At 33.0% G+C, this 127,284-nt stretch overlaps 3 protein-coding genes and 1 long non-coding RNA gene across 5 annotated transcripts; 2 read left to right on the top strand and 2 right to left on the bottom strand.

The window, feature by feature from the left end:
• Positions 1-6,945: 6,945 nt before the first annotated feature.
• LOC114757787 (uncharacterized) lies at positions 6,946-10,934 on the bottom strand. Its single transcript, XR_003741612.1, has 2 exons — positions 10,677-10,934; positions 6,946-7,264 (listed from the first exon to the last, which is right to left on the bottom strand). It is a non-coding gene; the product is annotated as an uncharacterized LOC114757787 (long non-coding RNA).
• A 5,379-nt stretch (positions 10,935-16,313) lies between these two features.
• LOC114757779 (hyoscyamine 6-dioxygenase-like) lies at positions 16,314-72,291 on the top strand. Its single transcript, XM_028946862.1, has 7 exons — positions 16,314-16,520; positions 17,864-18,114; positions 20,449-20,767; positions 21,569-21,789; positions 71,565-71,658; positions 71,986-72,095; positions 72,186-72,291. Exons 1-7 carry the CDS (start codon positions 16,314-16,316, stop codon positions 72,289-72,291), a joined length of 1,308 nt encoding a protein of 435 aa, XP_028802695.1.
• Positions 72,292-92,966: 20,675 nt separating this feature from the next.
• Positions 92,967-99,336, bottom strand: LOC114757784 (5-oxoprolinase). 2 transcript variants are annotated; one of them, XM_028946865.1, is made up of 2 exons: positions 99,136-99,336; positions 92,967-96,973 (listed from the first exon to the last, which is right to left on the bottom strand). In XM_028946865.1, exon 2 carries the CDS (start codon positions 96,949-96,951, stop codon positions 93,157-93,159), a length of 3,795 nt encoding a protein of 1,264 aa, XP_028802698.1. In that variant the 5' UTR covers positions 96,952-96,973; positions 99,136-99,336; the 3' UTR covers positions 92,967-93,156. The 2 variants fall into 2 exon arrangements, with proteins under 2 accessions (XP_028802698.1, XP_028802699.1); XM_028946866.1 differs by having other exon boundaries at positions 99,210-99,325.
• A 9,604-nt stretch (positions 99,337-108,940) lies between these two features.
• On the top strand, positions 108,941-112,836 carry LOC114757785 (ribosomal RNA small subunit methyltransferase nep-1-like). The gene is made up of 8 exons (XM_028946867.1): positions 108,941-109,082; positions 109,490-109,654; positions 110,330-110,422; positions 110,773-110,917; positions 111,018-111,128; positions 111,308-111,390; positions 111,480-111,537; positions 112,519-112,836. Exons 2-8 carry the CDS (start codon positions 109,493-109,495, stop codon positions 112,596-112,598), a joined length of 732 nt encoding a protein of 243 aa, XP_028802700.1. The 5' UTR covers positions 108,941-109,082; positions 109,490-109,492; the 3' UTR covers positions 112,599-112,836.
• The last annotated feature ends 14,448 nt before the right edge of the window (positions 112,837-127,284 follow it).

Genomic DNA, 127,284 nt, shown 5'->3' with positions numbered 1-127,284 from the left:
TGTCATCACTTTCTTTTTAGTTATGCCTTTATTCATTGAAATAGTTTTGCAACAATAGCTAACTTCGTATTTCTTTTATGAGTAACGGACTACAACAACAACTCAGACTTTAGTTCAGGATGTTGTTCCTATGGCATGAGGATAAAAAAAAAACCATCAATACATTCGCACAGGTGTAACAATAAAAACCCAACATAATGAATGAACTCATAAATATTTAATTCCACTATCGCTAGCCATATATAATACATTGCTGCATATCATTCAAGTATTAATTTCAATCAATTTTTAATAATTAAACGCAGTATATGTTTACAATAGGAATTTTCAAATTTATAATAGAAATATGAGTTTTCACAATACCAAGTCACCATTTCCATAGATAAGTGGAATTTACAAATTCATAGTACAATCCATTATAGTAACTGAAAGATGTACCCTTAACACTCAACGATGTAACTCTGAGCTAAACCCATTGAATAATTCTATCTCAAATCTTACTAGTAAAAAATTTCTCACTAGTTTAGAACACTATAATAGTTCAAACCAGACCCATAAAATCTATAATAGAAGAAATTAAGAAGGATTTTATGGACATTTTAAACACAACAAAGAGAAATAGATCCATATGGCTTCTCATGCTGTTGATTCCGTCTCTTCAGTAATGAACAAATCCATATCATATATATGCATAGACCACAATTCAGTTGTGATTACTTTGTCTTGGTGGATATCATATTGAACAAGTAGAATAACAGCATCATAAGGACAAACGCAGTATGGACCAAGAGTGAAAATATCTTGTGCTTACAATTCTAGTCTTTTGGCTTTATGGCTAATTGAATGGATTTGCATAAGTTGGCTCCTCAAACTGCACTCTTCTACTTGAAAAGCAGGCCATATTTATTGTAAATTTAGAAGAAAATTGATAAAGAGCACATTCAGTCAGTATCTTTCTATACAAAATAAACTCTCAAAGTTAATTACAAATAGATGATTGTAAAACTCACAAATTCCCAAAGGTAATATAAAATAGAAGAAATAGAGAAGGATTTTATGGATAAGAACCATCAAAGACAAGATAATGCAAAACGAGAATGCTGAGAGAACATAACCCAATTTTTATGCGGCACAAGAAATTTGGTTTCTATTGTGAGAGTAAAACCCTATCAGACCCTTTTTTTTTTTCTTCTTCAAACATTAAGGGTAATCTGGACATTTTGCTTCTTAATTTAATTTCATTTTGCCCCTAGAAAATTGCAGTGAAGTTTCAGAATTGCTTGGTCCTGAATGAAAATTATGTTGCTACAGAGGTTCTTTAATGAAAAGTTTCCCTGAGTTTATGCAATATATTCGAAGGATAAGGAAGATCTCTTTAAGTATTTATGATTTGTGTCATATAACCAAGATTAAAGGGTGATATTATACTTATTCACCAAGCTTAAATTTATATCATCATATCTCGAACCATTGTCTTAATCTCACACATTAATTAATTCCATTAATGGTTTCATCATGTAAAAGAAATGCATATTATTATTTTTGAATAATTGAAACTTCTATAACCAAATCTAGGGTGTATGGAGTTTTTTTGGTATAATTCAGAGTATCTTTAAGTCACTTTGGGCTTAGGACTAATTTTTGTCAGGCCGGGAGCATATAGGTTAAAGCCCTCTCAACAATTGCACTTATCAGGATTTGAATTTATGTTTTCCTCGTTATGAAGATAAAACTACTTACCATCTCAACTAATAACTTGTTGGTGATATGTGGATTTACTTCATCACAGATTTTACGTAGTTTATTTTTCATGTGCTAGCTCATGAATAAATAATACTGGCATATTCATGTACTTCTCCATAGCAAAACAAAAGCACTCCTTTGGATCATAAATGAATAACTATTAGATATTCTCTCTCTATTTTTTTTATGCAAGAAACAGTTTTTGAGTACAACTTGTTTTTATTTATAAGAGACACTTAGTCTTTCTTAAGGATGGAACGGTCGTCCCAAACATATGTTTGGAAAGAAAAATGCACGTCGAACAAATTTTTTTTATTAGATTAATCTTTTGCTTTGCTCTACAATGTTGGTTGAGCCTAAAGTTTTGTTTTGTGTGTTTTTATTTTTTATTTTTTTCCTTTTGTGGTTAGTTACATTGGGTTGCTATCTGTTTGCCTCTATCATCATACTTTTTGAACCCATTATTACCATTTTCTGAATTTACCCACTTTTCTTTTTTCTACTAGCATGCCTTTACTGTGTGGGTGTGGTATAAGTTTTTCCTAATGTGTGTTATAAATGATCTTTTATTAAATGAGACTTCTTTAAGTAAATGTTTGGCTACGTTTGATCTCTTAATTATTTTTTGTTATTTTTTATTTTTATATATGTATTTACTAAATATATATAAGCAAATGTGTTTAAGTATTTGTAATTTTTAATCAGATGTTGTCTCTAATTTTTTTGGGTTAATTTCTTATTTTGCTCCACTTAATTACTCATATTTATATTATTGCATTTATTATTTAAGGTAAATTGTTTAGATAGTGAATTCTCTCCCTTATACTAACTCCCCCATAAATAAGGATATTTTTCCGAAAAAAATTACTTTTTAACCAAATTTTTTGACATCGTGATTCAACTAATAATCTCTTACAAAAAAGGAATAGATGGAATAACTAATTTATAGAGATTAATAAAATTATTTTAGTTAATTATTTATAAAAAAAAATATGTTTGTTGTAAACTACTCTATTAATTGCAAATTAATATGTGGTTACTTGTGATTATTATAGATTGGTTATAATTTATTGGTTTGAGCATAGGGCTTAGTTTGATTGTGTTATAATATAGCTTTGGTAAAAAGTAACTAGCCACTTTCCACTTATTATGCATGCTTGTATAATATTTGTGAGTGGTTTTGAATTATATGACATTTTTGAAATGCCATTGGCCTATGATTGAGTAATGACATGTATATATTCTTGTTGAAATTGCCTTGAGATACTTTATGTTGTTAAAACTATGATTTTATAAACTTGTCTTATGAGACATGATTTTATTAGGTTTTGAGGATTGATATTGATGAATGAAGTTAGCAAGCTTGATTTTGGCAAACGTGAAAAGTTATAAATCTCATAAGTATATATACGAGAAGAGATGGCGAACATTGATTGATGGAAGACATATTACAAAGGAAAGAAGGGGGTGAATTTTATACATATTATAGAGGTAATAGGGTGGTAGGATGCTAGATGTACACTGGTTGCTTCTTTAGCCCTTTCCTTATATTATAGGGTGATGACACCCTGCCAGTGGACTAGAGGAGGAACCTATGGTTTGGTCTTATGCTTTGTGAATTTTGGCTAGTCCATATCACTTAATCGGTGAGCTTATTGTGTTAAGCTATTTGTCACATGGGTGAGTATTAGCCTATGGGTTCTGTTAGAGGAAATGAAGTGGGAGGAAGTAAAAGGGATTCAAGATTAAATTAGTCCATATTAATGTGCGCGTAACCATGTGATAAGTATGAATATTATGTTTTTTGTAATTTTCTCACTCGACATCTCACCAGCACTTACTTTTATGCCTAATGACTAGGATTGTTGGTTACCGAGACATTGGTCTCACCGTGTGGTTTCTAACATACTCAAGTGATAGCTCTAGGACTGGTTCATCAGGAAAGGCATAGGAGGCTTATCTATCAAGTTAATTTTGTATAGCCTCTTTTTTATTATGTGATGGGTATTTATATACTACTACATATAAGGTTCATTTTGCATACTCTAATTTATTTAAGATTGATTGTTTTAGATACACACTTTTGACAAATTCTTATTGGATTGCATGCTGGTAGAAGGCTAGAGACCTTAGGTGTTTGCTTGTGTTTGTGAGTTATGGATCCGTAATGCCTTTTAGGTAGAACTAGAGTATTCTAAAGTCACATTAGACTTGAGGCTAATCCCTTTCGTGTCGAGAGCGGTTAAGGAATAGTCCTCCCAACAAGTGCACTTCTCAGGATTCAAATTTGAGTTCTCCTCCTTACGGGGGTGAAGCCACTATCAACTTAACCAATAGCTTGTTGGTTATTTTTGAAAAGTTATGAAAGATGATTATTCAAGAAACATCTTGTTGTGGACTTCTTGTTGAATATGACATTCTGGGCTTTGTAATGCCCAAGGCCTGGTTATTGTGAAACTTTGTTAATATTGGATTGGATGCGACTGTTGCAATAAAACTCTAATATCCATGGATATGATAGTTATTAAATGTTTTTAGTTTGATTTTTTTACATGTATAAGTATTAAAAGATAAGATTACACTACAAAAAACAGCTCGTTACTGACAGAATTAGCGACAAAAAATTATTCTGTCACTAAAATTAGTCACATATTAGCAACGAAATAAAATTGTTGCTAATTCGTTGAAAAATCCATCAGTAAATATTTAGCGACGGAATTTTTTCCGTCAAAAATTTCTGTCACTAATTCCTTCACAAATTGTAATTGCAAAATTCTAGCAATGAAAAATTATTCCATTGCTAAATTGTTTGTCAACAAAATTTCTATCGCTAATTTTAAATTTCATTATTTTAGATTATAATCTTACAACAATTTATATAATAACATAATTAAGAATATAATAATTTAAATATACTTTTAGTTGTAAAATAAATTGTTTTATTTGTGGAGTTAGTGCTAAAAAAGATATCATTGTCATTTATCTCTTTATTAGATATATACTGAGAATAGGAAGATAATTTCTTAGAAAACTTATTTATATTTTATTAAAATCAATTCCTCTTTATTATTAATAATAATTTAACAAATATGATAAGAATATTAATAACTTTTGCATGCAAATTGATGTAAGAAAGAAATGATTCTATTATATGTACAATATTTTGAAAAATATAATACATGATAGAAATTTAAAATCGAAAAATGAATTTATATGAACATCTCAATTTATTATTATAAGTCAAACTAATCTTGAAGTGAGTTTTGAATTTCAATTATTAAACAATAAAATTTGATTATGATATAATTAATACAAATAGATTAATTTTTGTCTTCAATGTACAAACAAATGGTATATAGAAAGAATTTTAAGAAAATAAATTTTATAGAATACATATATAAATAGGAGAATATTGTTTATCAGAATCTATTCAAATCATTTATTTTTTATATAAAATAATCTATTAGATTTTATTGTGGTAGCTATTTTTGAATAACAAGATTTTTTTTTCACAAATTATAAATGGTTTTAATCAAATATATAAGACATATATAGATAATATAATATAATGTAATATATATATATAATTAAACTATATATCTTATCAATGTTAATTAAAAAAATTAAATTTTAAAAATATTTTTATGAAAAATTATTTACAATTTAAAATTCAAAATTAGCATCGTTAGAAATTAATATTATATTAAAAAAATTTAAAAAAATAAAACATTATAAAAATAAATAGTAAAACAAATATTTAAAAATTATTTTGTCACAAAAATAGTTATGATTAAAATTAATATATAGTTTATTTTTATTTTTATTTTTTAATAATGTATATGTGTATATATAATTGTTTGTGTAAAAGAATATTATATACATATATATATATAATTTTGCATAATAAGTTAGTAAGGTCATTACAGCTTAACTGGTGAAGCTACAGCGTGCACAGTGAAGGGCCTTGGTTTAAGCCGTGGAGAAGAAGTCACTTTAAGAAAGAGGAATTATGTGGTGGCGATACGTAGTAGGCGGCAGCGGCATGTGGAGGTGGTTGGCGGCCATTGCCAATGATGAGGTGGTAGCTGGTAGAGATGCCATGTAGCATTTTATTTTATTTTTTAAAAAAATCATATTACAGACAGAATTTTTCTGTCCCTAGAAGAAAATCTTCCGTCACTAATGCAATTCCATTGCTAAATTCCCCTCGCTAATTGCATCTTTTTTGGTAGTTTTATCTCTTTTAATCATGATAGATGTTTTCAAGAATTGTTTATTTAAATGCTTTTCTATCATGGTTGACGTTTTTTATTATTAAAGTTTCTTTTATTGCCATGGTAGTAATTTTAAATGTTTTACTAAGTTTCTTTTTTACCATGGCTAATATTAATCAATTGTGATTTTTAAAGGTTGGTAACTGGTTTAGAAGAACCGATGTTACAAGAAGGCTGGTTCATCATGTTATAACTGAGGTACAAATAACCTTATGATTTTCTTTCATTCCTTAATTAACACAATATAAATTTCTAATTTTTTTATTACTTATTACTTAGGAACACTTAAAGGAATCTTTTGGTCATCACGCAATTGAACCTTGTGTCCAATCAAATGAAGACAGCCTGAGATGGTTGGCTTTGATTGCTGTATGTTAATATGGACGACAACTTTGTTACATTGAGTGAGTCTGAAGATTGTGGGGCGGGTTGTTGAACTAAAAGTCTCCAAGTAGGATCTTATTGATCTCATTTTTCTATTGGCTGAACATATCAACTTTTTGTTATGTAAGTATGCTTTTTTGTTTTCAATTTATTATTTATGATTTTTTTTGTTTGTTTATTTTCCATTATCATAAATATCTCCACAATATCTACAATTAATTACGTAGGAACAATGATTATGGACTCTTGTGCCCAAATTTTATTCAATCCTCAGGAAATATTATAATTGAGAGCATGTCACATATTGAAAGGAACAAAACAATAAGTGTCAGTTTGCAAATGGAGAGACATTTAATTCTAATTAATCTTTCTTTTTTAAATGAGAACACAATTCTAATTCATCTTTTAGCTAAGTGAAAACTTTCATAATGATATGATATTAATATAAACTCCTATTGTGGTGATTATTGGAGGCTACTTGTTATTTGCCCATACCAAAGTATATATTGGTTCTGTTCTTTACAATGGGCAGTAGGTGAAGATATGAAGAGAGTTTTGTTTTTTGGACCAAGAGAAGCATTCAAATAAAAGAGCCACAACAGCGTAGGAGTTCGACCAAACAAGAGTCCAAGCAAAGGACAAAAGATAAACAGCAAGAGTCAAAAGAAACACCAAAAAGCTAAAAGGAAACAAGGGAATGAAACAAAGACAGCGCATAGGCAATTCCTCCCCGGTCATGGAAATCAGATTAGTTGGCAGCAGGAGGGGTACTGTTAGATCGTCCAGACGTGGCTGCATCACGAGATAGAACGGAAGATAAAGAAAGTGTTGATGAGGGCATCCACCCTGGAGGGCACACCTTCCTGCAAACAGAGGATGCAACTAAATCAATCGCTTGGTTCCCTTCTTAGAGTGAGAAAGAGAACTTAAAATCAGACTGTGATTTGACTAAGTCTAGAGTTTCCAGGAAAATAAACCAGTTGCTCCAATCGCATCTAGTAGGGGAAAAGGTTTGAAGGCTTGAGAAAAGATCTTCATTATCAGTCTAAAAAATAACCGAGGTTAGGTTAAGCTCCCCACAAAAAAGAATTACCTTATGGACTGCCAGAAGTTTTGTAGCAAAAGCAGAAGTAGCAGTCACACCTTCCCCAAAAGCCCACAACAAATTTCTCGTGTTATCACGGCACACAATTCCTATCGCGGCAAAGTTATCATTTGGCATAAAAGAGCCATCGCAATTAATTTTGATCTAACCTGGAATCGGAGGTTGCCAAGAGGTGATTCTTGTAGAATTCTGACAAGAAGTTTCAGTGAGTAGGGAGTCTAAGGCATCCCAGGATTCTTTGACACTACTGCAAGCTCGGTTCAAAACAGTAATAGGATCTAGGGTTTTGAAGTTAAAAATAGCTTCATTCCTAGCTCTCCAGACCAACCAGACGATCCAAGCTATTAAGGAAAGATCCCTCTCTTCCATGTTTGATTGGTTGCTAAGTATCTTAGCTATCTATCCTTCAAAGGAGGTAATAACATTTTGATCAACTCGCAATGAAAGTTGGCTTCCAAACTAGATACACCTCACCCATGGGCAAAAGAATAAAAGGTGCTCTAGTGTTTTAGGCTCAGAGTGACAGACAGGACAGAGAGGTTGGATAGAGCAGTGTCTTCTAAAAAAAAGCCTCTCGAGTAGGCACAACTTTAGAGCAGCATCTCTAGATAAAATGTATAATCTCGAGAATTGTCTTAATCTTCCATAAGTTTGACCAGAATTCCCTAGAGAAATAGAAGGAGGTACTAGGTTTGGAGTTGGAGATATTATGACCCAAAATGGTCATTTTATAACCTTGTTTGACTGAGTACACGCCATTCCTAGCCTTTGTCCACATCAAGTTATCCCTATGATTGAGAAAGTTAAGTATGATATTACTTATTAGGGATAATATTTCTGTAGGGATTACATTAGATACGCTAGAGAAATTCCAATCACCATTCTCCATTATCAAGTCCACAGTAGTGTTTAGGACATCATTCAAATTCAAGCAAGCTTTAAGAGACTTACCCGGCAGCTCTGGTATCCAATAGTCTTTCTAGAGAGAAACAGATTTTCCATCACCCAGTAGCCACTAACTGTCTTTTTCCATTAAATCTCTTCCTGCTAGAATGCTAGTCCACATCCATGAAGCCCGATAGCCTTTCTCAGCTAACATAAAAGAAGAATTAGGAAAGTACACACCCTTAAGCACCTTGACCCAAAGGGTATGCTCTTCTTGAGTTAGTCTCCATGTAGTTTTCGTCAAAAGGGAATCATTGAGAATTTCAAAGTCCCTAAATCCTATACCACATGCAGTTTTGGGTCTTTTTAAATGCTCCCAGGCTTTGTAATGGAGGTGTCTGCCATTATCGCAGCCTTCCCACCAAAAGTTGGAAATAAGTCTGTCAAATTCTTTACATGATTTTTGAGGGAATTTAAAAGATGTCATGGGGTATATGGGTATGGCATTTACAACTGCTATATCATTGTTTCCCTACCTGCATAAGATAGAAGGTTCTGTTTCCAACCTTGTGTTTTTTTTTTTTTACCAATTGTTTCCTTTACAAAAGCTAGAGCTTGTTGTTTGGATTTTCCCCAAGTACTTGGGACACCCAAATATCAACCAGGATCTTTGGCTACTGGAATTCCCAAGATGGTACTTACATTTTCTCTGATCTTTGCTGGAGTACTTTTTGAAAAAATGAGCCTAGATTTGCTTAAGTTCGCTTGCTGGCCAGATAAGGAGCAATAGAGCTGTAGCAGGTTGGCTAGTTTTCTGCAATTACTTTCTTCGACGTTTATGTATAGAAGAACATCATCAGCAAAGAAGGAATGGGATAGCATAGGGCATTGATTTGTTAATTTGATGCCTTTTAACATTTTCCTGTCAACATGCTTGTTAAGCATAGTAGAAAGAACTTTCGCCACTAAAATAAAAAGGTAGGGGAAATGGGATCCCCCTATTTGAGGCCCCTTCCCAGATTTAAAGAGCTAACCTCCTACCTGAGAGACATATATTCAGTTGGACAGAAGACACACATGCCATGATCAGGTCAACCTACATCGAACAGAATCCCACTTTCAACATGACAGCCTTTAAAAAATCCCATTCAACCCTGTCGTAAGCCTTACTCATATCCATTTTGAGCGCAAATTCGTATTTTCCACCACTCATTTTTCTTTTCAGGTAGTGGAAAACCTCGTGTGCAGTGATAATATTGTCTTGGATTAGGCGCCCAGGGACAAATGCACCCTAATTCAGGGAAATGCACTTATGCAGAAATGGTAACCGATTAGCCAAAAGTTTAGAAACAATCTTAAAGGAAAAGTTGCATAGTCCACTCAGCCTGAATTGGGTTATTGACTCTGCCTTCTCTACCTTTGGGATTAACATCAAGTTTGTTTCATTAGGTTTACTCAAGTCACTTTTTCTGAGAAAAAAGTCCTTTGCAAAATCACATACATTCTTGCCTACTTCCTCCAAAGAGCAATGATAGAATTTGCCATTAAAACTGTCTGGGCCAGGTGCTTTGGACCCACCCAACTGAAACGCTGTATCTTTTATTTTAGTATCCAAAATTGGGGCTATTAACACTGCATTGTCTTCATCATCAATCACCATATCAACATAGCTTAACACATCTGAGAAGTCTCTACTTTCAGAAGCCCTGAATAAATGAAGGAAGTAATCTGCTATGCTATCAGCAATATCATTCTCATTATCTGCCCATGTAGCATCCTCTTTTTTCAGCCTTGTAATAGAGTTCCTTCGGTGTCTCTGGATAGTTGATACATGAAAGAATTTAGAGTTACGTTCACCCTACTTCAGCCACTGAATTCATGACCTTTGCCACCAATAAGATTTTTCCCTTTCCCAAGCTTTTTCCAGTTCTACATTTAAGTCTTCTGCCCTTTTTAACTTGTCTTCAGTGAAATTCCCTTCATAACACTTTGCCAGATTCACTTTTAACTTCTCAATTAATTTCAAGCAGTTAGGGAAAACTCTATTACTCCAACAGATAAGTGCCTTTCTATAATTATTTAACCTGCTAAGAAATTCTTCAACCTTACTAATATCTATGTTCACCATGCTATTCCAGCTATCTCTCAGAGTAATTTTAAAATCAGGGTGATCCAGCCAATAATTCAAATTTGAAGGAAAAGGGGGCTTGGCTTTAATATAGAAAAAAACATAGATCAATTAATAGTAAAAAGTGATATGAGCCTAGAGGTTCAAGATAAAATACCTGAGCTTTGGGAAATGCTTCTCGTAAAGCTACATTTGCTAGAGCTTTGTCCAACTACTCCTTGACATGAGCTTTATTAGTGCATTTATTACACCAAGTGTACTCAGATCCATTGAAACCCAGGTCTATTAAGCAACAGTCTGAGATTTGTTTCTAAAAATTCAAGATTTTCCTGATTGCTTTTAGCCTTCCTCCCCACTTTTCCTGCTCGCTAGTAAGATCATTAAAGTCACCTACACAAATCCAAGCCCCACTTATACCACGTGATATGTGTAGGATCTTCCCCCAAACGCTTCTTCTTTATCTCTCTTTTTGTGGACCGTAAACGCAGGTGATGAATCTAGGAACTAAAACTGTATTTGATGTCAGCGCACAATAAATAATGTTCTGTGACGAAAACAAGATATCCATTATAATCTCTGGAGTCCACCAAATAGCAAGACCACCACTTAAACCTTTTGGGCTTACAATCCAATTTTCATCAAAACCACACTGTCAGCATGTCCTCTCAACCACCTTATCCTTCTGTTTGGTTTCCATTAGGAAAACCAAATGGGGTTTATTTTTCCTGCAAACCTCCTTAAGGTTCTTTGCTGTCAGGGACACCCTTAATCCCTGGCAGTTCCACGAAATGGCCCTTATGGTGACTTGAGGGCTATTTGAGGCTAGCCACTCGTGCCTTTATTTGGGTGAGAACCAGAAACATTAGATTCAGAAGATTGAGGATGAGAAAAGGCCAGTTTTCTGTGTAGATGTTGCTTAGTTCTTCTGACATTTTTACGAGCAATAAAATTCCTCTTCGGCTTGTCATCCTTACTGCCACTTCCTTCAAGGAATGAACACTCAGATAGTTCGGGGGGTTGCTTCTTCCGTTCGGCTAGTTGAGGAGATTCGATAGGTAATGGGGACCCTTTTAGTTTCAAACCATCCAGACATTCAACTACCTTTGAGACTGGAGAATTTGCTTCATAGGGGATGAACGCCAGGTGTTTACTCGATACTTCTTGGGTGAGATTCACCACAATTCCACTTCTGCCTCCAGTGGTTTTAGTCTCCAGTTTTCCTAGGTTAATATTAACGTAATTGTTTCTATTCCCCTTTCTACTTGGGCTGACTTTATAAAACAGTCTCATTGGAGATCCAATTGCCAACATCTTTTCGGCCCAAGTCTATGGGCCTGAACTGCAATCTATTCTTGGCTTGCCCCTTCCCTCTCAACTTCTTTTCCTTTTCCCATCTGGTCCGCAGGTTGTCCTTGCTTTTTGCCACGTATCTCTGTCTGTCTCTAGGGAGTCAAATCTTTTCTGACCAAGCCGTAATCCCCACCTTGCTGCTTGAGGGTGCCACCACTTTGTACCTCCTTGTCAGTAATGCATGCCCTATTTACGTTATTGTTACATGCTAGCGTCATCTTCCTCGGCCGACATTTGCACCAGCTCTCATCCACGTACTCCAGTAGATCCTTCATGACTCTTGGTGGCATGGCTTTAAGGCAAGGTCCATAACCTGAATCATCTTCCTTAGATAAATGTGGAGATAGATAGTTCTTTTGCTTGTGTCCCAATATGCCACAGCGATAACATATAATAGGCAGACATTCATATTTTACCTCAGTCCATACATCTTTCTTACCTTCCCTAGCAACCTAAAAACCAGTATTTTAACCTGCAATAAGATTTGTGCTCGTAAAAAGTTTCTAACCAATCAACCTTCCTTCACGGGGTTTTCAACCATAGCAACTTCCCCAATGATAGACCCCAAGTGGATCACATTTTCACGATTCATGAACATAAAGGGTAGCCCATGAAACTGAATCTAGAAAGGGCTTCTATCAAACTATACTTCCCTAACCAACGTTTCATCATCCCATACCTAAAGATTTAACAGATAGGATTGAATAGCCCAAGGGTGACCACTAAAAAATCTTCATATAATCTTTTGGGAAAACCATATTGGAGGTACCTATACTTTCTCTCAATTTTTAATTTGGTACCTATGTGTTTTTTTCCCTTTAATTAAACATTTAATTTTATCTTTTTAGCAACATTAGCTCTTATAACTTTGTTCTATTGATATTTTTAGTCTCTACATAAGGATTAATGATGTTAATAGAGCAAAATTAAAGATTTAGTTAAGAACAAAAAACACATAGGTACCAAATTGAAAATTGAGAGAAAGTATAGGTACCTCCAATATGGTTTTCCCTAATCTTTTCGGTTAGCAAATTGGAAAACAAAGGTGTTCTTCTCAATATCCAGGATCTCTATTTCTCTCGTTAGATTCCACCCCTTCTGGACCATGGAGATCACCGTACCCCTGTTTAGTTCTTCTGAAACCTCCAATCAGCCAATAAGGGCACCTCTTGTCAAAGACTAATGGTTCCGCTCTAAGGTTATCGCCTTTTGAGACCCATAATGGCCCCCTTGTTCACTCTCCATCAAAGCTTCCCACCTCCCACCTCCTTACCACCTAGAATGAGCAGAAGGAAACACCTCACAAAACACTCAACCTCACACTTAGCTCTCTGAATACTCACTAACTAGAAGGATTAACAAAGCACACTCACTTTAGACTATCACAGTGGGTAATAGTCGTAAAAAGGAAAGGTTGTGATGGTGACAACAGAAAAAGAAAGGAAGAACGATTGAAAAGGACCACCCAGATGGTGGCAGAGATGACTCCCTCTTATGGAGAGAAAAGTAATACTCACCCTGATGGTGAGAGAGTGTTTTTTAATCTCATGATATGAAGAGAGTTTTGAAATCATAAGTGTTGTGCATAATTTTATTTTCCAATATTATTAGCATGTATCATTTTCTTACAAGTATTTAATATAAATCTTTGAGGATGCATTCTAAGTTAATGGGAAAGAATATTAAAATTGCAGGTCTGTTTATATAAGGAGCTGGTATGGGTATCCTAAGTGGAGTCTTGTAGAAGGAGCTCATCTCCCTTTCCTAATCCACTTTATAAGCACATGTCTTCCACTAATGAGGCACCTAACATAAAATGAAAAAACACATTGTAACGAAGATTGAATGCTGCCACTTATCTTTCTTCATAGAATTGGTTGATGAAGCCTGGTGCCATCCAAACGTCTTCTTCTCCATAGAAGCTGTTGAGGGTCACTATGGACCTCTCTCTTCTCTAACTACTGAGTGGACAAAAGTTGAATGATAAGTAACAAATAATAAGTGAAAATGCTGTGAAAAAAGCAGATACAAAATTTGAGCCTCATCAAGATGTTCAGAAAATGGAAATTGTTTAATGAAAAAGGAAAAGAGAGGAATTTTCATTATGAGATAGCACATATAATTCATAGCAATTACAAATTTGAAGCAATTTAAGGGCAGAGCGATTCCGTGGTGAGGGGATGGCAAGAGTAACGGGCATTCATCGTGAGCCCACGGTTTTGAGCGGGAGCTTTGGATTTTGAATTTTTTTTACCTGAGAAAACGACATTAACTCTGTTAATTTGAAGGTGCCAATTGCTCCGTCTTTAATATATGAGGGATAAAATTATATCACTAAATATTTTAGAATGTTGAATGCATCTCAAAAAATAATTTAATATATTGGGTTCATCTTAAACGTTTATATTATTAGTTTTTTTGGAATTTAATCATTTTTGTTTTGTGTATATTAATAGTGTTATAACCAACAAAGAAATGCGGAGTACGGTTATTATGCAATGAGATATATGTATAAAATCAACGGTGGGGGCATCACCAACTCATTTCATAAGATAATGATATTTAATTAAACTTAGAAGACGATATTATAACCACCCATGAATGATGTAAATGACTGTCCTTTATTTTAAATTAAAAGATGGGAAAATGACATTTAAAGGCCATTGTAACAAATTAATTTATTTTAGGGACCACCAATTGATGAAATGACACACAACATGCATTATGCAAAGGATAGAGAGTGATGTTCATTGGACGACTACAGAGGACTACAATGGATGGTGAGAAAGACATTGATGATGCAGATGAAAGGAAGAAGGTGTGCGAAAGAAAGAAGGAAAAATAAGTTCGCTACCTAATATGTAATTAATGTATCTCTATAGATGGGAGGTTGTAGGTTTATCTTACTTATAATCTCAAATAATTTGTGTTGTCGTCTGATTCAAAACAAAAACTGAGTTTATTGTGTCCTTTTGTTACTAAGCAGGGGCCTTTTTGTCCTCACAGTCTTTTATTTTTCTCAGGGAGTTCATTTGAGTAATTTCAATAGTATGTGTTTCTAAAATGAATTAAGAATAGATCCTAAATGTCATTTTGGCTTAAAAGATGACATTCAAATTCGAGAGGCAACCATATAAAGCATAAAATCACACACACATATAAATTGGAAGATATATGATTGTTATCCTTAAATTTGCATTCAAATTAAAATTTTTTTTGATGATATTTATTAATAATAATAAATTACTACTATTACGAAGTGATACTATATATGAGTTTATCTATTGCTGTCAAAAAGCCTTAATGGCTTGATGGCATCATTTGCATTTCTTCGTATAGAGGTCGCAAGAATAATTCGTTTGGGAATTTGTTTTTAATTAGTGTTTTAAAAGATAGTAATACCTCTAAATTTATTTTTAGATGTTTTATTTTTTTTTCGTTTCTTATTTTTTGTTTTGAAAAATCTAGGAAACTCTCTTTTCTCCACTCAGCCACTGCCCACTATGTGTTCTTGTTGGCCACCGTTATCTCACCATCGGGTGTCAATTTAGCGAATGAAAATTAGTCATAGAAAATTTTATTGTAAAAAAATTTGCTACAGATTAGTGATGGAATGTTTTTCATCACTAAAGATTTTGTAACAGAAATGAATTCAGTTACTAATTCCGTCAAGTTATGGATATCCAAAATTTTCTCTTACTAATATCACTCTGAAAATGTTAAAAAAAATAACAATGTCGTCATTAGATATTAAAAATGTTAATGGTCAATATTGGTATTTTCACTGCCAATGTTTTTTTTTTTTACGGTTATGATGAATTTATTTCCTTTTTTAAACTTTCAGGATGATATTAATCCCAAAAAGTCTTCCATAACTCCTACCCAAAAACTTCCTAGGTATATTGGACTGTAACCTTGTTTTGTCTTAGATGATTGTACAAATACACACACGATCTTTAATTGTTTTTTTAAAAAAAAAAAAAAGACATGGTCCCTCCGTATGTGGTCCTCACTAAAGTTCCTGCCCATAAAATTTGAAAACTCTATCTGAAGTGTCATACCAAACGCGGTCAGGTGAAAAATAACTTTCAATAATGAGAAAAAAAAAATGATTATCGATGCAAAAGAACAAATAATATGTGGTCTCGTTTAATTTTCTTAAGAAAATGTACGGATTAATATATTTTAACTGAAAAATTTAGTGACAGATAATAATTAAAATCATCCCCACTATGGGATTAATGATATGGACTTGATAAAATATAGTTTAAAATAAGTAATAAAAAAAAGTGGTCCGATTATTTGTGCAAAATTTAAAGCAAACCTGTATGATTTCTCTTGTAAATTTTATTACATTATATAAGCATCTACTACTGATCAATGATGAACTCAAGCTTAAGTGGTTTTATTAGTTTTCTAGTTTGTTTTGCACTCAAAAGTAGTGATGGAGAAACTTGTTTCAAATTGGTACAAGAATGTTGGATCTGTGCCTGAGAATTACATATTTCCAGCAGAAACAAGACCAGGGAAGTTCCATGTTCCTATGGGTGAAGGCATCCCAGTGATTGATCTCAGTGAAGCTGAGGAAGGTCATCGAACACTTACAATTCAAAAAATTCTCAAGGCTTCTCAAGAGTTTGGATTCTTTCAGGTTCATGTTGTAACTATATATAGCATTTTTTTCCTTATTATTTTAGGAAAACAATAAGTTCTTAATATTGGTCCTTAGAATTGTGAACAACTTGGGTCAAGATCCTATAGGTGTTTCATTAATGAATCGATCTTTGGAATTATGATCAATTTTGGTTCAAGTATCTATGAAAATGATAAGTTATGGATGTAACAATATGCATGTCACTTGCATGGTAATTGAACCCAGAACCTCTCTTCTTTCTTTTCCATTCTCTTTCCTCTTTTTCCTTTTCCTAACTATTAGATTAATATTTCATCAGTTGAGATTTAAGCCTTTCTAAAACTATTATTAAAATATTAAATTATAAAAAATAAATGAATAATAATAAATTACAAACTATATTAAACTCTAGTTCTAATGCTTTGCAAATGCACTAAATATTTTTAAAAAATTTTTATAAATATTTTATAGAAAATTAAAATTTGAACCGTTAAAATATATTAATCCAATCATTAGAAAAAGAAGAGGAAGGAAGAAGATGGAAAGGAAAGAGGAGAGATTTCGAACCGAATAATATTTGGTTATAATAGGGATTTTGACCAAAGTTGACTATAATTTCAAAGATTATTTATTTCTTAATAAAAAAACTATAGGGATCTTGATGAGCCAAGTTGACCATATAGCTCTAGAGATCAAAAGCTATATTTGCCATGTTATTTTTAGGAAAAAATTATGTTTTGATTCCTATAGTTTCAACTTGATTGTAAAATTTAATTCTTGTGATTTTAACTAAATTGTAACTCGGTTCCTACGATATAACTATTTAAAATATTAGTCCCCATATTTGAGAAAATAAAATTATATACTCCTCTAGTCCTATTTATAAGGCACTTCCAACATGTTTCACACATACCAAGAAAAACCTGAAACTGCATTAATTTTTTTATTAAAATATAGCAACTTTCCACTCCTATTTAATATATATACCTTTCAAAATAATAACTATCTATACTATAATAAATGAAGGACCATATGGTACATTCATGGTAAAAATTTAATGAAGTGACTTATAAATAGGACAAAAAAAACCTTCTCTCTCTACCCTATAAATAGAACCAGAGAAGTATTTCATGAAACTTAGAGACTAAAGTTTTAAATGGTTAAAATTTAGGGACCAAGTTTCAAAAGTAAGTTAAATTCATAGGAACTAAGTTTCCCCAAATAAAAGTTTAAAGATTATATTTCAACCGATTCAAAATTATAAAGACTAAAAGATTAATTTTCTTTTATTTTCAGTATCTCTCTAGATTCATGCTTAAGATTTCCAATGGTATATTGTTAGAGAGCTTATATATATGTAGGTGATCAACCATGGGGTTTCAGAGAAACTAATGGAAGAAACAATAAATGTGCTGAAAGAGTTCTTCCAAATGCCAGACGAGGACAAGAAGCACCTGTATAGTGAGGATTTTAAGAATGATTGCATTCTATCTACGAGCTGTATGAATTATGGAAATGAGAAGGTTCATCAATGGCGAGACTTTCTGAAACATTCATGTCATCCTCTATACAAGTGGCAGAAATTTTGGCCTGAAAATCCACCTACATACCGGTAAGTTATGTGACCCTCTTCAATAAATAAAACTGTTCATCACCAACGGGGATTGGTCTAAATGGTAAGCAGCTTGGTATCTTTTAAGCGAGGTCTAAAGTTCAAGCCTCAGCGTATGCAGAAATCCCCATTGGAAGACTCACCCACCAGCCAGGAGCGCGACGCGGGTCGGATCCAAATGTAGTCAGAGCAAAGCTCCGTTGAAGTGGGTGGGCAACTGAAAAAAAAAATTGATATGAACATTAATTATTGCACTGCCTCCGATCCGCTACATAATTAATTTAAGGTTATTAAGGAAATTAGTTATTATAATAAATGTGTATTTACGTTTCTAAGTTACCATATTTAATTACATGCATTAGAACTACATCTTAGTTGAAACCCTTTACAATCAAAGGGATAGTTGGTGGGGGAATTATAAAATTCGAAAATAAAGTAAATTGAAATATGGGAAAATCCCAAAAAAGGTCTTTGGAATATAGGAAATTCCAGATTGGGTCCTGGAATTTCGAAAATGACAGAAAGGGTCAGTGACCCAATGTGTCATTTGTAAAATCAAGAGGAATTGACAATTTGGCCCTCATTTGTATTCATTCACTACAATGATTTAAGGAATCATTATAAGAGTTTAGGCGTTACCTAGATTTGTGTAGCGAATGACTATTCACTTTTTCATAGTCAGGTGTCTTGTTATTAACTACAACTAATTTTGTAATCACTAAAACAATGTAAGCATTACTTAGATTCGTGTAGCGAATAACTACTCATTTTTTCATAGTCAGGTGTCTTGTTATTAACTACAACTAATTTTCTAATCACTAGACAATATAAGCATTATCTAGATTTGTGTAAAGAATAACTACTCATTTTTTCATAGTTAGGTATCTTATTATTGTTAGGTACCTTATTATTAACTACTACTAATCTTATAATCACTAGAACAGTGTAAGCGTTACCTAGATTTGTTTAGAGAATAACTAGTCACTTTTGCTTAGTCAGGGGCAAAATTGTCAATTCACCTTAATTTCACAAATGACAGATTGGGTCAATGACTCATTGTGTCATTTTCGAAATTTAAGGACCTAATCTAGAATTTGGTATATTCCAAGGGCTTTTTCTGGGATTTTCCCTTGAAATATAATATTTAGGCTAAATCTAATTTCTCAACTCATTCTTATATTAAAAACCAAAGTTAGTATATAAAAGTTGTAAGAAACCACATTAACACTGTTATAAACCCCTTCCATGTTTTCTTAAGCTTTGATTAACAGCTTTGTGTACATTAAAAAAATTAGCTAAAATTAGTTCTTTTATGTAAAATATCAAAATTATTACTCTTAATAAATATTATTAGAGGAGTTAGGATGCTTTGCATAGTTAATTAGTAAGGGGTCCTCTAGATATTAAAAGAAATTAATACTTAACAAAGCATAGTATATTATACCACTATGATCCTAAATGTAAATCATTTGTAGTATATTTATTGATTATTTTCTAATTTTACTCTTATTAATTCTCATTGGAAAGAGAGAAAAAGTGAGAGATATAAAAATGATTTATAGATGTAGAGAGAGAGAATTTTAATGAGGGTAAAGTTAGAAAATGTTATCAATTTGTTGCATTAATTGATATACAAGAATGTGTTTTAAGTAACTTATATTGAAATCAGAGTGCTAAATGAAACATGCAATATTCTTATAATAAAAAAGTGGAGGGAGTGCCCCAATTATAATTAACCTAGCCCAATCCGAAAGGATTATTATTTCAGAGCAAAAGGGACGTATAGGATTGTCTTTCCATTAAAATAAAATGACTATAAAATAGCTTAAGCCGATTTGATGAAGCTCACCTTAATCATATATACTTGCAATTCATTCTCCAATTAATCAATGTGTGGGTAATTTTTTAAGTATAGCTTTTCTCAAGCTCCACGTACGCAACATGCAACGCACACTAGTCATACTTCTATTTAAGAGCTAATGTATAAATTTATCCTGAAAGTTTTCATTAAGCAATACTGAATATTCAAAAGTTTTTTTAGGTGCATTGAAAGTTTAAAATTGTAGTCAATATTATCCCCTATCGTTATAAATATTAATGGTGAGCATTACTATGTTAGCAATTAACATTAGTTTTTTAACGGTATCAAACAATATTACTATAATTTTAAATTTTTAGGACAAATTTGTAACAAAAAAAACTTTCAGGTATTCAACATTCATGATTGAAAATTTCTAGAGTAAATTTGCACCTTAATCTTCTATTTGATTGATCGGTTTCAGTTTCACAATGACTAAGTCTTACTTGATCTCTTCTTGTTGCTATCATCATCAGAGAGATTGTGGGGGCATGTTCAGTTGAGGTTAAGAAGTTGAGTTCAAGGATCCTGGGGCTCATCGCGGAAGGCCTTGGCCTGGAAAGTGGATATTTTGAGGATGAACTAAGCGAGCACGTGGCACTGAGCGCTCATCAATATCCACCATGTCCTGACCCAACTTTGACTCTGGGCACGCGCGTCCATGTGGACGCTAATATCATTACCATTCTTCTTCAGGACCATGTGTACGGCCTTCAAATCTTTAAAGATGACACATGGCTTGGCGTTCCCCCTAATCCACATGCATTTGTCGTTAACATTGGCACCTTCTTGCAGGTAACACATTTCTATTTCCATTGGGTGCGTTTGGTCTTTGTCTGGTTTTGTTGGAGGAGAAGGAAGGAGAGGAATTTTAACTGATCCCTTGTCTGGTTTAAGAAATGAGAGGAGTGGTCAAATTTGATCTGAATAGTTAACAATAACTAAAATGAAGAAAACCTTTATAACAAATTTTAATAGCTAGTATGTAGTTGTGAACGATTTAAATTTTAATTATATGTTCCTATCAAATTTTAATACTTTAAATTTATTTATATATTTTCAACAATAATAATTGCATTAAATATTAGATATAATTAAAGGTGATCGATGTGATGGGAAAAGGGACGGTAAAGAAAAGGAGAGAAGCCAAAATCTCATGTGAGAATGCAGCTGGTCCTTATTAACCCAAAATTTAAAGAGGTTGTTTGCACAAAATAGTAAAGAATTAAGAAAATATATACGGTCAAGATCGTATACTTTTTGTGAATTAGTGAAGGCTAATTAACAGTAAAGTTAGACGGGGAATTTGCTTTGGTGTTAAATATAAAAGCTTAATCAATTTTATCTGTCAGATTTATTTTTATAATTTTTTTAAAGTATGCCCATAAATTAGACATAATAAGGAAGTTTTTATTAATGAATAGTTACAATACACATGATTAGAAATGATATTATAAGAAAACCAGTACACATTTATTTCAAATAATTAACTAACTTTTTTAATATCTACAAATCAATTATCTAACTCGTTCTTATATTAAGTACCAGAGACAATATGATAAGATATCATTGATTAGATACTGTGTGTGCGTGCAGGTAATCAGTAATGATAAACTAAAAAGTGTGAAACACAGAGTTGTGACAAATACGAGCAAGTTTCGAGCATCAGCTGGGTTTTTTGTGAGTGCTTTAGAAGACACTGTAATAAAACCAGCAAGAGCTGTTACTGATGAACTCAATACCGCCATCTACAAGCCCTTCACTGCCAAGGATTTTATTATGCACTACTTCCAAAGTGACGGTGACATCGAAGCAACGTATAATCATTTCAGAGCATAGCATACATCAAGCTCGCTGAACATGGATCAGAAGAAGAATTTCAAATATTTGATTCAGATCTTCATCTGACTGGAGTACTTTAGAAGTATTACTACCTCTAATCTTTAATATAAAAGTTAGTTAGTAGGTTGGATTTGGTTCTAAATATTAGACATCAGTTTACTTTGTCTCCCAAATTTGGAATTCATTCTCTAAAGTATTGATTACACATGTTAAGGGAATTTCCATCCAAGGATAGTTTCAGGATTAAAAAGGATAATATAATTTAGGAAGATTGACTCATCATATTTGTTATAAATAACTAATTTGATTTATTTCTTTAATCTACTCAAATTAGTTAAGTAACTCTTATATTTAATATCGGAGGTATAAGTTATTATACTTTTTGTGTGTGTTAAAAGAAGCCCCAACCTCCTTATAAATTAAAGGGAGCCTTTAGTGTATATAAACTAAGACATGAACAATATTAGGAAATGGGTTATGGAGAGGACGACAATGTTTAATGGGATTTAGTTTTAATGACTAATGACTAATTAGTTATAGTTCTAGGTAATATAAACACATCCATTCAATTTTAATTTGTTAAATAGTTAAGACTTTATGTAAGTCTATAAAAGACTTCATGTAAGTGGAAATTTTTTGAAAAGAAAAACATAAAAAGTTTGGGAGAGGGTGGCTATGGATTTTATAGAGGGACTTCTTAAATCTTTTGGAAGAAAATACTCTTTGGGCCATTATTAATCAATTGAGCAAATATGCTCATTTTATTCCTTTTTTCACATCCATTTTTTGCTACTACTTTAGCTTAGGATTTTCATTGATCAAATATACAGGTTACATAGAGCACCTACTGAAATTATAAATGATTGTGACCCCTTATTTGTAAATAATTACTGGAAAGAGTCCTGAGAGTATTGGGAGTTTACTAAAAACTTTCCTTTGCCTACCACCCTCAAACAAATAGTCAATTAGAGTTGCTTAACCTCTATTTGGAAACATATCTATGATGTGTGTATTGGGAAAGACCATATTAGTGTAATTGGGTTGCACAAATTGAATGGTGGTATAATACATCATTTCATTCAACTGCAAAGTCTTCCCTATAAATTGTTATATAGGCAGAAACCTCCTATCCATTCACCCTATTTACCCTATAATTCAGTCTTAGATGTAGTGGATAGAAGCTCTAAAGCAAGAGAGGAAATAACGGGACTTCTCAAGTATCATTTGCATAGAGTTGCAAACATTATGAAGCAAATGGCTGACAATCATAGAATTGATAGGGGTTTGCTATTAGGTAGTGAGTTTTTCTTAAATTGCAGCCATATGGAAGAGCTCAGCTACCTTTAGTAGTTCACAAAAATTAGCTCCTAGGTACTTTGCTCCTTACAATATAATTGGCAAAGTAGGGGTTGTTGCTTATAGGTTGGAATTACCTCTAGATTCAAAGGATGCATCCTTCTTTTCATGTATCTTTATTAAGTTATGTCCAAACTCTTCTGTTAAGCCTAGACACCCACCTCCTAGTTATCCTAAAGTTCCTCAACACTAGTTCTAGAGAAGGTTATAAGCAAGAAGAAAAAGAAGAAAAAGGATGATAGACGTACTTGTGCATGGCAAGGTTAACTAGATGAGCAAGCATCGTGGATGCCACTCTATAATTTCTAGCAACAATTTCCAGTCTTTGTGATTCTAGATCCTTGAGGGCAAGGATCCTTTTGGGGAGAGGGGTATTGATATATAATTGTAATTAAATTTAAATATTACAAGTCTGTAATGGTTACTAGCCATTAGATAGAGTTATGTTATAGTTTGTTAAGTTTGCTAGGAAGTATTTTAGATAGGCATATTGTATTATCAATAGAAAAACAAGGATATCCAAATGTATGATTGACTGCTCAGGTTAATGAAGTGAATTATTTAGATACGTTTTCTATCTTCTCCCGTTTCCCCCTTGTTGTTCAACTGTCCCTATTTTTTCTTATCTTCTTTGTTCTTCCTGACTTCTTTCCTTATTCAAACTCTTTGTTTTTCCTAATACTTTCTATTATATTCTATTTTCTTTATCAATAATCTATCAGTGGTATCTAGAGCCAATCTCCTTGGCATTAACTTTATATGCACATGCTGTTAATGGTGCTTACCTATGGTTAAGAACCAACAATCATGGAAGAGTGCCAAAACCAAATAGAAAAACATTTAGGCACCATTGATGAGCTCTAAGAAATAGTCTTGGGATTCAATACATAGTTGCAAAACTTGTTTGAGACTTTAGAGGAGGTATCATTGTGACCTAGGATCATAATCACAATCAACACCAATAAATCAATCGCAGAGGATCTAGATACAACTATCATCATTTGAGCCACTATACAAAAATAGAATTCTTGAACATTAATGGGTCTGGCATGCCCACATGGATCGCAAGGTATGAAGATTCTTTGATTTTGACGAAACCCTAGAAGCTTCAAAGGCAAAAGTCACATCAATGGATTTGGATGATAAGAATTTTCAATGGCATCTTGTGATAGAGAAACAATGGAGAAGACATCCATCCATCGTGTTGGGAAGAGTATGTTGAGCTACTCAAAGACACCTTTGGAGCCTTGTTTGACACTCCCATGGTTGATTTCACTCACCTGCATCAAATGAGTTCACTAGCTGAATTTAATACTGAGTTCGATGCAATTACAATGAAGCTCGATCTCCCTGATGAATATTTAGTGGAAGCATACGTTTCAACTCTCAAGCAAGAAATCAAGGCCTTTGTTCAAATATTCAATTCAAGAACAATGCATGAAGCAAGAAGACTTGCGAGGATGCAAGAAGTTGCCCTCTCAAAGCTAAAAAATAAAAACGTGTCCTCTAAACCTACAGCGCACCTGTCTGTGACAAGCTAGATGACATCTTTTGCCCTAAACACATCAACTCACTCCAAGAACACTTTCTTGAGTAGTGGTCCCAGTAGAAAGATAAGTTAAAATTTCTTTGATAAAAATTATTCTTCCTTGATCAAAAGACTAGTTAAATGAGTGAAACTTTTATTTACAGAAGAGGAAGCTAAACACAGGGCCAAGAACTTGTGCTTTTTTTGTCATGAGTAAGTTTCAAATGAATGAATGCCCTCAATGCTAGAAAGTACAACTTCACTTTGTTGTTTTAGAAGAAGAAGAAGAAAAGATGGAAGGAGAGAACCTTGAGTCAGAGGAGATTGATAATTCAACGATCAATTAAAAAGCATGCCATTCAAATTTTCATTGATAGTAGTGGTATATATGATTTCATAGATCTTGGGCTTGCCAAGAAACTGAGTTAGTAGGCTAATTCAAATGAGATGTCTTTTGTATCAATAGCTCATGGGAAGAAGCTGAGAGTGTATGGAATTTGGAAGGGTCTCTATTGGAAGATACAGGGCTTCTAGTTTGTCTTTCATTTCAAAATTTCAAATCTCAAAACTTATGATTTAGTTCTTGGTTTAAAATGGCTTAGAAGTTTCAAAAACACTTAAGAAGTAGGTTGAGGAACTATTGGAAAAATGGTTTATCTGACCTCGTATTTCTCCTTGGAGTGTTTCGGTATTGTTTGTTAAGAAGAAAGACGGTAGTCTAAGGTTATGCATCGACTGTTAGGAGTTGAATAAGGTGACGGTTAAGAATAAGTATCCGCTTTCTTGAATTGGTGATCTACTAGACCAGTTAGCAGGCATAATTGTGTTCTTTAAGATTAATTTGAGGTCAGGATACCATCAACTTTGAATTAAGGTGGAAGATCTTTCGAAGACTGCCTTTAGGACCCGATATAGGTATTATAAGTTTTTAGTAATGCCATTTGGTTTGACAAATACACCTTCTATTTTTATGGGTTACATAAACCAAATTTTTGGACTGTATTTAGATTAGTTTGTTGTAGCCTTTATAGATGACATTTTAGTGTACTCTAGAACTTTAAGGAGCATGAATGACATCTGACGATTGTTCTGAGTACTCTAAAAAAAAAAGCAACTGTTTGCCAAACTTAGTAAATGTGAGTTTTGGCTGAACGAAGTGAAATTTTTAGGTATTTCATAGGAAGGGGTAGCTATCAATCCCAGTAAAATAGAAGCCATGCTGTAATGGGAACAACCTAAGCTATTACTAGAGGTTTATTTAAGAATTTTCTTGTATTGCCCAGCCACTGACCAGACTTACCAGAAAGAACCAACCATTTAGATGGGATATAAACTGTGAATCCAGTTTTCAGGAGCTGAAAAAGAGGCTGACTTTGACTCTTGTGCTGATTATACTAGACCCTATATAGACTTATATCGTGTACACTGATGCTAGTAAGCAAGGACTAGGATGTGTGTTAATGCAGTAAGGAAGAATAGTTGCCTATGCTTCACAGCAGCTCAAGTCACATAAAGAGAATTATCCTACATATGATCTAAAACTAGCAATGATAGTATATGCCTTAAAGTTATAGAGGCATTACTTATATTGGGTATCTATTAAACTATACTGTGATCGCAAAAGTCTCAAATATCCCCAAGACTAGAAAGAGTTGAGTATGAGGCAACGAAGATTGATGGAATCACTGAAAGACTATGATTACTATATCAAGTACCATCTGGGCAAAGGTGGCCACCACGTTAAATAGAATGGTAGTGCAGGTGGGATAACTAATGATTAAAGAATATGAATTGCTTAAGGATGTGAGAGACTGGGGCCCTATTTATTAGATGTAGTTGATGACAGAAGAAGCTAGAACATTGCCAGTAGACTCTTTGATAACAGAACATATCATGGAGGCACTAAGATAGGATCTATTAGCAAAGTAATTGTTAGAAAAGATGTTGAAGAGAGAAATGATGGATCTTGAAGTATCCATAGAAGGAGTATTAAAGTTTAAAGGAAGAATGTATATCCCTTCTATTAAAGATCTCAGAGAGAACATTCTGGATGAGGCACATAAATTCAAATACACGATTTATCTAGAAATGACTAAAATGTATCATGATCTTAAGACATTATTGGTGGCTCGGGATGAAGAGAGATATTATGCAATACGCGTCAAGATGCTTCATGTGCCAGAAGATGAAGGTTAAGCACCAGAAACCTTCAGGATCTCTGTAACCCCTAGACATCCCCTGAATAGAAATGGGACAACATTTCCATGAACTTTACTAAGGGATTACCTCTCATGTCATTAGGATACGATGCCATATAGGTGATAGTAGATTGATTAATAAAGTTGACTCATTTTAACTTGGTTCATGTTAAGATATGAATGATTTAAAGTTTGTATATGGATTGGAAGGTGGAAAATGGTTGGATTATGGTGTCTAAACCTTGTTTGTGAAATAATATCAACTTGTGAAACTTGGGGGGGTTTAATTAGGCCAAGACTGGTTCTTTACGCTAGGGTCTAATTTTTAATTTTAATTTGATACTTTCAATGAGTTTAGGAGGTGAAATTGTGTAGGGATATATGAAGAATATGTCTTTGGAAGCATTAGAATTGAAAATGAAAATTTTCAACCCCAATATATACCTTTTGGCCAAGTCTAGATATGGGAGGAGGAGTTAGATTTTGATAAATTTAAATTTATATATAGATTCTACATGAAAAATCATGTAGGACAAGTATGTGGAAGTTAAGTTAAAAAAGATGCTACTAAAACCCTAAAATGCAGGTTAAAGGATTAGGGTTTTAAGTTGAAGTGTTAATGGAATTGTTAGTTGATTAGAATTGTCATTGTTGTTTGTTTGATAGGCATTAGATTGGACAAGGAAGAACTCAAGAACAAGAAGGAGAAATTAAGAAATAAAGTCTATCAAGAGGCAACAAGAGCTTATAATATTAGTATTGAATTGTTTTGGTTGTTTGTATTATGTGTATCGGCTATGATGTGGTTGAGTTTTGAATGTTCAAAGATGTTTGACTCATTGCATTGATGTCTTAACAAATATGTATAGTTGAGTTTGTAAATCGTATGCTATGTACTCCCTTCCTATGGCATATTAATAGCATCTTAATGGCATGATATTGCATATATCAAATGCTTGTATGTGACATGAATTAACCATGCATTTTGGTGTTCTTTACTACTGAAATTTTTTTGAAATCTCACTCCTATTATATTTATAACACCTTAGTTTCAAACCCCTTATTATGTCAAATAGAAACAAATGGAACCATTTATTATGCCTTTAAGTTGGTAAATTTGAAATTTCAAAACATTTCTTCTTGGGTTACTATTCCCTTAACCCTAAAACTTCAGCTAATTTTGAAAAATCATAACTAATTTTAACAGAATCAAAATAAAGTGGTTCTAAGTTCTATTTGAAGATTTCAGAGAGATCTTTAAGGGAGAAATACTTCCAGCTTATGAATCCATCTCATTCATACCTAGTTTCCACACAAATATGCACTATTCATTTAGTCATTTTCTAATTTTTTAGAATTTATGCCTAACTTTGGATAGGCATAATATTTTATAAAAAAACTCCAATTTTAATGAATTATTATCATTTTAAAGCTAAAAATAAGATATATTAGAACGTTAAGTTTTAGGCTCCAACTCGTCAATTATTCAAAATTTTACAGGTCAAAGTTAAGGTGCAATTAGGTCAAACTTCAACCATTCAAAACCAAATCTTACACGATATCATTTTATCATCTCAAAACCATTAAATATCATCCTAATCAACTTAAAACCATACTTTAACCATAATGTACAGCATATAATAATCAAAGAGTTAAACATTCATAGTTACACATAACAAAGTTTTGAAACATCAAGGCATATCCAAGGTCTTCAAACTACAATCATCTCCTTACTCTTTCCTTTAGAGCTTCCATCCCCCAAATGATTATGGTTCAAATATAATAGAGTAAGATTCTAAAGAATCCTAGTGGTAAAGAACATCAATTAAAGCATTAAAGTTCAAGGTAAATTCATGTTATATACAAGCATTAAATCTAAGCATTAACATGCAATAAACATACTATCAATTTGCCATGAAAAGGAAGTACATAACATACCATTTAGGAACTCAACTCAACATATTTTCCATGGCATCAATGCAAGGAGTTAATCATATTTCCACATCCATAACGACCCACATCATGGCACAAATACAGAACACAAACAACCAAGACAAATTAATATTAAAATTTAAAGTTCTTGCTACCTCTTAATAGCCTTGATTTCTTGACTTTCTTCTCTTGTTCTTGAACTCCTCTTTGCTCAATGCTAATGAATAACAATCAGACAACACAATGGCATTCCAATTAATTTCAATAACTCCATTAACACTTTAACCTAAAACCTTAATCCTTTAACCTTTATTTTAGGGTTTTAGCATCATCCTTTTTAATTTAACTTCCAGATGCTTTCCCTATATGATTTTTCATGTAAAATCCAAATATGAACTTATATTTAACAAAATCCAATCCCTCCTATTATTTCTCCTCTTGGCCGGATGGGTATACGTTAGGGTTCAAAATTCTATTTTTAATTTTAATGCTTCCAAACACATGTTCTTCACATATTCCTACACAATTTTACCTCTGAAGCTCATTGGGAGCATCAAATCAACAAAAAACAAACCTTTGCTTTATGAACCCTAGTTGGCCAAATGAAATCCTTAAATTTCACAAGTTAGAATTCTTTCTAAAACAAGGTTTGAACACCATAATCTAAGTATTTTCTACTTTCTAATCCATAAATAAACTTTAAATCATCCATAGCTCAATATCAACCAAAATGAACAGCATCAAATCCTAATCATTTCATGCTTCAAGCTCTATTAAAACTATATTTTAAACCATCAAACCACTAGGCAAGTTAAGCTAGAAGGAAAATCCAAGCTTTTAACTTGATTTGGCACTTGATTTGACCTAAGATCAACTTCATCTTCTTCTCCTCTTCTTTCTCCCTTGGCTAGCCAAAACTCTATCGCTCTTTGCTCTCTTGCTTGGCCAAAAATAACATATAGGATGAGGGGTGGTCATATTTATAAAATAGCTGAAATTCAGCTCTTAGTAACTCTTCCATTTACCATAAGATTTAACCCTTAACACATGGCATAATCTTGGTCCATCTTCCTTCATGATCATGCCACATATACCCTCTTATGTGTCCCTTAATTGAATGTACGATGCCAACTCCATGGACACCTAATCTACTATATGCAAGAATTGTCATTTTTATTCAATAATTCATTCTTCAAAGTTTACCCTTCAACAATTTGTATTATTCTAATTAGATCCTTACCCTCTCAAATTGGTGCCATATCCATTAGAAAAATAGAGAGAAATTTTGTTTCACCAAGCCTATACTCATTAGACTGTATAATCTCCTATTATCGCTTAAATTTTTCTTGGATCCTGTTAAATCTACTACTTTCAAAACTTTATTTCTTTTCACCAATAGCTTCCTTTTTATAAGAAGAGATTCCTCAAATTTTCTCAGAATTTATTTCAACTTCTAACTCTTTACATTAAAATTTTCCTGAAATCAGCCTTCTACCAAGAGAAATTATAATTTAAATATTTTTAAAGCAATCCTCTAAACTTTCAAAGGCTAGGAAAAATTTTAAAATTCAAAATAATTTTCCAAATAGTTTTTTTTAAAGTTTTTCATGAATTATTGAGGCCCTTAAGTATTTTAAATAATTCAGTTTGACCAATTTTTTTAAATAACCAAAATTCCAAAAAAATACTAAAAAATCCAAAATAAATTATTTTTATTAGGCCTAAAATACTGTTATATATCCTTTATTCTATTTTTCATGATTTTTTTGACATGTTTTTGGAAATTTTGGGTGTACCTTCCCACTTTATGAATATTGACAGGATATTTTAAAAATGACAGTCCGGTCCCTAATCTGATCTCAATTCAAAAGTTGTTTCGCCTATGTCTTGACCATACTACCTGGCCTTTGATTAATTCTAATTTTCTCATTTTCCTAGTTAAAATTAACAGGGTATGACAATGTTTAATCCTAACCATTTAGGGGATGTAAGCACCAAAGAAAAAGGCAACGAGGTAGCTATAGCTTGAAGACCATTTTTTATGTTATGGGTTTTGATATATGTTGTGTAACACCTTACGTTTACGACCTTATATTGTGCCAAGTCAAGATATTCAGAAGCGCAATTTAAGGTTACCGGGTTGAAAACCTGAATTTGAAAATTTCTTTTCCCGCATTACTATTCACTGTAACCTTAAACTTAGCATAACTTTGGAAAATCATAACTAATTCTAAAAAAATCGAAACAAGGTTGTTCCAAGTCTCACTCGAAGCTTTTAACATCATCTATCAAGGAAAAATGACCTCAGGTTCCACTTTAATCAGAAACGCATCCGTTTTTCAATTTCAAAAAGTACTGTTCATTTGGTCATTTTTCTATTTTCCAGGATTTTTGCCTAACTTTGGAAAGGCATAACTTCTTACACAGAGCTCCGATTGTGACGATTTACCACTCATTTTAAAGGGAAAAATAAGATCTATTTACATGCCAAATTTCAGGGAAAAATTCAACCATTTGACTAGGGTCTTCGTTGGTCAAAGTTTGGTCAAATCTAGACCATTTTTATCCCCTTTTTCACTAATACTAACAGCATTTCGTTTTTCACTATAATCATACCATAATCACATATAAAGCTACTCTACCATTAATATACATTCAAAAAGGTTATCATATCATGTGTTCATGATTAGAGTATGCTTACATGGCGTGAAAGATAAAGGTTCAAAACCGTATAATACAATACATAATTCATAACTTCCTCAAGCCATGATTATTTCCTTTCCCTTCTCCTTGGCAATAGTGGCACCTAGGATATCATGTTATAGGAGGAATGAGATTTCATAGAAATCCCAGTAGCATTGAACATACAACCATCAAGTCAACATGCATAAGATGTCATGCTACATGCAGTAAAATAACATTTCTAGTCTTTATGCCATGCCATAACCATTCTATATCCATGTCATCATATCATGGAGCATATAATCATTCTGGTCAAAACTCAATCATGCAAGAGCCAAGGCATACATTGCAAGGAGTTCCCATCATCTGGGCATAAACATTCTCATGGCACATAAACACACATAGCAGAAACACCAAATGCAGGTCAACAAAATAATTGCAAGTTCACGCTACCTCAATTTCATGCTTAATGTTTCCTCCTTGTTTCCTTGCTTGAGATCCTCCTAGGTTTCCAGAAAATTGCCTATCAACCATACAGTAAGGGTATGGTAAATTCTATATCCAATATACCATTCTTTCTCAATATAATGCTACCCTTGTGCCTTTCAATTAATAATTTCTGTATACCTTTCCTAAACCTTTGACCTTGGTTTGACCAAGCCTTAATCCTCAATTAAGGTCTTGGAATTTTTCCTTAATCCATGATTAATCATGCTTTCTTGGTTAATCACTAACCCTTAATCCTTAATCCAATATTTAATTAAGGTCCTCAAGTCACATAGTCATTAGTACAACATAATCTTCTAAGATTAAGTCACTAATCCCTTATGGATTAACCATTAATCATTCTCTAATCAACATGATTAACCATTAATCATTCTCTAATCAACATGATTAACCATTAATCATTCTCTAATCAACATGATTAACCATTAATCATTCCTTAATCAACATGATTAATCATAATTAATCATCCTTCAATTAGCATAACTAATCACTAATTGCTAATTAATCAGGGTAGCTAACCTTAATTACTTACTAATCTTTAATCAAATAACATGATTAATCTTAGCTATCACTAAACCATAATTAATCAAGGTAATTAATCCTAATCTTCCTCAAATAAATAATTAACTAAAAATAATTAACACTTAGGGAGGTAAACATACCTTAATTAGCTCTTAATCGGCGATTAGAGGTGTCTAACTTTGCTTTCTCCCTTTCTCTCTCTTCTTTCTTCCTTTCTCTCTCCTAGAACTCAAGAACACAATATTCCCTCTCATGCAACCCACTTTGGCCGAATTGTTCATGGAAGGGAGGGGGTATTTATAGGCTTTGATATTTCAAAATTCCAAAAATGCCCTTCGGGAAAAAGATGCGATCTCGGCCGTCCATTTTTTTTCTACTTTACACATGGACAAATCTTAGGGCACACACCATAAGAAGTTGACACATGGATGGACACCTAATCACCATGTGATTTTCATGTGAAAATAAAATATTATTTTATTGTTTTGTCTCTTATTTCCCTTTATGCCCTTGAACAATTTGAAAAATTTCAACTTTGTCATCCCCCTTTATTTTTGGACGAAATATTACTCTTAATATTGGAAAAAAAATGACTCATCCAATAATCAGTGCAATCCACTGATTATTTGTGTATTTCCGATCCGATTTTCCAACAATCCTGTCCAATTTACTGTCACAAAATTTTGATTTCAACACCTCATTAAATTCCCCTCACTCCAAGGGTATTCCATGATTTTTCTCAAGTTTTACCTCCCTCTATAATTTTCTAAATTTTATTCTGTCAAAAATCACTATTCTACCGATAATAATTCGGTAATAAATATTCTTTAAGCTAACCTCTGTACATCCAAAGGTGGGAAGTAATTTTATAAATTATGATAATATGTCACATAATTTATCCCTATTTTTCCTTGAATTTTTGAGGCCTCTATATATTTTAAATAATGGAAATTGGCTAATTTTTCTTAATTAACCAAAAATTCCAATAATTACAAATAATTCCCTGATAAATTATTTTTAATCTTATATTCATCTTCTAAGCCTCAAACATTATTCTGTACCCTCCTTTCTATTTTTCATGATTTTCTGAGAATTTTCAGGAATTTCGGACATTATTTCCAATACTGCCCTTTCTTGACTGATCTTTTCAAAAATGACCGTTATGTCCCTATCCTGATTTTTCCTCATAGCCTGGATCCTCTACCAGTCTACTATACTATTTGGCCTTAGTCAGCCTCAAGTCATTCATCAATTAGGATAAAATTATCAGGGTGTGACATTATGTAATTATGTATGATCATGGACGATTGCCTCTTCGACCTTACATGCTGTATAATATGGTTATAATATAGGTTCAAGTTGATTGGCATGGTAAATGGCAATCATAGAATGGTATAACTTAATGGTGCAAGAATAGGGATTAATAGGGATAAAATTGACCTAAATTGTACCTAATTTGGGACCCACGTGATTCTGAGCAAATGAAGGAATTTAGACATGAAACTTGGCAATTTAATAGATATCATTTTTAGTTTTAAAATGAGTGGTACTTCATTTAAATTAGAGTTTTGTACAAAAAAGTTATGTCTATCCAAAAGTAGGCATAAATTTTGAAAATTGAAAAATTAATCATATGAACAGTTCATATTGACGTAAACATTGGGCACACATGAGTTAGATTCATAACCTAAAAGTATTTTTTTTCTTTAAATATCTCTCTGAAAGCTTCATATAAAACTTAGAACCACTGCTTTTTGATTTTTTTAAAATTAGTTATATTTTTTCAAAGTTGGGCTAATTTTAGGGCTATGTGAATAGTAACCTAAGAAGATTATTTTTAAAATTTGAATTTTGCCAACTTAAAGACTTAATAGATGGTTCCAATTACTTCTATTTGATATAAAAAGAGGTTATAAGTTAATGGTGTCATAGGGTATTTGTTTTACTCAGTTTACTTGTTTAGCACCCCTACCATAAGCTTGTAATAATTCTAATTTACTGCCATTAGTTACATGTGCATTTAGAAATCAAGAGGTCTTTATGTCTTGTAATGTTGGAAATAGGTCACATGGAATGGAAGACAATAAACAGTATGTAATATGCATGTAGTATGTATATTACATAAAAGATAAAATATGCTGCTAATTATAAGGAATAAAGGGGTATTTCCTTCTCCTTTTTGGATAATTTTCGTTTTTTCGTTTTTTATGGAGCATTATATTTTTTTGTTCTTTTTTTTGGCACCTCATAATACATATAAGAGCAATAACAACAATATAACAACAACAATAATAATAATAATAATATTGCATTTTAATGAATTACAGAAAAAAATGTCATGAGAATGAGTTATACATGCATATAGACTTACAGTAAAATGGAATTTAAGAAAAGTGTAGAGCTTAAAGGGGGTAGCTATGAATAAAATATAATTCTAGTTTGTGCTTAGGATAAAAGGGCTTAGAATATAAATGCCCTAATCATTTTAGAGAATTGTACATGAATTAGGTAGTTGTAAAAAAAAATTAGGACAAGTTCTGAAGAATAAATTAAAGGAAGTGAAAATCACAAAAAAAGGGAAATTAGGCTCAAAATACCTTCCAGGGGTATATTTCTCATTGATTTATTCACATTAATAAACTAAGTAGCAGATTAATCGCAAGACATTAATTCACCTATCTCAATTACTAACCTTAAGAATAATAATTAATCAAATTATGACAATCAACAATCAATATGTAGGATTTCAAAATTGCATAAAGTGTAATCTAAATGATTTATTTTCTTTTATTCATAAAAACACATTAGCTCAATTATAAGGTAATTTGAGAAAAGCAATTAGGGTTTTGGAAAAAAAAAAGAAAAGAAAAGAAAAGAAAAGCAATTAGGGCATATTTTTGGCAAATTAAGATCGAGTTAATTTATCCCTCTCACACACTTAAATCTTGCATTGTCCTCAATGCAAAGCTAAAACATGGCAAGAGAAAATTAGTAGTATAAGAATATATATTTATTAGGGAGTCTATTAAACAGAAAAACTAATCAAAACTAGTTAAAACTGCTGAAACTAATTCCTAATTAATTATGAAAAACTAAATTACTGACTAATAAAAAACCAAATACTTCTATTTGTTTTCTACTGAAATTGTCTTTCCCCCATACTTATCCTCAGCAATAAAGCTCAAAATATATCAAAAATAGATAAGGAAAGGAAAGAGACAACCTGAAAATTACAGGGGTTGTGAATTCTCATTCTTCAAGAGGTGCCTATTAACTTTTCTAGGATTACCAGTGACATATCTATAAGCTCCACCATGCCAAATTTATGAACTTTCTCGATTGTAAGAAGGCCATCCCATCCCATCTAGTATTGAATTTTCCAAATTTAAATTTGAATTTGGCTATAATCAATAGCGCCTTATCCCTTTCTTTAAATTGCTTTCTCAAGATACCTCTGTCATGTAATAACCTTGTCCTCTCCTTGTGAAGATGAGAATTCTTGTATGCTTCCAATCTCATCTTATCAAGATCTTGCAGTTGTAGCTTTCTTTCTAAGGTAGAGGCTTCCATATCCATATTAGACATCTTGACAGCCCAGTATGTTTTGTATTCAAGTTCTACAGGGATGTGGCAAGACTTGTCATAGATGATTCTATAAGGAGACATCCCTATAAGGGTTTTATATGCTGTTTGTAAGCCCATAAAGCCTTCTCCAAACAGGAACTCCAATCCTGCTTGGAGGCCTTTACGATCTGTACTAAGATGTGTTTTATTTCTCTATTTGATACCTTAGTGAAACATCCTTCCTTTAACCCCTTAGAGTATGCATTTGGAGCCCTTATGGTTCCAGCGGTTTACAAAACAAGCCCGTAGATTGAAAATTTGAAATTGGTTCTTGGGTTACTATTCATTGATTAAATTCCAGATTTTTGGTCCAACTTTGAAAAATCATAACTAATTCTATAAAAATCATATCAAGGTGCTCTAAAATTATACTCAAAACTCTTTCAATTCTCTACAAGTGAAAATATCAAACTAGACTTATCTCAAGCCAATTCGTACAATTTAATCCATGAAAATTACTATTCATTTGGTAAATTCTAGAACTTCCAGTTTTCTTAGCTCAAATTTGAAAATTCGTATCTCTTAGTATACACATCCAATTGAGGTGATCTGCCTATCATTTTAAAGCTTGGGATATGTATAATATGTTTGCCAAGTGTCATGGCTTAAATCATATATTTGATAGGTCAAACTGGAGCTGGAAGCTAACTCCTCCAGGACCTATGTTTTATCCATTAGACAATTCTTACTTTAATTCTTTTTATTGTTTTGGCATGCATAACTTGGCCTTATTTTTTTCCTATTCATTCTTATATATTTTTATTCATGCCATAAAAATTCTAAACAAATACATTAAATCATTGGCATTCATACACATAATTTACATAATAGGAGAATTATACGTAAATCCTTAACCAATCATTAACATCAATAATTCTCCACTTTCTTCTCCTTCCTTCTCATGCTCTCCTTCATGCAATTATTGTGCATCATTGATTGACCTAAATAGTTGGTTAGGGAGGGGTGAGATTCGAGAGAATCTTAGTAGCAATCAATAACTACCCAAACATACATGGCAAGCTTGACATTTATAACATACTTGAACTTAATATCTTTATAACATAATGGCATGTTTGAAAATCATCATGCAATATCATAAAACATATAGGCCTATGACATATTTCAAACACATTCACAATCACAACATATGAGTTTATAAAATCATATAACATAAAAAAAAATGTCATACATGCAAGCAAATACCAAGCATATAAGAGTAAGGTCAAGTTTGCTACCTTGTGTCTTTAAACTTTCTCTTTACTTCCCCTTGCTCCTTTTTGCTACCAACCATTAAGGTTGCTTGCTCAACTTTTGCCATTCATTTTTCTCAATGTATCATGACCCTAAATGCAACAACACTATTTTCATTCATTTATTAGAGCCATGGTACTCAATAACATCAATACTTTGTTTTCTCTGAACTATATTAACTTCTAACTTTTGAGCTTGATTTCTAACTTTTGTAAAATTAATTCCACATGCTATTCCCACACAAATTTTCATGTAAAATCTATTTCCAAGCTCAAAATAATCAAAATCAAACTTCTTCTTTATGAACCAGCCTTGACCGAAAAGTATGCACTTGGGGTCTAAAATTTCCATTTTCAATTCCAATGCTTCCAAACTTGTTTTCTCACCTTTACCCCACACATTTTTTCATTTTAAATAGATTTAAAGCATCAAAATCATCAAAATCCAATTCTAGTCCCAAGAACTAGCTCTGGCCTAAATGTTACTCAAGTTACATAATCAAGAAATTCACCAATTTCAACATAAAGCCACTTGATTCTTGTTTCTTTCAAGCTTTTAAACATTATTCTAACATCAATTTCATCTTTCCCTATTCTTAAAAATTTTATGAAGCATGCCCCCTAGGTTTTCAAGCTCTCAAAAATCATTAAAATCTATAACCAAGCTCAATAACAACAAAGGTAGTGAAAACTACATCAAAAACCATGAACATACCTTGTTTTAGAGCTTAATCTTGCATAGGGTCACTTGGCCTTTCTCTCTCCTTCTTCTTTCTCTCTCTAGAATTCATTTTGTAAGAATTTCCACATGGTTTTCATGAGCTTGGACAAAATGAGGGGTGGGGAGGGGGTATTTATAGAAAAGAAGATTGAATCTTGGCCGTTAATCTTAAAAATATGTGACTTAATCTTGACCATCCACTTTTCCTTTTCATCTTGTGATGACAAGTGTCCTATGACATCATACTTATATCATCTTGATGATATCATGCTTACATCATCAAGCCACATGTCTTCAATCTAACCGTACACATGTCCTTTTATTAGAAATTTCCAACATTATCCATGAATTTTGAATTTTATTTAATTAATTTTTTTGAGTGGGCAGCAAGTCATGAAATTGGGCTCTCTTCCATGCCCAATGTGGTTCCCACACATGGCCTAGGATGGTCCACAAAGTTGGCCCACAAACCAAATCACAATCACAAACTATTCCAACTCCTTTTCGATTACTATTCACTTGTAACATTCTGTAATTTTTCTAGGCCTCCAAAAATTCATTTCTCTTCATGATAAATATCTTTTTCATATAAGAATATCATCTGAAAATTTTCAGAAATTTTCTCCACCTCTAGGTATTTGTTTTGAATTTCCCCCGATTAGGCCTTTATCGGTGAAACTACAGGAAATAAATTCTCTAAAATTAATTCTTGTACTTCCAAGGCCTGAAATCAATTTTATAAATTCAATCCCACATTTAGATAATTTATCCATATATTTTATAAATTTATTAAGGCCTCTAGCTATTTTAAATAATTATTTTCCTCTAATTTTTCTACTATTTTCCCGAAAACCTCGGTTTTCAGAAAATTTCGTAATAAGCTATTTTATACTATTTTTACCTTTTGGGCCTCAATTGATGTTCCAAAACCTCTAACTCATACCTTACCATTTTTTTGGGAACTTTTTAAAATTTTCGAGCATAATTCTCATTTTTACCCTTAACAATACGAAACTTTACAAAATTACAATTTTGCTCCTAGTTTGGTTTAATCTGAACTTCATCTCATTGGGGCCTCCAACATAACTTTTGGGCTATATTTATCTCTATTTCTCATTTCTGGACCTCGAGACTTCATCCAAGTCTTTAACTTCCTCTTTTCTCAGTCGCAGAAAACTTTCCCTTTGCAATTTAGTCCCTAGGAATCCCTCTGTCCTTTCAGGGAATCTTTAGGACCTCTGCCAAAAAGGATCTAGTAGTCTATCCATTTTAGGCTAATTCTAATACTTCTAGGCTGAAAATTGAGGATGTGACAATTCTTTCCTCTCAAAAGAAATTTCGTCCTCAAAATTTCCGAGTCAAACTTATATTCTTACACTTAATGAGAGGTTAACTGAGGAGAATATCGTCACTTATACTCAACTTTGGCCTCTTCAACTTTTCATTATACCTCATTGCCAGGTTTCAATCTTGGAATTTACACTTACATAGCTTTCCCCTTCTTAATTTTCTGTCATTTATACGAGCATGGTCTTTGCTTTTACGTATTTTATCATTGCTGCTTGCACTTTTCCTATACTTTAGGCCCATTCTTTCATAATAATGCCATAGTAGTGTACCCGTCCTCATGGTATTTTACTATACCATGGCATTTCAAGTTCTTTTAACATTGTTTTTATCAGGTCTTTTCGGCATACCCTGCCTTTCTTATCTTTACCTTAAGGGCCTGTCTTCTCTCCTTTACGTTCTCATTTCACATATAGCTTACTGAATGCGTAATCTTCAGGACTTATGGCTCGTGGTTCTCTTAATTCTTACTTTTCTCACTTTCTTTTGTTGACTAGAACATAATTGAGCTTGGCCTATTCAAAAATAATAATGTCTGTGAAAAAGTCATGGCTACTCTCTCTGTACTAAGCAACCAACCTAAGGAGGTTTTCTCTCCCTGGTCGTCTCATTTTCATGCTCCAAAGAGATACTACCCTTATGGCTCAATAACCTTCCTTTAAGCTTGGTCTACTGTGACTTTGAGAGCTACTATGCTCTCCCGTAAGCCTCTTCAAGATCTACCATGACCTTGGATTCTTTCGCATTATACCGAGCCATGTTCCATTCTCTGGAGCCTTTAGACTAGTGGACTGAGTCAAGGAATAAGTCGCCTACCCTCAACTGGTAACTTGACTGATTATTCCCCAAGACTGATAAAAAATGCCAGTATTGCCTGCTTAGGCCTTACTCAATCCTTTCTATCAACTCCAGAATCATTCATCTTTCTTGCCTTCCCTTTACTCTTAACTTTTAACTTTCTTAGGCCATTTTCCTTTTATTATGCCCCTTTAATTTTCTAGGCCATTGGTTTATATCCATGGCCTTCTAGGCTTGTCATCATATCCATACTAGTCTGTCATGTCTTACGATTTTCTTTCTCATCTTACAAAGAGAGGTCTTATAAAATTATCACTATCATCTTCTCAGGTATTCCATCCCTTCATTACCCTTGGCCAACTTCGCTCTCATTGGGGTAAGGTTAACTCTGTTAGCCTTTCTTTCGGTTGTTGTTACTCTTTCCTGTGGGGATGGGAGAGAACGTATTGCTCGTACTAGAGCAACATCACTCAACCACTTTCCTTGCCTTGATGGAGTACATAACACTTTCATAGGTATGGCGCCAACTCTACCACTTTGGGAGGATGCGCTGTTACCTTTATAACATTGTCAACCCTATCACAACGGTTTCCTTCCTTCCCTTCAGAGAATAGCTCACTCTTAGTAGAGCAGCTTAACTCGGCATCAGAGAACTACCTCCTAATTTAAGTGACATTTTATGGCCAAGACCATCCGGTTACTTAATATCTATCTTGGCATATTCTTGTGTGTCAAATCCCTATTAGGGGAGCCTCTTGACCTGACTCATTCGATCACTATGGCAGTGGCATCCGTCTATAAGAATCTCACCTTTTAAATTTCTTACTGGCTTGAGTGCTATGGTTGCACTTCTCATTGATACCTTAAGGACATAAAGGAATACTCACTACTCCCAAACGTCACCATGCATCTAAGCATCATTAGGCTCTAAGTATCATCGGGAACTTACTTATCTCTTTTTATATATCAGTTCCTAGTGCAACCATCAGCTATCACATTCTTATCTATTCTTGTTCCACTCTATCCTCAAGAGGGATCTTACCTGACTCTACTCTTTATAATCTTCTTTACCTTCTGACCAATCATTCCTATGGTCAAGTATTGATCATTATACACTAATCACACCATATAGTGAATATTTAATCACTTTGCTGTGCTGTGTCTAGGCTAGGCACCTAACTCATCATCATTTCTTTATTCAATATCATCAAATCTCTATCCCTCTTAGTTTACTATCCCTTGGGGGTTTCTACCTCTATTCAGGATTTGAACAAGCCTTAAGCATCTTGTCCTGTTACCTTGCCTCTATTGAGGTCACATTGATTATTTAAGGGTTAGGTTGCCACTTAGTTCCCCTATTAGGGCACTGACTCATAACCCTGATTGGCTTATTGTACTCTTAGCCACTACCCTTTGGGGGAGTCCTTTGACCTTGACTCATACCCTGGTCAAGCTCTCTCTCAGCTCAACCATTTCTTTCCTAAGGGTGAGTCTTTTAATAGTGACTACCTATCTCTTAAGTTACTTTCTGTCATTCCTTACTTCTCCTCTGTGTCCATTTTCCTTGGAGAATCACCTCAATCTCATAACCTTAGTTTGACCAATCTTGGTAACCCATCACTTTCCTTGATAGGGATTTCACTCATACTAGGCTTTGCTTGAACCAGTGCTTCGTTTATACCTTTATCAGAGAATTTACTAGAACCTCTGTTCTGTTTCAACAATTGCCAGAACTATTACTCTGATACCAAAATGAAACATCCTTCCTATAACCCCTTAGAATACGTGTTTGGAAGTATTACGGTTCAAGCGATTCATGAAACAAGCCCGTAGATTGAAAATTTGTAATTAGTTCTTGGGTTACTGTTCACTGGTTAAATCCTTAACCAATCATTAACATCAACAATTCTCCACTTTCTTCTCCCTCCTTCTCAAGCTCTCCTTCATACAATCATTGTGCATCATTGATTGACCTAAATAGTTGGTTAGGGAGGGGTGAGATTCTGGAGAATCTCAATGGCAAACAATAACCACCCACACATACATGGTAAGCTTGGCATTTATAACATGCTTGCAACTTAACATCTTTATAATATAATGACATGTTTGGAAATCATCATGCACTTATCATAAAACACATTGGCCTTTGGCATATTTCAAACACATTCACAATCATAGCACATGAGTTCATAAAATCATATAATATAGAAACATGTTATACATGCAAGCAAATACCAAGCACATAAGAGTAAGGTCAAGTTTGCTACCTTGTGTCTTTAAACTTTCTCTTTACTTTTCCTTGCTCCCTTTGCTACCAACCATTAAGGTTGCTTGCTCAACCTTTGCCATTCATCTTCATCAATGTCACATGACCCTAAATGCATCAACACATCATTTCCATTCATTCATTAGGGCCATGGTAATCAACAGCATCAATATTTTGTTTTCTCTAAACCATATTAACTTCTAATTTTTGAGCTTGATTTCTAACTTTTGTAAAATTAATTCCACATGCTATTCCCATACAAATTTGCATGTAAAATCCATTTCCAATTTCAAAATAATCAAAATCAAGCTATTTCCCCATGAACCAGCCTTGACTGAAAAGTATGCACTTAGGGTCCAAAATTTCCATTTTCAATTCCAATGCTTCCAAACTTTTTTTCTCACCTTTACCCCACACAATTTTCCAATTTTAAACATATTGAAAGCATCAAAATCATTAAAATCCAATTCTAGCCCTAAGAACTAGCTCTGGCTGAAATGTTACTCAAGTTACATAATCATGAAATTCAAACAATTTCAACATAAAGCCCCTTGATTCTTGTTTCTTTCAAGTCTCTAAATATTATTCTAACATCAATTTTATTTTTCTCTATCCTTAACAATTTTGTGCAGCATTGCCCCCTTGGGTTTCAAGCTCCTAAAAATCATTAAAATCTATAACTAAGCTCAATAACAAGGGTAGTGAAAACTACATCAAAAACCATAAACATATGTTGTTTTAGAGCTTGATCTTGCATTGGGTCACTTAGCCTTTCTCTCTCTAGAATTCATTTTGCAAGAGCTTCCCCATGTTTTCCATGAGTTTGGATGAAATGAGGGGTGGGGAGGGGGTATTTATAGAAAAGAAGATTGAATCTTGGCCGTTAATCTTAAAAATATGTGACTTAATCTTGACCATCCACTTTTCCTTTTTATCTTGTGATGACAAGTGTCCTATGACATCATACTTACATCATCTTGATGACATCATGCTTACATCATCAAGCCATATGTCTTCAATCCAACTATACACGTGTCCTTTTATTAGAAATTTCCAACATTATCCATGAATTTTGAACTTTATTTAATTAATTTCTTTGAGTAGGCAGCAATTCACGAAATTGGGCTCTCTTTCAGACCCAATGTGGGTCCCACACATGGTCTAGGATGGTCCAAAAATTTGGCCCACAAACCATTCTGACTCCTTTTCAATTACTATTCACTGGTAACATTCTGTAATTTTTCTAGGCCTCTAAAAATTCATTTCTCTCTATGATAAATCTCATTTTCATATAAGAATATGATCTGAAAATTTTCAAAATTTTTCTCCACCTTTAGGTATTTGTTTTAAATTTTCTCTCGATTAGGCCTTTATTGGTAAAACTGCTGGAAATAAATGCCCTAAAATTAATTTTTATACTTCTAAGGTTTAAAACCAATTTTATAAATTCACTCCCATATTTAGATAATTTATCCACATTTTTTCCAAACCAATTTTTCTACTATTTTCCCGAAAACCTCGTTTTTTAGAAAATTCTGTAATAAGCTATTTTATACTATTTTCACCTTTTAGGCCTCAATTGATGTTCCAAAACCTCTAACTCACACCTTACCATTTTTTTTTGGGAATTTTTTAGAATTTTTGGGCATAATTTTCATTTTTACCCCTACCGGCCTGAAATTTTATAAAATTACAATTTTGCTTCTAGTTTCGCTTAACCTGAAATTCACCTCATTGGGACTTCCAATATAATCTTTGGCCAATATTTATCTCTATTTCAAATTCCCAAGCTTCGAGACTCCATCCAAGTCTCTAACTTCCTCTTTTCTCAATCTTAGAAAACTTTCACTTTACAATTTAGTCTCTGGGAATCCCTTTGTCCTTCTAGGGAATCTCTGGGACCTCTGCCAAAAAAAGTCTGGTAGCCTGCCCATTTCAGACTAATTTCGGTACTTTTAGGCCCAAAATTTGGGATGTGACACTTAACTTGCCCGTTAGTTTATGGGTGGTAAGCAGTAAAAAATTTATGTATGACTCCATATTTGGCAAGGAGCTTATTAAAGATCTTATTGCAAACGTGTGTGCCCCTATCATTTACTATTGCTCATGGTATTCCAAATCTACAAAAAATATTTGATCGAAGGAATTTGGAAATAGTTTGAGCATCTTCCTTGCATGTAGGAATAGCTTCTACCCATCTAGATAAATAATAAAAAGTAAGTAAAATATAATTAAAGATGTAAGATGGAGGGAAAGGCCTCATGAAGTCGATTCCCCAAACGTCAAAGACTTCGTAAAACAACATTAGGTGTTCTGGCATCTCATGCCTCTTGCCTAGCCTACCAAATCGCTGACAAGTTTTACAATAGGTGTAGGCATCTTTAAATTATAATGGTTGTCATACCATACTTTTAGACCACATTATATCTCAATTAGAACTTCATGTAGGTCTTCTAAGTCTGGAAAAATTTGAACTTTAAAATTTATTAAATTCGGGTTACTATTCATGTAACCTAATCAAGGCCAAATTTTAAAAAATCATAAATAATTCTAAAAAAATCAAAATGAGGTGGTTCCGAGTTGTATTTAAATTTTTTAATATGATATTTAAATAGGTGTATCATCTTTATTAATCATACCATACTTTTAGACCACATTATATCTCAATTAGAACCATGTGGAACCATTTCTTATGGTCTTAAGTTGGAAAAATTTGAACTTTAAAATTTATTAAATTCGGGTTACTATTCATGTAACCTAATCAAGGCCAAATTTTAAAAAATCATAAATAATTCTAAAAAAATCAAAATGAGGTGGTTCCGAGTTGTATTTTTAAATTTTTTAATATGATATTTAGAGGGAAAAAAACTCACTTGTATCTAGTCTTTATTAATCAACCCTAGAATTAACGCAAAGTGCTACTATTCATATGGTAATTTTTCAATTTTTTAGAATTTATGGCTAACTTTGGATAGACATAACTTTTTGTACAAAACTCCAAATTTGATAAAATACCACTTGTTTTAAATCTAAAAATATGATCTATAAGCCTGTCAGGTTTCAGCTAGAATCTCATTTATTTGATTAGAATTTCATTGGTACAAAAATGAAGTATAATTAGGGTTCTTTTATCCCTTTTTCATGCATTTTCTTGAGTTTTCTCCTCTTTAAACCCCATAGGACCATGTCAGTCACATATCACTACTTAAACATGATTCCTTAATCAAATATTCACATGCATGAAATCTTTGATCATCATTACAATAATTCATACATAATTACAAAATGTTCTTTCAAGAAGCATAACAATCAATTATCTCCCAGGCCAATCTCCTTGCCCTTTTCCTTGCTTGGTCCAACCCCTAGTTGGTAAATATTTAAACATAAAAGAATAAGATTTCATAGGAAATCTCAGCAGCAATGAATCACAATTATCATGCCAATCATGCGATGTAAAAATATGACATGTTATCATGAAACTAGAATTATCATGCAACATTTCATACGCATTTCGTTGCCATAGAAAGAGAACCATAAATCAAGCCATTAAACCATTCCACATTACATGTTGCCAAGGCATATTTGACATAGAATTCCACATATTATCACATAATTTGCTCAATCACATAATGGCAATATCAATCAAATGACACATACGCATTTAAACAAGAAAAAAAGCAATCAAATTATGAGTTAAATGCTTCCTCTTACTCAAGTATACAATTTGACCTCTTTAAGGATTTAGTGCTCCCTTTTGTTTTCTTGCACAATACCTATCAATCCAAGTATAAACACATTCCATATTACTAATAATCTAAGTATAAACATCATTACTTAACAATAAACTCATATAATCCCCTTTTTCCTTGACATTTTTGTTTCCCCTTTGCTTCAATCAATCTCTTGAGTTGTTCCTACACAAATTTTCATGTAGAATACAAATATCAAATTAGATTTAGCAAAATCACACTCCTTCTCCCTTAACTCATGTTGGCTGAATAGTAGGGTTTAGGAGTCCTAAATTTCTATTTTTAATTCCAATGATTTTAAACACTTTTCCTTAGTGTTTCCCTAAAAAAAAACACCTTTTAAACTCATTGAAATCATACAAATCACATTAAAATAATTTCTGACCTCAAGAACTTGAAGTGGCTAAATAGGTCCCTTTAATACCATAACTTTGGTTTTCATCCAAAATTCAATCCAAACATCTATCAAGCATGCTATTTTAAGCTCATATTCATGGTTTCTATCATTTCCTAATTCATTCTTAACTTGACTAAAAATTAGCAGCATGGTAACTTAGGTTTTGTCATGAAAGTTCAACCAAAACAACCCTTAAACCTAATCAAAATCAAGCTTAAACATACCTTAATGGATCCTTGCTTGAAGCTTGATGATTTTCCCTTGTTTTGGAAGGTTTTAGGTGCTATTTATGGTTGATTTTTTGGTTGAGCAGAATTTTTTTTTCCAAAATTTAGCCAAATGTTGGCCTTTTGAGGGGGGTATTTATAGACCTCCCAAGTAGACCATTTCCTCCTCCAAATGGGCCTCATTTTCTACCACCTAAAGGGACACCCATCCTTCTTCATAACCCTTAATTTTCAAGTCATGCTAAGTGTCGTTTTGGTCTTGATTTTTCCTTGTTATTTTGGGCTTAATTGGGCTTGAACTCTCTTGACATAAGGGACCATGAGCTACACGAATTTTATGGGCTTTTTTGGCCCAAAATGAGTCCAAAACTGATTAGAAAGGAAGGAGAAGTGTGGCCTAATCACAAATTACCAATTTCCAATCAAAACTCACTATATCAATTACTATTTCTAAAAATAGTTTTGAGCCTCCAAAAATTCATTTCTATCCATCAAAAAATTCTCTTTTAATATAAAAAGGTCTCATGAATTTTTCTGAAATTTATTTCCACTTCTAACCTCTTGTATTGAATTTTCTCTAAAATTGGGTCTCATCAATAAAATTTTGGTAATAAATATTCTAAAATTAATTTCTGTACTTGCAGAGCCTAAAAATAATTTTATAAACTCAAATAAATTCTTAAATAATTTTCTCATATTTTTTCTAGAATTATTGAGGCCTCTGCATATTTAAAATAATTTTTCTAACAAATTTTTATTGTCTTTTTGGAAAAACCTCTGTTTACAAAAAATTTTGTATTAAATTATTTTCATGCTATTTCTATCTCCTGGGCCTCAAATAAGGTTTCAAAACCTCTAATTTATATTTTTACTATTTTTTAGAAATGTTTTGGAATTTTTCTATAATTTTCCTATTTACCCTTCCTGGACTGATAATTTGAAAAAATATCAATCCGTACCTTATCTGAGTTTTATATCATGCATGGCTTCATCAGCCAATTTACTTTCCCTATTAGATCTTGACTAATTTTTCATTCCTATTATCAGGATTAAAATTTGTAGGATGTGACAATGGGCAATAAAATCCAAAACTCTAGTAGCTTTCAAGAAGTCTTCTTAGCGCTAAAATATCCTTGAAAACAAATAACTGGAAAGAAATATACAATAAAGTGGCACAATCCCGGTCATATCACTTTAGAGAGATGAAATGAAATGATTACCTAGGTAAACTATATGCAAAGTTAACAAATTTTTTTGGGGGGGGGTTTGTTTTATCTACTTTTAAATGAATCAAAGTGACTTATTTATGAATTTTATCTTTAAGAATAAACTAAAATAGTTGGATTGGTTGAATGATAGAAATGAGACACAAGAGTTTAACAATGAAATGAATATGCCTCTCTCACAATGACTTAGGCTTTCCTCACTTCAATTGATTTGGGAGTTAGCTAGCTATTAGAACACTAAAAGCTGCCTCTTAGCCTAGGCCTAAGTGAATTAACACATACCAAGCCACCTTGAATATGAATTAACTACAATTAGGTTGATTAAGCACAACTAGCAAACTGGAATCAAGAATTGCATTAGACACATAAGAGGAATCTAACAATTAAGCTACCTTAGATTGCCATTAGATAGTCTCAACAATTCTAAAGCAAAAGCTATACCAAGTCAATTATAAGAAATTGGAGATATGAAAGCTCAAGTACCAAACAAACGTCTTGAAATTCCAAAGAAACATGATTAAATTCCTAACACAAATGTAATCCAATCCAATCCATCTGAACATCAAATAGCATCCTTAAGACTTAAGAATTGCTAAACAATGAAGAAGAAGAGATTTAATCGGTTGAAAACTCCCCTCGGTTGCCTAAGCTCTAGCCATTGCCACTGGTTGAATGATAGAAATGAGACACAAGAGTTTAACAATGAAATGAATATGCCTCTCTCACAATGACTTAGGCTTCCTCACTTCAATTGATTTGGGAGTTAGCTAGCTATTAGAACACTAAAAGCTGCCTCTTAGCCTAGGCTAAGTGAATTAACACATACCAAGCCCACCTTGAATATGAATTAACTACAATTAGGTTGATTAAGCACAACTAGCAAACTGGAATCAAGAATTGCATTAGACACATAAGAGGAATCTAACAATTAAGCTACCTTAGATTGCCATTAGATAGTCTCAACAATTCTAAAGGAAAGCTATACCAAGTCAATTATAAGAAATTGGAGATATGAAAGCTCAAGTACCAAACAAACGTCTTGAAATTCCAAAGAAACATGATTAAATTCCTAACACAAATGTAATCCAATCCAATCCATCTGAACATCAAATAGCATCCTTAAGACTTAAGAATTGCTAAACAATGAAGAAGAAGAGATTTAATCGGTTGAAAACTCCCCTCGGTTGCCTAAGCTCTAGCCATTGCCACTGTGAGAGAAGAATGAGAAACCTAGCCACTCATGGATGAAATCTTCACTTCACCAAGCTCCAATGGATGTCTTTCCATGGTAGATTTAAGAGAAGGTATGAAAATGGTGATAGAAGTGTGGAAAACACAGGAAATACAGAGAGAGAAGTAGAGGAAGAGAGAGATATGAAAAAAATGGAGGAGAGGAAGTATGTTATGATCTCTATCTTCTTGGAACTCATTTCCCTTCAGTCTTGAAGTGTTTGGATGGAAATTTCAAGGTGCAATGCTGGTTGGACTAAGTTGATACAGATTCGAGCTCCTTCATTCTACAGAATTCCCTCTAAAAAATGAGCGCTCGATTTGATATTTGAATCCAGATTTCGATGTTTTCACCACGGAAAAGCAAAAATGATTGCCACGACACACCCAAAATGACACGTTTGGATTAGTGAATATGTGTCCCTTACTAGATATGTTTGCCGTGGTGAAGGTAAAAGTGTGCCACAGCGATCCTTGGCAGAATCATTCTTCCTTGATTTCTTTCACCTTTAATCACCTACAATAGTCAAATTGAGCTCATGGTCATCTAATCCAAAGTACATAGGATATATAAGAGCCAATGAATAAATAAAACTCAAGAATTATCATATAAAAACACATAATTGACTCTTATACCCTTGATGTACAAAAACCTCTAGCTTAGCCCAATTTACACAATTAAAATCCACAAAGCATAAGCTTGGACTAGAAAATATAGGTGAAATAAGAGACTTGTCAGTTTCCACAAACTGAAGAGTGACATGTATATAATATGGCTTGGAACTTATCATCTGATACACATCTTCTATTTACTTGGTCACTGTAGATCCTCCAAGTGTGGGGTTTCCACGCATAATAATGTGATTCTCTCTTTAGCTTTTGAACCTGAAAAAGGAGACATTGTGAGGAACCATATTTGCAACCAAATAATTAACTATATGAGCATACCAAGGCTTTTTCGTAGCTAGAGCAACAGAAAAATAATCATAATTAAAATCAAAGTTATCTACTCCCCTTGTAATTTCTGGAAGCTTGCTAAGAAGGTTAGCTACAACGTTTTCTGTTCCTGCTCTGTCATTGATTTTTCACATCAAATTCTTGGACAAGCAGTATCTGTCATAATAGCCTTGGTTTAGACTGAGGCTTTATAAATAAATATCTCATTGCTGTATGGTCAGCAAAAATAACAACTTTGAAATTTGTTAAATATGATCTAAAATTATTAATTGCAAAAACAATTGCAAATAATTCTTTTTCCATTGTTTATAATTCACTTGAGTACTATCCAACGTCCTTGATGCGTAAGATATAACTTCGGAATTCCTACCATCTCTTTATCCAAGCATAACACCAACTACGTTGTTCAATGCATCACAAGATAATTCAAATGGTAAATCCCAATTAGGAGAGGTGAGAATGGGAAGCGTTATAAGCCTCTCTTTCAGCATGTCAAATGCTTCCTTACAGGCATCATTAAATATAAACTCAACATGCTTCTGCAAAAGCTTAGATAGACGTAAGGCAATTTTACTGAAATCTTTTGCGAACCTTCTATAGAAACTTGCACGTCTTAAAAATGATCTAATTTCTTTTAAATTTGTAAGATATGGTAATAAAGATATAATTTTAATTTTTGCTTTATCTACTCTATTCCTTTGCTAGATACCAAGTGGCCTAAAACAATTCCTTCATTAACCATAAACTGGCATTTTTTGTAATTTAAAATCAATTTTTTCTCCACACATCTAGTAAGTATCTTATCTAAGCTATCATGGTAATTTGACCAAGTTTTACTGTATTAATTCATGTCCAATTGCATGTTTTTAGAGGAATTAATCGGTTTAAAATGCATGTTTTGATATGAATTGTAGTAATTTATAACTGTGGGTTTGTTTTCTTATTGAGCACTTTGTAAGGGCAAAACTTTTAATTTGTGCATCATTTTAATTAATCATCATTTACGAAATTGAATTGGACATTACAAGTGCTTAATTTGATTTTCATGTCAGAGGTCAAGTGAAAAATATCTCCAAAGGACCTAAGTTCAAGAAAATCACAGTTAAGGCCCAACAGATTGCAGGAATTCCAGAAAAGGGCCAACTAAATGCAGCTGTTCATTTTGATCAGTTAGTCATGACGAAATGGATGCTTAGTCGTGACGAAAAAGATGTTGACATAGAATTAGGTTTTAAACTTCAGATTGTGATTTTGGGAAACAGAATACAGGAGCCAGCCGCCATTCACTGTCTAGAAACTCCCATTTTCATCTCCTAGGATTCTTCAACTATTGATTTTCACCGATTTTCAATCCTTTTCCACCTCATTTCATCATTTTTCTGCATCATCCATCACCCACCTTTCTCTGTTATGGTTAGTCCTATGATTTCAGAGCTTGGAGCAGTTGTTTCTGAGGTCATGAGAGGCTAGAATGTTTTGCCCTGAGGAGTTTTGATGAGGGTTTGAGCTTGGGACTTAATTTGGGGAGTTTTACTTCATCTTTTCCATCATTTCAATAGCATTTCAGTTGTTCTTGGTTAGAATTTATGTGTTGTTGTTAAAGCTGAACTTCAGTGATATGATCTTGCTATTTTGGATTGGATTTTGAGAATTTATGTCTTGGTATTTGTTTTGTAATGAGAATTCTGTATTTAGTCTTGTGAATGTGATTGGGGTTCAATCAAAATTTAGTTTTGATTAAGTGTGGTGCCTTGCTAGCATAATTGGTTATTGTGTTCAAGTTGTTGTTTCCATTGCATCAATCTCGCCAAGTGTGCATTTGTGAGGATGGTTAGTTTTGTTGTGAATCTTTAGGTCAAAGATTTCATTGGCACACTAATTTTCCTAAGTTTGGAAGGCTTTCTAAACTAGTTAAGTTTGATTTTCAAATAAACTCCCACCATAATTTGCAGTGATGAAGGCTTAATGAATTCTCCAAAGGGTATTTTTATCAATTAAGTTTACAAACTATCCATTTGATTGCTTTCTTGCACTATTGTTTTAATTCACTAAAGGAAAAAGACCAAAAAAGACTTTTCTACTTCCTATTTGATTTCATTACAACTTAATTCAGTTTTAAAATTCCCCCTGATTTTATCTTTTCACATGGATTTGTCACTTAGATTGCATAGAAACAAGTTAGGCTCCTCGAAGTGAACACGATTCGGATTGTGCCCCTATAGTGCATTCCTATCTAGAACTATATCATTTTTGAGAGCCCATAACAACTAAGGCTTCATCACATGGCATGTGTCAAAGAAGTCCCTATATACCATAAAATTGTCCATAAACACATCCATGCATTGCTCTAAGAAGTTAGAAAATATAGACATCATGCAATGTTGGAATGTGCCAGGAGTATTACATAACCCAAAGGACATCCTTCTATAAGCATATGTACCAAAAGGGCATGTGAATGTTGTCTTTTCTTGATCCTCTAGTGCTATAGGAATTTGAAAGTAGCCTGAAAAGCCATCAAGAAAATAGTAGTGAGATCTCCTTGCTAATCTTTCAAGTATTTAATCAATAAATGGCAGAGGGAAGTAATCTTTCCTAGTGACTTCATTTAACTTTCTTTAATCAATACAAACACACCATGAATTTTGCACTCGAGTAGGTATTAATTCATTATTTTCATTCTTAATTACTGTGATACCATTCTTTTTAGGAACTACCTGAATAGGACTAACCTATTCACTATTAGAAATACGATAAATAATTCCTCCACTTAGAAGTTTAGTTACCTTTTTCTTTACAACATAAAGTATAAGTGGATTAAGTCTTCTTTGAGGTTGCCTAACAAGTTTAGAATTTTCATTTAATAAAATCTTATGAGTGCAAATAGAAGGATTAGTTCTTAGAAGGTCAATTAGCATCCAACCTATAGCATGTTTATTTCTTTTAAGAATAGAAATCAATTTAGCTTCTTGATTTGCAGTAAAGAACTAGAGATAATTACAGGTAACTTCTCATTTAATTCCAAAAAAGCATATTTTAAATTAGAAGGTAGAGGCTTTAATTTTAAATCAAGGAGGTGAATACAAGAAGAAATTAATTTTGAAATAGAAGTACTCCCTTGGACATTTGGCTTTGAGTGGCGTGATGAATTATCATGAGAGACATCTTTTGCTTCTTCTACCTTCTTAGGCATTAAATCTATTTTGTTCAAAGCTTTGTTGAGCTTAGATCCTTCCTTATTCTCTAATGCAATTTTTTGCATAAAAAATAATGTATATAGAGGAATAGGAATCCTTTCATTCGAAGAGGAAGAAGAAGAAGATGAAGACATAAAGGATGAGGATGGAAGGGAAGAAGTGGGGGAGGAGAAATCAAGAGGAATTGGTGTGATGTTCCCTCCTTCAATACACGATTGTCTTTATGTTTCAATTTTATAGGGAGGTGGAATGATTGATAAGGAGATTCACTTGCAATTTGATTTGGCTTTGAGAATATCTAAAAGCCAATTATGCCATTTAGGGGCATTTTATGGGAAATTAAAAAAAAATACCTATAGGTTGAGTTATGGTATGAGAAAATTCATAGATTTTCTTTAGAATTAAAGAGAGTTTATGGTATGAATGGATAAATTTTTAGACTTCTAGATTGAATAAAATGTTTTAGTCAAATATTAAACAATTTTTGTCCCCTAGATAGGAGAAAAATCAAAGAAAATATCTAAAGGCAATCATGAGGGTGCTAAATTAGCATGTAGAGTCGCCAAGGTGCATTTATGACACTGCTGAGTCATCTAATGAGTCACCGAGAGATATGTACGGACAGTAGAAAAATCAAAATATAGTACAGGTACATTTTAGATAGTCCTTTGTCTACCTAATATAGTGAAATCTCTACTACGTGACTCAGTGAGGCTAAATAGTCTATCAATAGAGCCAACTATTTTCTTTTATGTTTCTTTGAGATGGCACCATATGTGGACTTATTTGAGATAAGAAAAGATGCCAAAATGTGTCCCAGTGGCACTGGGTAAGTTAGGACCCAAAAAAGTACTCGATACAGTGCTAAATGGCAAAATCAGCGGAGGAATATCTAGGGGTGACATTTTGCACAAATTTCCTACTAATTTCTTGCCTAGTATAATGCCAAAATGATAAAGGGACATGAATGGAATAACATAATTTGTTGAGGGTTAAATTTGGAAGAATAGAATTATGTAATAAAATATTATGCTTATGATCACATGTAGGATTATGTGTCCTTTTAAGGTGGCATTTATACTAAATGAAGAGGACGCCTAAGAACGCTAGGTGTCAAGAATCAAGATAACAAGGGACACATGGTAAAAAGATCAAATGAATGGCCAAGATCAAGCCACACATACACAAAATCAAGGGTCAAGATTTAAGCTTGCTTATTATAAATACCCCTCCCCTCCTATTTATTCAAATATTTTTAGCCAAGAGGAGGGTCAAAAGGGGGAGCACGAAATTTCTTGAGGGAAAAGGAAGAAGAAGAAGCTCATAAAGTTCATGACAAATCCAAGCTCCAAAACAAGTTAAAATGATAGTTTTTGATGTAGTTTCCATTAGCGTTATTGCTGTTGAGCTTGGTTATGGGTTTTGTTAGATTTTGGAAGATTGAAACCCTAAAAAGACATGCTGCACAAAATTGATAAGTTAAGGGGAAGATGAAATTGATGTTAGGATAAGGTTTAAAGGCCTGAAAAGAACAAGAATTAACTAGTTTTGTAATGAGTTAGTAAGAAATTCCACTTCTCCCTAACTTATGTAATTTTTAGCCAGAGCTGGTTCTTGGGCCTAGGATTGGATTTTGATGCTTTCAATGTGTTTAAAATGAAAATAGAATTTTGAGCCCTAAGACCCTATGTTCGGGAAGATCAGTTTGAGTAGGGAGGAGTTTGATTTTGATAATTTTGAGCCTGGAAATGAAGTCTACATGCAAAATTGTGTGGGAATAGCTTGTGGGATTAATTTTAGAAAGGTTGAAAATCAAACTCAAAAGTTAGTAGTTAATATAGTTCAAAGAGAACAAAGTATTGATGTTGTTGGTTACTATAGCTCTAATGAATAAATGGCAATGATGTGTTAATGCATTTAAGACCATAAGACATCAAGCAAGAGGAATAACAAGGTTGAACAAGTAATCTCAGGGTTGGTAGCAAAAGGGAGCCAAAGAAGATAAGAGCGAATTTGAAGATATAAGGTAGTAAACTTACCCTAATGTATGCTTGATATGTATGCTTGTGTGTTGGAGTTGTTGATGATGAATGAAAGCATGATTGATGGAATATTACTCTATTTCTTGTTTAATTCATGACCATGTGTGTTTAAAATATTGAGTATATGAATATGATATTTTAAAGTATGAAAGTATGTGGTACCAAGCATGTCATACACTTGCATTTATCTTGCATGCATGAATGGTAATGTTTACTACTGAGATTCTTCCAAATCTCACTCTCCCTTAACCAATCCTAATAGGTGATAATAAGCAAGCAAGAGGATACATGAATTAGAGGCAAGGAAAAGAGAAAAAGAGGAAGGAAATGTACTATATTACATTGTATAATTTGTACACCAATATATGTTATGTGTCACACCTTACTTTATTACCTAATTTTATATCAAGTGGGAGCATTTGGAACTATTTTCCAAGTTATTAAGTTGGAAAATTTTGAATTTTTAAATTTATTTCCTTGGGTTATTATTTATTGTAATCCTAAATTTCTCCAAAATTTAAAAAATCATAACTAATTCTAGAAAAATCAAAATGGTATGGTTCCAAGTCCTACTTGAAGCTCACAGTGAAATCTTTAAGGGAAAGATACTTTTAGAGTATGAATCCAGCTTAGTGTGCCCAGTTTTAATGACAAGATGTATTGTTTATTTGGTCAATTTTCTATTTTTTTTAGAATTTATGCCAACTTTAGAAGGAAATAACGTTTTGTACAAAACTCCAAATTTTATGAAATACCACTCATTTTAAAGCTTAAAATATGATTTATTAGACTGTTAAGTTTCAGATCCAAACTCTATCATTTGCTCAAAATTTTACCTGGTCAAAATTTGCCCTTAATTAGGTTAACTTTTATCTCCTTTTTGCAGACTTGTCAAATAAGCCATAACCATTCCAAATATAATTCGGCCACATATCACAACATTTAACAAGTAAATTCTTCATAATTTACAACCTTTTAAGGTCATCCAACACAAAGCTATAAATATTACAAAACTTGTACGTAGGGTTCTATATAAATTCAACATAATTTTATAGCATCTTTCTTTCATAGAGATACCATTTCCTTGCCCTTGGCCACACCACTTGAGGATCCTATTGGTTGTTTATATATAGAGAGGAATGAGATTTCATAGAAATTTTAGTAACAAAGAAATTACAATAATAATGTCAAACGAGCAAGGTATATTACAAACAAGTTCAAACACTTATTCACTTTTATGCCATGCAAATAACATCCCAATCCATTCCAAATCAACATGTCAATGCATATTGGTAAGGCATACAATACAACCAACCAACATGTTATTACCATCAAGTAATTCAAATACAATATGGCATATATTCAAAGGATCATATTATGTAACAACTAAGCAAATTAACATTAAAATTCTAAATTTCATGCTACCTCTTTTAATCCAAAGTTTTGGGCTCTTGATCCCTTAATGTTCCTCCTTGTTCTCTTGCTCAATGCCTATCAATCTATGTATAAATACATGCCATATTATCAACCATAACATATAAAATACTATTAGGTATCAAGATAACTGTATAACCCTCTTTTCTTTGACTTTTTGACTTTACTTTCCATCTTTGTTTTGACAAGTCTTAAGGGACATTCCTACACAATGCTTTATTTAGGATCCAAATATCAACTTTGTTTTATCAAAATCAAACTCTACCCTATCACAATAAGCTTGGTTGAATTGAAGGGGTTTAGGGTTAGAATTTTCATTTTTGATTCTAGTGCTTTCAAATACTTACTCTTGACATATTTTCATATAAAAACACATTCTAAACTCATTGAAATCATCAAATTAAACTGAAACAATTTCTAACCCTTGAACCAAGCTTGGCCAAATTACTATAATAAATAGGGAACTTGGAATTTCTTCAAACAGTCAATCCAAACACCAACCAAGCAAGCTATTCTAAGCTTTAAATCATGGTTTCTATCTTTTCGTAATCATTCTCCATTATTTCAAAATTTGGACAGCATATACCTTGACATTTTGCCACCAAATGTTACTTAAAACAAGCTAAAAACATAGTCAAATTAAAGCTTTAACATACCTTGATTGTCCTTGATTCTTGCTTGATAATTCTTGGCTTATTTCTTTATAATCTTGGCTTTCAAAACTCAGTTTTTCTATAGCAAGACCTTCCCCTTTTAAGTGTCTAAAAAACCGAAATTGAAGACTTGTGAGGGGGTATTTATAGACCTTAATTCAGCCTCCCCTTCCTTCCATGTGTCCTTTAAAAATCTTGAATGTTAAGGCCATATGTACACCTTAAGAAGCTATAGAAAATTGGGAGTGTACAAGTGTCCCACGTGCTATTATGATTTGGATAAAATCATGTGATATTTTGTATTATTTTAGTCCATAATCATGTGGACCACTTGGGCCACAAATTTACTGTTTATTTTTATCCAAAATATTGTCAAATAGGTTGGAGAAAGAGGGAGGAACTATTACATTACATCTCCAAACATTTTTCTATCATATTTCACTGTGTTGGCTAAAATTCTTGTCTAATTTTTAATACTATTCTTGGAGCTCCAAAAATTCATTTCTACCCACCTAAAATCATATTTTAATATAAGAAGGTCTCCTGAATTTTTCTAGAATTTATCTCAACCTCTATCTATTTATTTGAATTTTCTCTTAAATCAGGCTTTGTCGATAATATTTTGGTAATAAATATTTTAAAATTAATCCTTTCACTTTCAAAGCATAAAAATAATTTTATAAACTCAAATAAATCCTCAAATGATTTTTTTCATATTTTTTCAGAATTATTAAGGCCTTTACATATTTAAAATAATTATTTTCAGCTAATTTTTTTACTGTTTTTTCAAAAAGAACTTCTGTATGTGGAAACTTCTTTAATTAATTATTTTCATACTATTTTCACCTCCAAGGCCTCAAATAAAGTTTCAAACCTCCTACTTCACCATTTTATCATTTTTCAAAAAAAATTTGGAATTTTTCTCCAATTTTCCCATTTTGCCCTTCCTGTATGATAATTTCAAAAATATTAGTCCAAACAAAAGTCAGATCTCAACTCAAGAGACATTCCAACTCTGAGTCTACTTTACTACTTAACCCTTTGTCTAATTTATTATTCACACTCTCATGGTTAAAATTGGCAGAATGTGACATTATGAACATGCCACTAATGTTATATAATGTTAAATAATGATAATGGCAAATAAAATTGGCTATGATGATGTATAAGAATGATCTATGGATGGATGGAATGATAATATGTATGGAAAGAATTAATTATAAATTATTAATTCAAGTTATGGGGATAAGTCACCCCTAATTGAGCCATGAAATGGCAACAAAGTGGAACTAAAGCAAATGATTGAATCTGCCTCGTGAAATTTGACATGATTAAATTTCACTTCCTAAGCTTTAAAATAAGTAGTATATCACTTAAAATAGATGTGTGTGCTAAGACTTATGCTTGATCAAAGTTAGGATAAGGAAACTAGAAAGTATAGTTTTTACTAAATAAATAGTAAAGTTCACACAATAAACTGTACGAATTTGTAAGGGTTAAGTCCAGTTTGGTATTTTTTTCCTGTAGAAAATTGAAAGAACTTCAAATAGAATTTTGAATCACCTCAATATAATTTTTTTACAATTAGTTATGTTTTTTCAAAATTGAACAAAAAATATGGGATTTTATAGTGAATAGTAACCCCAAAAAAGTAAACTTTAAATGTCTATCTATGGGCTTGTTTCATGAACTAATTGAATCATAATGTTTCCGAACGAGCAACTAAAGGGGTTTAAGAAAGGATTTTTCACAATCATTCTAATATTGAATAATTCATTCTCAAGCATCATTATACTCAATTGCATATATCATTGTCATCATTCATCATTACATAGCATTAATGATATATTCATATCATACATTGACATACAAATTACATAATGTAATATAGTACATCTTCCCAATTCTTTTTCTCTTTTCCTTTCTTTCACTTCATGAATCCTTTTGCTTGCTCATTAACACCTATTAAGGTTGTTTAAGGGAGAGTGAGATTCGAGAGAATCTTAGTAGCAAACATTACCCAATATGCACGCAAGATAAATGCTAAGTGGATGACATGCTTGGTTTCATGCTTTTATGCTTATAAAATGACATGCTTTAATGCTCAATATTTCATTTACACATGGCCTTGGAACATACAAGAAATAGAGTAACATTCAATCTTTCATATTCTAAATTATCATCAAGCAATATCAACCCTCAAGCATGCATATTAAGCATACAATAAGGGTTACTTCACTACCTTATGTCTTTAAGCTTTTTTTTTCTTTCTTTGTTCATTTTGGAACTTGGACTTGCATAGAACCACTTGTTCTTCCTCTTCTCCTTCCTTCCTCCATGGGTTTGGTCTCCCTCCTCTTCTTTCCTCGCTTGGCTGAAAACTCTCCACACAAGGGAGGAAATGAGATATTTCTAATTATTTACTTGGATCTTGGCCCTTGATCTTACCTCAAATTACAAGGACTGTGTGGCTTATGATCTAACCATCCACTATAACTCTCTTCTAAGTGTACAAATCCCATGGCTTCATGCTTGATCCCTTGTCATATGTGCTTGATCTTACACCCTTCATTCTAAATCTTTCATTAAGTGTACAAATCTCTTGCCTTCTAACTTAATTACTTACCATGTGTGCTTATAATATTTTTCATGTGCTAATTACAAATAATATTTAATTCTTCTTCTAACTAAGAAATTATCTAATCCCTTCCCTGTCTCTCCATCAATTTGGCAATAAAATAGGGAGGAAAAATGAAGGGAAATTCGTGCATAAATAAACCCTTAACTACTCCTTCATCTGTCTTGTCATTTTACACCATATTAGGTACTTTTTCGAGTCTTGACTTACTCAGTACCATTGGGACATGTTCTGGCACCCTTTCTTCGTCACAAATAAGTCTACATGGCATTATATAACACGCATAAAAAGGGAGTGGTACTCTTCCCTTTGTTCTTTCATTAAAATATTTAATATACTTATTTTGGAGTAAAATTGCCTGAATTCTTTCTATCAGTCCCTGGCTCTGAGAATTTGCCTCAAGGCACCAATACTATCTTTTCATTATGAGGAATTTCTTTAATTTTTTTAAGTCAAAAGTCAACCTATAAATGGTTTATTTTGACTTTGCCTAGCTAGTATATAAATAGGTTTTAAATTCTGTTAAAGCTAATCTCTTCGCTTTTTAGGGATGAGATTACTTTTAAAGCCTATAATAATTCCTCAAGAATTTATTCCCCCATTTATCTCCAATTATTTGAGGCCTCCTCATATTTTAAATAATTCAATTTCAGCTAATATTCATAATTAGCCAAAACCTTGAGAATTTCATCAATTTGCTCTAGGGGTATTTTTATCATTCTTAGCCTCATACAGGACTTAAAACCTCATTTCCCATTTTTTGGAATTCTCTAGAATTTTTCTAGAATTTTTTGGCATACTTTCTATCACTACCCTTTCCTGCCCAAAACTTCCTAAATTTACGATTAGGTTCCTGCTTGGGTTTAGCCTCAGAAATCATCTCATTGAGGTTTCTAGCACAACCTTTGTCCTTAATCATCTATAATTCCCATACTCAAGCTCTCAAGCCTTTATCAGTCTCTAACTTGCCTGTCTCGTGGTTGTAGAAAACTCTTATTTTGTAATTTAGTCCCTAGGAATCTTTTCATCCTTCCAGGGAACTTCTGAAACTCGTGCCAAAAGGAGTCTGGTAGCTTACCTATTTTAGACTAATTTTGATACTTCTAGACCTAATATTTGAGATGTTATAGTGGGAAAGTTACAAGTATTAAAAAGTGTGGCTGTAGAGCCTAGTTTATAAGGAATTCATATTACAAGGTTTTGAGAAAATAGCAGTTAACAACATACACTTTTATTTTTATTTATATATCATATATATAATTGATAATTTTTAAGAATATAATAAATGAAAATAAAAATCATAAATATAAAAAGAGTTAATATATTATTAAAAAATTTGTAAGTACTAAAAACTATTTAATCAAATGCATTGAATGGATAAAAATAAAAATATACGTAAATACAAAATTGTTAATGAAAAATTTTATGTACTAAGAGATACTTAGTTAAATATATTTAATGTGATTTTTGTACATATGATTGTTGAATATTATTTTATTTTTGCAGATTTTTAGAGCCTAATTAAAGATTAATGATGGAGATGAATTGGGCTTAGAGTGAACTCTGATAATTAAATTTTATTAGTTAATTTTTTGTTCTTAGAATATTTTTATAAACATCAAATTATTACTAGAAAAAAATTATTGGGTCAAGGAAGGACCCACTTAAATACTCTTCTATTTCTTTTCATCCTCACTTTTTTTCCCCCCTCTTCACAGTAGCAATTGAAAAGGCTGAAATTTTTTGCTTTAACCGTATGATGCTTTTTCTCCAAAAGCTCATTGGAGAAAAAACTAGTCCAAACAAGCATGAGTGTTGAAGCAACCTACCAACTCATGTTTCACATTGTTCAAGGCACGTTTTTTAGTTTCCACACCATTCTAAACATAGGCTTAAATTTTATTAACTCTTATTTAAAATTAATAACTTTTCAACTTTATTTCTAATTAGCATATATTATACCTTAAGAGAACAAAGTCAATACAGCAATAAATGAAAGGTGAAATTGTATATTCATATAAAAAATCTCTCTCTTAATCCTATAAATAAGATTAAAAAAAATTTCTTCTCTCTCTGACAGAAGGGGTATGCTAAAGGACACAGCACAAAATCATGATACAAAACTCAACTCTGTTGTCTCACATTCTCTCCAAATATATCCTATGCATTCACTTTTGAATAGAGAGGATTTGATTAATCCTTGTCATACAGACCATAAAAAGTGCCAGAATTACTATAGTTGGAAGCAACTCGAAGTGTCGCTCTCTTAGTCTGTAGGCTCATAGATCGATTGTTCAGCGAAGATAATGGACAAATTAAGCAAGAGAGATATAGATGTTCTTTATTTTCGGTTTGGTTTTGCGTAAGATAATAAAATTCACAAACAGAGGGGGAAGAGTTCTACAGCTCGGAGTAAATAGAGGCAAACAATTGCTAGAAACATAATTCAATTGATTAACTTTCTCCTGGAAGTTCACATCACCATCGTCACCAAATTATAGTTAAGGAAATCCACTTTTGCACCATAATCAAATATCACTATCTGAGATCATAGGAACAGAGGAAAGGAGTTGAATGTTCCAAGCGTAAAATCATCCATGACAATGTTGGCCAAAAAAAAAAAATCATCCATGACAATCAGTAAAACTAAACGCCAAGTTTAGTTCGACCTTGCAAAGCAAATCTAAATCAACCAATAAAGACTCAAATCACACTGTCTACTTGAAATTATAGATGAACACCAAATGCCTCAAGAATTCAATTTAGTTCATCAACTCTAACCGAACAAGATGAAGTATGCTCCATCACAATTCTCTGTTTGTAATGACAAAGAGGAACAAAGAATCAGAAAATACAGATCAATGGACTTGCTTCCTCCATATTAGGCCAAAGGTTCAGGTGATGTTTAACTTCCAGAAGAACTAAGTGCCTTAGCCGAGCATGGTTGAGGTTTTATCTCTGCTAAGATTCTAATTTAGGTTCGCCATGGCTGAGCTTTACACTGAATCATAGAACTTGAGAGTAGAGGGTGGAAGAGAGTCTGAACGTTGGTCCCTCAACATCGCGACTTCTGTATTCTTATATTCACCAGCGTTCCTCCTTTCTTTCTTTCAGCTTTCGGTCTTGTATTTTTGCTCCCTGTATTTTGCCCATGTGGATTCCATTCATTTCGGTTTCCCGCTTCCTCAATTAAATTTTTCAGTTTTGTAACCGAAGGAATATGTTTTCCACTGGTGATGGAATTTGAATTCTCTTGTTGATGGAAAAGCTTTCCTCTAGAATGCGTTTTCTCCCTGGCTGGAATTGTATTTTCAGCATGTGTGAATTTTCAGTTTAATCCGTGAATTAAACCAATAAGCAAGAGATAATATCCAGTATGAAAAATTAACCAAATGATCATTAAAAAATACATTTTAACCCATTTCTCCTATTTATGTGCATAGAATGTTAATCCATAAATAATGCAATTAATACCTAATTAATCCACTAAAATACCCACAAAATACACTTGTTAACATATTAAAATAATAGTTTATCAGGATTCAATAGTACATGGACAAATACTTTTAATGAGAAAAAATCTATAATAACCTTGAAAAAAAAAAGAAAACTAAAAAAACTAATTAAAATTTGAGTAAAATTATAAAGATCAAATTAGTTTCTTTTCTTTGGCCAAAAAATATTTTTTTCCCTTAAAAAAATTGGTACAAGTTGTATTCATAGGTTCTATACTATGGTTGTTTCTTTTGTTGCTGCATTGTTGTTTTGATGACATTAGTGAGCACAATAATGGTTTTCTGATTGCCAATAAAATACACAATTTTTAATCTCATTTTATTATGTTTGGACGTGATAATTATAGCAAGATGCTAAAGGTCTTTTTTTTTTCCCCTTTATAAAAAAAAGATGCTGAAGTTCTCATCACTAGCTATTTATATTTCTATAACATGTTTCAACATTTTACTAAAATTACATAATAACTCCCGATTATTTTCATTTTAGTCTCTATATTTTCATATTATACAAATTATTTTGGTATATAAAAAATCAATTTCCATATTTTATAGTATAAACAAACAAATTATAATTAATAGCTCCACCAATCAAAGGATTGATACAATTTCATAAACAATAATCAAATCAAAATAACCTATAAAAATACGACTATCTTGATTGGTACATAATATATATCGCTATATCTTGAGTCTTATATTGTAATATCCAAAATTTTGAGCTTGAAAGTGTAAGGATTAGCATAAGATGGGTAGGCTATCAAGTTCCTTTGAGCAATAGCCCCAGGAACGTGAGAGGAAAGTTAAAAGGTCTTTAAGAACTAAACTACAGATTTGGAAAGTCCTAATGGCTAAAGTGTAAATAAATTTAGAGACTTCAATGGCGTCTCGAGACCCACAGGTGAGAAAAGAGGTTAGTTACGGGTCAAAAGTTATGTAAGAGCTCTCAATGAGGTGCTTTATGGGTTTAGCCTAATCGGGGGCAAAATCAAGATTTTAGAAAGTTTCGGGCAAAAACGAGTAACCAGGGAAAATATTCAAAAAATTCTAGAAAATCCCAAAAAAAATGAAAATGAAATTTTAAGACCTTTTTATGAAGAGAAATGATGAAAGTACCACTAAAATGACTTTAAAAGAATTTTTAAGATTATGGATCATTTTAAGGGATATAGCTAGAACTAATTATTTGAGCCATATGGAGGCCTCAGAAAAGTGAGTAAAAATGGGATCTCATGAATTAAGAGGCTATAGAAAATTGTAAAATTAGGCTCATATGTAGAAGGCCAGCGGAATGGCTTTAAAAATATTTAAAGCCTGGTTATGCCATTTAGGCGTATTTTATGAGAAATTCAAAAAGAACTACCTACGGGCTGCTGAGTTATGGCTTGCGAAAATTCAAGATATTTCTCCAAAATTAAAAGAAGTTTATGGTATAGATAAATAAATTTTTTGAACTCCAAATTGTTTAAAATAATCTATTTAAATGTTAATTATTTAATATTCCCTAAAGAGGAGACAAAATTAAGAAATATTTGAAGGTTGATGAAAGTGTTGTCAACATGCTGAGTCGTCAGATACATTTATGATGCCATTATGAAGGCTCTGAGTCATCATTTGAGTCACCAAAAGATTTTTAAGGACAGCAGGAAAAGTAGAAAGTAGTAAGGGTAGAGATTAGACAGTCCTCTGTCTGCCTAGTACAGTAAAATCTGTACTATGTGACTCAATGAGGTTGACTAGCCTGTTAATGGAATTGGCTATTTTTCTCTCTTCTCCTCTTAAATGGTGCCATATGGAAGCTCTTCTATTGACTAAAAATTATGAGAAGGCATATGGAGAAAAAAAGAACTGATAAGAGGCAAATCAGACCAGATAATTAGAAGCTTGTTCAAGAAGCTTTTAGATTCTCTCTTCTCCTCTTCATTTTCACACCATCTAGGAGCTTTCTATTAGTAGAGTTATTCTTATGCCATGTGTAGTTATTTGAAATGAGAAAAAGATGCCAGAACATCTCTCAATGTTACCAGGTAAGTTCGGACCTGAAAAAAATACTCAATATGGAGTAAAATTATAAAATAGGTGGAGAAATAGTCAAGGGTCAAAGAAAGCACGAATTTCTCCCTATTTCCTTCGTATTTTAATGTTAATTTAATGAGAGTATAATGTTGGAATCATGCCATTTGTCATGGGCAAAACTTGAAAAAAGGTTAAAATAATATTTCCTAATCACATGTTAAATATGTAAAAACACTTGGTAAGAAGAGAATGTGCCACCTAGCTTAATGATGCAAGGAAGATGATGCAAGCCAAGACACTTGTATAAATCATGAAGAAACAAACCCTAATCAAAAGCCATATGTCATGGTGAGTAAGCATCATAACTTGATTTTTACCATAGGGTAAATCTCAAGACAAGTATTATAAATACCCCTCCTCCCCCATTTTATGGGAGATTTTCGGCCAAGCATGTTAAAAGGGGGGGACACAAAATTTTCAGGGGAAAAGGAGAAGAGGAAGAGTAAGAAGTCTCAAGCTAAAGCAAGTTTCAAGACAAGGAATGGTTAGGAATTTTGATGTAGCTTATGTTGCTCTTTGTCTTGTTGATCTTGACTATGGTTTTGTTGAGTTTTGAAAGCATGAAAACCAAAGATGATACGCTATCCAAATGTGTTTTAAATCATGGAAAGAATTTATTGATGTTAAATTAATGATTAAGAGGAAGAAAAGAGTAAGAATCAAGGGTTTTTGTGATAAAATTGGAAAGAATCCAATTCCCCTAATTTTATGAGAATTTTGATCAGACTTAAGGATGATGATAGGGTTAGAATTTGATGATTTTGACACTTTTAATGTGTTTAGAATGAAAAATTATATGAGATAAAGGTTAGAAAGCAAGCTTGAAAGCATTGGAATTGAAAATAAAATTTTGCTCTAAAACCCCTATGTATTCATGAAGGGAATTGAAAGACGACGCGCAGCGGAAAAACTTAAAATTTTAAAACTTTCAATCCCTTGCCCGGATCTACCGATCGCGTTTAAGTCAGGTAGTAAGAAGCATTACCTTTCGGTGTTCGGTTTCCTGGTGACTCGGTGATTCTGCCGTTCAGGATGCCTCTGCTCGCCTCCTTTGTCGTTCGAAGTCGACAACTCCGGTCGGCTTCCTCTACCGGTATCCACACGAGTAGCCCTCAATCTCGAACGACATGCTAGCGTCTATGTCCGTCTAGGGTTTTCAAAAATCCGTCCTCTCTCCTCACTTTTGGCCGTCCCTTATCTGCTTAATGCTTTCGCTCTCACTTATAAAACCCTAGCTCCCTAATATCGAATATATAGGATGCTATAGGTATTATGAATGATATTTTAATTTCGAAATTAATCCTAAATTAATTCCGAAATTAATACAATATCAAATATTGCATAATTAGATAAGAGAACAATTAAATAAATACGGTTTATATTAAATCCGTCTCACAGATTTAATTCACCTATTTATTTAATTCAAAATAAAGATATGACGGAATTAATTTACATAGATCTAATTTATCCTTATAAATTAAATCTAACAATTAAAATCTCTTATATTTATATAATATATATATACGAATATATATATACACGTCCACCCTATTTATTCATTGAATCTGGACATATCTTAGATTCAATGAATCTGGACATCATAACTCGCGTTGGGCTATTTTGTGTGCGACCCTGTAGGCCCATATGAAGTTGGCAGTGGGCCATTAACTATAATGACTCACAAGTCGTAAGCGGTCTCTAGCAAGACATCACGACTACCCAAAACATATGAGGATCATTGAACGATGCAACCTTTCATACAACCATATCATGTCCCTTTTGTCACATGACATTTTGGTCATGGATGAGGCATGGAGAACATCATCCTCCTATTCATGACCGTTACTTTCTCGATCCCTGAGTAGTCTGAGTATAGAAACAGAACTACCTTTCCATTATAGTATGGCCATACATTCTCAGACTCACTCATCGAGGGGGCCCAGTAATGTCTCTCTACGAATGTGAGGGACAAATTCCATCTTGACCATTCACATTCCTCCGCATGAAAAACCACTAAGCCTGAACATAGTCTTTATGATCACTCGGTCAAAAGTGACTTTTGACTAGGTCAAAGCTAAGCGTTTCTCATGTATGAATCCATGATGATCTCAGGTCAAAGGGCATAGTGACATGGTTTGTATATGAGAGAAGCTTATGACTTAACCCATGCAGCTCTCTCATAGCGGGTCGGTCCAACACCTTGTACTCTTACATGTGCCTATGACTTTAATTTATATCTCTATATATCTTTAAAGTCATACTGGTCTTATTTCATCTTTGCTCCCACATAGATGACTAACCAGGGACATTTAGGATAAACCATGAGTTATCCAAGGATAGTCATCACAATAAACATGCAAATGATAACGTAATTAATAAATTCATAAATCAACAATGTTCATAGCAAAATGATTGGCCCCTAGGGCACAATTTCCAACAATTCGGCCATGCCTAGATGAAGGGAAAGGAGTTAGATTTTGTTGAATTTGATCTTGAAAATGGATTCTACATGCAAAGTTATGGGAGAACCGCATGTGAAATTAATTTTAGAAAGATTGAATCAAATTTAAAAGTTAGAAGTCAATGTGGCTTAAAGAAAGCAATGTGTTAATGCTGATTGTGATCATAGTTCTAATGAGTTAATGGCATTGTGTGCTAATATATTTAGGACTATGAGATGTTAAGGAACATGAATAGAAAAATTTGAGCAAACAACCTAAATGGTTAGAGGCAAAAGGAGCAAGAGGGAGTAAAGAGAAGGCTTAAAGATACAAGGTATAATGTGCAAGGGAAGAGAAATGCATGAAGAATAACAAAGAAAGAAGAGAAGAAAGTAACAATTGTGCCTATGTATTTAATGTAATCTTTATGTTAATGTATATATGGATAATACCAATGATATTATATAATGTTAAATGATGATGATGGCATGGATGATGGAGCATGTTAATAGATGAGAATGAATTATACAATATTGGAATGATTATGAGTATACAAGGAATAATTATAGTATGTTAATTCAAATTAAAGGGGATAAATGACTCTTAATGTGTAGTAAAGTTGAGATAAAGTAAAAATAAAGTAAATGAACGAATCTGACCTTGAAACTTTGTGAGCAATTAGTACACATCTCAAGCTTTATAACAACTAATACATCACATGAAATGGATGTGTGTGCTAAAAGAAATGATTTCTCAAAGTTAGGCTAGAAAAGTTGAAAATTATTGTTTAACCAAATGAATAGTATAATTGCATGTAATTTACTGTACAAAATAGGCAAGTAAATGAATTGGTGAGTATTTTTCTCCATGGAGAATTGAAAGAGTTTTAAATGAAAAATTTAGTCACCTCAATACGATTTTTTTATAATTAATTAGTTATGAATTTTTAAAATTAAACCAAAAATCTGAAACTTACCAGTGAATAGTAGCTCGAAAAGCAAATATCAAAATTTCAATTTACGAGCTTATTCTATAATCTGCTTGAGCCGTAACGCTACCAGACACATATCAAATGGGTTGAAAGAAATGATGTTTCATATATTCTCTCACAAACATATATTAATGAAAATTTTTATTTTGAAGAAATCATATTATCCACAAGTTATAAGTAATATCACTACTACAAAAAACAAATAACGTCAGAGAAGAAGGACAATTAAAAAGAAAAGTGGTGGTATTTGTGTAAATAAATTGTGACCGTTAACTTTCCACAGCTATTATTAAGAAAGCCGTTGTGGAAAATACTTTTAATGGCAGTTATCGTTCATAACCACCGTTAAGAATTCTTTCCACGATGGTTTTTGTCACATCCAGTAATCTGGTAAATAGAAATAAGGATATTCATAGGCATTTATAGGCCAAAATAATAGGAAGAAATAGAAGAACATAATTCCTAAAATTTATGTTAGTGTTGGGGCAAAAGAACAATTCCACAAAAGTTATGGGCAAGATTATATAATTTTGAAAATATGTAAGAAATAATCAAAAATTATGAAATAATCATAGAAATTAAAGGAAAGCCCCTGGACACTATATTAATTTTTAAAATGAATAATTTTGATGGGAAGTATTTATTATGATTTTCCAGCTAGTTTTGAAAGTTTGACTAATTAAGCAAACTTGGTTAAAATTAATTATGAAAAATATTTTGAGACTCAGAAAATTGAGAAACAATAGGGATAATGTACCTTGGGAATTATATGACAGTGTATAAGTGGTTTTATGCCCAAATTATCCCTAAAAAAATTATAAAGAAATTTAAGAGTGAATTAGGTCAAATTGAGGTCTTTTATTTGGAAAATTCCAAATAAATACCTTTCAGGAAAACTAAATTCCTAGAAAATTCATGAAACATCCTTCCTTTAACCCCTCAAAGTATGCATTTGGAAGTGTTATGGTTCAAGTGATTCACGAACCAAGCTCATAGATTGAAAATTTGCAATTGGTTCTCAAGTTACTGTTCATTAGTTAAATGGGAAAATGGCATTAAGGTCCCACACAAGCATAAATACAGCAAAAAGATCCCTTGAAATCTCATAATATTTCTAAAGTCCCAAAGGGACTTGTGTGTAATTTTTAGAATCATCAAATGACACTCTTGCCCTAACTATCAGAAATAAAGACATTGGGTGAGGAGTTTCCCGCGCAATATGGTTGAGAGAGAAGACGTTGGGAAAGAGTGAAGGAGCCATTGATGATGAAGTATCTTCTCCATTACCATTAGTGAACTCCAAAGAGCTTTCATGTGAATCTCCACAAATCTTCAGGTGTGGAACTTTCTTTCCTCTCCTCTCCTACCTTTCTTGACAGATTGTGCATTTGTTTGGGAATGAAAAATCAGAAAATCATTTTTGCCTTTGGTACTGCAAAGCTTTTGTTTTTGGTCTAGGATTCACAAGTTAATCAATGGAGAAGCTGTGTTTTTGGCTGGTGTGTGTTGGTGATTTAAGTTGGGTGTCTAGGATGATCATGGGTGCTCTGTTTTTGGGTTGTTTATGGGTGGTTTTGCTCTGTTTTGACGTTAGTTCAGTGGCAAAGGAAGAAGAAGATGAACATTAGTATGGGTAGAAACCCTTAGCACGAAATGGGATATTGTGTTGTCAATCAGGCCGCCATAGTTGTCAATGTGTGCCACGACACTTGTCATATAGCTCCTTGACTTGTCAATGACAGTTGCATGATTCTTGATGCAGGTTTAAATTACTGATGACGAGTACATCTGTAAAGCATCTATTTTGCTTTGTTCACATAGGGGGGAGTTTATAAATGATGGAGAAGATGATATGAAATATGTGGGAGGTAGTGTGAGAACAACAAATGTAAAGGAGGGCACAAGTTATGAAGAATTGAAGGAGATAATATCATCAATTGCTAGAAAAGAAAGCAACTCATTTCTTTTGAAATTCTCAGTTGTGTTTGATAAAAAAAAACTTTTGTAGAGTTGGTAGATGATGATGGGGTAGAACATTTGATATAGTTCAATGAAAAAAGTGGTTATGTGTATGTAGAAGAGAATGGAAATAAAGACCACATATAAGCAACAAGGGATAATACACTGGAGGAACAAGATGTGTAAGTTTAGTTTAACAAAACTGTTATTGTCATTTCTTGGTATGTCAGTTGTTACTGTCTTACTACCAACTTGTCAATGCATGCACCCTGACTTGTCTACACTTCTTGCAGGATTGATCAATCATTTGGAGGTGTCAATAAATTGTCTATATCTCCACCTACCTTATTTGATGTGATTGGAGAGCCACCATCAATTCCTTATGCTGTTGAAATGATCCCAACACCTACACCACAAATAAATTGTCTATATCTCTACCTACCTTATCTAATGTTACTTGTCACTGGATGCTGTGTTACTTGTCACTGGATGTTCTGTTAGTTGTTAGTGGATGCTGTGTTACTTGCCACTGGATGCTCTGTTAGTTGTTAGTGGATGCTGTGTTACTTGTCACTGGATGCTATGCTCCTTGAACCAGATGCTCTGTTAGTTGTTAGTAGATGTTGTGTTTTTTGTCACTGGATGCTGTGTTACTTGTCACTAGATACTGTGTTGTTAGTGAAGCCTTTTGATTTGTGTTTTTTTTTTTTGCAGATGAACTATTTCCATATGATGTTGCATGCTGTTAAGCCAGAATTGTTTGCCAATGAGGACAAAATTGACAACGAAGTGAAATGGGCTAAAGTTTACGTGCAGAATGATACGTGAGTGTAGTTGCTTTGTTCGATTGTATTATGTTGTTTTTGTTCACAATAACAATTGCATGGTACTAACATATTCAATTTCCTTGACAGTGATTCATGTAGAGTTCATGTTCTCTCTTGGCTACAAGAGTGGGATGGTACTGTTCGTGATGATGCAGGATATACAATGCCACGATACTACAATGGTGAACTATAAGAGTTGAAGGTTGGCTGTTTGTGGTGGTTTCTTACCCATCCAAATAATGAAGATGGGGTGAAGTGATGTCGATGTTATCAGACTACAACAAGAGCAAGAAGAGGAGATAGAGTAGTCTATTAATTTTTTGTTTTGTTAGCCCATGATATGTGTTGTAAGATGATTGGCAAACAAGTCATTTTGTAACAAACTGATCAAATTATATTTATAATATTATTACCTTTGTCATCACATGTTGTAATACTAATTTCTTAGGATTTTATTACATTTTTAATTACATTTCTGTTTTATATGTGCAGAGATATTAAGGGACAGTGTTTTATAAAATATTCTAATTTAATGACAAGTGATATAAGAATTTCATAACAAATGAATGTGTGGATATTAACAATTGATATTCAAAATTTTCACAACTAAAGGTGTCTATATAAATAATGTTACAATGCTCCATTGACAAGTCATACTGCAACCATTGACAAAGGACAGTGTTCTTATTAACAAGTCACAGTGCTCCATTGACAAGTCATAGTGTAACCATTGATAAGGAACAATGTTTTCACTAACAAGTCACAGTGCTCCATTGACAAGTCATAGTGAGACCATCGACAAGAAAGTATTCTCACTAACAAGTCACAGTGCTCTATTGACAAGTCATAGTGCAACTGTTGACAAGGGATAATGTTCTCACTAACAAGTCATAGTGCTCTATTAACAAGTCATAGTGCCACCATTGAGAAGGGACAGTGTTCTTATTAACAAGACACAGAGCTCCATTGACAAGTTAGTGTGCCACTTGTAACATCTAAACTTTTGGGCCTAGAAGTATCAAAAATAGCCTGAATTGGATAGGCTACCATACCCCTTTTGAGCAGAAGTCCCAAAGATGAGAAAGGAAGTTAAAGCAGTTTTAGGGACTAAACTACAAAGTAAAAGTTTTTAGGGACTCAAGTATAATCAAGGCTAGAGGCTCCAATAAAGTCTTAAGGGACCAAAAAGAGAAAAGAGGCTAGATACAGGCCAAGGGTTAAGTTAGAAACCTCAAAGAGAGGATTGTATGAAGTTAAGTCCAAGCAGGGACTAAACCGTAAATTCAGAAAACTATGACTAACAGGGGTAAAAATAGAGGAGTATACAGAGAATTCCAAGAAAAATCCCAGAAAATGAGAAATAATATTCCAAGACTCTTCTGTGAAGAGAAAAGACGAAAATACCCTTGAGGTAGCTTAAATAGAATTTGAGGTTATGGACGGTAAAAAGTATACCGTTTTACGTAATTATTTGAAATAGTAAGAGACCTAAAAAATGTATACAAAAATAAGGTTAAATGGTTGAAAGGTTGTACTAATTTATAAAAATTAGTCCTGTAACCAAAAGGCTAGTGGAATGGCTTTAATAAATTAAAATGCCAGTTATGCCGATAAAAGGGTATTTTAGTAAATGAATTTTATGCAAGGCTTAAAGGAAGTGTTATGGCCTAAGAAAATTCATAGATATTCTCTAGAATTAAAGAGAATTTATGAAGTAGATAGAAGAATTTTCTGAGCTCCGAAAGGCCATAAAGGAAGTTGGAGAAACGTGGACCAAGTAAAATAAGAGGAAACTTAGGGAACAAGTTTTGATCCAACGGCTAAGATCTAATCTCCCTTCTCCTCCACCACTTTTATGACACCTAGCATCTTCTAAAAGGATGAGGTAAGCATGATGCAAGAAGATGATGCAATGATGATGTAAAAGTTAACTTGAAGTTCCAAAATTGCTCTTACCCTTTCTATTAGCCACCAAGGGCATTTTGGTCCATTCAAGCCAAAGTTTTGGCTATAAATAGGCATTCCCTCCCCTCACATTTTGGCCAAGCAAGGAACCATAGGGGAGACTCTGCCTCTCTTGCATTTAGAGAGAGAAAGAGCTATTTCTAATGAGACAAAGTCCACCTAAGTTCAAGCTTCAAGATCAACGTATGTGATGGTTATAGCACCTGATTTGATGCCTATTTCAAATTAGTTTCTATTTGCATCTAATTTTGAAATTTGGTATGATTAAAGTGCATTCTGTGAGCTTTAAATCCATGGGTAGAACACTTCATTTGGATATGTGTATGATTTATGGTGATTTTTCAAAGTTAGGGTCTGAAATCTAGAAACAGTGTTGAACCTTTGGAAGAGTGACGAATTCCGTACAATTTCGATACTTTTCAGCATAGAATTGGTTCCTAAAACTATTTTTAATTTAAATATAACTTAAGGAGATTTTAATGAGACTTGGAGCCACTCAGTTTTGATTTTTCTAGAATTAATTATGAATTTTCAAAGTTGAGCAAAAATTCTGGAATGTTTGTGTGAATAGTAGCCGCGAAGCAAAATTTTCAGATTTGATCTTCTTGAATCTAAGGCCATCTAAAGTGGTCCTAATTGACAATAAATAGATCTTAAGGATGGGAAATGATAAGATTTATGTTAGAAAAGCTAGAAAAAAAACCCTAAAAGCAAAAGAAAGGGTTGAGGTTCAAGAGAGCTACTCTTGAACTTTATGTAATCTAGTGGTCCTAATAGATTGTGTGATCAATGTGATTATGTTTAGGACCTTGGAACATATAAGAGGATGTTTGGTGATGTTGACCAAATGCCCACATGGTTGGAAAGTCAAGGGAGTCAAAGGAAACATAAGAGGAAAACTTGAGGTGCAAGGTAGTGAACTTACCTATTGTTATTGCTTGATGTTGTATGCTTGTGTGTTGCCGTGTACATGTTATTGAATGTTATTGTAATATGTTTTAGCTACTGTAATTGCTATTCATGATGAGTAGATTATGTCTCCATGGCCATGCATCAAGAAGTTAGCTTTGAGCATACTAATATGTTACTAATTAACAAGAGAACAAACAAGTTGCGTGTAGTGCATTAGCATCCATCTATCATGAATAATATGGTATTGTTTGCTACTGAGATTCTCCCAAATCTCACCCCCTCCCTAACCAACTATTTAGGTCAATCATCAATGGGCAATAATGGCATGATAAGCAAGGAGAAGAAAGTGGAGAATTACTGATGTTAATGAATGATATTATTATTCAATGTGTAATTCTCCTATTATGTAATTTATGTTGTGGATGCCAATGATACCATGTATTTAATTATAATGCTTATGGCATGTATAGAAATGTATGAGAATGGATGGGAAAGAGTAAGCCCATGTTATGTATGCCAAAAAAATAAAAAGAATTAAAGTAAAGAGATGTTAAGGGATAAAACATAGGTCCTGGAGCAGTGAGTTTGTAACTCCAGTTTGACCTACCAAACGAATGAGTTAAGCCTTAAGATTTAGTAGACTCATAATACACATTCCAAGATTTAAAATGAGAGGTAGATCACCTTAATTGGATGTGTTCACAAGGAGATATGAATTTCCAAATTTGAGGCACAGAATCTAGAAGTTCCAGATTTTACAAAATGAACAGTAATATTTATTGATTAAACTGTATGAATTAGACAAGGATAAGTCCAATTGGATATTTTTTCCCTTAAAGAGATTTGAAATATCTTTTTTTAGAACTTTAGAACACCCCAATACAATTTTTATGGAATTAGTTATGAATTTTTGAAATTGGGCCTGTAATCTGGAAATTAAACAGTAAATAATAACCCGAGTAATTATGCTGAAATTTTAATCCACGGGCTTAAGTTGTGATGCTTGAATCATAACACTTACGAATGCGTACTCTGAGGGATTAAAGGCAGGGTGTTTCACTACTATTGACAAGTCACAGTGCCACTATTGATAGGGGACAGGAAGAGGTAAGTTTTTAACACTTCATTAATAATAATTATATATGACAATATAACCAAAATATAATATAACAGAGTGATTGAAAATATCATTTGATGGTAAAAAAGGTTATGTTACTTGAATTCATATTGTTGACAATTTACATTAGCAAATTTATTGACAAGTCATAGTGCAATGATTGACAAGTCATAACAGGTCTAATGACAACGTAGAGTGCAGGTAATGACAACTGAACTGATAGAAGAATTTAACATGCCAATTCATAGTCAACTTTCATTTACACCTTCATATACATGAAACTACACCTATTTCACAACCCATCCAAAAAATACATAGGGGTTGCATATAATTACAAAACTAACCAGTGATGTGTATCTATTTACAAAAAAATCCTTCACACCCATTTACAAAATATTCCCTTCACAGCCATATATAAAAAATAGCTGATTTCAATATGTTCTCAGTTGGGATTTGGGTTCTTACATGTCTTGCACAATATTTTTCGGAGAGCAGTGGCATTTGGAAATATTTGTCCTTCTCCAATAATCAAATCCTTCCATTTTGTGGAATTTATTTGTGGTGTAGGTGTTGGGATCATTTCAACAGTATAAGGAATTGATGGTAGCTCTCCAATCACATCAGATAAGATAGGTGAAGACATAGACAATTCATTTACACCTCCAAATGATTAATCAATCCTACAGGAAATGACAAGTCAAGGTGTATACATTAACAAGTTGGTAATAAGACAGTAACAATTGATATACCAAGAAATGACAATAACAGTTTTATTAAACTAAACTTACATATCTTGTTCCTCTATTGTATTATCCCTTATTGCTTCTATGTGGTCCTTATTTTCATTCTCTTCTACATACACATGACCACTTTTTTTATTGAACTTTATCAAATGTTCTACCCTATCATTATCTACCAACTCCACAAAAGTTTTTTTATCAAACACAACTAAGAATTTCAAAAGAAATGAGTTGTTTTCTTTTCCAGCAAATTGATGATATTATTTCCTTCAATTCTTCATAACTTGTGCCCTCCTTTACATTTGTTGTTCTTACACTACCTCCCACATATCTCATATCATCTTCTCTATCATTTATAAACTTTCTCCATATGTGAACAAAGCAAACTAGATGCTTTACAAATGTACTCGCCATCAATAATTTAAACCTGCATCAAGAATCACGCAACTGTCATTGACAAGTCAAGGAGCTATATTGACAAGTGTCGCTACACACATTGATAACTATCACGGTCTGATTGACAACACAATATCCCATTTCGTGCTAAGAGTTTTTACCCACACTAACCTTTATCTTCTTCTTCCTTTGCTACTAAACTAACGTCAGAACAAAGCAAAACCACCCACAAGCAACCCAAAAACAGAGCACCCATGATCATCCTACACACCTAACTTAAATCACCAATACACACCAACCAAAAACATAGCTTCTCCATTGATTAACTTGTGAATCCTAGACCAAAAACAAAAGCTTTGCAGTACCAAAGGCAAAAACGATTTTCTGATTTCCATTCCCAAACAAATACACAATCTGTCAAGAAAGGTAAGAGAGGAGAGGAAAGAAAGCTTAACACTTGAAGATTTGTAGAGATTGACATAGAAGCTCTTTGGAGTTCACTAATGGTAATGGAGAAGATACTTCATCATCAATGGCTCCTTCCCTCTTTCCCAACATCTTTTCTCTCAACCATATTGCATGGAAAACTCCTCACCCACCGTCTTTGTTTCTGATAGTTAGGGCAAGAGTGTCATTTGATTATTCTAAAAATTACACACAAGTCCTTTTGGGACTTCAGAAACATTATGAGATTTTAGGGGACCTTTTTGCTGTATTTATGCTTGTGTGGAACCTTAATGCCATTTTCCCTAGTTAAACTCCAGATTTTTAGTCCAATTTGGGAAATTCATAACTAATTCTAGAAAAATCGTATTGAGGTGATTCAAAATTCTATTCGAAGCTCTCTCAATTATGTACAGGAGGAAAATATGAAACTTGACTTATCCTTATCCAACTCATGCAGTTTATTCATTAAACTTTATTGTTTATTTAGTCAAAACTGTACATTCTAGTTTCTCTGTCCTAACTTTGACCAAGCATTACTCTTAGCACACACATCTATTTGAGGTGATCTACCAATTGTTTCAAAGTTCAAGATGTGTATTCTAACCATACCAAATTTCATGGCTTAGGTCATACATGTGATAGGTCAAAATAGAGCTGGAAGCTGACTGCTTGAGGACCTATGTTTTATCCATTAGACAATTCTTGCTTTATTTTTTTTTTTTATTGTTTTGGCATGCATAGCTTGGCTTTATTCTTTCCCATTCATTCTCATACATTTCCATTCATGCCATAAACATTCTAAACAAATATATCACATTATTGGCATTCATATATATAATTTACACATTAGGAGAATCCTACATTAACCAATAGCTTCATTTATTGACATGAATAATTCTCCACTTTCTTTTCCTTCCTTCTCATGCTTTCCTTCATGCAATCATTGTTCATCATACTTGACCTAAATAGTTGGTTAGGGAAAGGTGAGATTCAGGAGAATCTCAGTAGCAAACAATAACCACCCAAACATACATGGTAAGCTTGGCATTTATAACATGCTTGCAACTTAATACCTTTATAACATAATGACATGTTTGGAAATCATCATGCATTAACCATAAAACACATAGGCCTATGAAAAATTTCAAACATATTCACAATCACAATGCATGAGTTCATAAAACCATATAAACATAGAAGATGTCATACATGCAAGCAAATACTAAGCACATAAGAGTAGGGTAAAGTTTGCTACCTTGTGTCCTTAAACTTTATTCTCACTCCCTTTTGCTTCCAACCATTAAGGTTGCTTATTCAACCACATCTAAACCTTCTCTTGGATGCCTCAAGGTCCTAATCACAGCCACTAGGGTCACATCACTCATTAGGACCAAGAATTACACAATATGGAAGACTTATATCCTTAAACTTAATCCCTTTTTCCTTAATTTATAATATAGTGTTCTAACTTTGTAAAAATTATTCTCTTAGGCCAATCCTATACAATTTTGCCCATGGAATCCAAATATGAGTTTAGCTTCATCAAAATCTAGCTCCTTCCCCTAGTCCTAGGCCAAAACCGAAATCTGCCATTTAATTTTCAGTTTTGATTCCAATACTTCCAACTTCATTTTTTCGTCTTATCCATACATAATTTTTCATTTTAAACACATTGGAAGCATCAAAATCATCAAAATCACATCCTAGGTACAAGAACCAGGTCTGGTCGAAACATTTTCTCAAGTTACATAATCATGAAATTCAACCAATTTCAGCATAAAACCACTTGATTTGTGTTTCTTTCAAGCTTTTGAACATTATTCTAACATTAATTTCATCTTCCCCTACTCTTAAGAATTTCGTGCAGCATAACCCTCTAGGATTTCAAGGTCCCAAAAATCATTAAAATCCACAACCAAGCTCAATAACAACAAGGGTAGTGAAAACTACATCAAAAACCATGAACATACCTTGTTTTGGAGCTTGATCTTGCATATGACTATTTAGCCTTTCTTTCTCTCTCTTATTTCTCTCTCTAAAAACCATTTTTTCAAAACTTCCCTAAGGTTTCCTCTAGGTTGGACGAAAATGAGGGAGGGGAGGGGGCATTTATAGAAAACAAGACTGAATTTGGGTCATTGATCTTAAAAATATGTGGCTTGATCTAGACCATCCATTTTCTCTTTTAATCTTATGGTGACAAGTGTCCCATGAAATCATGCTTACATCATCTTGATGACATCATGCTTACATCATCAATCCACATGCTTTTAATCCAACCGTACACGTGTCTTGCATCCAGCCATACACGTAATACCTTCTTTTTCTATCTAACCGCACACTTGTCTCCTCCATATTCCTTCATCATTTTGGCATTAAAATAGGGAGAAAATTAATATAAAATTCTTGCAAAATACAACCCTTAGGTATTCCTCCACTTATCTTGCATTTTGCACCGTATATGTACTTTTTCGGGTCTTGACTTTCCCAGGACCACTGGGACATGTTATGGCACCATTTTCTCACCTTAAATAAATCCACATAGCATTATATAACATGCCCAAAGAGGAAGTGATGCTCTTCCCTTGTTCTTCCATTAAAATAATTAATAATATTTATTTCGGAGTGATCGTGACCAAATTCTTTCTACCGGTTCACAACTCCGAGAATCTATCTCCGAGTACCAATACTATTTATTTATCACAAGGAATTTCTCTAATTTTTCTTAATTCAAAAGTCAATCTCTAGATATTGGACTTTGACTTTCCCCGGATAATGTACAAATAGGCTTGAAATTTTATTAAAGCTAACCTTTATAAAATTATGATTTTGCCCCTGCTTTGGTTTAACCTCAAAATTCACCTCATTGTGGCCTCTAATATAACTGTTGGCCTATATTCATCTCTATTTCTCATTCTTAAGCCTCGAGACTTCACTAGAGTCTAACTTTCTCTTTTTTTAGTCCTAGAAAACTTTCCTTTTGCGATTTAGTCCCTGGGAATCCCTCTGTCCTTACAGGGAATCTCTGGGACCTTTATCAAAAAGAGTTTGGTAGCCTGCCCATCTTAAGCTAATTCTAGTACTTCTAGGCCCAAAAGTCCTGATGTGATAATTCACAAGGTATCCCAAGGAATTATAAGAGATTATAAAGTAGAAGATAGCCCCTTAAATGCTCAGAAATTTCTTAATGGCCTTGTCGAATAAAGAAATCCCTATGAAAAGGAAAATAGTTTTCCTCTTTATAATTAGTAGAAAATTGAGACGGTAACAAAGGAGGGCATTTTAAGAAGAAAAAAATAAGAAGAATGGATTATGGATCTGATAGAAAATAATTATAGTAGCTAGGATACGGTAATTATCGAATAGGAATTAATCTCAGAGCAAAGTGCATTGATAAAATGAAAAGCTCTCTCTTGTCTTTTACTTGGCCTACAAGTTGCCACTTGTCAAGCCACCAATAGAGAGGATTTGAGTACCAAGTGTCAAGCCACAAGGATGGAGAGGATTTTGACTTTGAAAATTGATTTGCAATTGGAATTAAATTAATAGTGGAAAAGGTTGCAAGAAGGCATAGGGAAGTGGCACCTCACTATGGTAATTAGAATGATCTTGAAGGGTTAATCTAAAAGACTTGGCCTATAAATAGACACTCCCTCCCCCCTTGCAAGAGCATATTTCCGCCACCCTTGGGGAGGTTCTTGCAATTTGATTTCTTGAATTGTAATCAAGAGGAAAGATGCTACTTTTGGTCAACCAAACTTAGATCTAAGGTTAGTAAGTTGTTCTATTATGTTTCTTGCCTTGATTCCTTGGATTGGATGGTTGAAAAATATGGTTTCCCTCACGGAGAGGTGCTTGCTGAAATGTTATAGAGTTAGGGGAAGGAGGTTTTGATGTTATACCTATTTAAAACACATTAAATAGAGGTTGTTTCAAATAGTTTTATGTTGATATGTGAAATATTTCATGTTTTGGTTGTTAATGGGTACTATTCGGCCAAGCTAAGATCTGTACCCTAGGATGTGTTTTTCATAGTTTTGATGCTTCCATTGTGTTTAAAATGGAAAATAGTATAGGGTAAACCTAAAGAACAAGCATTGAAATTAAAGTTAGAATTTTTGGATTTCAAGACCCCTATTCAGTCAATACTATTTCTTGAAGAAGGAATTTTCTTTTCTTGAATCCAAGTTCATATTTGGATTTTACATGAAAAATTATGTAGGACTAACCTAAGAAGGAAGTTTTTTGGTCAAAGAAAACAAAGCTCCAAAATTCAAAGAATTAGGGTTAAGGGGTTACTCAAGCTTTGTCATTGAGTCTTGTGTGGTTTAAAGTATAATGTGGTTGCCCCTTTTTGTAATGTGATATTTAGGATTTGATATTTGTGGAGGGAAGGAGCAAGAACAAAGAGCAAAGAAGCAATTGGATCAAGGTAGCAAGATTTAATTAACTTTTAATATTGACATTGCTTTGATTATTAATGCATGGATAATTGCTATTATGTGGTTGAACTATGATGATTGTGATGTGGCTGCTCCTTGCATTTTGTTTCTTTGGCTATTGTATGTTAGAGATTGCCTAACTATGAGAGAATTAGTTCTCCAATGATGGCTAATGTTGAAATGCTTCTTGATGATGCATGTTTGATGTTATGGTTGATTTATCTTATTATTAGGATTTCAATAAAATCTCATTCCTTCTAAATGTAATTCAATATTCTTGGAACCATGAAACCATGAAACCACTTGACTTTGACAATGTATAACCATATAGGCACAGGTGCTATAACCCTATTAGGCTGTTGACTTGGAGCAGCATTTTGACTATGTTACTGGATGAATTAAATTCTGAAATTTGGCATGAGCTTTAATTCAATACATAGAACGTTCAAATTGGACATTTGTACAATTTATAGTGATTTTTCAAAGTTAAGGTTTGAATTCTGGAAAAAAAGTTTATAATCAATGGAATAGTAATAACTTCCGTACAAATCTAGCACTGTTTCACACTGAATTGGTTCTTAAGATTATTTTTCCTTGAAAGAGAATTCAAATAGCCTTCAGTAGGACTTGGAACTACTCTATTTTGATTTTTTTAGAATTAATTATAAATTTTTAAAGTTGCATAGAAAATATGGAATTATCAAATAAATAGTGTTTCCGTAATCAACGTCTTAGTTACGTTTTTATAAGCTTAAGGCCATTCAAAGTGGTCAGAAATGGTTCTAAATGGACTTGAAAGTATAATAGAAGTAAGGTGTGACAGTTTTCTTAATAACTACCGTGGAAAGTTTAAAACTTAACCCTATCACGCATTCTGTTTTTCTCATTTTCATAGTTTCACAGACTCATAGTGCACGGTGGTCCCCCTTTGTCCCACTATCGAACTGCAATACTGGCAAATCCCTACTGTTTCCTGCCATATTTCTTTCTCTATTTCACTCGTGGTGTTATTCTGCCGTGTCAGCCGTCTTCCATCGCTATTGTTGCGTCTTCCTTCATTTTAATCTTTTCCATTGAGTGAATTTCCTCTTCTTTCATTATTTTCATTTTTCCTTTGTGTCTTGGGATGTTTTGATAATAGAAATCTGTTGTATTTCAAATGGGTTGGTTGGTTTTACATTTTGGATGTCTTGTATTATTTATTTTGCGTTTCTTTCATGCTTGAAGGGTTGGTTGGTGACATTTGGAGTTAGAAAACTTCAATTACTTCCTATACACAGTATTAGAAACATGTTTAAATGTTCAAAGTTGATTAGTTCTTGAGTTTTTGAATTTTTTATAACTTTTTTATGTTTATTTCAAATTTTTGTCAATTTTTTGTAATAAAAGTTATGTGTTTTGCCCAATTTTTTTTTTCATTATGAACTTTGATTGATGATAAAGTGTTGTTTAAAATTTTATGACAAATGGATATCATTTGTGTTCCCATTTTGATTCAGAAATTTTAGCTTAAAGAATCTTTATTCATTGATTGGTTTGAGATTGAATTGTTGTTTTCATTTTGTTAGTTATAGCTCTTCAAATTTGTCTTGTATTTGTTTATTGTATTGCTAGTTTGTTAATTGATTGATTTGTCTATTTTTTAAATAATTTGGGATTTGTCATATTTAAGGGGAAATTCTGTCAAAATTTTTATAAAATAAAAAAGACATTCCCTTCAATTTGTGATTAACTGTTAGTCAATTTTAATTTATTAACTAACACTTAATTATTTTATTTATTTGAATATTTGAATTAAGCAGTTATAATTAAGCTTGATTGTAATATCCTAAAAAAAATTCAAAAAAAAATAATAAAAAAATAATAAATTATTATTATTATTATAATATTTTAATTAAAAAAAAAAGGAAGCAGCTTTCCACCGAATTCGGTGGAAAGCTGCACCATTTGACTAAGGGAGAGGAATTTAGGGGAGAAGGAATTAATGAAGGAAGGAAAAAAAAATGCAATGGTAGTTGGGAAAATGAAAGATAAAAGAGATAGAAGATGATGGGGGCATGAGAGAGCGGAGAAGAGAGAAGTGAGAGAGCGGAGAAGAGAGAAAGAGTGAGGGAGAGAAGAAACAGAGCTGCGATCATTTTGAAAGAGAAGGCAAACTTTGAAGATAATTTAGGTACACAAATGTACTTCCTTTTATCAAGCTTTCTTTATAAATATTTCTTATATATTTTATGCTTCATAATAGTAGTATTACCCTAGTGATTAGAGAAAATTTTGAGATTTATATATGATATAAGTATTGAGTTTTGACAAAAGATGACTATAGAAATTTAGAAATAAATAAGTTGTTAATTTTAATCGGTTTAGATTTCTCTATTTGTTGGTTTTTAGTATTTAAATTAATTTTTCTAGTTGAAAAATCTGTTATATATGATTTATATTATATTTTTACCGATTAAATTCAAGTTAAGTAATTTATTTGGATTGTTTGATATATTATTGAGATTTTAATCGGTTTAATTTTATTTATTGGGTGACTGGAGGTTTTAAAATAATTATTGTAGCTAAAAAGTCTATTATTTATGGAAATATATATATATATATATATATATGGTAGTTGTACCATTAAAGTTTTTATTAGATTATTTAGTTATAAATATTTGAAGTATTATTAAATTTTTGAGAGTTTTTAGAATCTAGAAAATAATAATTTTATATTTAGAAATTGTGGAAAATCCTTTTTATTAAGGTAAATAATTTGGAGGTGGTAAATAAATAATTTGGGGTTGTTAGAAATTTAAATAATATAGAGAGGTTTAATTAATTAATTAATTAATTAATTTATATTAATATGTGGTTATATTAATTGTGTAGATTAATTATTGGTTGAGCAAAGGATTGACCTTGTGGTAATCCTTAGTATTGCCTTGGCGAGAGGTAACCACTTTCCACTTGTTATATGTGCTAATATGTTGTTTGTGAGTATTTTGCTATTTTGGTATAATGATTTGTTATTTGAAACTCGAGTAGATAAATTATATCTTTTGAGCTATGAAAATTGTCCTGTGGGATTTTTGGAATTGTGATTGAGGAGTTTGGAAAAGATATATGATTTATATCTTATGGATTATACTGGGAAAAGATTGAGACATTTTTGTTATATTGTGAATGGTTAGTTGTTATTTGGATTTTGGATTGAGCGCTATCCTACCACGTGGTAAGGCCGCCATTGGTGCACATTGGTTGGCTTCTTCCTTCGTCCCTAGAGTAAGGGATAGACCCTTGTGGCTTTTTATTCGTCCCCCAAAGTGTGGGATAGGCCTGTAATAAGGGATGGATCTTTGTGACTATTTAATCGTCCCCCAAAATGTGGGATAGGCCTATAGGTCGGTTTGATCCCCTTATAGTGAGGGATAGACTTATGTGGCTTGTGTGCTAGCCCCCGTAATGAGGGTTTGGATGATTGAGATTATTTGAGTATACATATTTGTATTTTCATTGGTATATAGATATTGAGGTTTAATAATTATCCCACTTGACACCTCACGAGCACATGTTAGTATGTATGATGAGTTGGAAAGTTGGTTACTGAGGCGTTTGTCTCACCCCGTGGTTTAACATTTTCAGGCGATAGTTCAGGTGGTGGCCCATCAGGGAAGGCGCCAGAGGCATAGTGTGCTGTTTTAGCTTGTATAGCCTCCCTGCTTTTGTTCTATGTGCTGACTTGTTATATATTGCCACATAGGGCTCATCGACTATCATGATGTAAAAGAATACTTTTGATTACTACTATCTGGTATGATAGGGCTGCGAGGAGGCCGAGACATTTTAGACTCTGCATGTAACGCTCCTTTGAAAGTGTTGACTTTTGACTAATGAGCTCTATAGTTTATATTAAACTGATTTATCGGTTCGTATGGTTAAAAAGATAAGTTTGGTTTGGACTAATGGTTGAATGATATTTCTGGACTTTGAAAGTCCAAAGCCCAAGGTAACGATCGATGTTACTCTTATTATAAGTTTATTTCTTTTAACCATGATAGCGATTTTAAAATTTTAAGGTTTCTTCTTTTCTATCATGGTTAATCATTCAAATAAATTGTTGGATTTAATCTAAAATGGTTTTGAAAGAGCGGTTGTCACAATTTGGTATCAGAGCCATAAAGTGAAAAGCCCCGAGCCTCTGTCTCCTGAGAGTGTGGCGAAGGGAGGATCTCCGTAGGGGATGCCTGGGTAACCAGGTGGCAAACTGATAGGTACCTTGTGATGCCACGCGGTGGGGACCTAGCACTGGGGACCCTGCAGCCAAGAGGGTTGGGGACCTTGCAGTGGGGACCCTGCACCGTAGTCTCTTCACATTGATAGTATAACTATGCTCATTGACTTTGTAGAACAATAGATCGTAATTGGATGAAAGCTAAGAGAATTAGCAAAGAATATGAGGATGAGATTGAAAGGTTTCTGGAGTTTGCTTAGAGAAATACCCCTAGTAAAAGAGATGACTTGCATTATTGTCCTTGTGTCAAATGCTTAAACAATAGTTGGTAGAGTATTCTTGAGATAAGAGAGTATCTTATCTGTGATGGGATAAATTTGAGGTATACAAATTGGATATGGCATGATAAAATTAGAAAAACTACACTGTCTAAAAAGGAGAAGGTTATGAATGATGACTTTGGTGATAGAATTTTGGATATGTTTTGTGACATAAAGTCTGAGTCCTTTATACCGTTCTCTGCCACATGTGAAAGGTTGTATAGTGATGTAGAGATGCCTTTGTACCCAAGGTGTAAAGATGGTTGCACAAAGTCGATAACCATGCTGAAGTTGATGAACTTGAAGGCAATAAATGGTTGGACTGATGCTAGTTTCACGGAATTGCTTGAACTGTTGAGTGATATTCTTCCAAAGGAAATTCACTTCTAAAAAGAATGTATGAGGCAAAAAAAAAAAACTTTGTGTCTGATGGGTTTGGAATATGAAAGATATATGCATGCCCTAATGATTGCATATTGTTCAGAAATAAGTATGAAGGGTTGAATAAGTGCCTTAAATGTGGCACTTCAAGATACAAAGTTAAGAAAGACAGTGGTAATTATAATGAGATGACTAAAGGTCCTCCTTTGAAGGTATTGTGGTATCTTCCAATAATACCACAGTTTAAGCATTTATTTGCTAATGCCACAAAAGCAAAGAATTTAAAATGGCATTTCGATGAAAAAATATGTGATGGAAAACTTCATCACCCGCAGATTCTCCTCAATGGAAAGCAATAAATCAAAAATTTTCTCAATTCGGTAGTGAGCCTAGAAACCTTCGGTTAGGGCTGTGTATTGACAGAATTAATCCATATAGTAATCTTAGTAGCACACATAGTGCTTGACTGGTTCTCTTGATAATTTACAACTTGCCTCCTTGGTTATGTATGAAAAGAAAGTATATCATTTATCTTTGATGATCTCAGACCCAAAATAGCCAAAAAACAATATCGATATGTATTTGGCACCTTTGATTGAGGACTTGAAGAAATTATTAGAGGAAGGTGTTGATGTGTTTGATGCATATAAACAAGAGACTTTCAATTTACCTGTCATGATCTTCACCATGATAAATGACTTTTCAGCGTCAGGATATAATGTTAAGGGGCATAAAGCATGTCCAATATGCGAAGAAAGCACTCACTACATGCAATTCAAACATGGAAAGAAGACGGTCTACCTTGATCATAGAAGGTTTCTTAGTCAGCACCACCCTTACCGTAGATTAAAGAAGGCATTTAACGGCTTACAAGAATATCAAATGGTTCCAATACCATTAACTAGAGAAGAAGTTTATCAATGGGTGGAGGGAGTTAATGTGATCTTTGGTAAAAAGAAGAAGAAGACTTCTGGTGAGAGGAATATATGGAAAAAAAGATCTATCTTTTTCAACCTTCCACATTAGCAAATTCTTGATCTGAGGCATAGTCTAGATGTGATACATGTAGAGAAAAACGTGTGTGAGAGCCTTGTTGGTACATTTTTACACATAAGTAGAAAGATTAAGGATAGAATCAATACAAGACAGGACTTAGTCAAAATTGGAATAAAAAAACTCCTCCACCCACAAGAAAGAGAGGATAGGAGGACTTATTTACATTCAACTGTGCACACATTATCAAAGAAAAAGAAAACAAGTTTTTGTGGTTTTTTGAATAGCATTAAGGTGCCGCAAGGTTATTCTTCCAATTTGAGGAAACTTATTTCAATACAAGATTTGAAGACAACGGGGATGAAGTCTCATAATTGTCATGTGTTGATGTAACAATTACTTCCAGTTGCGATTCGAGGCATTATGAAAAACAATGTCAAAAGCACTATTACAAGACTTTGTATGTTTTTAATGCTATTTGCAGCAAAGTCATTAATCCTGCTAAGTTAGATGAATTAGAAAATGAAGGTTATATGATCCTCTCCCAATTAGAAATGCACTTTTCTCCATCATTTTTTGACATTATGGTCCATTTGATAGCTCAACTTGTGCCAGAAATAAGACGTTGTGGCCCTATGTGTTTAAGGTAGATGTACCTATTTGAGAGATACATGAAAATCCTAAAAGGGTACTCTAAAAATCCTTATTAGCTTGAGGCATCAATTGTTGAGAGATGTGTAGCTGAGGAGGCAGTTGAGTTTTGTAACGCATATCTTGATAGGGTAAAAGCAGTTGGACTTCCTCGATCTCAACATAATCAGGGGAGAAGCAAGGGAACATGTGGTGTTATAATGAGGTCTATGTCTCGTGAAGTTGTAATACAAGCACATCTATATATTTTAAACAACACGGATGAAGTTTTGCCTTATTTGGATACTCATAAGATTATGCTGAAGAACTTGAACCAAGAAAGAACGATATGCACTTAACTAATGAGCATAACAAGTCATTTGTAGAGTGGTTTAAACAAGAAGTGTTAAAGGATGGCAGTGCTTCTAAGGGGATATTTGGATGGAAACCAAACCATGGTTTCAAAAGTGCTTTTATGGTTTATGAAATAAATACGTCGAGGAGTTTGTCTCGTTTTGCAAAAAGTGCTTCTCAGAAGCACTTTTGAGGGTTGCCATACACCTCCTAAGATAATATAAAGGCTAATAGCAGGTCCTCTTTCTGAGGTTGTGTGTTGGGGCAAATATGACATAAATGATTATTCATTTTACACAGAACCCAAGATGATAAAGTAGTATGCTGAATAATGGGGTGATGGTAGTAGCTGAAGCTATGCATTTTGCTAGTTCAAAAGATAAAAACCCAATGTTAGCGTTAATGTTCTATTATAGAGTAATAGAAGAGATATAGGAGGTTAGCTATACCAAGTTTAAAGTTCCCGTCTTCAAATGTAAATGCGTTAATAGTAATGTTGTTCAAGTAGACGAAGATTTGGATTTGTTTTGGTTGATCTTGAGATGGTTGGATATAGAGATGAGCAGCAATAGCAACAAAGAAGGCGACAAAGAGCACAAATCCTGTCCTGCAGCCTCTTGTTGATCACATTGGGGTTATGTATGGAAGTTTGGCGCTTCTTCATTCCACAGTGGAAAACATGGAGAACCCCCTTACTTTTAAGATGCCACTAGGAATTGTGGGTTCAAATGTAACATACGACTTCACTATTGACAAGAAGGACCTCATTCAGTTCCTCAACTTTGAGGAGCTGGATATAGTCTTTATGCAGCTGGCTATTCGGTAAGTTACAATATCATTTTCTTATTTCATGTTATATTTATGCATATCCTAATGTTTCTTATTTGAACAACAGGCACTTTACGCGAGTTTGTCGGCAGAGAGGACTCGAGAGCACATATGGCTTTATGTGTTCTCAAAAGGCACAGAAAATACTCAATACTGTGGAAGCAAGGTTGATCTACATGATGACTACAATGACTCAGACGAAAAAGAAATTATATTTTGCACCTTACGTGGACGAGTAAGTATATTATTGTATTTGAGATACACAAGTTATAAATATAGGATTATAATTAACATGGTTCGTATTTTAGAGTTATCATTGGACCCTGATTGTTTGTACCCCTATGATAACAAAGTTTACTAGTTCAATTCCCTCTGTGAAGGTGCAGAAGAAAAAACCAGAGATATCATTGACAGGTTAGCTTATGTTTATGTATTTATTATGTGTAAAGTTTGTAAAAACATGCTCTAATATCATTTTTTTTATTTGCTGATAGAGCTTTTCATAGTTTTAATGTTCTGGCCAAGCAGCAAAATAGGCAACCACCAAGATGGATTCTCCCACAAGCATGTTGTTTTGAGCTAAATATATGCTTATAAATCTTTTCAATAATCAATGTTAATGTTTATAATTTTTTTTAGATAATCAAAGTCAGATATTCAATTTTATATTTCATTTTGTTAGTACTGTTGTTAATCTGGGAGTGTTGAATGCGGATATTATGTCATTTGCTATATGAATGACATCATTGAGACAGGGGTGACTGAGAAATTAAACAAAGTAAATATAGGTTACATTGCATGTAATTCTTTAATTCTTTTCACATTTTTAATCAAGTTGACTAATGACTATGTTATTTTTAATTTATAGGCATTCCAAGATAGTGTGCCATATGACATGGAGGAAATCAACTTGATAAGGGATACTTTGTCAACAACATTGCTAGAGAATTTTGAAAATGTGAAATAGTTAAGTCATTCATCACATTTAGTTCATTATTTAATTATTAACTAGTTGGGTAGTTGTTGATTATAATGTGTTGGTGATTGAATAAGAATTGGATATTAGTGCCAGGATAAACATCTTGAAATGGTTTTGCATATTCTTTTGTTCTGCTGGTTGTATTGGGGTCTGTAAATTGTAGAGAGGTTTGTAAAGGAAATTGACACTATTTTTTTAAAAAAAATTGCAGTTTTTAACAGCGATTATTTTAATAACCGTGGTTAAAAATTGTCTCTCCACAGCGTTTTAAGTAAAATACCGCTGTGTTTTATTCTCCTTACAAAGTTGGTGGAATTCACTTCGCCTCCAAAATTGCCATAGAAATCTCATTTTAACTGTCATTTAAAGCTTTTTTTTCCCTAGTAGTTTGCTTTAAACTCAAACACACATAGTTCACTTTCTTTTCATATGTTGCACAAAAGTTTTTTACCTTTAAACAAGCTTACTATTCTTTTTATTATTGTTGTTGTTGTTTTTGATATTGATATGTTTCTTTTCGTATAATTTATGTAACATGAGAAATGAGCTAAATTATACATAATTTGTATGTAATATAATTTTTTATAAAGTTTTTTTCCCTTTTATTCTTTGCCATTTTAGTTATACTTTTGTTCCAATTTGTTTGATCAAATCATCTTTTAGTCCATCTCTTAGTGAAATTAGGAGACATAGTTAGTTATTAGCATCGAAGTGACTAGAGTCTAGCATTCCCATTTTTTCTTTAAAAAAAAAAAAGAGTAAAAGTTGATGCATAGGAATGTGTAGTTAAGGTTCTGCCAAAAAAAACAAAAGAGGGGGATTAGAATATGTATGAACAAAAGAAATCAACTACATGCCTAATAATTAACTACTTCTCTAATATCATTTATAAGTCACTTTAAGCATTTAACCCGAACTAAGAAAGATCTTAAATCCCATTAGCTTTATTTTAAAATTTAATAACTTTCTAACTTTACCTTTAGTTAATATATGCTTTATGCCAAGAATATAAGGTCTACACAATTAAAAAAAATAAAAATAAAAATTCCTTTCCCTCCTTATAAATGAAACCAAATGAGTACATTGGGAAAAATGAACTTATAGTCAAAAGAATAAGGAAAAAAACTGAAAAATGAGTTGTAGATAGTCCTTTATACACACTACAGCTTACAAATACTCATTTAAGTATAGTTTTTTTTAAAAATATACCTTTATTTATGAAGATTATGATTGTGCATGAGAGGAGGGGTAAGAAAATATATGAAAAAAATGAGTGAAGAAAAGAAATGAGAAGTGCATGTAATAAATTGAGAGTAAAAATAGAACAAAAAAAGAGAATTAAATTTTCAGATGAATTGTAGCTTATAAGAGTAAACAATGATACAATTGTCTCAGCTGATATTTGTTCATTATTTTTCAAAAAAAAAAAATCTCCACAACCGAATGGTCATTACTCTTTTTCCTCAGCATGACACCGCCGCTGCAGAACACCCTAATTTGCTCAATACACTGTCATCTTGGATATAATATACTTAACCATAATAGCCTAATCTTTCAATGTAAAATGGGATTGCTCCTATAAATATATATCCATAAATAGAGATCAATTAATTATTAACTCTTTTACATGATAAATTTCAATTCTAAAATTGTAAACAGCAGCATCATTCTTTCTAGAGGATTAGAAACAAGATTTAGCGAATTCATACACAAATGAAATTTGAAAGTAAAAGCAGCTCCTATGATTTACAGTAAAAGTAGATATAGAAATTATAGAAACCTTAACAATTAATAGTCACACTACTTAGAAAGCATCTTTATTTAACAACTACACTAAAATGCGAGAGAAGTATATTGCTGCTAGATTATTATAAAAGTTAAGATACATTCAGCACCCGAAGTATTTTGTGGTGCTGGATATTTTTCAGACACATCTAGCATCCTAAAGTTTTTTTTCCCCTCCTTGGTGCTAGATGTTCCAAAAACTATTTTTGGACATTAAAACACCTAAAAAAATACTTTAGGGCGCTAGATGCACCAAAAAAAAAATTTCAAATTGTGGATCACACTTAAAAAATCACCTCAGGATGCTGGATGCATCACAAAATACCTTAAGGTGCTAGATGTAACCAGAAAAATACTTTGGGATGCTAGATGCAACTTAACTCTTATTTTAACAAGACAAATTGATCATGAACTTTGTTCATATAACAGCATGGTTTCCCAAACTTCATTCATTTGCACGAGGTAGCATCCTACATTGCTAAGCCGAAGTGGCAACACAGTTTAACATCATCATGGAACATCCAATTTATTACAACAGAAACTAAAAATGATTTTATGACGGAGAACCCCATCCACCACCACCAGGAGTCAATATCTGAAGAGTATCACCTGGTTGTGCCTCAATAGAGTTCTTACCGCCAAGATAAATCCTTCGTTTATCTTTCTTTATAAGGTAATTAGCCCCCCGAGCACCATCTTTTCCTCCTTTCAGCCCTCTCGGTGCATGTACACGTCGCTCGGAAAGAATGCTGACAGTAACAGGACGCCTAAACCCTATTTCTCTTACAAGCCCATCACCACCTCGACGAAATCCTGCCCCTCCGCTGTTTTCTCTTAGTCCAAACTTGTGCAGAATTACTGGATATCTTTGCTCAAAAATCTCCGGATCAGTCATCCTTGTGTTTGTCATGTGACATTGGACTCCACTAGCACCATCCCAGCTGGGACCAGCCCCACTCCCACCACCAATGGTTTCATAGTAGCCGAAAGTATTATCCCCAAAAGTGAGATTATTCATACAACCTTGGGAACAAGCGCAGGCCTGGAATGCAGAAAATATGACATCGGTTATCCTTTGAGATGTCAGAACATTACCTCCTACAACAGCAGCCACATCACTTGGGGAAAGGAATGAGCCTTCGGGAATAAGAATCTTCACAGGAGCCAAACAACCTTGATTGAGAGGAATGTCAATATCTACCAAACACCGAAGACAGTATATTACTGCTGCAGCTGTTACAGCTTCTGGTGCATTCCAGTTAGCATAAACTTCTGAGCTGGTCCCACCAAAATCAAAAGTTGCTTCTCCTTTATTAAAATCAATGCTTAGTTTCAAGTGAATGACAGATCCATCATCCATGTAGTCCTCTTCTACAACAGTCACAAAATTTTCATCCGACATAGACGAAACCTTATTACCCACCGTCTTGAGCATCTCTCTCACTGCTTCTTCTGCATTCATCTGTACATAATTCATGTATGCCTGAACAGTTTCCAAACCATACTGTTCAATGAGCTCTTGAAGAAGGGAAATTCCTCTCTGATTTGCTGCTACTTGAGCTCGCAAGTCTGATAGGTTATCCTGAATCCTTCGAGTTCCTGAGATTTTATTTCCCCTCTCATCAGTGCCTGGGAACTCAAGGAGTTTGATGATTCCTTCTTCTTGGAAAATCCCCTTTTCAACCAGCTTAAATGCTTTTATGGCAGTTCCCTCCTCTAATATGGACTTTGAAAATGGTGGCATGCTGCCAGGAGTGATACCCCCAATTTCGGCATGATGTCCTCTATTTGCAACAAAAAAAACCAACTTCCCACAGTAGAAAACTGGAGTGACAACGGTTATGTCAGGCAGATGACTGCCTCCGGCACAAGGATGATTAGTAACTAAAACATCTCCTTCATTTAAATTGTCACCCCAATAGTTGAGCTGCCACCGAACTGTACTAGACATAGCTCCTAGATGCACAGGGACGTGAGGAGCATTCGCAACTAGGCCACCAGTAGGATCAAAGAGGGCACAAGAGAAATCAAGCCGTTCTTTGATATTTGTTGAAATAGAAGTTCTTTGCAGTGTTCTTCCCATCTGCTCAGCTATTCCCATAAATCTGTGATTGAATATGGAGAGATGTACAACATCTGCAACCTTGTCAGATATTTTAACACTTCTTAAAGAAGAATCAATTTCAATCTTGATATTGCCATATTTGGTTATAATGGCCCTGCAGTTGGGCTCTACAATCACGGTGCTATTTCCATTCATAATGATGGCAGGGCCAAGCATTGTATGGCCATACCCCAGGTTTTCAAGCTTATATAGTGGAGTTTCTTGCCAACCATTTCCAAAGTATACCTTATAGTAGCCATCACCCCTGGGACTACCAGATGCAGGTTCTAAGGCCCATGGCTTCAGTATGTTGGTAACTCCAGTACCACAAACTCGGACATCACAAATCATTATCTTTCTATTCAGGAGTTTAAAGCCATACTCCTTCTGAAAGAGCCTAACAAACTCAGTTGCATAATCAAATGGTTTTCCTTCTTCAGTTATTTGTCTTTTGACCATGATAGCAGTATCTGTACCTTCATATCTCAAGTTTACATATGTCTCTATTGAAATTCTTTCCTCTTTAAACCCTTGATTTTGTAGTTTCTGCTTTACCTGCCTCAACAATACAGCTTCTCGTTGTGAAACCTCAACAATTGATTCAGCTCCATAGACTGCAGAATAAGGCTCTTGCATCTCTTCCACAACATTTGCCAACCCCATGCCATATGCACTTAAGATTCCACAAAATTTGTGAATCAACACTTCTTTCATACCCAACGATCTAGCAATAGCACAAGCATGTTGAGGTCCAGCACCTCCAAAGCATGCAAGTGCATGATTTTTAGTCTCATGGCCCTTCATTTCAGTCAGCTGTCTTATTGGACGACACATTGTCTCATTAGCAACGTTCACAAAACCAAGTGCTGTCTCTTCCACTGTCATGTACTTTGCAGATGGATCCTGGTTCTTTTGGTAAGCATTTATTTGTGCAGCAAGCTTCTCAAATTCTTCTCTTGTAGACTTGACATTGAGAGGTTGATCCTCATTTGGCCCAAAGATGGATGGAAAATAATCAGGAATAACATATCCCAAAATCAAGTTGGCATCAGTAATTGCCAACTCCCCACCTTTCCCATAACACACAGGACCAGGGTGTGCCCCGACTGACTCTGGTCCAACTCGAAATGCTCCATATTGGAACTTCAGCTTTGAACCACCACCGGCAGCAACAGTGTTTATGTCAAGCTGAGGAGCTTGTATTATGGCACCAGCAATCTGTGTTTCCAGCACTTGCTCATAACTTCCAGCATAGCGACTTACATCAGTAGATGTACCTCCCATATCAAATCCAATTAGCGGCTTATCTGTTTCCAGTCCAAAAAGAGTTTGTGAGTAACCGACAACACCACCAGCAGGTCCAGACAAAATAGCTTTATGCCCTGAAAAGGAACTCTCAGGAGCAAGCCCACCATCTGATTGCATAAACAAAACATTTAACTTCTCTAGTCCCTCATCAAATTTGGACAAGAACCCTGATAGGTACTCTTTAATAACCGGGGTCAAATAAGCATCTACACTTGCCGTTAAACCTCGGGGAACAGCACGAACCATAGGAGTCAAAGCAGATGAAATAGAAACATGTCTGAATCCCAGACTCAAAGCTAACTTCTCAAGCTGTTGTTCATGCTGCGGAAAAGTGTATGAATGAATCAACACAACAGCCAAGCAACAGATTCCTTTGTCCAATAATCTTTTCAACATTGGCTTCAGTGCTTCCTCATTAAGAGGCTTCACAATTTTTACAAGCTCCCCAGAAATGCCTTTAATCAATGATGAACTATCCTGATGTTCTACCTCATCATCTTGCACCAAATGGACTCTCTCTTCCACCTCTACAATCTCCTCATACAGATTCGATGGTCTTGATACAGTGAGGTCAAATATGCTGGGGCGAGCCTGGTTACCAATCTGGAGTAAATCTCGGAAACCTTGAGTAACACACACAGCAATCCTTTCTCCCTTACGCTCTAAAAGTGCATTTGTTGCCACAGTTGTACCCATCCTTATCCACTCTATCTTCTCAGTAGGTATTTTTGAACTGCGTGAAATTTTCTCCCCTGTGAATTCTTCAAGAATCCTTCGGATCCCTTCTACTGGTGCATCATCATAATTTGATGGGTCAACAGACAAGAGCTTCAACACTCGGCCATCAGACTGACCAGGGATTTCAGCGTAAACGTCAGTAAATGTCCCCCCTCTATCAATACAAAAATTCAGCTTTCCTTCAGTAACACTCCCCATCCTAATTATACTTTCACAACTCCTGCATATTCATATGCAAGAAATATTCATGAGTTATACAATATTGTAAATGAACCTATCATATATCAATCTATTTTTCAGAGGAAGCAAATGAAAGAATATAAACAAATTGCAATTTTGCGCTACATAATTCAGACATCAAGATATTTTGTACGTATAGCCAAAGTTCAATCTAACCACTCCCGGAACAAAAGAGGTACACATAAACAGATATTGATTTCTGAAGCACAAGATTGGAATTTTCATAGCTCAGGAGAAAAGATGAAACATAGAGATGCATGAGCTGGTTGGGTCCACTTGCTGTACCAAACTTTGTCCATTTGTGCTTATTAAAGATACCACTAACACATATATGGGTCCAAACATAAAAAAATTGAAACAGAATAAAACAAAAGTTAACTGAGGAAAAAAAAAAAAACATGAGATGTATGAAGAGTAAGAACTCCGCATGTCAACATCAAAAACCTATGGGAAGTTGTCATTTATAAAATCAATCAAGGAAAGATAATTTGAAATTATTAATCCATAACAAGATAAACAGTACAAAATTTAACAACTTTCCAAGAAACTTTCTATTCTACAAAATATTCACTTCTTCAGCATCTTCCAGAACTAAACTCTTGTATTCATCAACCCCTGATCAGCCAATAAAAAATACAATATAATAATTTGGCCTTCTGTTCAACAAAACCCTGATCCACAAATAAAAGTTACAATTTAATAATTTGGCATTCCAACAAAAGCATTCAAATAGCCACATTGCGCCATACTTTATAAGGTTTTAGACACACTCACAGTCTAATACGTGCATAAACTGAATTGAGAAACAAACCACAACTGCTATGAGTACTACTGAATGGTGTTGACAGTTGATAAAAGAAATGAAAACTAAAACATTAGAGGGGGAAAAAGTTCGACTCAACCAAAAAAAGAAAAATTGAAAAGAAGATATTTAAACTAAACTATCAACTACATGGGAAAAAAAATTTAGAAACATCATCATTTCAAATCAATTTTTAACCATTTAAAAGTATGAAAAAGCCGCAAATAAAGCTGCCATGAATATCATGGCAAAACATGAAAGTCCTCCATGGTTAGGATCCACATTACACAGCTTTGCAGTACAAATTTCAAACCACAATTTGTTTTAAACACTCTACATTACAATAACATTCACCAATAGGCCATTAATTCTCCATCTCATAACCATTAAACTAGCCGCACAAATTTTCATCAAAGTCCTGTATTGTAACACCAGAAACCATATAATATCAGCATATTTTCCAGCAATTTAACAGTTGCAGAATAACCCAAGTACATGAACAATTAAGCATCATAGAGCAGCAATTACATATTAACCTTAAGACTTGGGTCTTGTATAGCCCATAAATTGATCCATGCATGAGTATGGAAACAATTTTAATTATAATCCACAGAACATAACCAGTCCAATGCACCTCCAAATTCCCAGCCAAATATCATCATTTAGAAGCTAACTTACATTCCGAGAAACAGCACAACAGAACCACATGACTACATTAAGAATCAAACTTTTCCTTCCAAAAAAACACTCATTCCTGAGAATTTCATTTTAGCTTTCACATTACCATTTAGCAAAGATCATCATGCTATTTCCTTAATCTCACTAGTTGTCAAGTGAATAACCGATTCCGCATGTCAACTCCTAATACCGAGCTAGAAATTCTTAATGGAAGTACCATCTCGCAATTTTAATGATGTGTAGATGATATCAACCTAATACTTACAAGTTAGTAAATAACCAAAGCATCGCATTAATCATGTGCAAGTAAGAATTGCAATAATTAGTGGCTACTTCTCAAATTGCAATTTACTCTTTCAAACATTTAATCGGATGCTCGCTGTGCATATCCATACACTGCTATTTATTAGACTCCTCTCCAACCATAATCGTGATAGGAATCAATCTTCAAGAGACCAACAAGCAATAACTCATTCAATTACATAAAAAACACTCTCACTTTTACCATTTAAGGAGCTTGTAGCAAAGTGTAAATTTTAAGCTCCAACTAGAAAATCTCAAATTTAGAGCTCCTTCGCGTTCAAAATGAAAAAGTAACATAATCAGGCTTCAACCATGAGAAAAAGCAGTAGGAAAATGGAAGGATGAAGGAGGATACTCACCCTTTTCCAACAGGCCTTGCTATGTCCAAAAATAAGCAAGAGACAATAACGCAGCTTATATAAGATATTCTTCCCACAACCACCGTGCCGGTAAAGTAGGATGGCCGCAGCTATGAGCGGTCAACAGCGTCACAAGAGGCGGCGTTTTCAGATGCGGCTGAGATAGGTTCCCCTGCCGGGCCTCTGTTCTCCAGCAGTTTTTTTCCTTTTTATTTATGATATTAATATATTACTTCCACTTTAAATATAAGACTCTTTTTATAATATAATTATCATATAATTATATGATTAATATAATACATAAAAAGTGAAATAGGATTTGTCATTTTGCTATTCATTATCAGGACGAGTAATTTAATTTTCTTTCTTCTATCTTAGCGAGTAATATGCTTTATTTTAATATTTTTTTTATCTTAAATGAGATAAGATAAATGACTTAACTCGCAGAATTTTTTTTTTATCTTTATTAATTATATTAACTAGCCTCGATTCTATGTCCTTATAACAGATCCGGAATTGGGAAAAAGAAAAAGAAAAAAGTACAGAATTTAAAAAAGCAGAATACTCGTTAAGAAAAGATAATTAAATTACTAGTCCTGATAATGAATAGTAGAATAACAAATCCTATTTTACTGTTATATTAATTATATTAATATGAATTATATAGTATATTGATATATTAATGTTTATTTCAGATACTAGTCCTAACATCATGAATTGTAAAACAACAAATCCTATTTTACATTTATATAGTAGTATTATATTGAATTAATTATATAATATATTGCTGGTAAAAAAAAATTATATAATAGGAAAAAGAGCAAATAAAGACCTGTTAATATGTGAAAATGCTATTTGGATTCCTCAATATGGAAAATGGCTTCAGAAGACTAGGTCCTATATTGCAAATTTAAAATCATGGTGAAATGTCCGAAATACCCCTCAATTGTTGGAAAAAGAAATGCTGTCCGCACATTCTCTATCCCCCACTCTTGATAACTTCCCTCTAGTCTCTCCACTCTCTCCATTCTCTACACTTTGTCCATTTTCGTGCAGGAGGTTACTTCCATTTTGTAATAACAGTATCGGTGAGAGGAGTATTGTGTGAGAGAAGTGTATATTTGCTGTGGGAGAGGTGAACGAAGTAGCGATCGAGTAGTGATCTATCGGCATTGTTGAAGGCAAGAGAGGAGGTAGAGGCATCCTCGCACATTCGGTGGCCATCATTAAATGTTGTGAAAAACTGGTTGCCGTCAAAGAATTTTGGAAATTGTCATTTGAAAAGAAAAATGTAAATTTGTATGAATAGCTTATCCGAAGTTGACATTCGCCTTACTAAAATTGTCATTCACCTTACTAAAGTTAGAATGCAATGCTTATCAGAACTGGTTGCTATGAAAAAATTTTGGAAATTGTTATTTGAAAAGAGAAATTTAAATTTGTATGAATAGCTTATTAGAATTTGTCATTGGCCTTACTTAACTTGTTATTGGCCTAACTGAACTTGTCATGAGTCTTATATCAGAAGTGCTTGCTATCAAAGAATTTGCAAATTCTCATTTCGACAAAGAAATTTAAAATTGTATGAAAGCCTTATCAGAACTTGTCATTAGTCTTACTTAACTTATCATTGGCCTAACTAAACTTGTCATGAGTCTTATATCAAAAGTGCTTGCTGCCAAAGAATTTGCAAATTCTCATTTCAACAAAGAAATTTAAAATTGTATGAATGCGTTATCAGAACTTGTCATTAGTCTTACTTAACTTTTTATTGGCCTAACTGAACTTGTCATGAATCTTATATCAGAAGTGTTTGCTGTTAAATAAATTTGCAAATTCTCATTTCAACAGAGAAATTTAAAATTGTATGAATGCCTTATCGGAACTTGTCATTGGTTTTACTTAACTTTTCATTGGCCTAACTGAACTTGTCATGAATCCTATATCAGAAGTGCTTGCTATTAAAGAAATCTGCAAATCCTCATTTCAACAGAAAAATTTAAAATTATATGAAAACCTTATCGGAAAATGTCATTGGCCTTACTTAACTTATCATTGGCCTAACTGAACTTGTCACGAATGCTATATCAGAAGTTCTTGCTGTTAAAGAAACTTGTAAATTTTCATTTCAACAAAGAAATTTAAAATTGTATGAAAATCTTATTTAACTTGTCATTGGCCTTACTTAACATAATTTAAAATTATGTAATGATTATGATATGGTTGGATTGATGCTATAACAGTGCTTACATTTCAAATGACAATTTCCACAATTGTCAGGTCAATGACAAGTTTAGTAACACAAGCAAAAAGTTCCGATAAGCATTTGATAGGAATTTAAGTTTGTGCGTTAAAACGATAATTTCCACAATTCCTAGACGAATGAGAACTTCAGTAAGGCCAATGACAACTTTAGTAAGTTGAATGATAACTTCATATCATCTGTAGTAAGCACTTCTTTGACAACAAACACTTCAGATATAGGATTCATGACATGTTCAATTAGGCCAATGACAAGTTAAGCAAGGCCAATGATAAATTCTGATAAGTTATTCATACAAATTTAAATTTCTCTTCTCAAATGACAATTTTCAAAATTCTTTGATAGCAACAAGTTCTGATAAGCATTGCATTCCAACTTTAGTAAGGTACGAATGGCAATTTTAGTAAGGCAAATACCAACTTCGGATAAGCTATTCATACAAATTTACATTTCTCTTCTCAAATGACAATTTTCAGAATTCTTTGATAGCACCCAGTTTTTCACAACATTCAATGACGGCCATTGAATGTGTAATTATGCCTCTACCTCCTCCCCTATCTTCGACAATGCCGATAGATCTGTTGGAAATTGTGCCCTAGGGGCCAATCATATTGCTATGAACATTGTAGATTTATGAATTTATTAATTACGTTATCATATTATTTGCATGTTTACTGTGATAACTATCCTTGGATAACTCATGGTTTATCCTAAATGTCCTTGGTCGGTCATTTATGTGGGAGCAGAGATGAAATAAGACCAGTATGACTTTAAAGATATATAGAGATATAAATTAAAGTCATAGGCACTGTAAGAGTACAAGGTGTTGGACCGACCCGCTATGAGAGAGCTGCATGGGTTAAGTCATAAGCTTCTCTCATATACAAACCATGTCATTGTGCCCTTTGACCTGAGATCATCATGGATTCCTACATGAGAAACGCTTAGCTTTGACCTAGTCAAAAGTCACTTTTGACCGAGTGATCATAAAGACTATGTTCAGGCTTAGTGTTTTTTTTTCATGCGGAGGAATGTGAATGGTCAAGATGGAATTTGTCCCTCACATTCATGGAGAGACATTACTGGGCCCCTCGATGAGTGAGTCTGAGAAATGTATGGCCATACTATAATGGAAAGGTAGTTCCGTTTCTATACTCAGACTACTCAGGGATCGAGAAAGTAACGGTCATGAATAGGAAGATGACGTTCTCCATGCCTCATCCATGACCAAAATGTCATGTGACAAAAGGGACGTGATATGGTTGTATGAAAGGTTACATCGTTCAACGATTCTCATATGATTTGGGTAGTCGTGATGTCTTGCTAGAGACCACTTACGACTTGTGAGTCATTATAGTTAATGGCCCACTGCCAACTTTATATGGGCCTATAGGGTCGCACACAAAATAGCCCAACACGAGTGATGATGTCCAAATTCATTGAATCTAAGATATGTCCAGATTCAATGAATAATATAGGGTGGACGTGTATATATATATATATAAATTCGTGTATATATATATTATATAGATATAAGAGATATTAATTGTTAGATTTAATTTATAAGGATAAATTAAATATATATAAATTAATTCCGTCATATCTTTATTAAATAAATAGGTGAATTAAATCTGTGAGACGGATTTAATTTAAACCATATTTATTTAATTGTTCTCTTATCTGATTAGGCAATATTTGATATTGTATTAATTTCGGAATTAATTTAGAATTAATTTCGAAATTAAATATTATTCATTAAACCTATAGCATCCTATATATTTGATATGAGGAGCTAGGGTTTTAAGGGTGAGAGTACCAACAAATAAGAGACGGCCTAAGAGAGATAAGAGTGGACGGATTCTCTGAAAACCCTAGACGGACAAAAAGGGCGCTAGCAAGCCGTTTGTAACCGGAGAGCTATTCGTGTGGATACCGGTAGAGGAAGCCGACCGGAGTTGTCGACTTCGAACGACAAAAGAGGCGAGCAGAGGCATCCTGAACGGCAGAATCACCGAGCCACCAGGAAATCGAACACCGAAGGTAATACTTCTTACTACCTGATTTAAACGCGATCGGTAGATCCGGGCAAGGGATTGAAAGTTTTAAAATTTTTAAGTTGATTTCCGCTGCGTGTCGTCTTTCAATTCCCTTCAAGATCACTACTCCGTTCACCTCTCCCATAGCAAATACACACTTTTCTCACATAATATTCCTCTCGCTAATACTGTTACTGCAAAATGAAGCAACCTCCTACGCGAAAATGGACAGAGTATAGAGAATGGAGAGTGGAGAGACTAAAGGGAAGTTATCGAAACTGGGGGACAGAGAGCGTGTGGACAGCATTTTCTTTTTCAAATAGATGAGGAACATTTTAGATATTTCACTATGATTTCATATTTGTAATATAAAACCGAGTTTTCTGAAGCCATTTTCCATATTGAGGAACCCAAATAGCAATTTCACATATTAATTAGGGGTCTTTATTTGTCATTTTCCCTATGTGATACTAATACCATATACTAGTCCGACAATGATCTGCTTATGATAAGGCATGAGAAGCGTGAGAAGAAATCAACCATTGAATTTACATGGCCAGGCTTTGGCAAAAAGCAAAAAAAACTTTACATGGTCAAGCAATTCCCATAAGCGGAGCAAAGAGTTTTTGTTTTCTCTGGCAAAAAAAAAAAAAGTCAAGCTTCTTTTGAAAAAAAAGGGGATAAATAACATTCAGTATCTTAAAATATTTTTCTAATAACAGTAAATATCATAAACTAATTTTTAATATATTTAATACTTTAAAGTATTTTTTTTAGTAGCATCTGGCATATTAAAGCAATTTTTGATACATCCGGCATTAGTATTTTTCTAGAGGTACTCAATATCTTTAAACCTAAGTCTAGAGTACTTATTGATGCTAGAAAAATATTAGGCAAAATTACACTAAAAAATTACTTTAGATTATTGAGTGTTACAAACAAAATATTTAGAGTATTAGATACAACTTAATCAAAACGAACCTTTTCATAAGTAAAATTTGGATGTGACCAGGGCAGCAGAGAAAGCACGTACCATCAACTTGGAAACATATACGACAAAGAATATTTATTTATATCTAACATTTAATTTTTTTTGTAAAATTTTTAATAGTATATAAATTCCGTTGCTCTTTGTATATCAAATTATATTCGTCGCCCCATTGGAATCTTTTATTGATTGTTTTAGTTCTTTCATATCCTTCTCATTTTAATAAAGAAACAAATGTTATACAATTTATGAAATTTAACATTATAATATTAACGTTAATGCAACCTACGGGGAGAAATTCTAAATCTTCATAATAGAGAAACAAGAAATTTTATTGAAGGAGTTAAACCACAGACTTTCCTTACAATTAAGAAAGTAACATGTTGAGCAAATGATAAGAAACTGCAACTACCAACAAGGACTGAGTTTAGCAAAATGAGCTAATTTCTCGTAACATGATGAACTAATACTCGAATCCTTACTAAAAGAGGTGTTTACATTTAATATCCAAAAGTATGTAAGAATGGCATGTAGAAATAAATTTATAAAAGATGGAACAAAAATCCTAAAACTCAAGTTTGAAGGTTAAGGGTTTTAAGGGAGTTTATTTGTGAATATATGAATTAGTACTTAAAATGCTTCTATTATGTGATTGTTAGGATTTGATAGTTGTCAAGGGAAGTTCCAAGCTCAAGTGGAAGAAACCAAGGACCTAATTTGGGTAAAAAAGTAGCAAGAATACTCAACTTTAATGTTAATTTAGTTGCTATGTTATGATTTCACGCCATGATTGTGGTTGAGCTTTTGATGATGTTTATATTTTAAACTTCTTGCTTTATTATGCATTGGCAATATGCATTTGTCATGATATATGAAAATACTATGCTCCCTTTTCCATTACATTGTATTTATCCACTTGATAACCTTGCATTGATAATATTATTTTTGGTATTTTTTATTACTAAGATTTCTTTGGAATGTCATTCCCATCTTATTTATCATGTTACAAATTAGGGACTGGACCATTTAAAGGCAAGGAAAAAGTTGTGGAGATGTGATGAAGAATTAAGTTATTAGGTTATGTAAACATGTTTATTACCATATTATCCCTTGAGAGCATCTTTGAAAAATAGTTGTAAATTAAGCGAAGCCATTTATGGTGATATGACTTTATATTATATGTTGATCTTAGTAATGTATGGAAGCATGTTTGATTACATGTTCAATTAGCTACATTTCTAGATATATGTTTATTTTGAGATGAGATATTGCCTCTTGAGCTACAAATAGAGGTGGGAATCAAAGGGCTGGCGGGCTTAAATGGGTCGACCCTCCAGGACTGAAGTTTTAAAAATATCCCAATTTACTAGGCCGGCCCTTAAGTTACAAGGCTTAGGGCCGGCCCGCGGGCTTTTGGCCCGTTTGAGAAAAATACTATTTTTTATATGGGTTAATATAAATTTTGGTCCCTCAAATTTAAAGCCATTTTGGTATTGGTCCCTAAAATTTAAAATTGATGGTATTGGTCCCTCAAATTATATATGTTTCCGATCATTGGTCCCTGATAGCTTTAGGCCCTCCTCTTTTTATCTGTTCCTATAGAACCCTCTGCTTTGCTCTTATCTAGTTTCGGCGGCTCTAGTGGCTTGCTGGTTGTTCCTGCCTTCTTGTTGGAGTTGCTGGTGAGGTTCTTGTTGCTTCTTCTCAGGCTTCTCACTTTGGTGATGGGGTTCTCTTTTTTCTTGGGAGATTCATCATCGTCTGTATCAGAAGAAGATGACTTCAATGGGGGTAGTTTTGTATCTAAAATCGGGTTCTTTTTCTCATGAATTGTTAAGTCACCCTTTTTGGCCAAATTAAAGGTAGCAGAGGAGGTAGAAGGTTTAGCTGAGAAAGCACTGCGTTTCCTCCACACTAATATAGGAGCAGAAGCTTTGTGTTTTGACAAAAGTGAATCCCAGATTGCATAGGGTCTCTTCGATCACAACCTTCCATTGCTCATGCCACATCATCAAGCTTTAGTTGTCAAGTTAGATGCCACATCATAGGTTGACAAAGTTAGTGCCAACTCAGATGAATTTGACAGCCTAAAGCTATCAGGGACCAATGGCCAGAAACAAATATAATTTGAGGGACCAATACCATCAGTTTTAAATTTCAGGGACCAATACCAAAATGGCTCCAAATTTGAGGGACCAAAATTTATATTAACCCTTTTTATATTTATCATAACTTTTAAAAAAATAAAAATAAACCAATGAAATTATTAAAAAAAAAGACATAAATATGAATAAAATTAAGTCACAAATATAAAATATCATCATAGATAAATATCCATCAACATTCAAGAACATCTAAAACATTCATTAACAATATAACAATATCCAAAAGTTTTATTTGTAGTGCAATTGTGCAATAAATAAACGCTATCATTAGTCTTTTGAAACTTTATTATCACTATAATTAATCACTCTTCTTCATAAGTATGCTTTTCTTTCGTAACAAAAATATCAAGTTTTTCTTCTTTATAGGAATTTTACTTTTAAATTGTACAATCTAGCTATTATTTTACTTTAATGTGAGAAACATTGTTGTTGAAACTCATGAATTTCTAATTCAAATTGTAGAATTACAAGTTATATAAGTATAAAAATACTCTATTATCAAATATATATATAGTTTAAAAATACTAACGCATATAATATAAATCAAATCATTATTAAAGTCCAAATTAACCCATTTTTTAAAAATTTAATGGGATAAATTATTGTCTAACACTAAATTTAATTTTAAAATGATAATAATAACTAAATATTTGAAATATTGTTAACAATATAAAAAATTAATAATATTAGAATTATATAAAAAATTTAAAAAACAAAAAAATTATAAAATGGCTTAAAAGGGCCGGCCCGCGGCCCTCTAGGACTGGCCCTTTTAAGCCCTCAGCCCTTCAGGACCAGCCCTCCAGGGCTTATTTCCCATTTGAAAAGAAAAATATCAAGCCCAGCCCTCATAATTTCAGGGTCTAAACAGGCAGGCCTGATAGGCTCGGCCCGTTTTCCCGACTCTAGCTACAAAACGATGACTATAGTTTGATAGGGATAGAGAATGAATCTGCATGTGATATTTGATGAGTTTAAAGTACATATCCTAGGTTTTAAAGAGAGTGTGGTAAATAATCCTTTTTAGATATGCGTACTAATAGTTATAAGCTTTTGAAGTTAAGATTAAAAAAAACTGAAAATTACTATCTAACTATATGAATAGTAAAATGTAGACTAAAATTGAGAACACTTGATGAAGTTCAAGATTTAGTGATATTTTTTCCTTACAAAACATTTAAAAAGCTTTAAATAAAGATTGAAACCATCTCGTTTCGATTTTTTTATATTTAGTTATAAAGTTTCAAAAGTTGTCAAAATTTTTGAGGTTACTATACAAATAGTAATTCAAGAAAGTAAACTTTTAAGGTTGATTTCTTAACCCTATTTTCAATCATGAAGTTGCTAATGACACCTTTTTGGTCTCTATTGCTCTTGAAAGAAGAGATGTTACAACAGACCGCCGAAGGTATGACCCAACATTGAAGCACTTGATCATTTTGGCCAAAAATTCAAAAATTAATAATCACAAAAATGTCAACATATAAGCATTCAAATTCAATGTTAAATAAGAAAAAAATTGATGAAATGTTCATATTTAAAAATTTTATTGATACGAATGAATTAAATTGAAGTATCAGTAATTTTTTGTGTATGAAAACATATCAGATAATCTTGATTAATAAAATTTTCGGAACAAGAAATTTTTACCAATTTTCTCTTTAAATAATTATCGTCAATATGTATTTGACAAAATTGCCAATTAAGTTCCAAGTTAATATCATATAGCGATGGGAAATATTTTTTTTTTCAGTTTATCGGAAATATATTTTCATTAGAAAGTATTCAAAATTCTATATAGTTAACTTGCCAATTAACCATGAATTGGATAGAAAAGATTTGATTAATTTGATATGTTTGAGTAGATAGTAGATATTATTTACTAAATTTGGAGTTACAAGAAATTCGATATGTAATCGATATATAGTAATGCTTTTAGTAATGTTAATAAATAGAGCTTTTAGTAATGTTATAAATATTTTCAAAATGTTAATTATTTTTTGTACAAGAAAAATCTGTTGAGTAATTTTTTTTCTGGGAAAATCACAAAAAATATAAAAATTATAAAATCATAAATCATACCCGTTACAAGATTTGTATTGCATAGGTTTTAACACAATTAAATATCATATGACAACAAAATTTAACAAGATACTTAATTTACAATTTCTTAATTTTTACGGTCTGTTTTTATGATTTTTCCGTTTTTTTTTAATGCTTGTTCATATATCCAACCAATTTTAATTTTTATTAGGGAACTTTTCAAAGAATCGGGAAAATTGTGGAAAATCCGCATTGAAAAGAGCAAATTTACTGCTTTTATTTCACCTAGCCTCCTTCAGCATCGCGAGGATTCTCTCTGCCGCCGCCGCCTCCTTCTCCGTCGTTGTTGATCTCTGCCGTAGTCTCATTCGTTCTCATCTTGGTTCTCGTCGTCTCTGAGTTCGTTCTCTTCAGCTTTGATTAACATTTTGCAGATTCTGTCCTTCATTCAGGTGAGTGTCTGATTAAATTAGTTTCGCCCATTGATTGTGAAGGTTATTGTTTTAAAAAAATATTGTTTGTTTATTTCGGGTCTTACTAATTTTTTGCGCCACTTTAGTCTTTATAAAGAAGGAAATTATGTATCAATATTTGTACGTAAAATTTGAAACTTGCTGAATTTCGTGGGTTTAATCCTTGTGCTTCGACTTGTGGTTAAATTGTGAAACGGCAGCATGTTTGTGCATTATTTTCGATAATTTCATACTCGGCTAGAAATTCGTACAATTTTATACTCTTGCGTAATATTTAATGCCTATTTCTTCTTACTTTTCTTCCCCTCACTGTTTTATTCTTCGATAAATATTTATTCAACTCTTTCGTCAATGAATATATATATTTCTTCAAATCTGTATTGTAGACCATGGTTCCGGGAAACGATCAATCAACAGGGAATGAAGAACATAATGATGGTGCAGTTGAAGAACTTTCAGGAATTCAACCTGCACCTCGCTCCCAAAGCTCTGAAGCTGGAGTTTATTTTATTCTCGAGGGAGCCTCACTTTGTGTTGCTAATGTTGGGAAGGTATTTACTTCGATTATCTTGGTATTAGCAAACATAGATTTCCTCTTATCAGAAAGAGTCCTATAAAACTGAGGCAAAAACTTTTGCAAAGTTGTCCCCCCCCCCCCCCCATTTTCCCATGATTTTAGATCTTCATGCAATACCTAAACAAAAATTTTCACCTAAGTGTAAGTTTGGTACGTGGAAAAGTTATTTGATGAAAGGGAAACAATGAAAGAAAATCCTTTTGCTATAAAGTGAAAAACTTCTATGGAGAAAGCTTTCCCATGAAACAGGCTCCAATCTAACTAGTGGCGGGTGCCCCTTAAAATAGCTGGAGAAATTTAGTCTCAGAAATTGAATCAATGATATTGTAAAAATTACAGAAAAAAGGTAATCGCCAAAAAAAAAAAAGTTATATGTTCACGCTGTGAATAAAAATAACAAGCAGTTGAAAGTTATTATTTGGCGTCTTTTTTTTTAATATATATTTATAAGAACTAAATTTGTTTTCCCCCAAACTTTTGCCTTACTTTGTATTTGTGTTAGATATCTTTATTTATTCTTAAACTCTCTGAAGGGAAAAAGAATGAGAATAATGCATTGTGTCTTGCTGAATGATTATCCATATACCTGGATTTTTTGTTGGCCATATAAATGGATTTTTATTTTTAAACATTTTATATCTTCTTTCAGAAATACCAGATTTTGAATCCGGATGATCATGCCACTTTTCTGCGGAAGCAAAATAAGAATCCTTATGATTTCAGGCCTGATATTGTTCATGAGGTCAGTAATCCTGTACGGCAAAATGATTAAGTTATTCAAAGTTGCCAAATATGAAGTGGTTTAAATTATGAGTTTCTAGCATGTTATTCTTGCAGTCGAGTACATTCCCTTGCTTTGGTTGATTATATTGAGTGCGTTCACAAATTTCATGATTGTGGAACATAGGTTTCAATGTTCTATTAATGTGTTTTTTTTTTTTTTTGGGGTCTTATCTTAGTTTTCATGCTCCGTAGATTCCGTTAGGAGGATTCTTTAGCCTGTCTTTTTTGATTGAAAATGTTCATAGATCATCCTCCAATGTGGAAAGCTATCTTTTTTCTTCATCAGTATGCAATGTCCATTGAATTCAGGCCCTCCTTCAAATTATGAGTAGTCGGCTTCGCATGGCTGGTAGGTTACGTGCTGTATTTATTCGAACCAGTGAAGGCGTTCTCGTTAAAGTTTCTCCGCATGCTAATATACCAAAAACATTGGCGGGCTTTTGTGACATGATGGGTAAGTTTTTCCACTATGAAATATATTACTACATCCTCATTCTCAGTTACTGCAATCATTTTCACGCCCTGATTTCAACTTTTTTCCGCAATACATGTAGTGGAGTTATTACAGAAGTTCCGTATCAAAGCAAAGAGCAACCATGCAACCCTATTGCGTGTAATTAAAAATCCTGTCACTAAACATTTACCAATCAACTCCCACAAAATAGGTGAGTGTGACAAACAGGCAACAGTAAAATATCAATGTTTAGTCTCAATAGTATGAAGAGTATACAGACATTTTAAGTCTTTTAAGGTGTTTGTTGTTAGGTTCTCTTATAAAATTGATGCTTGTGAATATTTTTTATTGTGGACTTCTAAATTTTGTTTGCCTCTTGTGCTGTTGGAGGCCTTTCCTTTAGTTCATCAAAGACTGCTCAGTTGAGGGGCTACATCAGTAATGCTGCCCATCACGAGAACTTTGTTTTTGTGGTTAGCTTGATGGAGTCTTCGTCTACATTTGCAGCATGAATTTCACTCTCCTGTTTTACTAATGGATTTGTGTAATAACTATTATTCAGGTGGGTGCAATGGCTCATGGAAAAATTGAAGCTGACTATGTGGATGATCTGATATCAGGTTGTTCTTCAATGAGATTGAATAAATTTTGATTTAAAATTCATGCTAAATATGGGGTTATCTCGGTTTGAATAAATTTTAATTTCGAATTCATGCTAAATATGGGTTTATGTCGGTTTTCTTGTAAAAATATTAAGCTTGAATTTCTTACTGCAATTTGCTACTGAAGCTCTGAAGTTCTTGTAGAATGGTATAAATATGGATAATGAATGCATTACAACTTAGCTAGCTGCAGCTGGAGTCACATTTGTAATTTGTTCCTTCTTGTGTGTGGTGGACTCCAGCTGGAAGAGACCCTCTTCGGGAAAAATTATGATTACTAATTCAATTAGAAGATGGATTTTTACTAATGTTAGTTGAGTTGGTTGAAGGGACTTAATTCTACTTAAGTAAAATCAAGAATTCAAGCTTTGTGAATAAAGAAAATCATTATGGGAAAAACTATTACCAATTTGGTCCAGTGATGTTCAAATTTAACTTGGCAATGCCAAATCCTGCATAAATGTATCGATGAAAAAAAATGGTGGCTATTGTTTCTGGTACATTATGCCAAGTATTGAACAAATTCATTAAAATGCCCGAGACCTTTGCCACTTGAAGGTGGATTGAGTATCATGTTCTTTATTTTGTTGTTCTAGTGTTTATAATTAATGGCAATGTCAAAGGCATATATTTTTCGCTCCACCATGCTCAAGTATTTTCACCTCATGTAGTGTCGTTCTGGCAGTTTTCTGTTGTATTTTCCTTTTTTAATGTTTACTTTATATTTTCAGTACAAATAATGGATAGGATTATAACTGTAGGGTTAAAGGCAGCATATAGATGAAATACTGACAGTTGTTTATGCAGACAATAGGGTGCATACTAGAATTTTTGTTGTATTCATAATTGTTATTGTTATGGCTGTTATCACCATCATTATTATTGTACAAGTGAGGCTCGTTATTTGGTTTCTTATGTCTCTTTTAATTGGTTTTGCAGTTTCTGGTTATCCCTTGAGTGCAGGGACTTGTCTTCGACGTATCTGCATTGCACTAGAGAAGAATTGGAAGATCATGTGAATTAAATCATATCTATCATGGTTTTTCATTGGTGGGCATATTCTTTTTGTAAAGGTTGATATTAATATTTTGTTATTTTAACATTATCAGGTCTTTAACATATCAATTAGAATCATATTCCTAATTTTCAGTAGGGTTAGGTTCAAGGGTACAGAATTTTGCTATAGGCTTTCTCCACATGTTTCTTGTGAGTCTGCAGTCTATATCTATGGTATAAATAAATCAAAATCCATGTATCTATTTATAATTTTAAAAATAATAAAGTCGCAAAAATACCTATAAATTTTTTTTTTCAAAATTGCGCATAACATTATATATTTTTTTGGTGAGTTTAAAATGTGAGTAAAAATAACAACATTGTTAAAATTAGCAGTGTACATGGGTAGGGTTGGACTCCTGCTCGATGCCCAGCCCGAAGTATGAATGGGCTGCATTTTGCAGCCCGCTGCCCGGCCTGCCAATAGAAGCCCTAACCATTTTGGACTGGACATGGGCGGGCTGGGTTGCCCAAATGGTAATGATCTGTTAATATCACATGTAAAAAACTTTCATCCATACTTGAAAATTACATTTCATAATTTTACATTTTCACACATTAAAATTATCCAGAAATAATTCAAAACAAGTCTTGGCAAATATCCAAATAAATAATATTCATAATCCATTTAGAACAAAACAACTCTCAAGATTATAATTAAAGTCTTGAAATTCAAACGGTTTGCATTAATCTCCAGAAATTGAGAAAAGAATAAAACATTTGAAAAAATTGAAGAGGGGTTGAAACACATTGAGATATTATTAGGAGGGGATGACGATGTAATAAAACTTGATTATCATTCAGTGGCAAAAATTAAATGTTACCTAAAGGATTGCAAAAAGAGCAAGGGCTAACAGGAATAACATAGACCATATAAAAATAGGGTGAAAATAATTGTAAAAAGAAAAATAAAAAATCTTATAATCTTATAATAATTTAATATAACCACTTTTAATATATAAATACTTATTATGCGATACAATGCAATTAGCAATCTATACAACTAAAAGACTTCTTTCCATCATATGACTTGTTCATAAAAAATTAATACAAAATAACTAAATATAAATTAACTAAAAAAAAATGTAATTCAGATAATTAAACCCCAATTTTCTTTCCATGCTCCTACCCCAATCTCGTTTTCTATCTTGCATAAATATTCAAAATTGTTTATTTATACAAATATGTAATGTATGAATTCCATTCTCTAACAAAGAAAGTTGTTAATGGCATAGAGGGGAAGATTGACTTATAAATAGCCAACACTACAATAGCAACATACAATAGGATATACACAATAAAACTCACGAAGAACAAGTTAAAAACAAGATACTACTGTTTCTTTAGAAGAATTAGATCCCCTAAAATGAAAAACTAATAGACATGTAATAATAATAAATTGAATTGCAAAGAGGAGGGAGATAACTTTTTTTTAGATAAAGAAATGTAATATATTAATATTATTTTATAAATTATAATATATATAATCTAGGCAGGGCCAAATGGGCAGGGCAGCATGTCCTGCCCGATGCCCAGCCCTGCCCATGAAATGCCCAGCCTAAAGATGCCCATTCTTTTTTGGGCTCTTTTTTTTCAGGCTGGGCTGGGCAATTTTTCTTCTGGCTCGGGCGGGCTCAGCGGGCATTTGGGCTTCATGCACACCCCTAGTTAAAATAGTCCAACAGTCCATAAATTTTATGGTGGGGTTCATGCTATTCTTTTTCAAAAATACCAACATGCCTCAACTGAAAAAACCCTATTACCAAAAATGCCCTTCATCTCCAAACTCTGACAAGAGCCAAGAACATGAGCAAAGGTCGGAGTCTTATTCTACCATTAACGATGATTGGAGTGAGGAGTGAGAGTGTGGTGCGTCCATGACCTAAATGCGGCCAGATGATTGCGGTGAGTCGAAGCCTTAAGAGGAGGATTACAACAAATCCAAAAAGAAAGGTGTTGTCTTTCATCATGAACCCTATCATCGTGTTTGATGTCGGCATGGCCTGCTCCTATGTCGCAACCTCTCCCTCTTGCTTCTTCGACAACCACGAATCAAATCAACAGAGAGGAGTGGCTTTGATGACTCAACTTTGAGAATAATTGACTCGGCTGGCCCACTAAAAGTAACGACAATTATCTCATTTTAATGGTTTGTTACTTTTGCACTCATTTTGAACTTTTGCGCTGTAAGAAAAATATATGATATTAAGCGTACTTTTAAAAAAAGTTGATGGGTATTTTTACACCTTAGTTCTTTGAAAAATAATAAGTTACAATTATTGTAATAATCATATGATTAATATGACTATTATTTAGATTCTCTACTCCACTTGGATCGGAAAAAAAACGTTTGGAGGTGAGGAAATTAGGAGGAAAGAAAATAGAGGGGAAAAAAGCTTGAACATGTAATGTTATCACCCCTGTTTGGATTAAGGAAAGATAACATGGAGGGAAAAAATGAGCAAATGTCACAATAACAATTATTAGTTATCGGGACCCTGTAGCTCAAACTGCCCTTTAGTTGTTGATAGGGATTGTATCATTTTTTGCATCGCATGATTGTGAATTCGTCTTTATGAAGAACTATTAATTGTTGTGGCCTTGTAACTCAAATGAAACCAAAAGACCTCTCTTATGTTTGGTACGAAGAAACTAGAGGGGAGGGGGGAGAGAAAATTTTTAATGAACTAGATTTAAAAAAAATTAAATAGGTATTATTATAAGATTTTGATAAACAAAAAATGTAAGATAAAAAAATAGGAAAAATTAGTTAAAAGTCTTTAACTTCACTTCTTTGATATTTTAAACCGAGTTCATTAAAATTTTTTCTCCCCTTCTCTCCCTTCACTTTCCCTCATACCTTGAGGTTTTGTTAAGCATGAGGTTGTGGTCTTTAAGAATTCAACTAATAGTTAGATGGACGAAAATAGAATTTAAAAAATAAAAATATTATGTTATGCAACTTTTAATCTCAAGAAATATTTATGTAAGTTTTAAAAATATAAAAAATTTTATTTAATTAAAATAGAAGCAGTGTATTTAATTGAAAAATAGAGAGAAGTAAAATTTATTTATCCATAAACACTCCTCGTCTTTCTCTTTTCCTCCTTTTTCTCACTAGTTCGAACTGTCAATGTGTCATCATCTTCATTCCTTATTATGAAATAGGAATAAAAATAGGTGAAAGTACAAATTTACCTCTAGAAGTTTCACTAAAAAGTGTTAGATGTCTAAGAGTTTTTTTTAGTGTAAATTTATTTTAAAAGTTTAAAATAGTAGCAATATTATTTCTTATTGTTAAAAAAAATTGATTGTTAAAATAGTTATTTTAACTGTTAATATTTTTAATAATAGAGGGTAGTGTTGTTGTGATTTTAAACTGTCAGAGCAAATTAACACACACCAAAAAAACTTTACATATCCAATGTTCATGAATGAAAATTTTCAAAATAAATTTGCATTTTGAAAAGGGCATGTTTAGTTGACAATTATTAAATTTTATTCATTCTAGGAACCAATCAAGTAAGTTGATTCCGCACAGAAAGTTCAATTTTACTTCTCTATATATAACTCTTTTTATATGAGTTTACTTTAGTTCAAAATATAATTTTAGATTCAAAATATCCAAAACATTTAATATTTATTGTTCTATTTTGTCCTTTTATACAATTAAACCAATTAATTCATTATAAAATATTCTCCTTTTGTCTTTTTTTTTTATAAGAAACAACTGCCACTTTTGCCTTATTCTTATTTATATAACATTTATAAGATGTTTTAATTTTTCTTGACTAGTTTTCTATTTTGTCCTGATTAATTACTTATTTTAATACTTAATATGTTTATTATCTTATTTTTCAAACCACTATCTCTTTCCATCACAAATTCTCTCTCTTCCATAATTTTTTTTATCTTAATAATTTTTTATCCTCTCCTACACTCTCTTCCCCTCATAAATAAGGATATTTTTGAGGAAAAAATCACAGTTATTACATATTTATTATCTTTAACCAATTTTTAATTAAGTTTTTTCATCTACATAATTTAGTCAAAAATTTTTTTTTTTTAATGAAAAGGAACGGAGGAAGTCATATTGACTTTTGTCAAGGACTCAAGATCATATATTGGCTTTAAATTCAATACGTATTTAATGTCATAACTACATTTTAATTTTAATTAATATTCGTGGTCCACATGAAGTCATTAAATAAGATTTACACTGATTTTTTAATCTTGATAAATTAGTTAAACTATTTATTTATAAAAAATATAGAAACTAAATAATTAATTGAGAAAAGCTCAATTAAATCTAATTGAAGCAGCAAAATCTAAATTTAAGTCTATATTTTTAACACATTGTTAATTAGGCCAAAAATCTGAAGTATTAATTTTTAAATGTTGTTAATAGATCACAATATCTTTATGTAGTTAAAAAGAAAAATTGGAGGAAGGCGTGTAGGCCTCGATTTGATTTTGATTATTTTAACTAAATTTAATTAGAAATGTTTTCCTTTAATCCTAAATACTGTACTGTTTTTCTATATGTATAATCATCTAATTATATGTATGTACACTTATCACAAAAAATATTTTTACTTATTTCTACCGTTTTCGTTTTTTGAAATTTTGCAGATTCATTACTTGAACTTTAATACTTTTAGTAAGGGATGATTTTATAGTGAAATTTCAATGTATTTTTCTCGAAAATTTTTATTTGATATGGATTAAAAGATTATTAACAAATATTTATTCTTAGTTTTTGGATACTTCACTTGATTTTTTTTGGGTCAAAAGATACTTTACTTGATTGATTTAGTTCAAAAAAATTGCATTTAATGGTTTTGTTTGATTTGGATTCAAAATAATTTGAAAACGTATCATATTTGACTTTGAAAAAATATTTCGAAGTTAAAAAAATTTGCTTAATTTTGATCACAGACAGGTATTTAAGAAAAAAAAATTCCCCTATCTTATCATAACACAATTTGATTTAGTCAATTAAAATTAAAATCAGGCCTACATTTACCATGAAATTTCCTTTTTAACTTTTTTTTACCATCCAATTTTTTTTACCGTTCTGCTCTTTTAATAACATTAAAAAAAATTCCTAATGAGGCGTCTTAAACTTATTAGAACTTTGTTAAAAGTATAGGTCAAAATTTAAATTTTGCTATTTTAACTGAATTTCTAGAAGTTTAGTGAACTTCTTAGTCTGATTGATTTTATCGTGCATTGTACAGAGTGTATATACACAACAGAATAGTATCTAGGATTTAATTTGGAGAGATTACACAAAGGGAGATATCCGGGATAGAGAGAGATAATAGGGATGGTTGAAATCTATACTAATCGCCTAAAATCTTACTATTAATAATCATTTCCATATTAACTACACTTCCTCTCAAGTTGGATCATAGATACTAATCATGTCCAACTTACTTATAAAAGTTTCAAAAAGATCTTCTGGTAGTCCCTTGATGAGGATGTCTGCTAGTTGTTGTTTAAAAATTACACAGGACAAGCATATAATTCTGTCCTCCACTTTCTCACGGATGAATTGCCAGTTGACATCAACATGCTTCGTTCTATTAAACTGTACTGGATTTAGGGCCATGTTTGGAGCAGCTTTATTATCACAAAATAGCTTTATTAGTCCACCGATCTACAAATGAGCTTTTGTAACTCTCTCTAGCCACAATCCCTCCATGATAGAGCTAAGGCTCTTAACTTAGATTCTATGCTGAACTTAGAAACAACTTTTCGTTTTTGACTATGCCGCATTGCTAAATTGCCCTATACGAATGTGCAACAGCCGAATGTTGATCTATTGTCTTCTCAAGCTCCTACCCAATTAGTATCAGTGTAGATTTTCACTGTTCTAGAGTCATATTTCTTGAAGAATAGTCCCTTTCCAAGTGTCCCTTTTAAATATCTTAAGATCTTGTAGGCTGCATCCATATATTTCTTCTTGGGTGAATGCATGTGTTGGCTTGCCACACTTATTGCAAATCTGGCCTTGTGTGTGATAAATAAATTAATTTACCAACCAACCTTTGGTATCTCCCAATGTCTACTGGTTCCTCATCTTTCTTTTGTTTCCTTTCTTTTTCTTTGGTTATGACTTTCTTCTTATTGGGCCTGTTATTGCTCTTTTTAGTATGTACAGGTGTTTTATGTGGTCTGCATCCAAGAATGCCAGTTTCCTTGAGTAGATCCAGAATGTATTTTCTTTGAGAGACATAAATTCCTTTTTGACATTCCAAGAAAGTATTTTAGTTTACCTAAATCCTTGACCTCGAATTCCTACTTTAGGGTAGTCTTTATTCTATCTATTTCTTTTAGATCATCTTTGGTAAGAATGATGTCATCCACATAGACAATAAGGTTTGTTGTCAACATTCCATTTTTCTTTACAAACATTATATGATGAGATAGACTTTGCTTATAGCCTTCAACTTGTAGAACTTTGGAGAATCTATCAAACCATGCTCTCGGTGATTGTTTTAGGTTGTATAGAGATTTTTTTAGTTTGCACACTTGGTTTCTTCTTCCCTTGTTGAAACCCGGAGGTAGAGTTATATATACTTCTTTTTTTAATTCCTATTTAGAAACACATTTTTGATATCTAATTGTTGTAGTGTCTAATCCAAGTTAGTTGTAACAGATAATAGAACTCTGATCGTATTTAGTTTTGCTACAGGGGCAAAAGTTTCATTGTAGTCTATTCCATGTGTTTGAGTAAAATCCTTTGCTACTAGATGCGCTTTAAACTTATTTAATGAGCTATCTGCATTGTACTTTGGGGCAAATACCCATTTGCATCCTACCATTTTTTTTTCTTTTGGTAGGCCAACTACTTCCCATGTTCCATTCTTTTCCAATGCCACTATTTCTTCAATTACTACCTTTTTCCATTTTGGATGCTCAAGTATTTCATATAGATTGTAAGGTATAATGATCTTGTCAAGTTCAGTCACAAAGGCATGGGAATTTTTTTGATAGTGTGACATAGGATACATACTTTTGAATAGGGTGTAAAGTGCAAGAGTGGGCCTTCTTTCTCAAGGCAATGGGCAAGTCATCTCCATTTTCCAGCTCAACAATTTCAAAGTGTTTTACCAGTTTTGATTTTGGCACTGCTTTGGGTATGTCGGCCTCTATTTTCTCTTTATTTCACTGTCAGTAGATCTTGTTGTATTTATTTTTGGTCGTATCTCCCCCACCTTAGGCGAATTTGGAGAAAAGATGGGTTCAAGAGGTGGTATAGACTCAATAAGTACAAGTATGGGTTCAGATATACTTTTCATAGGCTGAAATTTACTCTAGCTCTCCCCTTGAATTGAAATTATTTTCTACAAATGAGATCTTATAACTAGGACTAGAGCTACTATACCTTAAAATGTAAATTTTTTTTAAAATTATTTTATTTTAATAGAATATAATATAAAAAAGATTAAAAGACCTTCCTAGTCCAACTGTCTACTATTTAATGATTATGTTTACAAGTATTGTGAGCATTAAAAGAAAATGACAATCCAATCTGACTTTTCTCTACCATGCATCACTTTCTTTTCTTTTCTTTTTTTCATAGAAAAGGAAGCAACAAAGTCTAGTGGATTGGTTCAACAACCTGGGAGACCAAGTCTAATCTGGTCTTGGTCTTGGGCTTAACTAGACTAGACTAGTATCCAGACCAAATATTATAGCCTAGTTATTTTTCAGACCAGACTTTGGGCTAATACTTAACTCGGTCCTACCTGGTCTTCGTGTAGCCTTATCATAGAAAAGTCACATTTGAGGAGGAATTATATGGTGGTGACATGTGGCAGTAAGATTGTAGATGAGATGGCAACACATGAAAATGAGGTGTTGACATGTGGCATTAACCATTGACACATGGTGGTGACTAGTAGCTATCACCGATAATGAGGTGACGGTTGGTAGAAGCGTCACATGGAATTTTAGTTTCTTTAAAAAAAATTGAATTAGCGATGGAATAATTCCATACAAAATAGTCCCTTGGTTTCAACCTGCACATTGCATGGGTCCTAAACTAGTACCCCTCCAGTCCTAAAAATTGATTGGTGGCTTCTATGTAATGGTAGACTTTTTTTGCTTTAAAATTATGATTCCTGAATTTTTGTTCTTGGTCTTCCAAGAGGCCTATTGGTGGTTGGAGGTAAAAGCAATGTTTGGGCAGTAACATTCTCAAACTTTTAGGTTTGGTATGTCAATTGTCACAATAGAACCATGCTTCATATATAAATGTTTTGCTGGGCTAAAATTTGGTAACACTCTTCAACATAATCATAAATACCTGGTATGTCAATTGTTCACCCTCACTTCCTTCCAATATATTTAACTTCACCTTCACCATTTGTTTCAAATATCCACCAACATGGAAAAAACAAAACAATTCCTCTCCAAAGCTTGACCTATTATTGCAATTTATTTTTCATAGTAATCTGCAAAAAGAATATACCTTTAATCAATATATCAGCTTCAATATAATTTTATTTCATCAACTCAATCATTTAGACGAGGGGAAAAAAATGACCTCATCTCCTCACAAGTTTACATTAAGCTTTTACAACTTTAACTTTCAAAATGACAACACCATTACTCCTTCCATTTACGACAACCCCTAAAACTTCACATTCAATCAAACATCTATTGCCTTCTTTCATTTTTCCTCCCACACTCAACCATTCCCAACATTCCAACCTCTTTCAGTCGCAACCAACCCCACACAAATTAGAGGTCAACAATGCAACTACAAAAACAAAAATATTCCTCCTCCAACTAACATCTTTCATCATCAACTCCAGATCTCACTCCCTTTCAACATATAAGCCCACCCAACCTCAATGCAACTCACCAAAATGAAGTAGAAAATCACTTTGCTCGGTCTTAGAGGAAATAATAGAAGAAAAGTGTTATTAGAAACATTATTCACTTAGTTCCCATGCTTGCAAGCTCCAAAACGTTATCACCTTATCATTCAGCTCTCGTTTTGATTTTTTTTTTGTCTCTGCCTTCGTTAATGTTGCGTTGTTACAGAGGGGGTTTTTTGGTCTTTTAGCCATCATTTTCTAATTGCAATTTAGACCCGGTTTGTGCAAGCAATTGTATTAATTCAGGAATTCATTTCATAATTTTATACATTCGAGGGTCTTTTTTTGTGATTTTTCCCAAAAAATTTGACAATGTGGTTATATTAAGGGAAGAAAAATGGTTTAAAATAAAAATATAAAATCAAAATTTATTGAATTTTTTGCCCTCCTAATTTTTTGTAATATTTCATTTAAAAAATATAAAAAATTATCATTATGTCAATTTTTATACCCGCATTAATCAAATGTTGTGAGAATAAATTTTAATAATTAAATAATAAATCTGAATTTTAGGGCCTGTTTGTTTTTGTTCTTTGTTTTCTTTCTTAAAACAATTTTATAAAGTTTTTTTTTACAACAAGTTTTGAAAACAAAAACACAAAGAATTTGCTTGGATAATAATTTTAAAACATCATGTTGTTAAAAAAAACTATAGAAAATCATATTTGGTAGGTGATAATTATCGTTACTAATGATTAGTGGTGGATAGTAGGTGAAAAAAGAAGAAGATTTTTCAAAATATTCAGAAGATTTTTCAACTATAGATTAAGGGATTCATTGATGATTTAGTGAAAGGTATAATTATTGTGCATCCAACTATCCTTTTCTCTTCTACATCCATGATTTTGAACAATTTTCAATTACAATTTAAAATTGCTAGCTTCCTCTGAGAAGAGCTTCCACATTCAGCATAGCATCACGCTTGCACGCACACATATTCCCTAAAAGTATGAATTGAAATATTGTTGTAAGACCAAACAAACTTGCATACAAGATTGCTGATTTCATTTTATCATGCGAAGCTCTGATTGAAATTTTTATATTAACATAAATTGAACTTGGAAGCCAATAAGGATTGTACAACTGGCAAAACTGAGCCACAAGGAGGATGAAAAAGTATTGAATTGAAATATTGTTGGTGATCTTTGTTTGTAACCATTAACTAATTGATCTGATAGATTCTCCCTCACTCACCAGTTTTATCTGGTTCCAACTTATTGCTTGTCCAGAGTTATCAATGCGATGGAAAACAAATTGGCTATTTGAGTAAACCATTTTTCTCAAAATTATTGACTATTCTCTGATTGATTTAGTGGTGTAAACATCGACAGTACAATTGGACCAGCTGATCATTCTCTGCTGCAACAAAATATGAGTTCATATTTGGCTGGTATTCCCTATAGTCCTTTCATGGAGAATGTTTGCTTTGATTTGGTTGTTAAAGTAATAAGTCTGTTGTTCTATATATCTCTGAGCTAAATGAGTGAATTGTCCTCAGTACGCTTTTAGGACACATCTCGTATCAAATTCTCCGAGATATCTTGAAAATTCCAATAAAAGGTAATCGGGGATTAACAACTTAAAGGGGCCAATTTATACATAAAAAACGTATATGCTTCAACAAACAGTCTCTTAATATAGCAATTCTTAAGTTCTGTCATCAACAAGTTATTATTGATAAGGCCGCATCAAGCTACTGGGAAAGAAAAAAATAGCTAAAATATATTAGTCCTTTAAATTTAATTTACATTAAATTTTAGTTTAGTACCTTAAATTTACAAAAATCAAGGGATAGTTTGTTTCAATTTTCTTAATGAAAAAAAGTCTATTTTTATTTTCCATAAATACATTTTTATAAAAAAGGACAGAATGATTATTTAAATTTTTAAAAGGAAAAAACTTAGATTTAAGATTATTTTAAAAAGTTATAGTACTCTAAACAGCTTCTGATTATTTTGAAAAGCACTTTCAGATAAAATACAAATGCTTCTTATAATTCTAACATCATCCAAAATGGTTTTACTTTTCATAAAATCACTAAATAATAAATTCATCTTTTAAAATAATTATAAAATTGTTATAAATAAAGAAGAAATCGAGATAAGAATCATACAGAGGAAAAGAGAATAAAGAAGAGAGAGTATTTCTTATTCCATTCAAGTGTGCTCAATACATTACACATGGCCTCTATTCATAGGCACAGCTTTACACCTTTGATATAATCTATATATTATATAATAATATGAGATAATTTTAGGATAGAGATAATAGGAGATATTAGAGATTATAGGAGATATAAGAGATAATGAGAGATATACGGACATTCACAAAGGTATTATTATATTCATAACACTCCCCCTTAGATGTCTAATATATACGAATGTGCCTCGTTAAAAAAGTTCCAGTAGGAAAAACACTGTGGGACAAAAACCTAGCAAAAGAAAAAGAGTACATCATTCATTGATACACTATGCAATACTGCCTCATTAAAAACCTTGCTAGGAAAACCCAATGGGATAAAACCATAGACAAGAAAAAAAGAGTACAGCGTGTATCAACTTCTCCTTTTAGCAACATCATTTGACATATTCAAGCATGCAAAATCTAATATAACGAACAACCCTTCAAAATATTGTAATGAAGTAAAAACGTCAAATATGAATTTCATGATATTTTGAAAATCATGAGACCAATAATCCTTTTATGGTTTATCCACACGTGGATCATATTATGATCTCTTGACATGAGGATCAAACTAGAATACTTTATCTATATAGCCATTAAGATTAGTCTTGGGTACCTTCAAATAAAATAATATTACCTCCATGGCACCCTTAAAGTAACGAAGAATAGTTTTAATTCCATTCTAACATCTTCATGTTGATAAAGAACCATATCATACTAATCAGCAAATGATATATCAAGTTCTATATGGCTAGATATATAAATGCTTTAGTTTTTAGCAGAAGTCTTAGAAATGAAAGAAAGTCAAAGTAGTTTTAGGGACTAAACTGCAAAGCAAGAAAGTTGTTAGGGGGCAAACGTGTAATAATGTTAAGATTCCAAGAGAGTCTCAAGGGCCCAGAAAGAGAAAAGAGGCTAGCTACAGGCTAAAGGTTAAGTTAGAGAACTCAAAGAGATGTTTTATGAGATTAAGTCCAAATAAGGACTAAATCGTAATTTCAGAAAATTACGACTAAGAGGGGTAAAAATAAAAAGTATATAGTAAGTTCTAAAAAAATCCCTAAAACTGGGAAATAATATTTAAAGACTTTTTTGTGAAGAGAAATGATGAAAATACCCCTGAGGTAACTTAAATGGAATTTATAAGATTATAGGTGGTAAAAAGTAGACCGTTTGAGGTAATTATTTGAGATAGCAAGAGACCTAAAAAATGTATACAAAAATGAGTTTAAATAGTTAAAAAGTTGTACTAATTTATAAAATTAGTCTCACTCCTAAAAGGCCAGTGGAATGGCTTTAATAAAATATAAAGCTGATTCTACCAATAAAAGGGTATTTTAAATAATGATTTTTAAGTGGGACTTACAGGATGAGTCATGGCTTGAGAAAATTTATAGATTTTCTCTAATGGTAAAAGGATTTTTTGGAGTAGACAGAATAATTTTTAGAACTATAGAAAGCCAGGAAGAAATTCTGACAAATGAGAACCAAGTAAATAGAGAAAAATATCTAAGAAAAAGACAAAAGCCATTATGGCTTATTAATGCACCATGTGAGGTAATTATTACACATGTGAAGGCATTAAATAGGGGAGAAGAGATAGTAGAATAAGACAAACGTGATGTTAAAAATATTTCAGTCCTCCAAGAGACCCAAATTGAGAAAGGGGACCGGTAAAGTGCACTATTATTTCTTTTACATGGCTAGAAAGGCGCCACTTGTCAAGCTAGGAATGGAAGAGATAAAGATGCCACTTTTCAAGCTACCAATGGAGAGGATTTTGAGTTTAAAAATCAATTTCATTTGGATTTAATTTAAGGGTGGAAAATAGTCCAAGAAGCCATAAGATTGTGACACTTAAGCATTGTAATTTAAGTGAACTTGGAGGGTGATTAGCTATGGCATGGCTTATAAATAGAACCCTTCCCCCCTTGCAATTTCGGCCAAACCTAGGGAAATTCTTGCAAAATTGTTTCTTGAATTCCAACCAAGAGGAAGACACCTACCTTTGATCAAATAAGCTTGGATCTAAGGTTAGTAGGTTGTTCAATTGTGTTTCTTGCTTTGATTTCTTGGTTTGGATGGTTGAAAAAGTTGATTCCCCTAAGGGGAAATGCTAGTTGAAATTTATAAGAGTTAGGGGATGATGTTTTTGATGTTAAACCTAGTCTAAAGTCATTGGTTATAGGTTGATTCAAGTGGTATTGTGTTGAAATTTGAAAGATTACTTGATTTGGATATTGTGTGTGCTGTTCGGCCAGTTCAGGTTTGGTACCCTAGGAAGTGAGTTTGATGATTTGAAGGCTTTTAATGGTTTTAAAATGGAGATTTGTGTAGGGTAAACCTAAAACATGAGCTTTGGAAGCATTAGAAACAAAAGTGGAATTTTAGGAATTTCAAGGGTACTATTCAGCCAACACTGGTTCTAAGGGAAAGAGTCTTCTTTTCATGAATCCAAGCTCATATTTGGATTCCTTGGCAAAATTTTGTAGGATAGGCTTAAGGGAACAATTTTTACAAAGTTATAACATTAATCTAAAAATTAAGAGAAAAGGGTTAAGTTCAAGAGAGTTAGTCTTGAACATTATGTAATCTCTTAGTCCTAATAGATTGTGTGACCAATATGACTATGTTTAGGACCTTGGAACATCCAAGAGGATGTTTTGATGATATTGACCGAAAGCCCTCATGGTTGGCAAGTCAAGGAAGTCAAAGGAAAAGCAAGAGAAAAGCTTATGGTACAAGATAGTGAACTTACCTATCTTATGTGCTTGGTGTTTATGCTTGTTATGTTGATTTGCAAGATGCTAATTGTGATGATGTGAGCTATGTATGAATGACGTGTGTACTGTTTCTTGATGATTTTATGGCCATGCATGTAGTTGGAGACATTAAGCATAAGGTTAGATCACTAAACTGGCATAAAGATAATCAAGAAAGCATATTATACACTTGCATTCATCTTGCATATATTGATGGTATTGTTTACTACTAAGATTCTCTCAAATCTCACCCCTCCCTTAACCAACCATAGTAGGTCAAATGATAAGGAGAAAGCATGCATGAAGAAGGGCAAGAAGATGGAAGAAAAGAAAGTCGAGAAGTTACATGTGTTTCAATGCAATGATTGAAGTCACTATGAACATGTCAAGCATGAAATATGATGTAATGTTATGATGTATGGTGTTAATGGCATACAACTCAAAGTATAAGAATAAATGGGAAACATAAGGCTAGTTGTTGTATGTTTGAATGAAGAGAGTATTACAAGTAAGAAGTTAATGAAAGATAAAACATAAGTCCTGGGTAGTGAGTTTGTAGCTCTAGTTTGACCTAGTAAATGGTGGAAGCTGTTCACAAAAATTGGTGATCATATAGTTTTAAAATGAGAGGTAAACCATCCTAATTGGATGTGTATATTAAGAGATACGAATTTTCAAAATTAAGACAAGAAATCTGGAAGTTCCAGAATTTACCAAATGAACAGTAAAGTTTAATGAATAAACTATACAAATTAGTCGAGTATAAGTCTAGTTTCATATTTTTTCTCTTGTAGAGAATTGAAAGAGCT

The sequence above is a fragment of the Neltuma alba genome, unplaced genomic scaffold (genome assembly GCF_004799145.2).
Source record: "Neltuma alba isolate B1F8T4 unplaced genomic scaffold, ASM479914v2 tig00010631_pilon, whole genome shotgun sequence".
NCBI lineage: Eukaryota > Viridiplantae > Streptophyta > Magnoliopsida > Fabales > Fabaceae > Neltuma > Neltuma alba.
Note: the sequence above shows the minus strand (reverse complement) of the source record. Positions and strands in the feature narration are given on the sequence as shown.

Bases quoted from the DNA above. Each gene is read 5' to 3' on its own strand.
- LOC114757779 (XM_028946862.1), top strand. From the start codon at position 16,314: ATGGAGAAACTTGTTTCAAATTGGTACAAGAATGTTGGATCTGTGCCT. The intron at 20,768-21,568 runs GTAACACATTTC...GTGTGCGTGCAG, and splicing joins ACATTGGCACCTTCTTGCAG to GTAATCAGTAATGATAAACT. The intron at 71,659-71,985 runs GTTGAAATGATC...TTTTTTTTGCAG, and splicing joins CACCATCAATTCCTTATGCT to ATGAACTATTTCCATATGAT.
- LOC114757784 (XM_028946865.1), bottom strand. From the start codon at position 96,951: ATGGGGAGTGTTACTGAAGGAAAGCTGAATTTTTGTATTGATAGAGGG.
- LOC114757785 (XM_028946867.1), top strand. From the start codon at position 109,493: ATGGTTCCGGGAAACGATCAATCAACAGGGAATGAAGAACATAATGAT. The intron at 110,918-111,017 runs GTAAGTTTTTCC...CAATACATGTAG, and splicing joins GGGCTTTTGTGACATGATGG to TGGAGTTATTACAGAAGTTC. The intron at 111,391-111,479 runs GTTAGCTTGATG...ACTATTATTCAG, and splicing joins ACGAGAACTTTGTTTTTGTG to GTGGGTGCAATGGCTCATGG.